Consider the following 143,935-nt stretch of genomic DNA (forward strand, 5'->3'; position numbering starts at 1 on the left):
GACCATTTCACCGGTCGCCTTGGGGGCCCTCTCAAAAAACTACACCAGGTAACAAACCAGACGCAATTTACCAGCACTGAGCAGGAGGCAGGTTTTTGCCTTCATTATAAAATCTATTTGTACTAAATCCACAACAACGTTTATAATTATTCAAAACCTAGTAAGTGATGAATCAATATGTGCCGACTGATTATTGTAATTTTAGATTCTGACTGTGAAGAAAAACAGAAAAATTCTAAGTATCTTGCCCAAACTGAATTAGCCCCGACTACACCCGATTGTCATTCAGCTCAGCCGCCATGTCTCTGATGATTATAGACATGAAGCATCACAACACGTTTCGTAATCTGTGAGTCATTATCAGCCAAGTACAAAAACGCCTACCACATATTTCTTCTGAGTGAATGTTTCTGAAGAAGACAAAGTGGCAAGTTTATGATGAACCGACTTCAGCCTGCAGTTTCTCAAACCTGCTCCAGCCCGGACACATGGACATTAGGAAGTGGAAACTACATTTTCTCTGCTGGCTCTAAAACAGCAGGAGAGCATTAAAAAGGAGTCCAGAACACGACTACAGCTTGAAGTTAAAGACAACGATGCCTGGAAGGAAGCATTTCTACTGAAGGGGACTGCTGCTTTTAAACACTCTTCCAAGAGTGTAGCTACACAACATGAATAAACAGTAATAGTGACTTTAGTTCACTGGTCACATCATTCTCTTTAAACTGTAGCTAGCTGTTTTTTGCAGGAATTATTAACAATATTAGAAAACAAACTCTATTAGCTTGAAATTAGCTTTAAAAAAAAAAAAACCTTCATCCTACTCTTCGTACAAGGCCTCACAGTTGTTGGGTTCGCACATAAAGAACCAGCAAAATGTTCACTGAATCAGCAGGAGTACAGTGCATCTTCAGTATAACATACAGCTGCAGTATAGTATGTATCTATGCATGTAGAAAAGTTCATGACAAACAGCGAGTGTGCTACGGCACCTAACCCTCCCTTTGTTTATATGCAGTCTTGACTGTTTTTTGGTGGGGGGGAAATGTGACAGAACACAGCATCTAAAAATTTGCGTTCATTTTCAAGGAGCACCAGATCAGCGGGGAAGTATTCAAGAAAACACATCGTAAAAAACTTGACTGATGAGATGGAGCTGAACTGGGAGACGTAGAAGGAATGGAAACAGCAGCCTTGGCCGAGAGAGGGGAATGGGTCTGCAGGCCGTGTTTATGTGCATCTCTGTGTCACATTACCTTGAGAGGGATGAATTATAACAGAGCCTAATCTTGAATGTCATCTTCTGTATAAATGACTGTTCATTGCTACAAGGTAGTGTGAAACTACAGATGTCTGCTGATAAAGACGCCTGCTTCAGGGCGAAAGTGGGTGTATAATAACCAGACCTGAACTGTAATTAATTCTCTATGGTTTCATTCAGCCTGCTGAGGCGGCCTTTGGATAGTTGAAAGTGAAGTTAATTTGCAGTGGCTGATCTCAATGTCCTAATGTGAAAAAATACAGAGCTACACTAGAACCTGTTGTTGACAACCAACAGAATGCTGCTATTGTTAAACATCGTGATGAAATTAACTACGACCTGATGCCAAATCTTAGGAGTATGTTTGTAGAAAAACTGTTCCCTCTCAGTGCTGCCCAGAACATAATAACACAGGTCTGATAATTACTCTTGCATGCGTGCGTGTATGTATGTGTATGTGTGTGTGTGTGTGTGTGTGTGTGTGTGTGCATTATCAGCAGCGGTTACTCACTAGTGTACTGAGTGAATTTTCATGAAAGTGTTTCCTGCCTTCAAAGTACTTCTGTTATCTTTCTGTCATCTGCTCAATAGTCCACTTTCACAGAGCACACATACACACCCACTAAAATGCAAACACTCAAATAATAGCATATCTTCAGACACACATTAAGAGCTCGAAGAGCTCTATTAATGGGAGCTATAAATCTAAGCAAAGGCGCTTTTCCTGCCGATCTGTAACACTCCTTTCTGTGCGTGTCGTGCCGAGTAGCGTTTTCCTTTATCGTCTGTAAATAAAGCACTCGCACTACGAGGAGCAGTCAAGAGCCTTCTGCCCGATGCATTAACTAGGAAATCAAACATTAATCGATTCGATAGAAGAACACGATGAGCACTCGTCCACTCAGCAGCAGGACGTTTACTGAAAACAGCAGCCGTCATGTGTTTGCTGGAGGAAAGCGATGACGATGAGGAAGCTGACGTGCAACACCGCTAATTGCCTAAAAATCAGCTCATGTTCATTTTGTACCAAAGAACAACCATTAGTTTGTGAAGTGAGTTAGTTAAATGGAAAAAAAAGGATGTGGAAAAGTCTACTCTTCTAAAAGCACTATGGTAAAATGAAAAAATATGGTAAAACATGGGTATAATTTTTATGTTTGGTCAAGACTTTATACCCATTTAGTTTAAACAAGATGTATTGTTGTCTTTTCTGGTTTCTGCAAAACCTTTCCTGCTCGTCAGATTGACATCTTGACCCCTAAAGTTGACGGTCAACAAGTCAGATCTGGTCTACTTTAAAACAAAACCAAAGTAATATATATATATGTCTAGTGTCTATGACCTGCGTGTTGGAATCAACCGGGAGTGCAGCTTCTATCTCTCGTCGACAGTGCTTCAAAAATCATCACATCTTTCTCTAAAATAAACCAGAAAACACATCATCATAATAATTATAATAAAACAATCACAAAATAGAGATAGCAAAACATCAAACTGATATATCTCTCTATGTTCATTGTACTTACACAGGAAAATAAGGAGGAAATGAGAGAAAATTCATTTGTTAAAAAGACCACAACTCCAGTGTTTACCTTTTGACTTAGTGTATGTTTGCTTGTTTACAACAGGAAGCTAGTATTTATATGGCTACAAAATAAAGTCCGTCCGACTCTTTTCTGAGTCAAAAAGAGTTCCTCCCTCAGTAGTAAGTTCTGGCTGTGATGAGGATAGCGTCCGAGTCTTGGATCCGTCTGCGCGACAAGTCTTTGTAGTGAGAAAATTCGGCTTCCAAACCGTCTAAGAGTGGGATTAAAATGTCGCTCCGCCACTCTCAGCCAATGGGCTCACGGCTCCTTCAAAAAGCATCCATTCGGTGTGCAAAACCCCACCTTCACACTTAAAATCCAGTCGAGGTCCAAATGGAAATATAAAAACAGCAACAATCTTTCCAGGTATTCAGTTAAAACAAAATGTTCATATGAAATTGGCTAAAATCACTTGACAGGGCAAGTTGTGTTCTCTGCTCTCACACATGCCATGAAACACTGTCAAGAACAGTGTTGCCAACATATGTTCTCTCACACACACAGACCCACACACACACACACACACACACACACACACACACACACACACACACACACACACACACACACACACACACACACAGCCTTATTGCCTCTTATTAAGGGAGAACACTCCCCAGAGTTCAGTGATTCACATAAGAAAAAAAGAATACTCCTGCACACCCGGTTTGCACTTTGCAGCTCACGGCTCTTTCTGAGAGTTTCGCCCGAAGCACACACACCTCTCATCTATGACCTCTGACCTCTTTGGGCCGCCTCTCTGTGTGCAGGAGTATTCTATTCCATCTGAACCTGCACACGCTGCCCTCCACAGTCTGGAGATCTTATCGTTACGCGTCTCATCTCATCCTGTTCTGCCTCATCAGTGGGACGATGCAGGACGGCGGACCCGCCTTCGTCAGGAAGGGGTGTTTAAGAAGCTCGCTGGCCGAGGCCCTCTGAGCCGGGTCCCGCACCAACATCCTGTCCAGGAAGCCCTTGAGCAGAGGGGAGACCTGGGAGAGGGCGAGAAGTGAGAGAGAGAGAAAGCATCCAGTCAGTCAGGCGTTAACGATACCACCATGTAGGATTGTAAAAGGAGTAATCAGTCACTTTTTATTGCTCTTTGGCACCAAATGGGGAAATGACAACGTTGTGAATCAATCAAACGACATGTACACAATCAACCAGATGGTTGGGTTTCACCAACCGGGTGAATGTGGACAACAGTTTCACACGAGCTCCACATGAGCGAGATTGCTGTAAATCCTGAGTTTCCGGAAATTGATTTAATCAGTGATCAGATTTCTTGACTACAGTGAAATATGCAGACTATAAATAACTTTCTTTTCTAGTCAGAGAATTTGGACTAAAGTAGAAAAGGAACACAGACTTTGTATGCATGTGTTATATAATATAAATGTTAGCATCAGTTCTAGTCTGGCTTTAGACTGAATCATTTTGAGTAATGATGTCTGTGTACATGACATAAACCACATTTCTCCACCAGATTTCTTGCTGTGTTGACCATTTTCTTCTTAATCTGTGTCACACTAAGAAATTGAATCGGACATTTTGTTTAAATTTAAGAAATAAGGCTATTGTTGAAAGCTATAAATAAATGCAAGTCTAAACCTAACACTACTGATAATCATTTTGGTTGGAGAGCAAACACCAGTGACTGGTGTTATTCCTATCGGGAGCTGTGGAGTCACCTGGCTGTCACTTGGCTGGATCGTGGAGTGCTGGTGCCATTCAACCGGGTGACTCTTTTTCTGTGTGCCCGATCTGGTGGCCATATTCTGCTTTATGATGAATCATGCACCAGCTGAAGGAGCTGATGGTATTAGATTTCACTGGAATTGTATCTCACAATTTCATGTGACAAATAAAAGTGACTGATTGGTCTCAATGGTCTCACACATTTCCCCTTGACCGCTGCTTTATTTAGCTATCTTAGTGCCTTTGTGAATTAAATGTTATCAGTAGTCAATATGGTGGCAGTAGTGCTGGGATGTGTGCCAGGGTGGAGATAACCTCCGTTATTGTTGCTCAAAGAAACCTATAAAGGCAACGGTGTTTTAACCATCCCTCGCTGTAACTCGAAAGCAGGGGAGGCAGCTTTTTGTGTCTATGCTCCAATGATCTGGAACACCCTGCCAGTGGAACTGAGAGAGGCCTCCACACTGAACATTTAAAAAAAAAAAAAAAAGGCTAAAAACCTTGCTTTTTACAAAAGTCTATGAATAACTGAGTTTGTCGCTGTTCAATGTTGATCTTTGGTTTGTGTGTGTGTGTGTGTGTGTGTGTGTGCGCGTGCATGCCTGTGTGACACATATTTTGTATATATTTTATTTTGTATAACTGAACAAAGTATTATTTTATGTCACTTTTGTACAAAGCACATTGTGTTACATTAACTTGTATGAAATGTGCTATAGAAATAAAGTCTGATTGACTGATTGATTGATAAAGAAGAAGTTAATAAAAAGGTCATAGATTACTCAACACTCCTTTAATGTAGTGTGTCACTTCTCAACACCAGGCACCTAAAGTGCAAGTTGTCTTTTCTCAAGCAAGGGATTCATGTTATAATAGACAACAATTGTGATTTTTATATGAATTTGATATTGTTTTTTTAGGGAAGATTAGATTAATCAATTAGTTGTCAACTATAAAAATGTATATACAACTATTTTCATAATCAATGTCAAAATCCTCTGATTCCAGCTTCTTAAATGTGAATAATTTCTAGTTTCTTCTCTCCTCTGTGACAGTACACTTTATATCTTTTAGACATTTGAGGGTGTCATCTTGGGCTTTGGAGACCCTTAAACATCTACTTTTTTCCTTCCTTTCCTCCATTGCAGCTCTATTCCCTTTCAGCCACCTGTGTATTTATCCTCGATGAATCCTTCCTGATTACCATTCTTTAACATATTCAAATATCAAGAAATTAAATGTTTATTTACAAATACATTCCAAAATTGCACTGTTACTTACTTCTGTGTGGCCACAAGTCGTATATAACTCTGGGCATATCATTATTCCTTTTACATTAAACATTTACATTTCTTTACCTACTTTCTGATAACACCTTCATCCTGCATTACACATTCCTATTGTCATGTACTTATATACATTTATGTACTTATTATAATATCTGTCCACTATTCATATACATTTTACTAATACTTCTTGATTCATACAGTGCATCCTATAACATCCATTTCTTTTAGAAACTTTGCATGTGCATGTGTCTTTATGTGCCTCGGTCATTGCTATGTCTCAATGGTACTAAAACAAAAAAAAAAAAAAAAAAAAAAAAAAATTTTACTGTCACACAGATATCCATGCTATAATCCATATTTAATCCTCTATCACTCCTATCCTTTTACTGTGTACCACCTACAGTGTGGTATCATTAAACTAATGTTTGTCTGTCAGTAGGTGTGGAAAGGTGCTGTGTCTGATCTGTGGTACTGTCATTGGTCTGTGGTCTGTCTGTCATGATGTCATTTTTACTCACTGTCTGCATATAATATAAAAAAAAAAAAAAATATATATATATATATATATATATATATATATATACATATATATATATATATACATACATACATACTATATATATATATATATATATATATATATATATATATATATATATATATATATATTAAACAAACCCTCCCATATCATCCAGAGTGATAAAGATCATTATATCTACAAAAATAGTCAGATTTAATCATTTCTGTCCGTGCAGCTTCACTGATATCACTTTAATCGTAGAGCAGAATGACACAGAGTGTCGTCTGTGAAACTCATTAGCAGAAGTAGGAGCGATATGAATCAGACCATGCGGGTGCTTTTTTTCTGTCTAACAGAGCAGACCATGCAGAAGAAGCACTTAAGTGACAACGGCTGGCCATGCATTCCGCTTCAGACCACAAACAATCGTCAGCTGTCATCAAAGACGCTGTGGCTGATAGTTTAGCTCATCTTAAAATCATCATGTGTGACTTTGCACATACAGGATATGTTGCAAGGTTTTTTCCTGGGTTGTTAGAGCGCTTAGGTGCAAATGACTTCATTTTGCCTTTTTGGGGTGGGGGGGAGAATGCTTATAATGGCTGTGTGTTTGTGCAAGAGACAAAGAGAAAAAAAAATGCATCAAGCTGCAGGATTATTTAGCTAATATTAAAATAAGGAAATTAAACAAGGGATGTGGTATGTAGGCAGAAAATGACTCAGTTTGATCCTCTGAACACACACACACACACACACACACACACACACACACACACACACACACACACACACACACACACACACACACACACACACACACACACACACACACACACACACACACACACACACACACACACACACACACACACACACACACACACACACACACACACACACACACACACACACACACACACAGGTTAGACTTCTGCTCATGTTGAATATGTGCCAGAGCTTAGATGGGAACTTATTAGGTCACACATTCTTTCTGCCAATAGGAATGATAAAGCTGTCATTTGTCCTGCCCTATCAGGTGCAACAACACTAACAGGAGGCTCAAGAAGATGTCACCCAATCAGTCTATACACACCCACACAGTCCTGGTAAGAGGTTTAATCAGCCACATTGACTGAAAACACCTGTGTGGGTGTTCAGGGCCTTTAAATCCACCAAATCGTTTACAAAATATGTGATCTTTATAATATGATCAACGTGGACTAAGTCACCAAAGCATTCACAACATTTAGCAGAAGGCTTGCCTCAACTTATCAGCCACTTATGTGGGTGTTGACTATGATTCAAGCCAAGTTCCCGTTTTCCCTGGTCTTGCTGTGCAACCATGTTGGTTTCATTTACTGTAGAAAGGAGAAACGTGTTTATCAACACAGGTAGGAAGGGATTTAGCATGGGTCTCAGTTCCACAGTAGTGGTTGATAGAGAGGCATTAAGTTGACCATAATTGTACTTGTATTCTTTTGACACTGGGTGAAGTTCTGCAGTGCTGTGCTGAGTTTGTGCATCCGGTGAAACAAATGCATACCATAAGCCGTTCTCACAACAGACATGTCATGAAAGGAAATAGCTGGTGTGGCTAATAACATTAATGAGCACTGCATAATAATGATGGCCTACTGGGTCATTGAAATGGGACAGAGCCACAACTAATGTTATTAGTGACACCTGTGCTTGTCCTGCTATGACTCAAGATGTCTGCCATGAAAACATGCTTTTATGCTGGTAAAGTGCTGCCTCAGCCACAGGGCTGTGGTTTGACATTTAAAAGAAGTGTGCTGCTACTGATTTGAAAAGTGAACTACATTATTCACTTTATTTCTGTGAAACCACATACTGAACATCTGTCTCTTGTGACTGGTCAGCTCAAGAGCAAATTGTCTGCACTCTTCTGACATTTTAAAATGTAATGCTTTTTGACAGCTTTAATGTTTAGTTTTTTTTTAATTGCCCTTCCTGCCTAAAATGCACTAAGATGTTATTTTTTTCTGGTGTTGTGTTGAAAGAAATGTGTGGTTGGTGGTACATACGCGGCCATCGTGAGTGAGGAGGATGGAGTCACTCTTGATGTCTCTGTGGATCACACCCTGTGTGTGGAGGACAGACAACGCCTTCAGGACAGACAGACACACCGTGGCGATCTGCTCCTCGTTCATCCTGCAGAGGGAAGAAGACACCAGAGAGATTTAGACTTTTCACCACCTCTGTTTTTGCGGTTGTATTAGTACTGCTTTTTTCTGTTTAAAGCTTTGTGTCTATGTTTCATACAAAATGTTGCAAGAATCTGAAAAACTGTCATATAAATTAATAAAAAAAGAGAAGTGAAATGACACCGGCCATGGTGGTGCACATTAGGTAACACTGCCCCCTTGTGGGGAAGAAATGAGTTTTGGTGGGTGAGGGTTTAATAAATGGAAATTTAAGTCAGAACTCTAGACATTACAACACTTAAAATCACATGGAAATATATTGATTTCATGGAATATAAGGTTATATACTAGAGCCGCAACTAACGATTATTTTTCATTGTCAATTAATCTAGTCGTTTTTGTTCTTAATTAATCGATTAGTTTGTTTGGTCTAAAAATGTCAGAACATGGTGAAACATGTGGATCAGTGTTTCCCAAAGCCCAAGAGGACATCATCAAATGTCTTTTTTCCACCACTCAAAGATGTTCATTTTATTGTCACAGAAGTAAAGAAACTAGAAGATATTCACATTTAAGAAGCTGGAATCAGAGGATGTTTTTCGACACAGAAAGTTGATCAGGAATTAATAAAGAATCAGGTAAATAAGCAGAATCGATAATGGCATTGGTATCTATACAATCTTATAAATTCCCATCCCTATTGATAGACATAAAAACGTTTCTCACACCTGGTGTGTGTCACGATGTCAGTGAGAGCTCCTCCCTCCAGGAACTCCATGACGACCCAGAGCTCGTCTCCCACCAAGTAGCTGTTGTACATCTCCACCACGTTCTCATGGTGATAGTCCCGCATGATCACAACCTGCAGTTATCACGGAAACAGAAGGACACAGACGGTATAAATACTTGACTCAAAAGAACTGCAGGTAAAGAGACGTTCACGTGAGTGTAAAGTCAATGCTGCAATCCATCAACAACCGTTAACGCAGTCGGACACACGGTCCTGCCTCATTACTCATAAGCGGATTCTAGTGTGTCTGAAATGTAAAGAGACAATTAGCAACTATGTGTCTGAAATGTAAAGGGACAATTGGCAACTATGTGTCTGAAATGTAAAGGGACAATTGGCAACTATGTGTCTGAAATGTAAAGAGACAATTAGCAACTAATGTGAGCGTGAAATGAAGTTGTGTACTTTACCACCTACATAAAAGTCGAAACTTTCATTTATACTGAAAGCAGTTTGGACTCGTTCTATGAGAGGTGTTTAATACGATGAGTGTGATACCTTGTTTTGCTGCTCTGCTGTCTTTATATGTGAAATTTGCTAAATTTGCCAGTGTCAGAAAAGTGTGAAATGTACTTTTTAGACTTTTGAATGTTACAATTTAATATGTATACACATGAGAAAGACAGCAATTGTTCTCTTCTGCTTTAAAAAGGCACTAAGTCAGATAAAATAGGTCATCTGGTTAGACAATTTCTCACAGTATGCACTCAGTTTCCACTTTATTAGGTTCACCTCAACATTATAATGCAATCCAATGCAACAGCTCTGCCATTAAGCCTAATTTTATGATACCTATAATGTGCAGTTTGTTTTACATGTTTAAGCATGTTTGGTGTTGTACTGGAGTGCATTATATTAAGGGGTTTCTAATATTCCAGTTCAACACCAACTTCAAATATGACCTAAATAATGATTTACACAGACGTTCAATAAACTCCTTAAAAGGTCAAATTTATGGCATAGCTGTTTGATTTGATTGCATTATGGTACCTGCCCACCATAAAGCATAATTTCTCCACTTCCCATTCATTGTCTATGTGAGCAACTATGCAATGCATTCTGGTAGCATCGCAGGAGCTTTGGAGAAGTGGGGCGTTGAGTCGCCTGCTCCTTATTTACATAAAGTTGAATCCAGGCTACTTTATGCAAATCAGGAGTAGGTAGCTCGACTCGCAGCCTCTCAAAAACAGGTACAGGTGTACCTAATAAACTGAGTGTCAAAATATCATATATTTAAAGGTCCAATATGTAATATATTTACTGTAATAAATCCAAAAATGACCCCAATGCGTCATCAGATATTAAGGAAACATGCTAAGTTGAAACACTATCTTTTCTGACAACAATGCTAATGCCAGTATTTCCTCCTTCCGTTTGTGTTTTGGCCTGTGTGTTGTTATCAACTGCCCAGTCTGACAGCCAGGCCGGTGTGCCAGTTTAGCTGGTGATCCTGTTAACTGGTGATATTTGCATGAAATCAGTGAATATTCAACAAGGCCCTGCCTACTTTTTAAGAGCTTTCTGCTCTGCCTCCGCCCCTCGAGTGCCAGAGGTTCACAGAGTGTTTGCAAGTGAGACAAAATAAAGGATATCGCTGAAAACATCACCAGTTTATGTGTAGCCTAATACATGTCCGTTTAAGCATTATCCACACAAATACGACACATACTGTATGAACGGAAAAAAAATAAAACAAAAAACGCTGGGATTCGAACCTTGGATGTCATGGACAAAAAAGTTGACTGACTAATTTCCACATCATCTATACCACTGCACTACACACTGCTGAAATTGTTTTGTGATTTCTATCCATATATTGGACTTCTAGTCTAAATTAACACAGGTTAACTACAAGTCAACTAATTATAGTTGTGTTTAATTTCATTAGACCCATATTAGGGTATGTCTGTGTAGATCCAGAATCGCGATTTTTGTCTTACGGTAGCCTATGCACTATTGTTATGACCATATGTCCATTGAATGTTTTGGAGCAAAGTGCTGATCCTCGTTTTCTCTCGGGCAACTTAGTGTTATCTTAGTCTCGGTTAAGTTATGAAGTGAGTTGCAGCAAAAGTGTATTGATTTGAAGACATATGAAGCTTATTTTCTCAGAGTTTGACTTTTTTTATCCCACACATAATTTGTTGGCCTACTTTGACGACACAAAATGGTCATGATGGTATATGATTACAAAACTTTGATGAGAGAGTTTGATAACATTCAGATGTTGCTGTTTCAGATTCCTAATATGGGTCTAATGAAATTAATCACAACTATAATCAGTTGACTTGTGGCGCAGGTTGAAAGAGACTGTTTGTGCTGAGATAGGCCTACACATTAATAACAATGATAAATGATAACGTTTGCGCATGACTGACGTGTTTTCATTTTTACCCCCAAAACGGAATAAAGTGTTGAGTGGGGTCATGCCAGTTTGTTGTACATCAGTTAGTTTTCGGTATGTGAGGCAAAGATGATCCTACTTTACGGTTTCGAGGCTTGCATTTGCCCATGTTAAATTGTGATATCACCAGTTAACATGGGCGTATATTTCTCTCATATGTTAACCTGTGTTAATTTAGACTAAAAGTCCAATATATAGATAGAAATCACAAATCCTTTTCAGTGGTGTGTAGTGCAGTGGTATAGACGATGTGGTGGTTAATCAGTCAACTTCTTTTGTCCATGACAGCCAAGGTTCGAATCCCAGCTAGATCCCAGCATTTTTTCGTTTTATTTTTTTCCCGTTCATACAGTATGTGTCGTATTTGTGTGGATAATGCTTAAACGGACATGCATTACACATAAACTGGTGATGTTTTCAGCGATATCCTTTATTTTGTCTCACTTGCAAACACTCTGTGAAAATGTGAACCTCTGGCACTCGAGGGGCGGAGGCAGAGCAGAAAGCTCTTAAAAAGTAGGCAGGGCCTTGTTGAATATTCACTGATTTCATGCAAATATCACCAGTTAACAGGATCACCAGCTAAACTGGCACACCGGGTTGCCAGATATAACGTAAACCCAGCGTGCTACAGCTGTAACGGTAGTACAACCATGAAAGCAGAAAACAAACGAACAGGATCAACAGAGATAGATTCTATCCGACCTAAAAAAAAAACCCGTCTCTGTTTCGTAAGAACCCCGGGGAAATATTGGAGATGTATTTGAAAGATGGAGACAGCTTAGAGCCCAAAAGGACACAGAGTTGGCTAATTTCCTCCTGAACAGGTAAGCATTAGCTTCAGGCTAATTTATCACAGCTACAAGGGACGGGCATTTCATGTAATTTTAACATTTGTGTACTCAGATTGAATTATATAGCTAGAGTACCTGAGTTGGTTAGTCGGAAAAACAATTGAGACACAACCAGTGAAGTGATCTCGACTGGTCCTGGCTAACGGCGCCATGCTAACCCTGCTAACTGCTAACGTTACCACATACGTTACCAGAGGACCAGGCAAGCGGGCCACGGTTGTTTACAACGTGTGACCCGGTGAGTTATTTGAAGCCAAGAGAGGGGGGCTGTAAATTGGGAAGAGAGGACCGTGAGTTTGCAGTGAGTTTAGCTATTGTTGCCGTAATTCTAAGCCAATAAAGTGTGTTCAATCGGTTGGAAAAGGACGGCAAGTAGTGTTATTTTTAACGTTTTCTACCGTAATTCTGAGCCTAGGAAGTGTGTCTGTCCGTCGGGTGTGGAGAGGACCAGCAAGGTTGTTATTTTAAACGGTTCATACTGTAATTCTAAGCCGAAAAAGTGTGTCTGTCAGTTGGGTACAGAGCTCCGCGTGAGCATGGGCTTTTCTGTCAATATAGCCAGCATCTAACGTTAGCTACTCCGCTGTGCTGTGGAGTAATCTCTGGCTCGTCTGGCTATGTGAGACTAGCGCCCAGCAACATTGTTGTGGATGCTGCGTTCTCAGCCTGGCAACCTCCGTGAACTTCGAGTCTGGGGAGGAGGGAGCAGGTGAGACTACTCTCTCCAGTATTTTGAATTTGTACTGCAGTAACTATTTTAAACACTAGCGGTCAGTATTGGGTTAAAACAAAATCTCTTTTACAGATGTTCTAGCAGACAGAAAACAGAACTTTAAGACTTCTGATTACATAAAAACATATACATTTTAATAATGAATTACACTTTTGAGATGTATATATATATACATTCAGGGTGTATTATTATTATTAGTAATTTATCACAAGGCATACATGAAGGAAAATAGGCCAAGGAATAGAAAAATCATGACCTATCACTGTGGTAAAATGCAGTAAAGTAAAGCTGGTGATGCATTTTATTATCACATTCAGTGTGTTTGGACATTGAGTTGCTTTGAATCACAGCCTGTACTAGATCATGAGCTCTTACCTCGTTGAAGAGGAGTTCTCTGCGCTGTTGTTTCCTCAGGTCCATCTTCTTCACAGCGACCAGTTTCCCGGTGGTCTTCACTGTGGCGATACACACGATCCCCGTGGACCCCTCCCCTATCTTAATGTAGTGGTCCAGGTATGTCCGTGGATCCCCAGGATCCACCACCATCTGTAGTGCCGCTCTGAACTGCTCATGGGAAACCCTCTGGGGCTCCCTCTGCGGTGAGCGGCCCTGGGTCGGCGCACCTGGCGCTGGGGGCCCAGAGGGCACAGGGGGTCGCGGGGCTGGAACGCTGGGGTGAGGGGTGTGTGGGTGCTGTGTGGCCTCAGGGGTCAGGCTGGGGTGGGAAGTGTGATGAGGGTGTGGGTGGCTTACAGGGGGCTTGGAGCTGGAGGAACCTCGGGTGGAGCCACTAGAGGGCCCGTTTTGAGGGGAGGATTCATGGTGTCGAACCGGCTGGAAGAAAGAGCGTCATCACAAACAGAACATATAATAAATCTAGAGCAAACTATCTCTTCAGGGTTGGAGCTGCAACAAGTTATGTATTAATAATTAACACCATCAAGAATATTATTTCCACATTTATATAGTAGGAGGGAGCAATATGGAATAAATCCTCTATCACAGAATATGTCATTTTATTTCACTCAGCAAAATCCTTTGGGAAAGTGTTTATGGATCAAATTACCAGATAGAAAAGTATGTTTCTGCCTAATCTTGCAAATAAAAAAGTATTTCATCACATTAATGCAAAAATGATCAAAATCCAATAATACCATAAAGCAGTCCCTCTCGCTGATTTGCAAAATTGCCTGCAACGGCCTAATATACAGAGATATTTAAAGGGGTAGGTTATTGCACTATACATGGTGTGGGAAAATCTTTGATTTACTGTACATCAATAATACAAACAAAACAGAAATCCAAGCCTGGACCTTTTCATTACATGATTCTGTAAAGCACTTTGGCACAAAGTTGATCTATTTTTTAATAACTGCTCGACATTATGGTTACAGCTTTCAGAGGACAGAATCTGCTATATCTGACCTGGAGAACAAGAAGCAAGGTAATAACAGCTATCATCCATCAGCCAGTGATTCAATTTGCACCGGTCTGCCTTTTTCTCTCAGTCAATAGTTTCCCTTAGGGCAAGACAGCATCTCTCCTTCTGCCTGTCCTAGCAACAGCCTGCCTGTCTCTCTGTTCATGCTGTTGTACCTACCTGTCCTGTGGGACTGCGTCCTCCCTCGCTGTCCGTCCTTGGGTAGGTGTTAAACGGCCGCGTGGTCTGTTGGGCAGTCTTCATCACCCCCTCGGTTACTGGCAGGTTTGGGGTGCGGATGTTGGGCCCAGAGAGAGGCCTCTTGTCCCTGGGAGACTGAGGGCTGCCATCCCGCACAATGTAGCTGGACTTTGGCCTGTGGTCACTGGGTTGATCCACCTGAAGACAGGCAGGGTTTGGGTGAGATTATTGGGAAGTATAAAAGGAAAAATGGATAGAAGAAGGTAACAAGCAGACAACAGGCACAGGGTGGATCTCTTGCTGCAGTGTCAAATTAAAGCCAATCAATGATACTCAAACTTTTGTACAATGAAGTAAAATGACTTCAAAACTTTGCTGCCATTTTGTTTACTGTAAGGATATATCAGTGTGGTAAATACAAACAAGGCTACAGCTTAATCGATTGGTCCATGAGATAATGACTGCAGGAATGAGACTCCTGTGAACAGCAATGTCCAAATAATAGATCTCATCATTAATAAATATGAAACTGAGAGACTGGGTTCAGGCTACATCTTCAGTCCATACCTGGCCCCGGTCACGAGGTTCTCGGTCTCTGTGAGGGGGAGGGGGAGGGCCGGAGCCTGGTCTGTCCTTGTGGGCCCTGCTGGGCTCTTGGCCCCGGGGCTGCTGCTGGGGCCGACCCTGGACTCCCTCGTCCCACTGAGGAGGACGGTGCTCATGCTGACTCTGGCGGGGGTCCCCTCCACTCTGGTGGAGGTCTGGTCTGGGTCGGTCTCTGGGAAGCAGAGCGATGCAAAGATCAGTAAAGAGAACAGCTCATTGGCTTGTATTGACACAACCTCAGCTGTTTTTTCCTGTGTCCATCATAAAATAATGATGCTACAACATCTGTGTAACATGCTGCTGCTGAAGAAACAAGCAGAGAGTAAATGCATAACTATCAACCACTTTAAATCTTTTTTTTTTTTTTTTTAAATCTGTGCTATTACGCCACCTGCAGCTGACGTTTAACTACTTACCTGTCTGAGAGTGAGTAGTGTCTGTGGTGAGGATCTCCGTTCTCCTGCCCTCCTCCTCCTGAAGAGCTAGAGTCCTTGCGAGGCTGGGTGGGAGGGCTGCCTCGTCGCAGGGAGTTGGAGCGAGTCACAGACATTGTGTCAAACTCATCCAACAGCCAGGTCAGAGAGCCATCCACTCCAAGCTTGCTGCCTCGCACAATTGTCTGGAGATAAACAGGAAAAAGGTGGACTATAGTAGATACTGAACAAGATAAGAGGCCCACACATACAAAGCTTGTCATACCAATCAGCCGCTTTGGTAACAAAACCATTTATTCATTTAAAAGTGCTTGTAAGTGTGAATGTGCTTATAAATTGTTGGGTACTTGAAATATTTAGTTTTTGTCTTTAGTCAATTATCAGTAGTTAAATTATCATTCAATTTCAACTTAGTTACAGAATCACCTCGTCCAGCTAATCCAGATAGGACTTTCAATCAGTGCCACCAAGTTTATTAGTGACAAAGAAAAAAAGAAATGTGGCTTGTGAAGATGAAGTCACCGCTGTGAGCGGGGCAAAGTGCGAGCAAGGGAAGGAAGATTTTGATGGACCGCAGAACAGATTTTTAAAATGTTGGAGCGTTGCTTTCTCTCCCGCTCCATTTCCATAACATGAGTTCGAAGCACGCCCGAACCCGCCTCTGTGTTACTGCGGCAAAGTACGTGCAGATGAACGGCGCCCGCTCTCCCTCCAGTGCCAGTCATCCAGCAGACTTTCTGCTGGCGGAGCTCCGGGCATGAAGGAAGCGTGAGCGCCATTCATCTAATAAATAAACAGCTTTTTTTTCTTGTTTTTGAGCGAATGGTGAGCGAGTTGAGTGGAGCGAGGTAACATCGGAGTTGTGCGTGGTGCGATATTGAGCGGGGGAGCAGAAATTCTCTCCACGCCTCTCACATGCTCTATTGAGTCTTGGATAGCAACACACATCAGTATATTAAAGTGCTCATCTTATGCTCATTTTCAGGTTCATAATTGTATTTTGAGGTTGTACCAGAATAGGTTATGTGGTTTAATTTTCAGAAAACACCATATATTTGTTGTACTGCACATTGCTGCAGCTCCTCTTTTCACCCTGTGTGTTGAGCTCTCTGTTTTAGCTACAGAGTGAGGCATCACACTTCTGCACCATCTTTGTTGGAAGTCGCACATGTGCAGTAAGTACTGCTAGCTTGTCAGTTGCAGAGTATAAGGGAGTGCCATGCTAGCAGCTAGGCGAGCATTATAACGTGTGTTACAAAGTGTGACGTTTGTCTCTGAAGTAAAGGCTGGACTACAGTAGAGCTGTTTGGAGCAGTTTGTGAACAGTGTTTTCTGTTGGAGATGGTAAGTCCCTTTGGGGGGGACTTTGGGCTTTTTCACTTTGTAAACCTATAACGTGCACAAAAAGATATATAACACAATAAAGGGGAAAAGCCAAAAAGCACAATAAGCGCAGCTTGTTTTAAATTCACAAACTAATACACTGATTTTCATTATTTTCCTTAGCTAACAACTTGATTGTTGTTTAGATTTTCGCTTATCCCACCTTGCGTGGCTCTACAGTAGTGATGACGGTCACATCGATGAAGGGTTTGGGCCTTTTGGCTGTGTCTTCGATGAGCGACTGCCATTGCCGTGGCAACCCAACAAACTTCTGCTCATGCTCGTCAAAGTCTGTATGTACACGATGCTCAAAGTTGGATGGAGCGGAGATCTGGATACGAGACTTCTTCTTTTTGGTGAACATGATGGCGGCTGTGGCAGCTGCAGCCTAGCATCAGACCTGCAGGGAGGAAGGAGGAAAGAGAGGAGGGTTAGCAGGAAAGACTGAGGATAAAATGCAAATGTAAAACTTCAAAGTGGCATATGTCAAACATACCACACATGCATGTTGACCTGCATAGAAAGCAGCTTCTGAAAACACTCAATAACTGTCTTTACTTTTTTTAAATCCATTCGAGGGAACATTGAAATACACCTTGTCCAAATGGTATATAAAATATATTGATCAACGTTTAAAATAAGCTTGGAAAGGCTGGTGTGTGTTTCCATATCAAATGCAACTAATGTTTGACACAGAATAAAACTATTTAAACCACATATTGCAAAATTCTCAGTAACTGACTGACCGCTTATGAAGCGGCAACCAAACCGGGGTAGATTAAAGAAATAAAAAAAGTCCTAATTCGCAAAACTCTGTTGTATTGAATATGTTGTTCTATTTGTATTGTTGTTGTCACTCGGGTCATGGATCCTGCAAGATTTTTTAGTTTGATTTTCAATTTTAACATCAAAGTTTCCAGTATTGCATTCTCAAATGCAGTTTTTCCCACTGCATGAGTAGAAAGAGAAGCACTAAGTGCATCATCACAGACGTCCCATCGTAAAAACATTAACATCTATTGTGGTTGGCTGCAATAAAAACTTGTAGGAGTAGTTGTGGAATATTTCTAAATTTACCAACTATCCTGCGAAGTACTGCTCACCATGTTTGGCTTTGGTCTGAACAGTCGCTCTCTCTCTCTCAACCTTGCTGCTTTGTCAGCAGGTATCAAAAGAGACACTCCCAGTAGTCAAACAGAGGCTCGTTGATCAGTGTGTTATAAGCGGGACAGGCCCTGCTGGGCAGCTGACCAGAAGGGCTACAGGAATGCTGGGGGCCTGTTAAATTCTGCCAGATTCTTCTCTTCTTGTTTTTCTACAAAATACTGTACCAAAGAACAAACAACAGGGGAAGTCAAAAACAAGGCAATGAAAAAGATGCAAGGCTATGAGGACCAGAGGGTGGGTGGGTGCAAGGGCAATTTGGGCTGGTCATGGGTTAGAGGGCATGAGTCATGCTGCCGAGCTTACAGTCTGCAGCGTTAATAAAGCCTTTCCCAGCGGGAGCGTTTGAAGCTTGAAGTCTAGCAGGACCCGCCCAGGAACACACTGAAAAAAGTGAGGTTCACAGCACCAACACAGAGCTTCAACACAACACTAAAATCAAAAGGACTCAGGATACATTTAGGGCTGGGTTTCGCCAACGATTTCCCAGAAATTGATTCAATTCCGATTTACAAGGTCCCAAATCGATTTACATTTCAAATTCAATATCAATTAGGTTAGGGAAATTTCAGTTATAACACCAATTTTGCTTGGATTTTCTCAGAGAACTTAGGCTGTAAACTATAAAAGCAAGAAGAAACCCTCAAATATACACCCAAAGTTAAAGTATTTATTTTACATAACAGTGATTGAAAAGGCATATATGAAAAGATATATATCAGATCACCCAGAGATTTCATTATTTTAACCCAGCCCTAGATACATTGCTAAAATGGATAGACTGAATACTTGTAATTAAATTGTGCAAAGATAGCAGGACAGTATTCTACACACCAATCCACTTGTTATGCACAAGAGCCTTTTTTCCCCCACTTTGTTTTTACACAAATCAAACTGGTTAGGATGGAAGAACACAACTCACATCCTCAGACATGATGTGCCTATCGTGCAGCTTAATTATTAGCTTTCCTTATAATTTACTATCTAATGTCATAGCTTTTTAATGACAACACAGAATGAGAACATGAATCCCAATCTAATTTTTAAAAGTGACAGAGCATCCCCATACATTTACCGTTTACGTTACCAGATCGTGCAGTCACATTTATTCTCGAAAGTTTAGTGAATAAAGCTACTTTTAAGCATGTTTTATCACATTAATTAGACCTTTTTCAAATACATCAAATCAGATTGTTTACTTTTGATGTAGTGGCAGTATCCTTAAAGTGGAAAAGTGACTTCATATCATGCTGTCATCCACACTACGGTACCACATTACGATACATGTTCAATTACTCCACCCAACAACCAACTCTGGATTTTATAACCATTAGCAAAAGTATCTCATAACAGCGTGGTTACAACACTGGTGATAAATTCCTCATTCCAGTCATGATGAGTCTGGTGACAACAGAGGGGAGGCGTGTAATTCACTGCAGAGGCCTATCATCAGTGTACAACTGAGACAGCAACACACAGTCAATCATTGCATCTGAACTCACAACTACTGCCTTAAGGATAAAATTAATGAAGACTGGAGAAATCATATTACCTATAGAGTACAGTAATAAACCGATAAGCATGCCCCCAATGATTTGATCTACTATCGGCAAGACGGGAACAGCTAGGGCTGTCAGTTAATGGCTTAAGTCGTAATATCTTATTGAAAGCAAAAGGAGCTTCAACAAACTGTAAATCAGTTTGAAAAACGGTCATGTGGGGATTGAGAATGACAATGAGGGTCTCATAGTCACAGCCAGTGGTCTGGCTGTGAATCATGGAGGCTTGTGGCTTTCAAATCCTGAGCTTTTTTGCTCCATCTTGAGATATGTTGGTGAAAAACAAGATTTTTACTGCTGCTGTCAGGAGCCAAGACACGATGAAGTTGAAATGTAACCAATGCCGTGTGGCAAAGAGCAAACAGATTACAGAGCTCGGCCCGCAAAAAGAGTTTGACTTGAGAGAGAACTTTATTCACTAGGTGGCACGTAGTTGTTTGTACTAGAATAAACATAACTGTGTGGGAGGACTTTACACGGCAATGTGAGGGATGTAATTCTGTGGTTGATAAAATGCATGCAGTGTCAGGATATCATAAGAACGGAGATGTGATGTAAATAACTGTTATATAATCTCCTTCGCACACTATTAAAATGAGAATGTGAATAAAGAAGAAAGATTACTAAAGTAATGTTTATTATATATATATATATATATATATATTTTCCCATACTTACAAGCCTTGCACCGGCAGACAGAGAGTCGGACAGGTGTTAGGGGAACAGGTGAACTCCAGGCATACAACCAAGGAGAGTGATTTATAGCTGCAACAGTTGTCTGCTCTCCCTTAACCCCTAGATGATTTATTTCATGTCAGACACCAAAACACACAAACTATGTACTCCTCAATCCCTTTTTCTGGAGCTGACTGAACTACCCCATTTCTCTCAGCATTAATTACAGTTCTCTGCATGTTCGGTTTATGACTTTTAATACCCGTTAAGATCTTCAACTACAATTTCACAGAAATATCACCCAAACATAAAATAGTGAGGTGTGACGATGCAAACAGATTTTTCATATCAAAAAAAGATTGTACTGAGGAAAATCTAAATTTGTAAGAATAAAAAAAATGTAGTCATATTTGCACCCTTTTTACAGGATGAATTGAAATGTATCCAATACTTTTGAGACCTATCAAGACATGCAGCCACCCTGTTCCCTACCACTATGAAGTAGAACAAGGACTTAAAAACAAAGCATAAATGCTACAAAAATACGTTGTTCCTTTAAGTCAGGAGTGTTTGTCCAAATGTGTGATTCTTGGGTATTACTGCAACATCTGTGCCAACAAAGGTCCACACAGAAAGCTCAAATGTAAATGTGTGGCCACTGATCTCAATATAAATCATGTTCTGCAAATGGGACATGGCTTTAGACAGACAAATCTTAACTTGAGGATAAAAACAGTAGGAGAGCCACCCTGCTGCACCCTGCCACCTACTCAAACAGTGTCCATGCTCATGCTCGACACGCATGCACGCACAAAGCTGCTCTCCTCTGGCCTGATTCAAGTATTGTGCATGGGTGGTCGACACTCGGAAAAAGACACGGTCAGTCACAACAACAGCATTCTGTAGCTGCAATTATACAGTTAGGGATGAAACAGTTCTAAAGTGAAACCAGATCTAAATTCATAAGGGTGTTTTTAAATATTCAACATAATTTGGGTTCTTTTCTTGCTCAAATATGCGCAGAATTGTTTCGATAAGAACAAAAAATGTTGCACAAAAAAGATAAATGTCATCTAAAAACAAATACAAAAGCTGTTTTAACACCTCAAACAAGAGATGGGTGATATGGCAAAATCATAAGCACAATAGAAATTTTTTTCCAATACTGATATTCACAAAAAAAAAAAATGTAACTACTACGAATAAAGCAAAAATAATATCACCTTCCACAACCCTTTTACACTGGAGGAGGTTTTCAGTACATAGCCGACTTTAGATGAGCAAAATCTTAGTTCTCTCCAATGTAATGTTTTAGCAGTAAAGCTGTCGACAAATGTAATTGGAGCTTTTCAGTGCACGGCAGATGAATTTCATCTTTAAATGTACATTTATTGCTCAAATCAGGACACAAAACTGAACATTACAAAATGTATTATCGACCCCTCGGATCAATAAGTGAAACACCATTACTTTGCAAACACCTCATCAGCATCAACCACGACCGAGAGAGCATGCATCACACATTTTCTCCCTCCGCTCTAATGATTTTCTGTCTGTTGATACATTGAGACATACCTTGCATAACCATCTTCCTAAGAACACAATGACAAAACTCAGCCAATGTAAACACACTTCAAAGAGTCATTTCAGAGATGGTGTAGAAGATTGTACCTTAATACCAACTTGTAACACGGCAAATAAACCCATTTAATTACTTGTTAGCAGGATTTGATTAATGACAAAATATAAGTAAGCAAAAACCAAATCTGTGAAGACGACCATCCAATCCTGCTCTTGTTAAGCAAAACATGTACTCTGTATAAAAACAAATATTTACAAAATACCTACAAGTTCTGAATTATAATAATACTGAATAATGACGCTTAATTTTTAAGTTTTCCGAACACTTTTATTCAGTCACAAGTTGGTCGCCACAATAAATGTTGCTGACCAGGTCCACTGTCTAATGGGTCACAATCAGTGATAAATCCCCAAATGTTTACAGCGGACCACGTTTCCAGAATTGAGGCCATAAATAGCCTCTATATCACTTTAGTTCATGGATCACACACAGCCCAATTTGATCTCAAGTGGTCCGGACCACTAAAACCATTGCACAATAACCGATTAATAACAACTCCAAATGTGTCCCTTTTATTTACTGTAAAGGGGTACAAGTACATAATGAACAATCATTTACAGAACAGATGATGAACAGCCTGAGAAATCTAAAGGAACATAAGTGCAATTTCAACAAAATGCTTCCGTTTTCAACTGTATTCTGGTCAGGATGGAAAAGGAAATGAGTCCGATATATTCCTTGAGCACTGAAAGGTGCTGTGAACACACCAAGCACACTGGCTTCCCATTTAGTCTACCTCTGTGAAGAAATAGGAACTGCTCAATTGTGTTTTTCTCCTTTTTCACAAAGACATTTTCCACCAGCGGCACTTGCATGCAGCAGGATGCGAACCCCAGTAGACCAATAGGAATATTGATAATTTGGACTTAATGACCTCTCTGCAAATTTCACACTTTGCAAAGTCATCCAGTGGGCCAGATTGGACCCTTTGGTGGGCCGGTTCTGACCCAAGGGCCGTATGTTTTGACACCCCTGCTCTGAATGATGGCTGCTTACCTGCCAGAACAACTAATATAGTATACTAAGTTATCAGCAAAGGCAAAAAAACATAACCAGGCAGTCATTTCTCACGTTAGATTTTTATTTAAGAGTATTTTTAAAGCTAAGAAATGAATACACTGGTACTAGCTCTTCACAGAGACAAAGACACCGATTCAAAAAGTAGGATGCCAAAAAGCAGACAGCCGTTGTTGTTGTGGTGTTCTTACATTAGCTTGCTGGTGCTGAATCAGGGGTGATAATTAATAGCCTGTTCTCTCACTACTGTAAACACACCCACACTAAGGATAGCACCTCTCTCTCCCAGCGTTTCCCAGATTTATAAAGTGCTGTGCAAACACACTGTACACTGTGTGACCTTGGAGCTACTGACTGCTCCCAACAGTGGTGTAAAGTACACAAGTACTGTACTTAAGTACAATTTTAAAAAGGTACTTACACTTTACTTGAGTATTTCTTTTCATACATTTGTACTCCACTGGACTAGACACTGGCTGTACATAAATAAAACTAGCTCCACCTCGAACCACAACAACAATAACATACTTCTTACATAATTGCGCATCAGTATTGATCTAATGATATAAATATATAAAATCAGTCACAAGGGACATTTTACTGCATTAATGAGTACTTCTAATAATTTAAGCATGTATATTTTTCCTGATAATACTTGTGTTTTTTGTGGGCTGTGATGGAGTATTTTTATATTGTTGTATCGTTACTTGAGTAAAAGATCTAAATACTTCTTCCACCGCAGGTTCACAACACTGTGTAAGTGGGGCAGTCTCAGCTTCAATACAAGACTGAGTGGGCCTGCTAACATCTGTTAACTATTACAGTAAATGAGGTAGTTAAGATACAGAACTGGGGGGTTACGCTTACACAAGTTCCCATGACATGGAACTGCAAAGAGCAGCTGACGTAAACATGATAAGATCTCAAATGCAACAACAGGTAACAGGTTAGCCTGGTTGACACCAGGCGCTTCTCAGTTGTAACTGAGAGTGAGTCTGGGAAAAGTTCATTGACAGTTCATTTGCAAAGGGGCATCACCAACGGACGCCGCTCAAATGCCTCTGGGCGCAATTGGATAGTCCTTCAACCAATCAGACCAACGATCCGGGTGACGCTGCGCTTCGGTAGCAGTCATGTTGAATTGCTGCGTTCATAGACATCGGAAAAACATTTTTCCGAGTGAAAACGCCACCATTCACGTCACTTCCTGTGGGAATCAGAGGTGGGAAACTCGGGCTGGATTTTGCTAACTGAGTTTCCCAGTTGGTGACGCGTTGTTGACTACGGACGTTTGATGGAGGCGACTTTGGTTCACTGAACATATTTCAATGATAATAAACTGTTTATTGTGGACAAACGCCTCTGCCAAGAAACATACACAGACATAATATGTTTCAAATTATTCATGAATTGGCCTATGTATAAAAAAACAAACACATTATCCGTGTCTTTTCCCGTTGGTTGTCCTGCAGATAACACAAACAAACACCTGGCGATGTGTTGTTTGGATGCTCGCATAACAAAACAGCAGAGAATCTTCTGTTATTGTGGCCTCCATGTTTTAACCCACCTGATGCTCTAGGCTACGGCCAACCGTTGGTGGCAGTCATGCAACGAGTTGTTATGCCAAACGCCAATATAACAGAAGAAGAAGAACACGTATGCCGACCATGTGAACACGTATGCCGACCATGTGAACACGTATGCCGACCATGTGAACGCTACCAGTCGGAAAAACAACGTAACCACAGGGGCGGTCCCTGTTATTCCGAGGTGGCATGAACGCAGCAAATGTAAACAGAAAGCTGCTTGCTGTCGCTGCGCTATCGTCGTCGCGTAAAGCCCGCCTCAGTGGTTGTGATTGGTGTAGAGCCCGCCTCAGCGGTTGTGATTGGTGTAGAGCCCGCCTCAGCGGTTGTGATTGGTGTAGAGCCCGCCTCAGCGGTTGTGATTGGTGTAGAGCCCGCCTCAGCGGTTGTGATTGGTGTAAAGCCCGCCTCAGCGGTTGCGAGTGGTGCCTCGATTTTGGGGACATTGGAAATGGGTTTGAATGGGCTCTTCGCCAGACTGACTTGCAGAGCAAATCTCATTTGCCAGAAGTTCATCAGGGTTTACCCAGGCTAGTAACAGGTAGCAGATTTCAGTCATTTCATTAGAGCACATTAGGAAAAAGGAATTGTGAGACTTTACAGAATCTGTGAATTTTATCAACATGGTATTGGATCCATAACAAATATGTCTAGAAATCCCTAAACTAGAGATTTCTATCCTTTCAACACTCATAACTAGAGCTGCAAATATTCATTGATTAGTTGTCAACTATTAAATTATTCACTAATCATTTTGATAATCGGTTTGAGTGAAAAATCCTCTGATTCCAGCTTCTTAAATGTGAATATTTTCTAGGGTCTTCAGTCCTCTGTGACAGTAAACTGAATATCTTTGAGTTGTGGACAAATCAAGACATCTGAGGACGTCATCTTGGGCTTTGGGAAACACTGATCAACATGTTTCACCATTTATAGACCAAACAACTATTAATCGAGAAAGTAATAGACAGATTAATCGACTATGAAAATAATTGTTAGTTGCAGCCCTACTAAAAAAAATTTAATTAAATTTAAAAATGCATAAAATGTATCAAGCAGTGGCAAAACCACCCTCTGTGTGCATATTTCAGACTAGGAACTCCAAACTACTCTCTTTTGATAAATAACATAGAATGTATTAAACAAACTTTCTGCACAAAAAGAGCATAGATAGATAGATAGATAGATAGATAGATAGAGAGATAGATAGACTTTATTAATCCCAAATTAGGAAATTACTCTGTTACAAGCAGCAAGTACCAAGTTACCAAGGACATATACACATACACTCACTCACACACAAACAACAAATATACAAATATACTAGATATAATAAATAAGATAACATAAAATAAGATAGCAAAGCTAAAAAAAAAAATGCCAGGACTACTGAAAAATATACTTACAACTTCCTACCAAGATTTAACCTTAACACAAAGACAAACAACAAATCTCTACCAAAATCTGTCCTCCCCTCATCTTCATGTGTCAGCAACACTTGTGCAAAGAAAGACAGATGACCAGGAGTCCAACAGCTGCCTTGACAGTCACAGATATGAGCAGTCGGTATGTAGTAACAGGTTTGAATGGTTATAGTCAGTGGAGAGTTAAAAGAGACAGTCAGTTCCCAGCAGTCCAACAGGGCTGTCTACACAGATCATCCACTCCCTCCCTTGACACAAGGCAAACAATAAAGTTATTATGCCGTTTCCCTGACTCACAGTTGATCCATGCTGTGAGAATGTTGTTGTGTTGTGTGGCCCATATTAACTTTTGCTCACTCATAGCAGCCTACCAGAAGTTTTAACTTGCTTTACTCAGGGCAACACTAGGGAGTTACAATATAATACAGCGACACAGACAGTGTATAAAGCTCTCTGTTTATAGTCGGGAATACTCACTTTTAGTCACAGGTACGGTAACACACTATCCACCTGATCTCATGTGGGAAACGCAGCGGAGGACGAAGGGGGAAAAAATAGACTCCCTGCAGCAACAAAGTTGTTTCCGTGAAAGAAATTAAACCGTCGTTACGTCGTCATTAAAAATAAAAAAAAAGAAAGAAGCGGACCCGGTGACAGATAACGACTGTTGGCGTTTCAAATATATGGAAATGTATTTATACATAAAAGTGCTGTATCTTTGGTCTGTAAATACAAAGTGTGTCGCATTCCTATGGTTTCAGCAAAACGCGGCCCAGTATCATGACGTCACCGCACGGAGGGAGGGGGAGAGAGAGAGAGAGAGAGAGAGAGAGAGAGAGAGAGAGAGAGAGAGAGAGAGGGAGGGAGAGAGATAGAGAGAGAGAGAGAGAGGAGGGAGAGAGAGAGAGAGAGAGAGAGAGAGAGAGAGAGAGAGAGAGAGAGAGAGAGAGAGGGAGAGAGGAGAGAGAGAGAGAGAGAGAGAGAGAGGAGAGCGAGAGAGAGGAGAGAGAAGAGAGAGAGAGAGAGAGAGAGAGAGAGAGGAGGAGGAGAGAGAGAGAGGAGGAGAGAGAGAGAGAGAGAGAGAGAGAGAGAGAGAGAGAGAGAGAGAGAGAGAGGGAGAGAGATAGAGAGAGATAGAGAGAGAGAGAGAGAGAGAGAGAGAGAGAGAGGGAGAGAGAGAGAGAGAGAGGAGAGAGAGGGAGGGAGAGAGGGAGGGAGAGAGAGAGATAGAGAGAGAAGGGGAGACCGATAGTAACGTGTTTATTAGCAACCTTGTGTCCTGTCAAATAGAAGCTAAAACCTTTTTATTCGCTCTTCCTTCCTTCCGGTTACACATACTAAATCTGCCTGTCACAGGTGTAGACGTTCAGACAGTTACCTGTATGTACGTATTCGTTGTTTAGTTTATTAGTTTATAATGTCGTGGACAGTCCCCTTTAATTAACTGTAGGCTACAGTAAAAAGGAGCAGCTTTAGCCTCTAAAAGGCTAATTTCCAGCTGTAGTCGCCGGTCGGTTGTCAATAGGCATCATTCAGATGCTTTAGTAAAGTAAAAGTAGCAAATACCACACTTATAAATACGCCACTACAAGTAAAAGTCCTGAATTCAAAACCTTAGGCTACTCAAGACAAAGTATGTATCAGTAACATTGACTAAAAGTAAAAATACCCATTCTGCAGTAAAATGGTCAATGACAGTAGTTATAAGAAACCATGGTGACATGTAACTAGCTGCAACTAACGAATATTTTCATTGTCCGATTATTTTCTCGATTAATCGATTAGTTGTTGGAATCACAGCATTTTTATTTTATTTTCATAAAGAATTACTCAAACCGATTAATCGATTTTTTTTTAAATAGTTGCTGATTAATCAAATATTAAGTGAATATTTGCATTAGTGATTATTTACTCTATGAAACTGGGAAAAATTAAGAGGGTGGATGGTGAAACATTCCTATTTGTTGCATCGCTAATCAATAATTTAGCTTCATGAGGATCTATATTATTTTTAACAGATTAGCTTTTACATGACATCAGATGACAATATGATTCACTTTGTGGCACAACAGACTGACAGTATGGCTTAAAATATTGCCAGTTATAGCAGTCTGATCAAGGCAGGCTACTGTGAAATGCCATGTCTGTGTGCTAATATAAACAGATCCATCACCAAAGACATTGAAAAGGACACACAGATAGTAAGTCAAGGCTAAATGCCAAAACACAACTAAACTTTAGGCAACACTGGCCAAGGAATGGTGTCAGCATTGCTGTTTTAATCACATACTTACAGTACATGCTGCTCAAAAACAAAAAAATATATATTTAAGGTGTAACAATAGGTTGCCAATCTAAACAGCTCAAATAGCTGCATAGTTTACCACATATCAAAACAGGTGATTAAACACCTTTAGAAGATTAGACAGACCTATTCTCCTAAAATGTAGTATACTAGTTGTAATGTCCTGTTGCCATAATGTCTAAAACAAAACTCACAGAAGTTATTTCAGCCTAATATACGGGAATTAGCAACTCAACGAATAAACTTGCTGCTTTAAAATCTTAATGATAACCCTATAAATTATTTTTACTTTCATCAGAAAACTTATCAAAACATACATAAAAACACAGTTTATAATTTGTGTCCCTTATCAAAGCCAGGCTAGGAGTACTTGTTTCATTATCTATCATCTGACAGACAGAAAGGTGTCAGTCTCAATAAGGTTAAAGGCCTGCTGGCATTCCTTTGAGAGTAAAAATACAGCAGGAACTGGTCCGCTCAACGTATCGGAGCAAGACAACACACAAACCTGCCAATCCCGAGGCTGAGTTCAAACAAAGCCGTGCTGCAGCCAATGAGGGCTGACTTCCAGAAGCAGGTTGTGGAATGTGGAAAGGTCAATGATAACGAGAGCGCTACATAGATCACACAAGCTAGCGTACACATATTTCGGCACACATACACAGACAGACCTTTGTTTGCCTGCCACTTACACACACACACACACACACACACACACACACACACACACGCACACACACTTAGAAATATCAAATCAAAAGGAGTTTATGAGCTACCTACTACAAGTTCAAGTATGAATCTCACCACACGGGTGCAGGCTGAAAAAAAAAAAGAACCAACAAGACGGATTTTGAGTCTACAGCGCCAAGACAAAGCATCCAAAATACAGACAGCAGTTGACAGTCTTTAGACATTTTACAATACCAATTTAGCTTGGATACAAAAAAAGATTCTCAGAGAACTTATGGTGTAAATTGTACAAGCAAGAAGCACTATTTTTTTTTATAGTGAAACAGGTTGATGTTTACATTAAGAATTAAGAATCGACCCCCCAAAAAAAAAGTTTATTTAAAGTGGCTATATGTAACTTTCAGTTTGTGTTGATTTCAGCGGCCACACTTGCTGTCGTAAAGGTCTAGGAGTTAGCGTTACGGGGAGGTCATATAGTTGCGATGAATGTTTTGCTCGGACACATAATTATTAATTTACAATAAGAGAATACGTTACAGATGCATCGTTGCATTTCAAGTGTTTTATACGGTAACTTATTCTACTTTGGATGTATGCGAGCTAACCCGGGTATCACTGTCGCTTAGGGCTGGGCAATATATCAATATTATATCGATATCGTGATATGAGACTGGATATCATCTTAGATTTTGGATATCGTAATATCGTGATATGACATAAGTGGTGTCTCTTCCTGGTTTTAAAGGCTGCATTACAGTAAAGTGATGTACTTTTCTGAACCTACCAGACTGTACTAGCTGTTCTATTATTTGCCTTTTCCCCACTTAGTCATTATATCCACATTACTGATGATTATTTATCTTAAATCTAAGTGTGAAGGTATTTTGTTAAAGCACCAATTGTCAACCCTAGAATATCGCCGCAATATCGATATCGAGGTATTTGGTCAAGAATATCGTGATATCTGATTTTCTCCATATCGCCCAGCCCTACTGTCACTGTGTCACGAGCCAAAGCTTTAAGAGTTTGCTGTAGCAAACAACGTAATAATAACGCAGATTGATATAGCGCATTTCATAAAACCCAAGGACCCTTTACACAGGTACAGGGGGACAAGAGAAAAGAAAATAGTAAGCCAACACAAACACGGACTAAAAGGAATAAAACATACCTGAGGGGTGTGTGACTCGGATTTTGTCGGTTATCTTTCACTTTCTCTTTTAGCTTTTAGTTGTCCTTTGTTTAATTTCCTTCTTTCCTGTGATGGCCCTGCCCCAGTATCAGCCATAACAACAACATATAACTTCTAAAATAAAATGTAAATACAATTAGGCCTATATAAAGAAATCTCCTGCTACCTTTTACCTGGCTGGATACGATAACACAACAAGAACGTGTGCTCTGTAGCGCCGTCTACCGGCCGTAAATCATTCTGTGACTTTGCGGGGGAAAAAAAAAAAATCGGACCCGGGCAGAGGCTTTAATAAAAACTATATAAAACTAGCATTCTTTTCACTGTTAGTCTCGTTTGCTGTTACAGGTCATTTATGATCATCAGATGAAAAATTACTCCGTTTCAGAAACATTTAAAAGTTACATATACTGTAGTCACGTTAACTTAACCGGACTAACATTATATTAACAGATTTAACATATTAAAACATCGATTTTGGGGTTTTATTAATCAATCAGATCACTCGAACAAAGATCGATTTTAGAATTGATTATTTTAGCGTTTTTTTGTGATTGTTGCGGGCAAAAATCCTTGATTATGCGGCACATTTTCTTAAAAAATGAGATGGAATATGCTATATGATATTTATGCAATTTTATGCACTGAAATTGCGGGAGCTGCGGGAAAATTCCCCCAACACCCTGCTCTTCGATGATGTTCACATTGCGTAATTACGTCACTTCATAACGTTCCCATGGCAACAGGGGAAAATGGCTGCTCTTGTGTGAAGTAAACGCAAAATTTTTCAACTTTCTGCTAAGATATATGTGACTTTTTTGCAACAAAAATGCAGGGATTATGAAATCATGCAAGCACCGCATATTTTGCACAGAAATCGGCAATTTATGCGGCGAAAGTGCGCCGTATTTGAAAAAATGTGGCCCCCGCATAAATATGCGGACTTTGGCTGATTATGCATTGAATTATGCGATCGCATAATTGCATTTTTCTGGAGGGACTGCTTATTCTGACTGCATTACTTTCATTCTTCCCTTCTGTGACATTTCAAATCGACAGTAACAAAAATGTCATATATTCACAAATATTTTATAAATTGGCTTGGTCACTAACCAACTAGTCTTGCATTGTCAGACCTCTCACCACAGCGCTGTGTCAGCCCTGGAGTATGGTCCGGCTACACCGCTTATCTGTTCTGGGATAGGGGGAAATAAAACGATCTGGCTGGTTTGTAATTCTTTAAACTAATCACAACCGTCCTGGGTGATGCTAAGCCCCAGATGCAGCGACGGCGCCGTTGCAAAATACATAGCGGAGACAGCGGGATGGGAGGGACATGTCAGGCTTTATCCCAGCAGTGTACATCTGGAGTGCCAAACTACTAACCAACTGACTAAGGCTGCCTTTGATCCAAAGCAGTGAGCTTAACAGCCACACAGTTCAATGTAGCTAATTTTAAAGCGCCCATATTATGCTCATTTTCAGGTTCATAACTGTATTTTAAGGTTTTACCAGAATAGGTTTACATGGTTTAATTTTCAAAAAACAACATATTGTTGTTGTACTGCACAGCTCTCTCTCACTGCTGCAGATCCTCTTTTCACCTGGTTTCTGTTTTAGCTACAGAGTGAGACCTCTTTTCATCTTCTTCTTCTGTACTATCTTTGATTGCACTCGCACATGCTCAGTAGCTCAGATGTAGAGCATGTCAGCTAGCTAACTCTAGAGACAGTAAAAGAAAGCCTGTTTCTCCAACTTTGGTCAGTTACAAGGCAGGATTAGCTGGGAGACTTCTTCTAAATGAGGGCGCACATGTAAGTAGTTCTTTTGTAGATTATGGTGAACTTGTGTGTGTTGTAGCAGTGCTTTGCTATTGAGAACGACGTAGCATGCTAGCGTTAGCGTTAGCCGGCCAGCGCTAGCATTAGCCGGCTAACGCTACGAGCTAACGGTTGTGGTTAGCCAGCTCATTTCGGACTGTGACGTCACAAGCCGGGCCGATTTGACCAGCTCACCAGGAGACTGAAGGCAGGACACATTCAGAAACTGTATCTCACTCAGAACAGCATGGATGGATTTTTTTCAAAGTTTGTATGTGTGTGGAAGCACCAGAGACACAAAAGAACACCCCAAATCCCAGAAAAAGTGTTTTTTTCATAATATGGGCACTTTAATGGTAGGGGCCACTGTGGTGTTAAAAAGGTAGAGGTGAGACAAGAAGCTGCAGGCATTTATTGGAGTTTAGGCAAAGCTCCAACTTCCAAAAGAAATAGTCAACATAAGCAAGACGGTTTCTAGTTGTTGCCGCCCACTCACCACATTACGTATTGCCTGGGCATCATGTTGAGACAAGTGAAATCATGAATGTTTCATCTGAATGTACCCGTGATCTTTTCAGCCAATACATCCGGAAAAATTTGAATCAAGAGCAGCAGACAAGCTGATCTGTAAAATTTGACACTAAAAATCTGATTCCAGCTGAAAAGAAAATCACATGATGATGTACTCAACTACTCTCATCATAACTTGTTGGTGCTATCGCACAATGTTAGTGTTATGTTTAACATCAAACATACTGTGAAACACATGACTCAGTGTAGTACCATCATTACATGGTGATGGCATGTTGTCAACAACAGACACAATGAGGTGATGTCATTGTGAAGAGGTCAAACATTGCATCAATCTCCCCTGTCAATATTCGTCATTTGCTCTCTGCAAGGAAGAAGCGACATACAGCAGAAGAGTAAAGGTTATTCAGACTACAGACACGGGTAGGAGATATTGTTATCAAATCAATCAGATGCTGGTTAATAACCATAGCTGTGAAAATATATGTGATCGTAAATAGGGATGGGCATGATTACTCGACGATCGATAATTCATTATTAAGAATTTCGTCGATCACGTTAATTTGTTATCGATGAAACTATTGCTGGTTGCGTTGCGTAGTGTGAGTCTTGAAGCAATTAAATTAATTTCTCAGTGTGGCAACAATTAAACATTTGACCACCCGGGGGCAACATTTGACTCCATACTCAGTTAGCTGGCTGCGAGTTTCCATTTTGATTTCAAAAGTAATCCTGAAGAGGACACGGCGAAGTGTGGCGTGGGACCATTTAGATTTTTAAAAATAAAAGACTTAGTTCACTGCAAACACTGAGATGCCGTGTATAATAATAATAGTAATAATAATAATAATAATAATAATAATAATAATAAGTACAACACGGCCACGACTCAAATAATGGTGCATTCTTTTTGTCCACCGAAGTCGTTTTACGAGTTGTTTTCCGGAGTTACGACCCGGAAGTTGCAAAAAGAACGCCCCCGAGGTCGTATTTACGACTCGTCAAGTCATCTGAACTCAGAGGAACCCGAGCTCACTTTCAAAGATGGCTACGTCGTGCATCACACGTAGTAAACATCGTGGTTATCTACAATTTTAAGCACTTTTGTCTTTGTTGTAACCAAATGAAGAAGTCGCACATAGCTGTATACTGCTACCTATAGGCATGTCTCTACAGTCTTATTAGGAGTTAAACATAGCTGTGTATACGCTACCTATAGGCATGTCTCTACAGTCTGATTAGGAGTTAAACATAGCGCTGTATACTGCTACCTATAGGCATGTCTCTACAGTCTTATTAGGAGTTAAACATAGCGCTGTATACTGCTACCTATAGGCATGTCTCTACAGTCTTATTAGGAGTTAAACATAGCGCTGTGTACTGCTACCTATAGGCATGTCTCTACAGTCTTATTAGGAGTTAAACATAGCGCTGTGTACTGCTACCTATAGGCATGTCTCTACAGTCTTATTAGGAGTTAAACATAGCGCTGTATACTGCTACCTATAGGCATGTCTCTACAGTCTTATTAGGAGTTAAACATAGCGCTGTATACTGCTACCTATAGGCATGTCTCTACAGTCTTATTAGGAGTTAAACATAGCGCTGTATACTGCTACCTATAGGCATGTCGCTACAGTCTTATTAGGAGTTAAACATAGCGCTGTATACTGCTACCTATAGGCATGTCTCTACAGTCTTATTAGGAGTTAAACATAGCACTGTATACTGCTACCTATAGGCATGTCTCTACAGTCTTATTAGGAGTTAAACATAGCGCTGTATTCTGCTACCTATAGGCATGTCTCTACAGTCTTATTAGGAGTTAAACATAGCGCTGTATACTGCTACCTATAGGCATGTCTCTACAGTCTTATTAGGAGTTAAACATAGCGCTGTATACTGCTACCTATAGGCATGTCTCTACAGTCTTATTAGGAGTTAAACATAGCACTGTATACTGCTACCTATAGGCATGTCTCTACAGTCTTATTTGGAGTTAAACATAGCGCTGTATACTGCTACCTATAGGCATGTCTCTACAGTCTTATTAGGAGTTAAACATAGCGCTGTATACTGCTACCTATAGGCATGTCTCTACAGTCTTATTAGGAGTTAAACATAGCGCTGTATACTGCTACCTATAGGCATGTCTCTACAGTCTTATTAGGAGTTAAACATAGCGCTGTATACTGCTACCTATAGGCATGTCTCTACAGTCTAATTAGGAGTTAAACATAGTGCTGTATACTGCTACCTATAGGCATGTCTCTACAGTCTTATTAGGAGTTAAACATAGCGCTGTATACTGCTACCTATAGGCATGTCTCTACAGTCTTATTAGGAGTTAAATACCGCCTGATTAGTTATGTTGTAGCTTGTGCAGCTGAAATTGGCTAGAGATGCTCGGTTGCTATATGACAACAATGGCTTTAAGCCGAGTCTTGAGCAGAAAGCAGAGCAGTAGCCTAACGTTAACGTTAATCAAAACGTAATTTTCATGTATCAAACTGTGAAATATATGTGTTTAATATGTCAATAACTGGGTGAATAGAATCCTAAATGTTACTAAAAATGTGACAAAAATCCATCTTTTCTCCGACTCGTAGTATCGTGTGACAAAAAGAACGCAACAACCCCGCGGTTATTCGTTTTTCGACACGGATGTGACGTCACGCTCGAGCTACTAGTCGCGATTACAAGACAAAAAGAACGCACCATAAGGTTCCCCGGGCTGGCCAAGTTAGCGCGGAGGTACCTGTGCATCCCAGCAACGCAGGTGTTTTGGGCGGCTGGACTGACGGTCAGCAGGTAGCGGTCGCGTCTGACCCCACATCATGTCAACATGCTCGGCTTGCAGCTGCAGGTTCTGCTGCTTCAGAGCACCGCAGCGCATATACCGTATTTTCCGGACTATAAGTCGCACTTTTTTTCCTACTTTGGCTGGTCCTGCGACTTATAGTCAGGTGCGACTTATATATCAAAATATATATAATTTAACATGTTTTTAAATGTTAATTCATACTGAAAACATTACCGTCTACAGCCGCGAGAGGGCGCTCTAGGCTTGTGACAACTAGAACGCTGCTGCTAAAAAACGACAAGCAAGAGTTAACAAACTGCAAGGTAGTAAAATATGCAGCCCGAAAACGTATCGAAGCAGCAGAAAGAAAGTTTGAAATGAGGGAGAAACTTGTGAGGGGACGCGGCAAGTTTACTCTTACTGCAATGAAGAAATCAAAGAAAGCTAATCGGCATTGTCGGGCTGAAAGCAAAGATGGGCAAGAGCTGGAGGAAGTAGTCGAAAGGGGGCTTGTCAACGGTGCAGCTACGTCTCCACGCCTTTTAATACATCCATGCTCCACGCCCTGGTAGCTGGTTGTTCTGTGTGCTATTGTATAGTTCAATAACTGTTAATGTGTTACGTTAACAAACCGGACACCTACCATATTCAGCCTGTTGTTCTGTGTGCTATTGTGTAGTTGACAGATGAAAAAAAGAAAAAAATTCTAAATAAATGCGACTTATAGTCCGGTGCGACTTATATATGTTTTTTTCCTCTTCATGACGCATTTTTTGACTGATGCGACTTATAGTCCGGAGCGACTTATAGTCCAGAAAATACGGTATCTATAATCTATATACATAACCTCCAGTTTAACTGCCACAAGTTGTTCTTCTAATTAAGATCTCATCGAGGAAAAACACGCTGTATTTTTGTATTTTCATTGCATTTTTAAATTTATAAAAAGTTAAATAAATAATTTTAATATAAAAATATGAATGATTAGTCGATAGTCGATCGTTAATTCTCCCGATGATCGACTAAGAAAATGTGATCAAATGCCCATCCCTAATCGTAAACACTCCTCTTTTCATAAGTGCTGTCCCAACCCGTTTGGTCGCTTGGTCAGTGGCTGTCAGCATCAGATACGACGCAATAAGCGCCACTCTGCGTGTGTATGGAACGCACCGGGCAGCGAAATTACGAATCCCACTATGGCCACGCCAAGACCTGCCCTACGAAGCAGCTCGATTGGTTGGGGTTAGGCATTTCACCTCGAGTGGTTAAGGTTAGGATAGCCGATTGGTCAGTGGATAGGACCTGAACAAATGGGGTTACGTTACCTTGCGTTCTCATGGATGCCTGGCCAATAAATGCTATTGAAGGGCGGGTCTTGGCGTGGCCATAGTGGGATTCGTAATATCGCCACCGGGCAGAGCAGCAGAGCAGCAGCTCCGCGGCGCGTGAAGATGACGTAGTATTAAGAGCGACAACAGTAGCGGGTAGCATGTTAGCCCAAAATTCCGCGTAGGGGAGGTTGGATGGGGTGATGGCTTTTTCTAAACACAACCGTCCCGTTCTTGTCCCACGTCTCGTAAACGTACCTTTTATAAGCCCACCCACGATCTTTTCCTGAACCTAACTGCATCAAAAGTGACGACAATAGTCCTGACCCAGCGCGTTTAGATAAAGAGCGTTTAGATCTGACGCTAAAAAAAAAGGCTTTTAGCGTCAATAACAACGCCAAAGGCACATGAGCAAGTGTCCGTACTTTATGCGATCGGAGTGAGAATGTGTTGGCTGTCCATGAGCAAGTGAAGGCTAGTTACAACAAGTATTCAAAGTTTGGACATTTTCATGCCAAAAAAACATTCCAGTGGAATTTGTTCTTGGAACGAATCTACAGTAGTCTATAAAACGTTACTTAAGAGAAACATTTCTGAATGTAGTTTTATTAATCTTAAACATTGCACAGTAATTCCTGATTTAACAGCAGGATCCTGAGAAAGAACGTACTTATTTACAGAGAGATCACTGCAACAAAAGTGCTGCCTGTGTCATCCAGACTATTCCACAGGTATGAGAGTGCAAAAAACAACATTAACAAAAAAGCAGCTTCCATCCCCCCCCTCCCACTATAACATACTGCCATTCACTGGCATTGCAACAGCAGTACAACTAAGATGAAAAGGGTAAAATGCGGCCAACATCCAGAACTCTCTTTGTATTGTGTGCGTGCTTGTGAAACCTCCATATCAATTGGGAACATGCAGGCCCAAGCTTGATTTTTCAGGCGAGATTAAAACTAAACATGCAAACACAAGAACAAAACTCCTCACTCTGTTGCTGTGGAGGGGGGGGGGGGCAGACACCACAAGAGCAAACGGAGCAGTATCGTACAAATAAAACAATTATTAGCAGTGGAAGCAACTTCCCTTATAGATGAACCTGACGATTACTTTATGATTCATCAAATAATCTATCAAATGTCATAAAATAGTGCCAGATGTCATCACAACTTCGCAAAGTGACGTTTTAAAGATTGTTTTGTCCGACCATCAGTCCAAAACAGAAAGATATTCAGTTTACTGTAATATAAACAAGAGAAAAGAAGCAAATCATCACATTTGAGAAGCTGGAAGCAGAGAATTTGTCATTTTTGCTTGACAAATTAAACGATTAATCCATTATCAAAATAGTTACCGGTTTATCGACTCATCGTTGATCTCCGTCAGAACAGAAGATGAATAATAATATCTCCATTGAATATTAAATGATTTAAAACATTTTTAGGTATAAGGGAAAGTCTTTACAGCATCACTGTCAGTAGAGTCTCTATTTTACAAACACACTATAGCTTGATTAACCAGGAAAGTATTTACCAAAAAAAAAGGAAGGAAGAGATAGACTTATATTTGTATTATATATAGGCCTATTTTATGAAATTATTTTAAGGCAACGGATGAATTTAACTATAAACAGCTAAATCTAAACATAACTGGAGATTTTGGTGTGAATCAAAGTATGATGACACAGAAACAAAAGAAATGTTTGAAATTCTTCCTCAGTTTTCTTTTCACAATATTTTGTAACTCTCTACACAATGCTGGCCTAAACCCGGACCTGGTGGTTGAAACTAAGTTAAGTCTCAGAAATAGGTTATTGTTGTGATAGTGAATCTTTCTTTTACTCGTACAGTGTTCTTGCCTCTGTTCTTGAGCACCTAGAGGGCTGTGTTGATGTTGGCTGCAGCAGTCATTCCTGAGAGGATTTTCTTTCCTCTAAGGCAGTAAGCCTGGCTCTTTCTCCCCGTTACAGAGAAGAATCATAATGTAGGGTCAGACAGGACCCACCCTGGGCTTATTTAATCCGTTACCAGTCAGCTTAGCTTGATCCTCTGTTTCCAGACACTTTGAAACGTTTTTCTTTTTGAGGGTCAAAAGTCAACAAGCAATTGTAGCCATTTTCCATTGATGTCTCTTGTGGACAAAATATATCTTAATGTATATGGTCCTGTCAAAAAAAAAAAAAATAGAAATTGAGGAAAACAAATCAAGAAACTAACCACACAATAATCACAAACAAAGCACAGAAAAACTAAGAATGAAAGGTCCTCCACATAAAAACCTTTTTCTCCCCTGATATAAGGTGGAGTCAGGGTTGTTGTGTATCTCTGCAGATCTGGTTGTTTGGCTGTTAGCCTTTAGCTGAATCTGGCCCAGTGCTGGCTCTGCACCTCGCCTCCCCCCTTCATGCCCTCTCCTTCTCTGGACTCTTCACAAACACCCAGAACCTGCACATAGATCAAAAGTATGCACTGCTCTCCCTCTTTCTCTTCACTTTATCCCATATCACTCCATTTGTCTCACCCTTCAAGCCATCTTTTTCGATGAAACCTGATACCAGGAGAAAGACGAGACTTTTAATGTTCCCATGCTTGCTCATCCACTACAGCATAAACTCAAACAGCAAGGAGGACAAAACAATAACACAGAAAATGAGACTAACTATTTCATAATAAAATGTCACACAGTGCCTTAAATGAGCAGGGTGATGTCCCTAGCTTTCCATGCTTATTGATCGTTCACAGCTTTCGCCTCTTGCTTCCACCTAGGCTCGTATGGCGATGTGAAAGTTGTTTGGAGTTCATGGAAGACGCCTAAACAGCAGCTGTGTTTGTCTGTCTCTCTCTGAGGGACCTTCAGGTCACCTAACAACAACATCTGTCCTGCCGTCAGCTCTGCCCCCTGCTGGACACGTCTGTCAACAGTCATCAACACTTCCTGATTGTCTCGGCCTTCATGACTCAACTTCCCTACTGTGATCCACCATAAACACCCCTCATCCAAATCTGGGCTTAGTTACTATCAAGAACAAAACCCCGAAACCTCCTTCGATGGGTATCTTTAACCTGAGTGGATTCCAGGTTTTGCTGTTGTTCACTTCAATGTGCTTGAATCCTGAATCTAAACACATTAAATGTAAAACAAATCAAATAGGACAGCAGGTAGCAACTGATCAACGCAAGACCTAATCTTTCCTTTTATATATCTATGTGAGTCAACAAATTTGATACAAGTGACTTTAGCCAATCATATATGTAACACAGACCTGTTTGAACTTTGAATCAAAAATTGAAAAGACATTTCGTGGTATTTATTGTCAATTCTGTTATTTGCAGAAGCTACATGTGTTAAGAGCCGCCAGCAAAAGGTGTCATTTCAGAAAGTGAAATTAGTCACTGTCTAAAATTAGCAGGGCTGTCTAACTTGTATTACTCTATTTGTTTTTGCCATGTGTATGTCATGTGTACATAGTGCCAGCAGAGAGATAACAGTAAAAAAGGGAGACAGAGATGAAGCAGAGATGAAGCCTCAAGTGTACCACAGATCCCTGCACTGTTACTACTGGTACTAGACAGCAGGGAGGGGTGCAGATCGCTAATTAAAGCCTCCTGTCAAGAGGAGAGAAAGGAGAATATTGCTATTAAAGCCCTAGTTAATGCAAAACACCACACAGTGCCCTGAGCAATATGTAGTAAAACAAAAAACAGCAGCATGCAGCCTAATTAACCAATGTATTTAGAAGGTAGAGCCAGCAACCCACCAGACTCTATTTGCAAATTCTCATAAATACAAATATATAGTTATGTATGTATATACGAGGAGTGTTTAACCTGCCAGCCTTTCTTTTCTGTTTGATTGTGCAGGTTTTTATAATGTCTTTCTACACTATGATGAAATATGAGATAAATATCGGCAGTACAAATAATATTACCTTACAAATACATACTGTAACTTTTTAAATCTGTAATCTGCTGATGCAGATAGTATGCTGATCTACCAGTGCAACTTTTGTGATCTGACCTGTAGCTAGCGTCGGTGATTTTGCAACCTGACACCCAGTTACTTCCTGACACAGTTATCCTTGCTGATGCTGAATAACTTGCAGAGCATGATGGAGAGAAGGGGGTTCATTATGATAAGAGTACTCAGTACTCACTGCTGGGGTATGGTCTGTATATAAGAGAGAGAAGAGTGACCCCTCCATACAGCTCTGGCATCCCAGGAATGTGTGGTGTGCCCAGCACTAATCGCACAACCTTGCTGACTAACTGCATGCAAAATCTCTTCTTCACTCACTCATGCACAGTCACACTGCACACATACGAACAACACACATACACATCTGCCACCTGAGAGAGAAAGGAATGGGAGGGAACAAAATGAAAGACCAAAGGATAGGAGAAATGACTTAAGCAATAAAAAGTGGGGTTATGGAGGGGAGACAGCAACGAATCTCAGACAGACTATATCCTCTTTCCTCCTTCCGCCTGGCCAGACAGCATGGCTGGCGCACACACACAGACACACACACACACAGACACACACACACACACACACACACAGACACACACACACACAGACACACACACACACACACACACACACACACAGACACACACACGTATATGTTGCATTTTACGTTTTACGGCTGTAGATGTACGTTGTGCTCATTTTAACTCCTTTACTGTTGGGTAGTTTAGCAAAGGCATCATATTCTATAAGATCATCATATGTTTGTAGCATCACTGTCCTGTGAGAACCACGTATCTCTAAAAAGTTTTAAAATTTGTCACAGTGTCAGAAAAACAGCCCTGTTTTCAGCTTTGTGACGATGCATTTTCCAGCTGATCCAAGAGACTTTTGAAAGACTTTATTTAGATTAAGAAGTAGGAGAACTTTTTCAACACATTAAGGAACACTTCATCCTTTAGTTTATCACAAACATTCAACATCAACACATCTGGAGATACATGGTTTTCACTGGACAGGGAGGGGATAAAAAGCAGTCATCTAAAAGGTAACTAAAGCTGTCAGGAAAATGTAGTGGAGTAGAAAGTTTATTATTTACCTCTGAGTGAGATGTAGTGGAGTAGAAGTATAAAGTTGCATAAAATGGAAAATACTTTAATAATAAGTTGTTACACTGCACCACGGTTATGAAGACAAGTTGGCTGCGGTGTTTCATAATAGCTGGCAGACATAAGAATAGTCAATGTTAACAGAACCAGCTTTTCTCCTGGATTTACCATTAAGCCGTCCAGCGAGCTTAGAGGGTCTTAGCAAAGAAACACAGCCCTGACGTAAAATTAGCTTGGTTTGTGCCCAGAACTCCGGCTTTTAATTGTTTAACAACTTTCACAAGTGACTCTCCACCTTGTACCATGGCCATACCGTGGAAACGTCAAGCTTTACACCTCACGTTAAGGTACTATTCAAACAACACACACGCACAGAGACCACACCAAAGGAGCTTTCTCTGGTCACCTCGAACCCAGACTTGAAAGCAGCTAACATTAGCCGCTGTTAGCAACTCAGAGACGCACCACAAGCTAACGCACAGGCACAACAAACTACGGTTATTCAACACAAATGTTCTTACTCACCCCGAAACTCACAGGAAAACTTTTTTCTGCTGCCACCGCGGTATGGAAACAAACTTTCCTCTGTTTAAAAGAGCAGACGCGCGCTAACTTTGGGCAAACTGAATAACATTAGCCGAAGTCTCACTTCCACGACGCCATATTGAACGAGAAAAAAAAAAAACTAATAATACCACATCCGGGAAACTGCAGCAAAGCACCATGGCAACCGAGTCAGCGACGGGTCGCTAGGGAGACGAGTGCAATCCCACTTAGCATTGAAGCCTACCATTCTCAAAAAACAAGACAAACATGGTTCAATAGGCTATTTTGTGTCACCATTAGGCGCTAACAGTCATTACACAGGTTAATAAGGAGGGTAATGGGGATTAGAGGTCAGTATACGCCTGGGGAGCTTTTCCATCTTATCAATTTGTTATTTGGTCCCATGATAGTAAGTTGCCCTGCTCCTCTCACACTTTTTAGGCTACACTCATGGTGCTATTCTGCAGCACAGGGCTGCTTTTTACTAGGCTGCTTTTTATTTTCTCGTACTATGTTTACTGTAATGCACCAAAACATCAAGGTGAAAACCTACTTGGCAATTAACCTGTTCATGATTTTATCCCAGTGTAGGCTAGGCTACTTAAATCATCAGTGTTGAAGCTCTGTTAAACCGTCCAGTAGGGCTGTGTATTGGCAAGAATTTTGCTGATACGATTCGTATCACGATACATGGGTCACGATTCAATATATTGCAATATATTGCGATACTGTGTGTAAGGCGATATATTCGATTTTTTTAAAGTATAATTTTAGAAAAACTTACATTTAAAAAAAAGACATGATGTTCATAAAAGTCAAAGAAGTTTACTTTAGGTAAACAATTCAGTATACAGAAAATCAAACTGCCAGTTTGGGATTGGATTGTGGTTCACAGGTTCTTAGTAAGCTAATATTTACATGCTAAAGTAGGCCAAAGTTCAGCTATAGCTACACATTGTTAGCTTCTAGCAAAAAGTCAGGCACTGCTAGGCACTGTTAGGCACTGCTAGGCACTGCTAGGGGAGGACACTAGTGGTGCGTCTCAGCATAGCCATCTAGCGGTAGGGGTTTAAACACAACATAAACGTGAACCACTGTCTTATATGAATATTTCTGAATTTCTGAACGTTTACAACCCCTAAAATTTGACAATTTGACAAAAATTGACAGCGGCAGATAGGGAGAGTGGCAAAGAGAGTGAGGAGACCTGGAGGAATCATACCACCTCTCCTCCAGTTGCTTCCTGTCTCTTTATCCATTCTCTTGACAAAACAAGTCATGCCAAACGCTCTGCTCCTCTGCCAGGATGACGAAGAGGAGGAGGGCTGCAACAGCATGCTTTTCATCCTGCAGGAGGAAACCCTTTCTACAGAAAGCGATGACACCAAGCCGCACCCTGACTCTCCACTCAACTCACTGCCGAGTCAGAACAGTCTGGAGAAGAAGGATAAAGAGGAAATACATCTCTACAGCTATTATAAACTCCAAAGAATCATCCAAGAAACCTCTCAGTGGTTTCTGGAGATAGTTGACTCTCAGACATCTGCAGCTCCAGGGTGGATCAGGATCCAGTTTCCTGGATGATGGAGAATTTATGTCGCCACATAAAGGCAGAGAAGTTGGGAGACCTTTATTGGAGTCCAGTCTAAGCCCTGCTCTCTGATACAAGCCAGTAAATCAGAGGAGGTGAGAATAACAGAGATGAAGATAGGGGACACCAGACTCCTGGAACATATGCAGGGCTCTGGAGGAACTGCTGGTTGAGGATGAAGGTGATGGCAAGGGGTGCTGACACCGACTGAGAGAAAAAAGGAGATTTAAGTGATTGTTTCAGAGCAGTTGTATTTGGTAAAAAGTCTGCAGACTGCACAAATTAAACAGTTTTAAAGGGAAATATAATCTAATAATCTTAGGTGAGTATAGTTATTGCTAATGCCTCATGCAGCACCATCTACCAGCCAAATGCCAGTAAAATATGTAAGTGACTGGTAGATTTGCTTCACTCACAAGCCAAAAAACAATGGTGATCTATTGAGTGGCTCGTAAAATTTGAACATTCACTAGCCATTTGGCTGGTGGACAAAAAAGTTAATTTTGGACCCTGGCCACATTTTTTGTGGTGGTTGACTGGATCAATACAGTGATGGGCAGTTGGGGCTTTTTTTTTTTTTTTAAAAAGTTTTACTTTTTTTTGGTGGGGGGGGGAGGGGCTTTTCTGTCTTTATTTGACAGGACAGTTAGAAAGGGGAGAAAGAGGGAGAAGACATGCAGGAAATTCAAACCCTGGACCTCTGCTTCTAGGCATAAACCTCTAAGTACATGTGCGCCTGCTCTACCCACTGAGCAAACCTGGCCACATAACCTGTATAAACTTGAGGTACTTGACTTGTCTTCCATTTCATGCCACTTTATACTTCTACTCCACTACATTTCAGAGGGAAATATGTTACTTCTTACTGCACTACAATCATAATACAGCTTTAGTTATTTTTGTAGTGGAGTAAAACGTACATTTCCCTCAGAGATGTAGTGGAGAAGAGATAAAAGTGGCATTAAATAGAAATACTCAAGTAAAGTGCAAGTACCCAAAATACAAATACAAGTACAAGTACTTGAGCAAATGTACTTGGTTGTTTTCCGCCACTGTCAATATAAACAGCTTTAGTCTTACTGCAGAGTTTAATCTGTGCAACACTGACCTCTAGTGATCAAATACATGTACTCACTGTTTAATTTAATTTCTTTATTTACAAATATAAAAAAAAAAAATCAAAAGATACATTAAATAATTTGCAAGGGAATGTGAAGGAGAATTGCCTAAAACTCCTCCAGGGGCTTGAGAAGTGGCATTCTGCAGGCAGCATTATACAGAAAATAATCACGCCGATGCAATATACACAATTTATCTATCGATAATTTCACACACACATCAAGAACACTGATTCATGATACATGCACGTATACACCAACACCATGTGACATGGCTTAGAGCACGTGTCAAACTCAAGGCCCGCGGGCCAAATCCGGCCCCTTGCAGATTTAGATCTGGCCCATATATCAATTTGGGTTCACAAAAATTTTGGCCCGCCTAGTTGCGCGCCAAACCAAAAACAAAGGAAAGTGTTTTTGAAACTGCAATTACCTGACATTCAAAGCCGAATTTGGCAGATTTGCCAACTCTGAGACTCAGAAATTCCCCCAGAAGAAGCAGCGAGTTTTCATATTCAGGCTGTGAAATAGGTTGTTAAAACAATTTATCATTGTTTTGCTTGATTTGCTAAATTCTACGATGGCTAAGGAACACTTTCGTGGGGCTTCATGTCAACAAAAATACGACAAAAAGCGTACAAAAATGTCGGAAAAAACAACAAATTTACAAAAAGATGAGAAATTTCTGAGAAAGCCACAAAAAAGTCGGAACAAAACAAACAAAAATGAGGAAAAAAGCTACCAAAATGTAAAAAAAACAATGACATGCAGTACCAAAAGCACGTCAATAAACTCTCCATGTCTGGCCCTTGGTGTGATTCTCTTAAATGTGGCCCTTAGTGAAAATGAGTTTGACACCCCTGGCTTAGAGTCTTCGCCAGACAAAAAGACGAAGGAGAAAATAAACAACAAACAAGCAACAATCTTAATAGGCCTTCAAACTTGTATGACAAAGTAAAAAAGGGGTTGGTGTACCTGCTCTGTAATGCCAGAAGGACCTCGTAGAGCTACAGACACATCCAGGGCTCAGTGTTTCACACTAATGTTCTCTATTGGCCCAGGGGAGGGAATGTGTATAAATGAATGAATCGTTTTAATTTCAAAATGAAACTCTTGTCATTAGATTTGTTTTCATGTTAATACATATTCCAATCCATCTATGTTTAAATTTTATGTTTTAGGTTTTGTATCAGTGAGTAGGGAATATATCAGAATGCAAAAATGATCTCCAGAAAACAAATGTGGAAATGTAGTTTGACTACCATAGGAAAATGCATACTTTTTAAGGACTTCATTCAAGACATCATTTGTCTCAAAGTAAGAAAGATGCCATTACAAGTGAATTATTCAGACAGCACAATATGCTGATCTCATACAAATATGATTAGCACATATAATGTCTCAGGAGATATCCAAATGAAATAAATACACAGCCTTAAATTAATATAACAATAATATACAAATATAAACAAATGATCTCAAAATGTATGCACCAGTTTATATCACACGTACTGTATATTTGTGTCTGATTATAAATGAATAGTCTGTAAAACTATTTAAAGTAAAATGACAAGGAGTTTATATATCATAACCTATTTTTATCCTCTGTTTTCTATAAAAAAAATTGTACAGTTGTGGCCGGGTTAGCTCAGTTGGTAAAGCGGGCGCACATATATGGAGGTGTATACCTTGATGCAGAAGGTCCAGGGTTTGAGTCCGACCTGGACGATTTTCCTGCATGTCTTCCCCCTCTCTCTCCCCTTTCATATCTAGCTGTTCTTTCCATTAAGGGCTGAAATGCACCAAAAAATCTTTAAAGAAATTGTACAGTTGGTCAGTCTTCATAATGCCGATATTACACCTAAATGACTTTTTAAGTGATCCCACTGTCTTGGTCATATTTCCAATATCAGAATGAAATCATGAGAGTCTTGCTAGAGTTGGGAGCGCGCTCCCATCATCTCAATCGTTTGGTTTAAGGTGGTGATAAAAGTCATACCGAGCTGTCTTAAGTTAGTCTTTATTGCCGTCTTGATGTTCCGGCAAAATCAAACATGTTTGATATTATTATTTTAAAGGTCCCAGGGCATGAACATTTCACTTTATGAGGTTTTTTAACATTAATATGTGTTCCCCCAGCCTGTCTATGGTCCCCCAGTGGCTAGAAATGGTGATAGGTGTAAACCGAGCCCTGGGTATCCTGCTCTGCCTTTGAGAAAATGAAAGCTCAGATGGACCAATCAGGAATCTTCTCCTTATGAGGTCATGAGGAGCAAGGTTACCTCCCCTTTCTCTGCTTTGCCCACCCAGAGAATTTGGCCCACCCATGAGAGAAAGAGAGACATCATGGCTTTCAGACGAGCACAGTGGCAGTTGGTTAAGGCCACCTTCCCCCTCCTCCTCAATAGCTACAGACACAGAAATGGCACATCCTAAGGAAAGCTCATTGTAGGACTGGCTCTAGTGGCTGTAATTCTGCACCAAGGCTGAATTTCGGGAAAGAGACTTCAGATACAGTATTAGGGGACCACTAAGGTCTATATAAAAGAGACTTCAGATACAGTATTAGGGGACCACTAAGGTCTATATAAAAGAGACTTCAGATACAGTATTAGGGGACCACTAAGGTCTATATAAAAGAGACTTCAGATACAGTATTAGGGGACCACTAAGGTCTATATAAAAGAGACTTCAGATACAGTATTAGGGGACCACTGAGGTCTATATAAAAGAGACTTTAGATACAGTATTAGGGGACCACTAAGGTCTATATAAAAGAGACTTCAGATACAGTATTAGGGGACCACTAAGGTCTATATAAAAGAGACTTTAGATACAGTATTAGGGGACCACTAAGGTCTATATAAAAGAGACTTCAGATACAGTATTAGGGGACCACTAAGGTCTATATAAAAGAGACTTCAGATACAGTATTAGAGGACCACAAAGGTCTATATAAAAGAGACTTTAGATACAGTATTAGGAGACCACTAAGGTCTATATAAAAGAGACTTCAGATACAGTATTAGAGGACCACAAAGGTCTATATAAAAGAGACTTCAGATACAGTATTAGGAGACCACTAAGGTCTATATAAAAGAGACTTCAGATACAGTATTAGGGGACCACTAAGGTCTATATAAAAGAGACTTCAGATACAGTATTAGGGGACCACTAAGGTCTATATAAAAGAGACTTCAGATACAGTATTAGGGGACCACTAAGGTCTATATAAAAGAGACTTCAGATACAGTATTAGGGGACCACTAAGGTCTATATAAAAGAGAATTCAGATACAGTATTAGGGGACCACTAAGGTCTATATGAAAGAGAATTCAGATACAGTATTAGAGGACCATTAAGGCCTATATAAAAGCATCCAAAGAGCACCATGTCATGGGACCTTTAAGTCTTTGTAGTGAAGTAGTCTTGGAAATTGTGACCCTGCAAGATCCCAAGTCTTTGCAAAATCGCATAGTCTGTGACTAAAAACTCAGTGACATTATGACAGATTGTCTTTAGATGTGAGGTGAAGTCAGACTTTAGTCTTTTCAGAGTCAGTTGTCCTTACTTTGAATATATAAGTTTAATACAACACAAAAGTGGCTAGAGAAGATGGTACGGCATGCACAGATACAGTCATACCAAGTACAGAACAATCATTTCAGCCTTATAGTGTGTGTTTGTGTGTGTGTGTGTGTGTGTGTGTGTGTGTGTGTGTGTGTGTGTGTGTTTGTGTGCGTGTGCGTGTGTGTACCACGTCTTACCAAATCCCGTGTAATCACGCCACCTTGGAGGAAACACAACAATGCTGTTTGTAATCCTTGGCTCACGCTGCTGGAGTCAGGAAAATCTAAGTCCACGTCTTATCTTAACCTCGAGACACCCACAGCCTCCTCACACGCATGCTTTGCAGGCAGTGAAGGCCTCTGAACATCAACCAAAGTCTTGATGACATTCACATAACTTCATAATTAATCTTTCTACAACACTCAGTTCTTATGCTTTAAAAAAACAAAACAAATCAAACACATTACTTACTTTCATTTTGTACATTTCTAACAGTCTTATTTATAAATAATAAATCCTCAATATGTCCATTTTTTGACATGATATTCAAACTCCACTTCCACGTTTGATTTTGTGGAGATGTTGAGTAACTTAAAACTATTCTGATCAAACGTTTCTTTCCTCACTGATACTGAACCACATTTTAGATCAGGTCCTTTAACGGTATGAGTATTGTAGTCTTAAGTGTATTCATTAACATGAAAAAGTTCAGAAAATAGTACCCAAAAAACATCTGGAGACAAAAACCTGATACTAACTGTAAAATGCACTCTTACAACCTTAGAAGAGTTTTATTTTGAAATTGCACATGTACATTTTCTTATATAGAGGATGTTTACGGAGTATATTTGGGTATAAACAATTTGAGAATGAGCCCTTAAATTGTCTGGCTTCATTTCAGTTGATCCCGCAGTGGAAGCAAATTCTCCGATTCTCAAGTATCAGCGACTTTCTTCTTCTCACCACCTTGGGAATGAAGATCGATATTCTCTGAATGTGCTGAAGCGGCTAATTCCTCGCGTACATTCTCCAAGTTTATTGGTCCGTGGAGATGTTTTTGCTGAGCACGCTTGCTCTTTTCCAGCTTTATGTCCCTGTCGTGTTTACTTTGCTGTTTTTTCCACTGTGGGTCGTGTTTGTCCTTTAACGTTGCGTGCATCTTTCTGCCTGTTCAGGTTTGATTTCTTGGGAGTTTTTTTTTCTCTTCACTGCAGAAAATTGTTTTGTGTGGTTGAACATAGTTAATCTTTCCCCAAAAGCTATTATTGTAAATATGAATTTGTTTGGATGTGAACTGAATTTAGGTCACGTTAAAGGTCAAAGATGAAGCGTTACAGTGTGTAGTTGGAGGCTGTAAGTTTTATAAAACAGCTGGCTAAAACATCTGTGCCCTTTAAAGACTTTTTAAAAAATATTTTGGGGCATTTCAGCCTTTAATGGAAAGAACAGATAGATGTGAAAGGGGAGAGAGAGAGGGGGGAAGACATACAGGAAATCATCACAGGTCAGACTCGAACCCTGGACCTTCTGCGTGGAAGTATACACCTCTATATATGTGCGCCTGCTCTACCAACTGAGCTAACCCGGCCACGACTCTTGTTTTTTTTTTGTTTTTTTTTAAGTATTTCCATTTTATGCAGCTTTATACTTTCGCTCCACTACATCTCAGAGGTAAATATTGTATTTTTTTTACTCCACTACATTTGTCTGACAGCTTTAGTCTTCCTGAATGAACTTACACTCTCAGGTCATCCTGCAGTCATTTCTTTCTACCACCAGAGAACATGGAACCTTCTCTCTCTCTTTCTCTTTTCGTTAAAAAAGAAAATCACACATTTATGATAATTAGTAACATTACAGCAGCAGTGGATTGAGTGCAAGAGCACCAGATGTCATCAAGCTGATCTCCTGCGCTGCAGATGCATGGACTCATCTGAGGCAGTATAGCGGTTATAAAGTGGCTGAATCAACACAGAGCTGATTTCCATTTTCAGGGCAGGGCCTCCGAACTGCAACTTGACAGGAATGGGTTTCAGGTGCAGAGCAGGTTTCTGTCGGAAAGGAGAGCTGCAGCTCAGTGCTGGTAGAAGCATTCAGATCATTTACTTCAATAAGAGTACCGATACCACACTGAAAACACCCCATTACAAGCAAAAGTCCTGCATTCAAAACCTTACTTACGTAAAAGTATGTAAGTATTTTCAGCAAAATGTACTCAAAGTGCTTCAAGAAAGAGTACTCCTTGTGCAGTAAAATGTTCCCTGTTATATCTGATGTTTCTGGATTAATATTCCTGCTGCATTAATGTCTATGTTGCATTTTACTGCTGTAGATGTTTAGGTTTGTGCTCATTTTAACTCCTTTATATACTGTTGGGTAGTTTAATCTACAGCAATGCATCATATTCTATAAGATCATCATATGTTTGTCCCGTGAGAACCACGTATCTCTAAAAAGTTTTTAAACTTTTCATGGTGTCAGAAAAACTGTTTTCAGCTTCGTGACTGATCCGAGAGGCTTTTTGAAAGACTTTATTTAGTTTAAGAAGTAGGAGAACTTTCTTCTCTTTCTCAACACATAAATAAACACTTCATCCTTCAGTTTATCACAGACATTCAACATCAACACATCTGGAGATACATGGTTTTCACTGGACAGGGAGGGGAATGAAAATCTATCATTTGAAAAGTATGTAAACCTAACATCAGCGTGGCCTTTCCGGTGAAATGCCTGTCTGGTATGTTGGCACAGAATGACATCACACGGCCTGCACGGCCTCATCTGCTGACAGCAGTCAGAATGACGACACCCACACATGGGAATAAATGCATAGTTTATCATATCATAACAATAAATTCTCAAGGCTACATCGTAAATAAAACAGTCTAGTAGATTGAGGGAGTGTAGCCTACATTATGAAACAGGAAGTGAGGTGGACAAACCGTGTCATCAAGAAGAGGTACAAACGTGACGTTGCATTGAATATTTATATACTCATTCTGTGAGGAGCTGCAAGACAAAAGTTGCTCTAAAAAGGTTAAATTGCTGCAACTACTGAGAGTATACTGAGTGATCGCCTTGCATTTCATACAGCTACGAGCTACCAGAGATCACAATTTTAGGCTACTTCTGCTACAGTACAGTATCGCTTTAAGTTCCTCTAGATACCTGAATAAAAACAGCATCCTGCTGTGGAAACAAAAGAAAAGTCAACCATTCATCTATAGGCATATTTAAAAATAGGGGAGGGGGGCATCCTCCAGGGGTCTCAGTGGTGCAGGAGGATCTTTGGGGTCATAAGAGATTCTTCAGGGGTTACATGATTTATTTGGGGGGTTTAAGAGTTACTGAGGGCTTGCAATGGCTATAGACCTCCATAAGGGTGCTCTTAAAGGTCCCATGGCATGAAAATTTCACTTTATGAGGTTTTTTAACATTAATATGTGTTCCCCCAGCCTGCCTATGGTCCCCTAGTGGCTAGAAATGGTGATAGGTGTAAACCGAGCCCTGGGTATCCTGCTCTGCCTTTGAGAAAATGAAAGCTCAGATGGGCCGATCTGGAATCTTCTCCTTATGAGGTCATAAGGAGCAAGGTTACCTCCCCTTTCTCTGCTTTGCCCGCCCAGAGAATTTGGCCCACCCATGAGAGAGAGACATCATGGCTTTCAAACGAGCAAAGTGGCAGTTGGTCAAGACCACACCCCACCCTCCACCTTGCTTTTTCTTCCCCCCCCCCCCTTCTCCACAAAAACACCAACACACAAAAAAAAAAAAAAAAAAAAAACACCCCCCCAAAAAAACACCCCCCAAAACCCCCAGGTTAAAAGTATCAAAAAGCAGCATGCCATGGGACCTTTAAGGTTCTATAAAGTACTTGAAAGGGTTCAACAGTTCTTGAGAGAGTTCTGGGGGATATTCCTCAAGGTTTAAAGGGGGGAATCAGGGGTTCTTAAGGGGTGGGGGTTTAAGTGTATTAAGTTGTTCTTGGAGGCAGATATGATAGCCTAGGCTTCTTTAAAATCATTGGAAAAGTGCAATTATAGACTTTCAGAAGAACCACCATTTTACCCCTCACACACATATATTCAAACATTAAGTCAAGACCAAAAAAAAAACCATTCCTTTAAGGAGGTCTCTTATTGGATAGGGAAGCAAACATGTTCACATGTTCACACTAAAAACATATAAACCCCCTCAGGACGTTTGGGTAAAGCTGGCAACATAAATAACAGTCTTCCCCCCCCCACCTGCATCCTGCAGAACACCGATGCACATCCCGGCAGCACCTGCGCCCCCACCCCCTCTGTCCTCAGTCAGCAGCCCAAACTCTGGATGCAGTCATGTCTCTGTCAGCTCCGATCCGTCCCCGCTGCACCCGCATGCCAGCTGTGTGTGTATGTGTGTGTGTGTGCAGTCACCTACATAACGTGTGCAGATGCGTGTAGTTAGTGTCCTAACGTCGTCAACAAGCAGTCGGTGCGGTTCGGCGCCTCGGTGCTGGTGATGTTGGACACCGGGTTCGGTGTCCAGAAGAACACGTAGTAAATCACCAGGATGAACGCAGCCACTGACACGCAGAGGAAATAGGCGATTGCCATCGCCACTTTCACCCAAATTTTAGTTGACATGTTGACGTGTTTGGCCCGCAGCTCCCCGGGATAGCTTGGCCTCCGCTTCATATCCCCGTTCAGCTTCTCCGCGGTTACGGTCGCCTTCCTGCCGGCCGCTTTCATCTTGGTATTGCCGCTATAACCTTATCCAACGATTTTCCTTTTGCGGAGTGTTGTGTGTTCATTTGAGTCCGGACAGCAGAGCCGGATGCCCCTCTCTCTCCCTTCCACGGCTCTCCTCTGCTCCGGTCCGGGAATGGGATACGGTCTAAACCGCAGGGCAGCCTGCTCGGGTCCCGCAGCCTCCTCCGGTGCCGTGTCCGCAGGACGGTTAGATCTCTGAGCCCTCTGAGTCCTCCGTGCGCACCGGACAAGCTGAACTCAGGGAGGCTGTCTCCGGCATCAGCTGAATGGGACCGCTGTCAAGCTAGCCACGGTTAGAGAGGCTGTTTCCGGTGGGAGTTTTCAAAATAAAACGAACTGTAACTACAAGAACACAAATAATCAGAATCAGAACTCAGAATCAGAAAAGGATTTAATTATTGCCAAGTAAGTATAACACTTACAAAACTGCCTTGGTTGTTGGTGCATACATACACATGAAATATTAGTATGAAATAAACTAAACAATACAGAAACAGACATACATATAACTATTTTAAATTCAGAAAAAAAGAGAAAAAAAATACTGAATATATTAGTGCATGATTAACTAAAAGTATTATTATTTATGTAAATAAGAAATAAAGGTAAGATATGCGTATAAAGCTCAAATAAGAGTAGAAAAACATAAATAGAAAATTATGGGGTGTAACGATACACTCAACTCATGATTGAATGATATTTTCACATTTTAACAGAATGAGCTGCAAATGACTGAAAAATATAAATTATATAAATTGTACAAAACAAAACAGATGTGTCCTCTTATCAAAAGTGCAACTGAAATGGTTTTTAATCTCAAATACCAAAAATGTAAAAAAAAACAAATCCCACATCGAAATGACTAAATAATAAAAAAATTAATTTCTTCAAATAAATAAACTAAAAACATGTAGCCAAGTCTGAAGCCAAACAAGCGAAATCAAAAGTAGATTACGCCCTAGGCCATTTAAACATTGAATCGCTATTCCATTTTTTATCTCAACCGGTTGTAATCTTTACACATTTACATCGATTATGGAAACACACTCTTATTCTGATGGAAAACTCGCCATGTTTCCGGCGCCGCTCCTCGTGTCTCCATCTCACTTGACGCAGCTCCGGACGAGGAGGGGCTGAAAGTGCGCAACACCTAACGATTGGGTCATAGTTTGAGAGAAACGTCCCGCAGCAGAAGATTGGAGAGATGCAGTCTTCATCCACAAATTATCACTGCCTCTGATTTCTTCTCCAGCCTGCTAAATCTGCACAGCAGCGGGCCGCGAGAGCCCATTTAAACGAGACATCAACCCCCCCCCCCAAAAAAGCTTTCCCTTCACAGATGAGTCACCGGCTGCAGCCATACAATGTAGGCTAGGGTGTGTGCATTGAGCGCTGTTCACAGGATTGAAAGAAGAGCTACGAGGCCATTCTTCTTCTTGTCCTGCAGCAGCCTGCAAGGTCAAACATATTCAATATGTGCATGAGGCAGAATGGTTTTATACTGACACACTGCCTGGTGAGCAGGACATAAATTCATGTATCTCTATGAAATGGAGGAAAAGAGAAGCAGCAAGGTTATCAGCAAACATAGTGAATGTAATCATTTGTAATCCAACATATATGCATGCTATAGCTTTTAAAAACCTCCCACCTGACACTGATTGGCTCACACACTGGAACCCACCATGTTCGAAAAATAATGCAGCAAAAGTGCCCTCTTGGATGCCCTTCCAGTGGAGAAAATATGATGATGCACCCTCTACAAGTCAATTCAATTACATTTTATTTTGTGTCAAATCATAACCGACATTATCTCAGGACATTTTACAGATCCAGTATGTCTAGACCACACTATTATTTACAAAGACCCAACAATCCCCCCAAGGGCAAGCAGTGGCGAGGAAAAACCTCCTTTTCAGGCAGACCCTGTTACTTGGTGGGTGGCCATTTGCCACAACCAGTGGGGGAAAGAGGTGCCCTTAGTGGAGAAAATGTGATGATGTGCCATATGGAGCACTTTGAGTGAAGAAAACTTGTGTCCTCTAGGATGCCCTTAGTGGAAAAAACAATGTGCCCTCTGAACAGTCTTTACAGTGGAAAAATGTCATGCAGTACCTGGTCTAGAGTGCCCTTCTAGTGGAGAAAACGTGATGATGTGCCCTATACGGCACCCTTCTAGTGGAGAAAACGTGATGATGTGCCCTATACGGCACCCTTCTAGTGGAGAAAACGTGATGATGTGCCCTATACGGCACCCTTCTAGTGGAGAAAACGTGATGTGCCCTATACAGTGCCCTTCTAGTGGAGAAAACGTGATGATGTGCCCTATATGGCGCCCTTCTAGTGGAGAAAACGTGATGTGCCCTATACAGTGCCCTTCTAGTGGAGAAAACATGATGTACCCTATACAGTGCCCTTCTAGTGGAGAAAACATGATGACGTGCCCTATACGGCGCCCTTCTAGTGGAAAAAAACATGATCTGCCCTTTACGGTGCCCTTCTAGTGGAGAAAACATGATGATGTGCCACATACAGTGCCCTTCTAGTGGAGAAAACATGATGATCTGCCCTATACGGCGCCCTTCTAGTGGAGAAAACATGATGATGTGCCATATACAGTGCCCTTCTAGTGGAGAAAACATGACGTGCCCTATACGGCACCCTTCTAGTGGAGAAAACATGACGTGCCATATACAGTGCCCTTCTAGTGGAGAAAACATGACGTGCCCTATACGGTGCCCTTCTAGTGGAGAAAACATGATGATGTGCCATATACACTTGCCCTTCTAGTGGAGAAAACATGATGTACCCTATACAGTGCCCTTCTAGTGGATATAACATGATGACGTGCCCTATACGGCGCCCTTCTAGTGGAGAAAACATGATGATCTGCCCTTTACGGTGCCCTTCTAGTGGAGAAAACATGATGATGTGCCATATACAGTGCCCTTCTAGTGGAGAAAACATGATGATCTGCCCTATACGGCGCCCTTCTAGTGGAGAAAACATGATGATGTGCTACATAGGCTGTTACCTTGCATGGCAGCTGGATTCTCATGATATCACACGAAGATCCATCTTGTCAGGCTTCAGGTAATGCGCTTGTGTCCAAATCAACTGTGGCTCGGATCAGTCAGCGTCCTGTGAGGACCTACTGGCATCTACTGCGGGGTTTCGGTGTGTGTGACGACATAGAGAGGCGACTGTTTCGTTCACAACAACAGCTATATAGCTCCTATAGAGGTTAGCGTAGATGCTACAATAGCATCAGTTATATTAGAAGTGGAGAGCATTTCTTCATTGAAATATAAGCAAAGAACAGGACTAAAGGCTTCTCTCGATGGAAAAAATGTTTTTGCTCTTCTCCCGACTGGCTTCGGCTAGAGTCAAGTGTTTTTTATTTTTTGTTATTTTTCTCGCCCCTCAGACAGCCTGAGTCCGCCACTGGTCTCACAGCTAGAGAAGAAATCAGACCAGACTTCAGACATCAGAGAAATACATTTATTGGCTAAATAAGAGAAACAAAAACTGCTAAAAGCAACTGCGTGCTTTACATTTCCTGTGGGTACAAACATTACAGCTCTCTCTGATGTGATGTTGGGGACATTTATTTAATTGATGGCTTTGATAACATTAAAAAGCTAAAATTTTGGATTCATGCTAGTCCTGATAATCTTTCTGAAAACCGCAACCTTGTTAGTTCTTAAAACAATTTCATGTATCAAACAGGAAGACGTTGTAGAAATAGATTAACACGTTGAAATTTCTCCTGCCTAAGTTACAATCAGTCATCGAAGCTCAGAAAAACAAATATCCATATGCAAAACGGTTTTATAGCTCACAGGCTACATTTTGCCCCAAAGGTGGAATGTTCATTTCCATTTACAAACTGTACATATTGCCGTTCCTTTCGATCCAAATGCATAATTTCTATTCCTCTGATACAGAACACAAAAACATTAAAGCAACCCATTTATCCCAGCGTCCACAGGCATGATTCAAAGACTTTGCGGAAACCAAGCACACACTCAAAAACAAACCAAACCAAAAGCCCTTGATCTGCTGAGGTATGAGTGAAGGCTTTCATACCAAAATAAAACGGCTCTTTCTTTCTAAATAAGAGACAGTTATGTCCTCAAAACATGGCTGTTAAACAAAAATATATATATTTAACGTAAAGCCAATAACACTCATAACGTAAAGCGAGATCCTTGATTTTAAAAACAATTAAAAAGGCAGTGTGTCCCCTATAGAGAGGGGAACTCTTCCCAGACGGATATGAAAAGATTTCTCTCTAGAAGTATGGATTCACAAAATGACAGCGCAGTCTGCGTCAGAGAAAATCAAAGTCACATCTTTTTAGTAATCATGATTGTGAATTAAATAATTTAAAAACAGCAAATGGACCGCCGCCTCTAAGTACATAATAGGTATTTTGATGGATTTGAGACGAGGGGGATGTTGTAGCGAAGTGCCCTCAAGCAACACATCTTAATCAGTTAATCTGGGTGAGAACATCTCAGATGAATGGCTGCTCATTGAAGTCGGTTATTCAACAACAGCAGGCCTGCACAGCTGGCTCTGATGCAAAACATAAAAAATAAATTACACTTAAAACATCACGATATACCTGCTGCGAAGCTCATGTAAACGGTAGGGCTGAAGATTCTTATTTTTGAAAGATCTTTAGTGTGTCCAGATGTCTTTAGAAGTAAAAATATAAGAGTGTCAGTGGGTCGGATATAAAAACTATTTCCATGTCCCAATAAGTAAAATCCACAAAATAAAACCAAAGAGCAATGCAGGCTGTAGGCTGGAGTCCCATCTCTGCATCATGAACACTGTTTCCTAGGTGCTACAGTGGAATTTAGTTATGCTGCTAGTATGCTGGTTCCTACGAGTGATTGTCTGTCCGCATCGACAAATTAAGAAAACATCTACTTTCGATAGCTAGCCAGGATGTGAGGTCTTTCATTATGTTAGGTTTAAACTGGTGCATTAGGCCAAATTGAGTGACTACACATAATAACGTAACACTCCATTGGGTTTTTATTTGATCGCGGGTTACGTGATTGGCCACTGCAGCGAGACGTCGGGCTGCGTTTCTCCATAAAATTCATTCCGTTTCAACTTTTGCCCCTGCACGTATTTTAAAAACAAAATCCCTTGCACTACCCACATTCAAATGAATGAGAGGACTGGCGTTTTCGCAGCAATGCCTGATTTGGTGTGAATGCAACCTAATGGTGATCACTGAGATTTGAAACAGTCACAAGATGGAAATCACTCACAGCCGAAGCTTTGAAGTTGCAACAAAAAGATCAGCGCAACTGCAACGAGAGGCGATTGTTTTGTGGTCTTGTTTTAGTCTCTAATCCAACACTGGGACTTGTAACCAACAGACAAAAACTGGCAACGCAATCAATATAAAAAAAGGTATTCCTCCGATATTACACATCAAAAGTCTGTTTACAGATGTTGGGGATGTGGAAAAAAAAAAGCTTTATAAAGCCTTTTCTTTGCTCCGGGGGGAGCTGCACAAAATCTGATAATCTGGGATACCTCTTGTCGGTGGTCAAATTGCATTGTGGGTAACGTTATTGGCGTTCAGCGCTAAATCGGTGGAGTACTCTTTAAAAATATACCTACAGTAGTAGCAGCTATTAACACAGGCTTCTATTAAATACGTTATCCGTGTTTACAACAAGACAGAAGGTCGCCACATGCTATGGTTAACTCGTTAAGCTGGCACTAGTTAAGAGGCTGAATTAATCCAATCAATCGTTAATGAAGGGATTATTTTCAAGACAAAACACAGAAATGAGCCACATCTGTTCTGTTCCTGAGACAGCTGAGCGGTATGTTTAAAAGAAAAACATGTGGACCTCCAAACTGGTCCTCTGAAAGCTTCTATATAATGATCTCAGGTCAGGTAGGGCTTGGTGTTGTGAGTTTTCTACATACAGTACAAAACCTGCCCGCATATCCTGCTTCATTCAGCGTGGACCGGCCCGGCTCAGCAAGCATCTGCCTGGTTTAGGGGTGTTATCAATGGGCAAAAGACTGTGCATGAAAATGGATCAGCCTACAACATGTCAGTGCTGCAAACCACAATTGTTATCATCACCTAAAACAAAGAAAAAAAAAAGAAAAAGGGGGGAGATTTGGCTTGTCGCCGACTTCTGTGAAGTTTTCGAGGGTGTCATTTTTCTTAAACGATCGGTGAAAACATATCTACACGTGTGGTCTTTTGGACAAAATCAAATGACGCTCCGTTCATTTTACCAGCCCAGAAAACCTTGAGACTCCACGGTGAGAACAAAACATTTTGAAAACCAGCGACTGACGCCGATTTCACTCTTCGTATCTTAATACTTAACAGAGAGAGACAAAGCATGGCGGCGGCCCAGAGGTGATCAGACCCACTGATCCAAAAGAAACAGCTGAGAGAGAGTGAGAGAGAGAGAGGTCCGTCCACGGCGGCGGCACAGTCCGTCTCATGTTTCCATCCGCCTCAGAAGTGAGTCCGTTTGTTCCCAGCAGCTTCAGCCTGTTGACACAAACACAGGCAGTAAGTGGTGTGTGTGTGTGTGTGTGTGTGTGTGTGTGTGTGTGTGTGTGTGTGTGTGTGCTTAATACTTTGATCTAAAGCACATCACAGTAACATGATAATATAATAGGCTTTATTATTCTGAAATGGGAATCTGAATGCAGGACGTTTTACTGTGGTACTTCTTCCACCACTGGTTGGTATATTTAAAAAAGGTTATCTTTCTCACACACAATTTTCAGACACAGCCCGTGCAGCGTAGTGCATGCACTGTTCGCCCTTCCATCATCTGTTTCTGTCTGCCTCTCTCTCCACTGTGACTTCAAGAAATTGTGTTTAATAAAATGAACCGTTGTTTACCATTTCAGTTCCTTTTAGAGCCACGCCTTTACGTTATGCAACGTGAGGTTTGTAAAATAAAATGAAACCTACAATCATCATGAAGAGAAATGCACTTCATATTATAGATCAACAGGCAATTTCTAACTTCTTACCCTTCATTCTCTTTTAGAGAAATGAAAAAAAAAAAAAAAAAAGATGGTTGATGTTTTTGTCCACCTGGACCTGTACGCGCTGTCATTTCTCCTCTACTCCTCCAGCTGAGGCTTGTGTCACTCAGCGCTGAATCGGAACACTGACTGCGACGTCACTGGAACTAGGGCTGCACAATTAACCAAATTTTAATCACGATCACGATTTGGGCTTCCCACGATCAAATTTGCGTGATTGAGCGATATTTAAAATGCGTCATTCCGTTCATAGAACGCTCCTTATCAAAGTTTTTGCAAAGCCAATCTAGCGCTCCATAAACCACTGTCTGATCACATGCCTCCGTGAGCCAATCAGAGCTGTTCACTGCACCGCGCAGCTTAGTTTCTAGATGTAGACAGTCACAGAGGACAGAGTAACGTGAGGAAAATTCCACAACAGGCAGCGGTCGGTCATCATAAGTCGGTCACGATGTTTACGCAACATTTCGTCCCGTCTGTGTTGTTTTTCAGACAACAGCAGGAACTAGCGTTAGTGTCTTTTAGCTCATAGCTTTAGCAGCAGACTGTTGGACGTCCCGCTGTTTGAATCCTACAGTGAAATACAGACACACTACACTGTTTAGCAGTCAGCATTTTAGCCGTGTTTAATCCAGTTACTACTGTGGCTAACGGTAGGCTAACGTTTCCTGCTGTGTAACGTGTTATTAGTGTTTACTAGCGTGACATTCAGCGATGTTTATGTTGCATCTAACGTGGGTTTCGGAGCATCAGAGCACAACGCAGACATGTAAGTAGCAGTGTAATGAGCCACCGAAATCCGCATTGATTTTTCGTCAGGTAGATGCCTTACGGCAAACTTGCATGTATGGAAAGCGGTCGCACAACAGCTGAAATGGCTCCTTCACAGTATCCTTCAATAAAGGAGGAATGTAGCACAATATGGATGTATTAGCAGGAATGTAACAATATGGATGTAAAAGCAATTATAATTAGCCTATGTGACAATAAAATTTGTTTTGGTTAAAATCAACAAATAATCGTGATAATTAATCGTGATCTCAATATTGATCAAAATAATCGTGATTATCATTTTGGCCATAATCGTGCAGCCCTAACTGGAACCGGTGTTTTTTTTTTAAATCAGGGTGTCTGCCAGTACTTGAGGGTCAGATACTCCACTGTGGAGCCTCACAATCATCACAAGATTTAATTCAATCAGACTTCAAACGGTCTCCGTTCTGTCTGCGCGATCATCTGTCCGGCAGGCTGCAGCTCATTTCCTCTGAAAAGCCTTTTAAAAACTTAATTGTGCCTCTAATTTCCCCTGGTTTGCTGATCTCCACCCTGACACACACACACACAATAACACACTTGCACAATTACATCAGATCAGATATGTGTGTGTGTGTGTGTGTGTGTGTGTGTGTGTGTGTGTGTGTGTGTGTGTGTGTGAGAAACACACACCATGCACTCATGAGCTCATCTGTCTTCTGCTGTTTATCACGAGTCATCAGAAGAAGTGTGGATGCAATCAGTGGCATTTACACCAAAGAACACAAGAAGACAACAGAAATCTGTCCTTACAATGTTTCATCTTACATTTTCTTTTACTGAACATCAGAAATTGAGAATCAAATAAGAATATCAACATGTTTCAGCCACACGTACAGTGTGTGTGTGTGTGTAACAAAGATGAGACAAACTGGACAGTCTGTGGGGGTAAAAGGGCACTGAGAGTTAACTAGGTCTGGACCTAACAAGAATTGTCAAATAACCAAATAAATATATTTATTGGTTGGTCGATAATAGAGCTGCAAATTCCTCTATGTGTATGGCAACTTCAGGCTGAACTTAAACGTTGCTTTCCTAACTTTGTAAAGCAAAATGTAACAAAAAAATACATAGATATACATTTACTGAAATGTTACTATTAAAAGTAGGTATTACAATTCGAGTGTAAACCTTTTAAAAGCAGAAACACAAAACTGAAACAGGAATTAAAAACACAGGATCTGTGCATCCCTATAAATTATTCACCCTTTGCAAACACGTGACCACGACCACGTGATGACGCCATGATGGACGGCAGAATCACCGGAAGCACAAACTAAATGGTAGTAGGCGAGCGGAAAGTATATATAACGGAAAGTGTAAATAACACAAAACTTCATGTCTTCTTCTGTTTAACAAGTTGTCGTGCCGTTATCAGTCGAGGTAGGGCATCTGGTAGGTGCTCATAAAGAGCGGTATTTGGAGAAGTTGGAGATCACCGGATTTGATGCCGACCCTTACATTCTTCCTCCCTCCGTTTTCACGGACCTCATTAAATCGCAGAGTCTGCCCCGACTTCAGTCCACACGACCTGTACCACTATGTGGTAAACGGGGTATCCTCACACACTGGTGCTGATCTCAAAGCTTTTAAAAGTCTGGATGCTTACCAGTTCGCTGCCTTCTCTCCCCATCAAACGGTATCCGATAAAAAGATAGATTGGCTTTACCCTGTCCATTGGCACAGCCCACCGCACAACAAGAAATAACCATTTTATTATATGAACCAACACGTACGCGTTTGGCTTCCGCCGTCCGTTATGGCGTTCATAATTCGCGTGAGTAGAACATGACGTCACGTGCAAAGGGTCAATACTGTACTATACAGATCACCCCCTCACAAATCAGGTTCAAATTAACTTAAAGGAACACGCCGACTTATTGGGAATTTAGCTTATTCAGTGTAACCCCCAGAGTAAGACAAGTCCATACATACCCTTCTCATCTCCGTGCGTGCTGTAACGCTGTCTGACGGCTCCAGCATTAGCTTAGCCCAGCACAGATCCTGCAGGTAACTGGTTCCAACTAGCCTACTGCTCCGAATTGTGACAAAAGTGACAAAATAACGCCAACATGTTCCTATTTACATGTTGTGATTTGTGGAGTCACAGCGTGTACAGAAAAACAAAGTAACACGAGACACAGCCGTCTTCTAACCGTAAACAAACCGGGAACTATATTCTCAGACAGGCTTGCTGCGAGCATATCACTCCGCCCAAGTACTATATTCTTCCGCCTGAGTTACAGCACGCACGGAGATGAGAAGGGTATGTATGGACTTGTCTAACTCTGGGGGTTACGGTGAATAAGCTAAATTCCCAATAAGTCGGCGTGTTCCTTTAACCCTTGTGTGGTCCTTCGGGTCACTGGGACCCGAAGGACAACACAAGGGTTAACTTAATGAAGACGTGGCTATAACCTCATTTAAATTCTCAATTCTAGATTGACAGTGGGCATTATTAAAGAGCAAGGAAATAATCAATCAGTCCTCTTGTGGTTCTCGGATGTTTTTACTACTACTTCCAGTTGGAACAAGTTGACCCAAAATCATTTGTTTTCCAAAAACTTAGCCATTAGCCAAAGTGATAACGGCACAGCCACAAGCTGAGTGGTTGGAAGGAGAGCGTCTAACGACTGGACTTCCTCATCTTGTTTGTGGATTATTCACTTAGCTCACTTTTAAACCGCTGTGTGCAGAAAACAGAAGATTGGGAAGATAGATCATATGAACGCGAGTGGTTTCTATTCCCATTGGTGGCTGAAAATGTACACACTAATGAATCATGGTACAATCATGAGATGCTTTGGCTCCAAGTGGCTGAATCTACTGCATCAACCTCAACAACAATAAAGGCTTTTTAGGGGGGGTTGCATTAAATAAAGAGCACCTTCCCAAAAAACAACCCAAAACCACGCACCGTCCCGTCCCAGTCACAACAAAGTGCGACATTGTGAGGCCATGGGTTTCTGCGGGGACAGCATATGATCTCCTCTGCAGCTGTACAAGGCCTCAGTCTCAAAAACTATTCCTTTTTTGTCAAAATTATCTTTTACTACGCTCATCGTCCTCAAGCATTTCCTAAACAGCTCTCCTCTCACAAGATAGCTCTGCATGAAAGCCATTTCCTAACAGGTTAGGACACCCCTGGAGTCCTAAATATTTCTAGGGTTCCCACACATTTTCAATAACATTTCAAAACTTTTCCATAATAAAATGTCCATGACCATTCACAATGTATTACCGGTACACAAACATAACTGTATACTAGTATACTTAAATCCAAATGTTACTTGTTGTATGAAAACCTTTTTCAATCTCTAAATGTTTATATTTACTTCAAACTACTTAATGCATTTAATTATAAAATCATTTCTGGATGAAAAACCTATGTAATACTTAATATTTCATGGCTCTCTAATGACAGATACAAGTTGCATTGGTCATTGGAGAGCCATGAACTTTGAATGTACACTTGCTCGGCATGAATATAATATATCAGATTCAAACATATCAGCTAGCTGGAGGGAGAGATGGAACGCGGGGAGGAAAATAAAGAAATGTACATGATAGAAAAACAAAATGTTATGCATATTAGAGCTACGTTACGTCAACAGCTACAGAAAATAATACATGGAAGATTATCCACGGAATGAAAAATTAACTTCTTAAGCAACAAAATTCTAGTACTTTTCCAAAACTTTTTTTTAGATTTGACTAATTCAATGACTTTTCTAGGCCTGGAAAATTAGATTTTGAAATGAAGTTAAGAAAGTTGACAAATTGCTTTTACTTCTAGACCTAAAAGACAGACAAAAAAACTGCATCCCTCTTTGAACGGACGTCCTACTGTGAGGCAGGCTTGATAAATACAGGCCGGGCCCCGATTTGTGAACAGATCCTCAATTTGGCTCTGCTCAGATACAAGTTGTCAGCCATGTTGGCTGAGGCTTAAATCCAGATTTGTTTGGGACACTCATAGGTAACTCTTGCCAGCTAACACATGAGGAGCTAACTCTTTGAGTCCTAAACATTAACAGGTTTATCCCCTGGGATTGTTGCTCAAGACCTAGATACAGTCGTATACATTTCATATGAGAGTAAAACATTTAAAGATACGCAGCAAAGTAGCTTTGATTGATGATTTTAAAATTTGGGTTGTTTGGTCGGACAATTTAGCTGGAGACATCTGGTTCCCAAGATGCCATGAATGTACAGAGAACAGAAAAAAGGCTCACATTTCACTCTGATACCTCTTTTCTTGCTCTTCAGTAGCAACAAATATGTAATTTGATTCCCAAACTCTCATTAACAACCAGGAAAACTGAGGGAGCGGGAATGAGAGGAGGTAAGGGTTGGTCATGCAGGCAGCACGCCATGCGGCGTTAAGCACAGTCATCACAGCCACAAAAGGATGAAAAACAAAACAGGTTTTACATGCTGAGGAAGAAGAGAACAGGAGGAGGAAGGACAGGGGCAGTATACACCACACAGGGAGTAAATACAAACAAAGACCACCAGAGGAGGTGGAGTTAGTACTTTCAGTGCATCACAGGAGGAGCAGGAAGACAGCCAGGTCCAAACTACTTTTTGTGGAAGTGTCTAGATATATCTTTGGATGTGTCATGCCACCAAACAGCTCCCACCATAATTTATTTAGACGTGAAAAAAAGCAATGCTGAGCGAGCAGGAGAACCACAACAAGAAAAAAAAAAAAAAAGGAGGACACATTCACAAAATTAAGAAGACAGAGTGAGGAGTGAGAGGATGTGAGAAGTACACAGGGGGTTTCTAACAGTAAGCCACAGTCTCAAAGTCACTAATAGTACCTGAGGACGTCTGCTCCGACGACTCCACTGGCTCTGCTGTCGGAGCAGCGTCGGTCGGAGCAGCGTCGGTCGGAGCAGCGTCGGTCGGAGCAGCGTCGGTCGGAGCAGCGTCGGTCGGAGCAGCGTCGGACGGAGCAGCGTCGGTCGGAGCAGCGTCGGTCGGAGCAGCGTCGGTCGGAGCAGCGGGCGCCGGGTGGTCATCTTTCCCTCCTGCTGGTTCAGAGGCGCTCTGGTCAGCCTCCAGGACGGCTGGAGACGGAGGAGGGGTGACCAGTTGGTCTTCTGTCAGAGAGAAAGTAGTGTCTACATTACAGTGTCTCATCTATTCGATTTATTTCTTACATGTTTTTTTTTTTTTTACCATCCAAGAACACTTGATCCACCACTCTGGTCCAGACCGAAATGTCTCAACACCTATTGGATGGATTGCCTTTTAGATTGCCTTGAAGTTTTGTTCAGGCATTCATGGTGCCCAGAGGATGTATCCCACTGACTCGGTTGATCCCCTTACTTTTTATTTTAGTGCCAACATGAAGTTCTGAGTGAAATATCTGGACAACTAAAGGATGGATTGTCTTAATATTTGGTACAAAGATTCATGCCCCCCAAGATAAACTGTAATAACTTAAGTGGTCCCTTACCTTTTTTTTTTTTTTCTTTTAAAAGATTATTTTTTGGGAATTTCCAGCCTTTATTTTTGACAGGACCGCTGAAGACATGAAAGGGGAGAGAGAGGGGGAGTGACATGCAGCAAAGGGCTGCAGGTCGGAGTCGAACCCAGGGCCCGCTGTGTCAAGGAGTAAACCTCTATATATGGGCGCCTGCTCTACCAACTGAGCTATCCGGGCGCCCTGTGGTCCCTTACCTTTTCCTCTAGTGCCATTATCTGGTCAATTTCTTTTAAATTTGTCCAATATTTTGGTTTAGGACCAAATAACTGCTAAATTAATGGCACTCCCATCAGCCTCAGGACAGAGCAGGTGTGGCTTTTTACAGCGTTTTCTCTGAAAACAATGCTGGACCGTTATGGACCGGACAGTACACAGAAACTCTAAAGCTCTGTGGCGCTGAGGGGAGCTGTGGTCCAGGTGATAATTCTCTGTAGGTTCATCACTACCAGAGACGCCTTTCACATTGACATATTATTATTTGATACATTGTCATTGTAAAAATGACACAGATGATACTTTAATGTTCAATGCATTTAGTTCAGAGCACCACTCTGCCAAAGTGCAGCCTCACAGAGCCGCTAGACTAGCTTTAGGGCTCATAGGGCCCTATTTTAACGATCTGAGCACACGGGGTAAAGCGCCTGGCGCAGGTGCGTTTTAGGGTGTGTCCAAATCCACTTTTGCTAGTTTGACGGCGGAAAAAAGGTTCCATGCGCATGGTTCAAAAGGGTTGTACTTAGTGTCTTCATTAATTCATAGGTGTGTTTTGGGCGTAACGTGCAATCACGAGTGTCATCTCCCATTCCCTTTAAAAGCCAGGTGCGTTTGGACATTGACGCATTGCTAAAATGATGGCGGATTTGCACCGTAATATTTTTATTTGTAATATTTTTATTTGTAATCTTTTTATTTGTAATGTTTTGCATGTTTGTGTGCTGCTGCGCTTCCCTGTGTGTGTGTGTAACAAGCATAGTGTGCGCGCTCTGTGCACGAGCCTGGGCGCATTTTACTAATGTGCTGTTAAAACAACAATGAAATGCTGCGTTATTGACTTTAGACCAGGTTTTTGTTGGTTAATGGCGCGATCACTTCCCGCTGCCTCAACATAGCAATACGCCAAGAATGCACCTGAACACACCTCCCTGTAAGACCAGCACGCGCATGGGCGCACAGATAGGCGCAGGTGCATTTGCTATTTAAACGATGCGGGCGCTGGACGGGAAATTGACAACTGCATCGGTCTTAAACTAGCAAAGACACTTGTGTCGGGCTTTGTGCTGCGCCGGGTGCAAGATAGGACCCTTAGTCGGGTTTAGTTTTATTTATTTTTTTTAGGTCTGCATTACCTTGTGATGGGGCAGCAGGTGCATCCTGGTCATTCGACACAGCAACCTCACAGGGGGCGGGGTCAGAAACCTCACAGGGGGCGGGGTCAGAAGCCTCACAGGGGCGAGGTCAGAAACCTCACAGGGGGCGGGGTCAGAAGCCTCACAGGGGGCGGGGTCAGAAACCTCACAGGGGGCGGGGTCAGAAACCTCACAGGGGGCGGGGTCAGAAGCCTCACAGGGGGCGGGGTCAGAAACCTCACAGGGGGCGGGGTCAGAAACCTCACAGGGGGCGGGGTCAGATGGCGGTGCGGTGGGGGACTCTGTGGGGACGGACTCTGGTTCTGACACTATCACGGTCTGCTGGGCTTTAGTCTTTTCTGAAGGAGAGGAAATATCTATGGCTGAGCATGGGAAGACAGAGAGGGAGGGGTGAGGTGGAGATTGGGGGAGGAAAGGATAAATAAAGTAGAGGGGAGCAGGTGAGGAGGCAGGGATGGAGAGAGTAAGAGGAAAAGAGAAAGTACAGATGAGATTAAGGTGAAACAAAGAAAGTCGAGCACAGAACAAACAGAAAGAGACAACTGGGCCGCATCCTACCTGCTTCCTCCTCTTTCTGTGGCTCAGTGGGTTCACCGGAGCCGGCAGCTTGGCTCTCTGTCTCCTCCTCCAGCTCCTGCTCCTTCTTCTGGGGGGGGCTGGCCTCAACGCTGGGGGGTTTCAGTGGGCTCTCGCCTTCCATGCTGCTCCGGGGCGACAGCATCTCCATCTCCTCCCCCCAGTCTGACACAGGCTGGTGGCCGTCCAGCGGGTAGAAAGGGCTGAGGGGCTTGCCTCCCTCTGGTGACTCCTGAACTGCTGACGGTGGGGGGATGTGGATCTTGGGCCTGGGGGGCCGCTGCTCTTTGGGGCTTCCTGCCGACGTCCGTCGGGAACGAGGCGTGGGAGACGTACGGGAGTTGTCTTTGCTCTTGGTTGGTTTCTCTTTCCCGGTGTCTTTCTTCTCATCGCCCCTGGAGTCGTGCTCCGAGTCGCTCCCCTCGTCGTCGTCTCCGTCACTGGCGTCCTCCCATTCTTCGTCGTCATCTTCTCCGTCTCCGTTCTTGGACTCCACCTGTGCAAAAAAAAAAAAGAATCAAGGAGGGGGATTACTGGGAAAGTCATTTTAAAGAGTTAAATCGAAAACCTGCAACAACTGAGTTTTTGGGCACTTGGGGGAAACGAAACGAGCTGGTGATCAGCTGAACTTGAACCTGTTAGCAAACGGCTAGCTTTTTACACATTCAACATTCACTCTCCTCTGCTGAGCTTTTAGGTTTGGTCTCCACCAACTCCTCAGGAAAACATCTGGCTCTGCAGCTGCTAGATGCTCCAGTATGTTCACCTGCTAGTTGCTAACTTTGTCTGTCTGCCATTTGTTGCTAAACAGGTAGAGTACAGTGGGTTTTTAGAACGTTGTGCTCTTAAAGACTAACACTTCATTGAGTTGAGGGGAACTGCAGAGTCAGGTGACAACTCTGCAGGTTCATCACTACGAGCGACTTGTTTCACATAAAAATTGATTATAGTGGTTTTAAATGCGTCCATTATCTGCCCTAAAGAATTATTTAATGAAATGTTGGTTTCTTTGAGTAAGTGATGTGTGTACATGCAGTCTATGTGCCCTAGGTGATAGAAGTGCTTGCTGAGAGTTCCACTTTTTCAGGATCTCGCTTTCTTTTAAATAAAAAAATAAAAAAAACGTATATCAAACATGTCCAGTTTAGATGCCTGCCTGGGTTTGACTGGAGCTGCCACCACCTCCTGTAAGCTAACGGTGAGGTTGTTTGCATTTTTAATGAAGAAGCCCCTCTACCTTCTGTGCTGTGGGAGGTTTGGATTTTCCTTCCTTTTCCTCCTTTTTGGTCTTCTCCTCTCTCTTTGTATTGTCCTCCTCTTCCTTCTCTCCTTCCCAGCGGTTGTCGTGCATGCTGTCAAAGGCATCCAGGCATGTCAGAGGTTCAACGCACATCAATGTGAGAAGCAGCACACACAAATGCAAAAAAGCATACGAGTCTCCCCACATACACACAAATCAAAGCATTTTACAGAGTAAACTAATCAGGGACGAACATGTATGAAACACCCAGAAATGTCTCGAACACAGCCGAATGAAAGGAGAACATACAGGCAGACGGCAGGATCTCTGCAGATACACATTTACTTTTGATACTTAAGTACCAAAAGTAAAAGTACTCCCTTTGCAGAATGACCCATTTTAGAATAATGGATTATAATTATTGCTGCATGAATGTGTTCATCTATTTAATGCTCTTTACATTTAATAACTTTATATACACTGCTGTGTAGCTTCACCTAAAGTAACTAAAGCTTTCAAATAAATGTATAGGAGTAAAATGTACAATATTTGCCTCTGAGATGTAGTGGAGTACAATTATAAAGTAGCATTACACTGAAAAACTCAAGTAAAGACCCTCAATATTGTACTTAAGTACAGTACTTGAGTAATTATACTTAGTTACATTCCACTACCGCCAGATTCACAATAACAGGCCAACAAATTGAAACCTTCATCAATGAATCAATCTCGAAAATAATAATTAGTTGCATTATTAACGCCAGAAGTGTCTTCTATCGAGTTGGCTGTCCAAAGAAACACCGTCAACATCCTATCAGTTCTACAGTAGACTTGTTTCAGCATCATCTGACAATCTATGGATAATTTTTGCTAGAGGAGAGACTGTAATGTCTGTGTGGATTTACCTGTAGCTCGGTTTCTGTCCTCGGCCCCTACCTCTGCCCCGCTCGCCTCTTTGCCCTGGGGTCCTGCCCTGGGACAGGAAGTCGCCAATGGTCGGAGCTTTAGGAGGCCGCTTACTGTCGTCTGGGAGAAAAATTCGAAGGTGATTATAAATCAAGTCAGTTGTAATACTTGATCTACAACGGTAGGCTAAATCAGAGAGGAGAGGGAGTGGAAGGTGAGAAAAGAAATGGTGGACGTGTGGTCAAATACTCTACAGCAAGCAGTGTTTCCTTTAGGATATTTTTTAGCAGTGGGGGCAGGTCTGTACGAACAACTGGACGGGCCCAATAACCTCTGAATAGTTATACTTGTTGTTAAATTGCAATGTGAGCGGCAGCCAACGGGGGGCGTTATGTCGGCAGATATAATAAAATAAAATATTGAAATAAGATAATTTAAAAGGCAACCGCAACTACATTTTTTGTACAGCCCTACTTCTGATACCGTGGTGGGCCGCCACTACAACATCAACATAGAGGAAACACTGGCAAGTGATTCCCATTGGCCCTTTTTGAAGCACAGTGTGTCAGCAGAATTAACCTTATCTTTGGTAAACATACAGTGTCATGGCATCTACATAAAACCAAACCTCCTAACAGAATGGCTGAAATTCCATGCTTTTTGGTCGAAACGGCTTACCCAAATTAAAAGTGGTACATCTCCCACATACTTCGGAGAACAACACTGACACCATATTGAGCGTCACAAGTGTCGTCAGACGCAAGAGAAAGCCAGGAAGTGAAATATTGTTTGCCGTGCCATGGTTTTATTTCAGTTAGCCTAATAGCTGGTTTGATTTGCATTGAGAAATGATTTTATGGAAAGTACCCCATGCCAATCTCTAGGTATGGTGAAGGGCATGTGATGATATGGGGCTATTTTAATTCCAAAGGCCAAGGGAACTTTATCAGGATGCATAGTATCCTGGATCCATGAAATAACTAGCCTTTAAAAATAAAAATCTGCCTGCCTCTATGGGAATTTAACATAGGGGTGTACTGACTTATGCCCCAAGTATTTTAAGGAAGAACATTTATTTATTTACGATACATTATTCATTCACAAAGATGTTTATTCCTCTTTTTAGTCAACTTTAGCATGGGTTCATAAACTTATGAGCACCACTGTATTCCATACTAATCATGTTCTGTGTTAGGAGTGGCATTCTTTAATAATTCATTTATGACAAGATGGAAATTTATCCCGAGAGAAATTGTTGTGCAGCGGTTTCAGTACAAAGTAGGTAAGAGTGCAAATATATAAATAAAAACAAAATATAAACAATAAAGAGTATCAGTAAATAGTGCAAAAATCAAATGAACATGCCAGAAAAAACAGTCCATTTCTGCTGCTGCGGTCGGAGAGTCGATGTCTTATGTAACATCAGAGCAGCGGTCAACCTGCTGCAGAGTCCATCTGAACTCTGGGACGAGGTCAAACGTCTGTTTGTTTGTTAGCTAGTGGGTGATGGATGGCTCCGAGTGGGAGGGAAGGAGAGATCAAATGGATTTTAAAGGAGCGCTTTAGACTGGCTACCATGATAGTGATACTGCGTGTGACATAGAGAAAATACATCTTTTAAAACCGATAGTTCCAGCTCTGGATTAGGATTGGCTCAGCTGCGTTCGGAGCCGTTGGAAAATACTTTAGAAAACGAAGTGCATGACATCAATAACAGAACTTATGCATTTTTTGTTGCTGTGTGTTTATGTTATGAAACATTGCCAGGTAACCGTTTTAAAAATCACTAAGTCCCAAGGTTTACGGAGATTTTAGAACAGCTAAGGGGCGTTGTAAGAGACTTTAAACTACAGCCTTTGGGGGCTTTTTTTTTAACTTTATTCTAATGCCCTTTTAGGACAAACATTACGGCTACAAAAATACTGAAACAGAGCAAATGTGCTGCGTTCGAGTAAAGGGGTGAAGCATACTAGAGGTTGTAATATCAACATGAAGAGTCCGGTGTACAACATAATTAAGGTTCAAGTCAAAAAGTCGCTTTATTCGCTTTTCAGACGTGGTGAATAATTTTGTTTTATATAAATGTAATAAATCTGGGATGACAAAACAACAGACCTTTGTTGGCAAAAAAAATATTTTAAAAACATCGGGTATGTAGTGGTTAATTTCCCAGTTAAGTAGCTGCGAGTACCACATTAGTGGGTTGTATGTTGTTGGAACAAACCCTCTTAAAGTAATATTTTTTTATTTCAGTCGCAATCGTTGCTACAAAAAGGAAAGATCGATCCATCTCTGCCCTGATGGTGAAATGAGAAAGATGCTAGTCTGGGAGGGATGTGACGGAAAGAGGAAATGATTACGAGTGGAAGGTAAAGTAAATAAAAATGTGTCAAAAGTGAGAGAAATAGAACAGATGAGCAGCTGATGGAGGGAAAGAAAAGTACAGAAAGAGAGAGACGGAAAGAAAACCATAGGAGGTGTGAAGGGATTAAAATGGTCACAGTTAAGGAAAGATGTGAGAGGAGGAGGAGGGAGAAAGCAAAGAGAGGTCAGAGAGGAGATGCAGAGAGAGGGAGGGAGGAGGATAAGAGCTCAAAAGGGAGGAGAAAGGAGGGGAGGAAGTGATTAAAAAAAAAAAGGTCAGGAAGAGAAAGATACAAGTACAAAAGAAATGAAGGGCTCAGTGAGGAGAAAAGAAAAAAAACTGAGAGGATGAAGAGATTTACCGGAGCAGCTCGGGGCTGTGAAGAGGACACTCAAGTCATTCCAGAAATGGTGAATAAAAAAGGAAACACATGCACATCACACAGCCAAAGCGAAAGCAGGCTTTAATGTGGAGCAGGTTTAATGTTATAATCTCTTATATACACTCAGAAAAAAAGAACACAAAGAAATGAAAGTAACCAGGACTGAACAGCCGTTAGAAATATTTATCTTTTTACCTCATCACAGTACAGATCAGCCTGAAAGACCTGACTGGTGATTGCTTTTGACTGAGGATTCGACTTTCTGGCCACAGAAAAGGCAAACATCACTCATGCGGTACTCAGAGAAAGCGACAGTAGCACTAACGGTTCGTGTCCACAGGGGACGGGAGGGACTGCGCTGCTTGACGGGTGCGCCTGTATCCAGACACAGCAGTTGTTCCTTCTCTTTCATGTCTAATGATCAGCAAAGACAACATACATGCTACACCCTCCTACAACCGCAGAAAAAACACTTTGCTGCACCTCATTCGACGAACGCTTTCCACTCGCGGGCTGTCCGCTCATGGATTTCAAACCGGTCCAACGTGGCGGCTCGCTTGGAAACTTTCTTTTAGCGATACAAGAACAGTTCCCCAAAAATGGGTTTCTTAAAAACCCGTTTGAGGAAAGATCAACAGGTTTTTGGATCTGCGCAAACATCGCAACGCCAACCTTTTCAAGAAGGTGGTTGAAGGAATGAAAGAGGGAGGCTGGGCGCCCGGGCAGCTCACCTGGTAGAGCGGGCGCCCATATACAGAGGCTTAGTCCTCGGCGCAGCTGTCGCGGGTTCGACTCCGACCTGCGGCCCTTTGCTGCATGTCATTCCCCCCCCCCTCTCTCTCTCTCCCCCCTTTCATGTCTAAAGCTGTCCTAGCTAATAAAGGCCTAAAATGCCACTTAATAAAAAAAAAAAATAAGAAAGAAAGATGGAGGCTGTGTTCCAACGGTCGAACAAGTCCGCCAACGGTGGAAAAATTTGAAAAAAAATCCTATTTTGACAGCTGCATGTAAACAAGAATATTAGTGGAATATTAGTTTTCATTAGCCATGTAAACAGCTTAGTAGGAATATTGACTTTTGACAGGAAAATTTTGTTCATGTAAACGTAATCACACATCCTGAGGTTAGTGTGTGTGCAGTCAGAAGTTTTTTCAGGTGTTTAACAGCCTCAAGGAAAAATGAGCAAATCTTTACAGATGGTCGCCCAGTTCCTGAAGCAAAACCCTGAGAAGGACTGGACTGTGTTTGAGGTCAAACCTCCACTTTAAGATCTGTGCGGCTGGGTATTTGCAGGTTTCAGAGAGCTATATTTAAGACTTTGTACGAGCTTTAAAGATTAAAACAGCCCTATTAAAAATTAAAACATAAAAATGGGAATAATATTAAGCAAATGAAAGAAAAAAAAAAGGAATTACTGCACATTAAATTAAAACAATTTAAGTTTTAAGATTCAGATTCAGATTGTTACACAGTCACATATACACAAACTATTTATTTATTTAATAAGTTAATGAAAATTATAACTTTTTTTTTCCAGGAGGCCAGGTTAGGTTTGGGACTTTGGTTTTGGGTGCAGTTGTTGTGCTTCAGACAGACACACAAATGGAACAAAATAAAATAATAAAATAAAAACACACAGCAAAACAATCTCAGTCCCATGCTGTGGTCTAACCTGAGGCCCTGCCCCGAGGCTCTGTACGACAGTTACGCCCCCGGGCTGCAGAGAGGACACACACAAACACATTACAGTACGGCCAACACACCCACGAGAAATCAAAAGACATCATAACCATGTGAACATCATTAATCTTGCTACTGAGCCAAAGTGTATTATCACTAAAGACGTAAAACGCATGTGAGACACCGAGATGAGAGCTGTACCGTGGGGTAAAGGCTGCTAAAAATGTAAGTCTCATATAATACACGTTGATATCATAATTCATTTATATACTATAACTGTATTCCAGCGTTTGAAGATTTTTAATTGACATAAAATGGTCTTCACTTTCATGAAACTACAGTTTAAAGAACACTTGAAATGTACATCTTTAAATAAAAAAGGCACTCTAAAATAGGACTGGATAAAAAAAACAACTTGATCTTCATTTGAAAGATCATATATCAATTGATGAAATCCGGAGATCGACCCAAGAGACTGCTGGCAATCTCGGCACACATTGCCGTCTTTTATTGGCTTTAACGTTTTAAAGTGAAGATAGGTATTATTTGAAACAGTGTCCTAAGGCATCTATTGGTACCAACCGTGTCATGCTACTGTAGCTTGATGGGAAGGGGGCTAAATAACGCTCCAAAGATACGCTAAGTTTTGTTGAGCCATTTTCAAAAGTGTCCCTAGACCTCTGAAAGATATCTGAATGACGGATCAGAATGATGAAGAAGATGATGAAAATGTTTTCTCCTACAGTACAAATGTGTTAATTTTGCCCACTCTAAAACGGTGTATGTGAATATATTTCTACATACTGTGGTTCCTAAACAGTCTTGGAGTTGCATAGATTTGGTATGACTGGAAAGCTGGAACTCCTGTAGATTCAATGAGCCCATTTTTATTCATGTGTGATGATGTTAGTCCACAAAGTGGCCATTTCAATGTAGTGAATCTATTTTTTGAAACTTGACCTCACCTTATAAAATAAACCTGTTGTGACCTCAAGGATAATCACATCCTCATGAAACTTTGAGAATATCTTTCATATCCAAGCAAAAATTGGTTATGTAACTGAAATATGCCTCATCAAATCGATATTGAATCGAAAATCTAATCCGGAAATCAGTGGTGATGTCTAACCCTACTCTAAACCAGAAATGTTATTTCTGCACCTGATCAAGTGGAAGTCAAAACTATGACTGAATATTTTATGATTGTGTAGCCCTGGAAAGATGATTACTTGAATTAAGAAAAAAGTTTTTTTTTTTTTTTTTTTTTAGCATTTTATTCTGTCAACTTTGAGCGATTTTCTCGGGCCACTACAGCAAAACTTCCCCAAAGAAGCGCCTTAGTTTTTCATTTTTATTATCTTTTATATTTTAATAATTCCAGACTGACATATTGTTTCATTAAAATATCTAGTTGTACTTGTTTAAATTTACATTACAAGCACCACCAAGCAAACAGTAGAAGGGAAGAGCAGCATTAAAGATGCAAAGCCACTCAAAGGGACTTTGATTTGTGTCCTGGGATTACCACAGTCCCACAGTGAATTATTTTAGCATCCGGATGACTGACTGAAATTACCAACACGCATGAGCAGAACAAAGCCATAATAAAGCTGCTTACACTGTAAAGAGACTAAATGTGTTTAACTGGCCGTCAGGGTTAAATGTCAATTCACACAAAGACAGGGCTCTAAAATTAAACTTCTCAGTTTTAAAAACTTTTGTAATTGTCATTTACAAAGTAAAAACCCAGATTGTTTTCGCAAACTTCATGCGAATACTGCTTGTGTTTTACATCCATAAACTGCAGAGAAGTTTAAAACTGTTCAAGAGTTGGAGAGTAGTAGTTAACAGAGCAGTTTCAGAGTAAAATGAAAGCACTTTTAAGGTACCTCAACCAAAAAAATCTTCAGGCTCTCAAAAATATAAATGCAACTGCGAAAGATTAAATTTACAGAAATTCTTTGATAGCAATCAATCAATGCATATTGTCAGTTTGTTTATTTTACTAGCTGCTCATATGAACTTTCTGTTTTAATCATGATTATTTAATGCTGGGTTAGGGTTAGTCTCGTGTGAGAGGCCAGGAGATAACGAACAGATGACGACGGGATCTTTTCATTGTTTTAAATAGTAAAATATTTTTGGTTTACATGAGTGATTGTGTTGATGAAACACCTGATTTTTTTGTTTATACGTATATTCAAGCATATTCCTAACTGAGAAGGCTCTGATAGAGAGAGAGAGAGAGAGAGAGAGAGATAGATTTATTTGTGGCTGGTTTATAATGGTCGTGGCTGTTTATCCACTTGTTGTTTCAATGAAAGAGACTCAGTTGGCACCCATAAAGGCATGCTGGGGTCCTTCTGAAAGCTCCTCTCAGATCAGCATTACCGCGACTTAAAAAGGTTGATTTGGACTCCGGGGAAATACAGTGATCATTTACATAACGAGCTTAATCAACTCTCATTTACATCATCGGCCCTAATTAGCTGGGTGTTGTGTCCTGTGATGTGTGTTTACGATGTGCGTCTATGTGACGACGTGTTGAAGCGACATCGTGTCAGACAAGCAGAGACATGGGATGGAGGTCACCAGCTGTTGTGTAACCACAGCTACAGTGTTTGTGGGTAAAATGTGTGTGTGTGTGCGTGGACTTGCCTCTCCTGCTGCCTTGCTCGGGTGTGATGCCCTCTGAGGCCCCATATGGGTCCTCCTTGAACCTGTGAAATAAGCCGCAGGGTTAGAAAGACCAGACCAACACACACACACACACACACACACACACACCCTTCTCGTCATGCCTGTCAGTCTGAATAAAGAGGACGACAAACACTGTCTACCATGTGGAGGAAGTATTCAGGTCCTTTACTTAAGTAAAAGTACTAATAACACACAAATTATTATTTTCATTATGAATTAATCTGCTGATTGTTTTCCCCATTAATCAGTTGTTTGGGTTGTGAAAATTAGTGAGAAATGTTCATCACAATTACCCATAACCCAAAGCAACACATTTCACAATGTTATTTTGTCCAACCTCAACATTATAACTAATACATTAAAATTATTAACATTAATAAAAAGGAAAAGATGCAAATGTTCATGTTTGTAAAGCTGAAACCATGATATGATTTTACATAAAATCTATCAATCGTCTAGCTATAAAACTCACCCGAATCATCATCAGCACAAATGTGTGATGGGCCCCTCCGATCGTCAGAACACTAATCATGATAATCGATGAATCGTTTTACAGAGACAAGGCAGAAATATTTCAAATGTGATGATTCCCTGCTTTTCTTTGTCATCTGATTGTAAACTAGATATTTTGGGGTTTTGCACAATTGATCAAATAAAACAGCAATTTGAATAAATCATCTTGTGCTTTGGGAAATTATAGCAGACGCCTTTCCCTTTTTTTTTTTTATAGACAAAACGATTAATCAATTAATTGAGAAAATACCCGTCAGATTAATTGATAATAAAAACAATTGTTAGTTGCAGCTCTAGATAAAAAAAAAAATCTTAAAAACACATTAAAAAAATCATGAAACAGCAGTTGCTCGGCATGGCAATGAGTTTCAGGCTTCTGCTTGACGCTCCTCCTCAGGCAGAAATCTATCACAGAAATAAATTCAAATTGAAGATGAAATGTTTTCTTCCTCACATGTTCTCCGTCTTCTGTGCGTCCCACTCTCGTCTCCACTGGCCTGTGGCGTTACGATGGCGTGCTAGTCTCTCCTCGTCAATCTGCTCGCGCTCCTTCTTCCAGCGCAGGTACTCTGCTCTCTCCCGGCCGGTCATTGACATGGTCATGTCCATAGAGCCTTTCTGTCCGGGCCTTCGACTCTACGGACAGGTCACAAAGTTAGAAAAATTAACAACGCTAGAGGAGGAAGCATAAGAATGGTTTGGCTGTTAAAACGCTTTTCTGGCATAGGACCTTTTTTAAAGGAACGGCACTACTCACGGTCCACTCTTTTTCCAGTTCAGCTCCTGTCTTCACGTTATCAAAGTCCAGTCCTCCCCAGTTTCGTACATGTCTCCTGCTGCCCTCCTTGCGGTCTATGTCTGGCGCTGGGCCTGAACGTCTCGGGTCGTCCAGGAAGTTTCGGATCGGCTTGTCTCCATCCTGCTAAGGAGAGGAATTCTAAATGTGAAGCTCGGTCACGATTAAATAGCTTCCTCCATGTTCATTTTGGACACAGCTTGCTATGATCAAAATGTTGAAGTAAAGCCTACTTTGTTTCTCCCCAAAACACAATATCAACACTAAGAATTTGTACATTTATTATGAAAAAAACAGACCACAGAAGGTCAGTAGATATTAAATCTGGGACGACTTAATAAAAAAAAAAAAAGGGTTACAGTATATGACAATTTAAAGTTTATTTTTAAAGCTGATTAACAGGCCACCAAATGAGATTCTAAGGAGACAGATGCTAGGCAGGAATCTCAGGATGGTTTTGAAAGAAAGCCAAACCACCAAAAAATGTGCTAAAACACTAGAAAAATCATTTTTAAAAACAGGGACTCTCATACCCGCTGTCCTCTCTCATACTCTGCTATTTTCTCCATTTCTTCATTCATCTTCTCAATGTTCTGTCGTCTCTTCTCCTCCCATTCCTGTCCAAAAATAACATCAACAACAACACAAGTTTTCGCATCATTAATACACCCACTCCATATTTTTCCCCTCCTTCTCATTCCTTACATTTCATATGCATTATGCAGTTCTATTCAATAGGATTTCATTTCAATATCGTTCCATTATCGTTAATAATTAATCCTCAATTCACCTTGGATTTCCTGTCCATGCCACCTGGTGTCCCTCCTCCTTCTCCTCCTCCTCCTCCTCCTCCTCCACCTCCACCTCCTTCTCCTCCTCTTCCTTCGCCTCCTCCTCTTCCTTCGCCTCCTCCTCTTCCTCTTCCCTCGCCTCCTCCTCTTCCTCTCCTTCCTCCTCTACGTCCATGTGCTACTGACTCTCCAGGTTCTCCATCTCTGGGTGTCCTGGGTTCCCATTCTCTTCTTTCATGGCGGCCTCCTCCTCCTCCTCTCTGACTTCCCCGACTCATTCGTCCAGACCCCATCCTCCTTGGGGGGCTATGGCCGTCGCTGGGCCCTCGGTGACCGTCGTTTGACCCTCCTCGGTGGCCATCATTTGGCTCTCCTCGGTGGCCATCGTTTGGCTCTCTGGGGGGGAAAATGTTGGGGGCCCCCGCGGGGGGGGGGGGGGGGCGGCGGGGGGGGGGGGGGGGGGGGGGGGGGGGGGGGGGGGGGGTGGGGGTTCGTTTGGCCCTCCTCGGTGACCATCATTTGGCCCTCCTCGGTGGCCTTCGTTTGGCCCTCCTCTGTGACCATCGTTTGGCCCTCCTCGGTGGCCTTCGTTTGGCCCTCCTCGGTGGCCTTCGTTTGGCCCTCCTCGGTGGCTGTCGCTGGGCCCTCGGGGCCGTGATTTGGCCTTTCTCGGTGGCCGTCGTTTGGCCCTCCTCTGTGACCATCGTTTGGCTCTCCTCTGTGGCCTTCGTTTGGCCCTCCTCTGTGACCATCGTTTGGCTCTCCTCTGTGGCCTTCGTTTGGCCCTCCTCGGTAGCCGTCGCTCTCCTCTGACGTCTTCCGGCCACGAGGCGCTCCGGATTTCCAATCATTCACGACTCTCTTGTCCTGCAGGAAACACACACAGTCCTTACAGTGTGGACAGAAGGTTTATGTCGTAGTTACCGAGTACCATATTTTAATCATTTCAGTCAGCTTGTGGAGCAGGAGGTCTCAACATGACAGCCAGGATTTTAAGAGGTCATAGAAAAAAATCCTTGCATGGTCAGAAGATGATTAGGATACATAAAAAAAAAAAAGAAAATCCTACCAATGAAAAATAAATAAATTTATGTTTTCCTATTCACACTAATAATAAATCACTGTGCACATTTACATTGTAGGCTGTTATGTTTGGTGGGTTGGTTCCCCTATTCACTACTCTGCATTAAAGAATGTTTTGGGTCTCATAAACCAAACAGATTGTAAATCACTGCAAGTCATCTGTACACATGACTACTCTATCATATTCTAGTCTAGAAATTATTTTGGTTATTATTTGGCTGGTAATAAAGTGGTAAATGTCTCCAAAATGGAATTTAGCAGGTAAAACAAGTATTCCTGTGCTGAATTTACCCATGTACTTTTAATTTAAACAGAAAACAATATCCTCAATCTGAAGAATTGGTGCCACATAAAAAGTACAAAAGCATAATCAGGGCTATGGATTATGCAAAACTACAACATTATGAACTCAGAGAGCGAGACAGCGAGAGGCAGCGATTGCTCATCAGTTTTATGAGGAGCTCTTCAAGCTCGAGGATCAGGAGACCGTTGTTAAGCATTGGAAAAGGTTTAACAGAATAATGAACTGAGTTTGCCCTTTTGCGATATAAATATCCATTCAGACTGGTGCACATGTGCAGCAGGCCCGTCTTTGTCTTGTAACCTTTGCAGGTCGAGCACCGGGGGTCTGCAGTCATCAGCGGTCATTTTTGAGGCAATCTGGACCTCAGCAGGAGTCGACGGCACGGTTACGCCACCAACCCTCCTGGACTTAGCAACTGTCCTGCTGCAGGAGGCAAATTAGAAACCTGCAACGAGTTTCGATCGCTACGGTCATCATTCATCTTTATGCTCTAGTTATTTACAGCAGCCTTTTTTCATCATTATGTCAGCCCCTCCAGAAAAACGCGATCATGCCATCGCATAATTCAACGCATAATCAGCCAAAGTCCGCATATTTATGTGGGGGGCGCATTTTTTCAAATACGCCGCACTTTCGCCGCATAAAGTGCCGATTTCCGCGCAAAATATGCGCGGCTTGCATGATTTCATAATCCCCGCATTTTCGTTGCAAAAAAGTCCCGTAATATATCTTAGCAGAAAGTTGAAAAAATGTTGCGTTTACTTCACAGCCATTTTCCCCTGTTGCCATGGGAACGTTATGAAGTGACGTAATTACGCGACGTGAACATCATCCAAAAGCAGGTGTTGGAGGTTGAATTTGACATGGACTTTGAGTCTTACGTTGGTATCAGAAAGCTATCTTAATATCGGATATTATCTGTTTAAGTGCTCCTGCTGTCTATATTAACGATTTTTGAAAGTCTGTCTCTTTTGTATCTTTTATTTCCCTCTGTTTAGACTATTACTTTTATTTTTACTTTCATATTATATTTTTGTATCTTATTTGTTTACGTATTGTGATGACTGAATATCTGTAAACTATTTTTTGAAATACTTTTTTTTTTTTAAAGCAGGGTATTGGGGGAAAACACTTTTTTTTCTCTTTTCAAACCGCAAATTTTGCAAGTTCCCGCAATTTCATCGCATAAATATCCCGCATATTACATGGCATTTTTTAAGAAAACGTGCCGCATAATAGGGCTGGGCGATATGGCTGAAAACTGTATCACGATATAAGTGTTTCATATCGGTCGATATCGATAATTATTGATATTTTTTATGACCTATTTAAAATAAGGACCAGGAGAAAAATATATTAAATTTAAACATTTTTATTTTAAACTTAACCTTCCTTTGATTATATTCCCCTCAGTTATAAAAGCAGAAATGTCAACACAACCATGGAAATCAAAATTAAAATGTAAACATAAGTCTAAAATCACAGTGAAGAAAGAATAAGTAAGAACTGCTTAATAAGGTGTAATAAAATGGTGCAAAGTGTTAAATATAAACATAGAGAAACCTGAAACCTGAGAAGAACTATTTTCTGCAGCTTTAGTGCTAGGTTGGTAACCTGGCTTCTGGACAGTGCTCAGCACGTCTGCCTCCGTTATTTCTTTGTAGCGTTTAGTAAGGCGCTGATGCAGAGTACCTCTCCATGGCGGTCTGCTGCTTGTGCGGTGTAGCAGCTACAGATGTTGGACGTTGCTGGCGAATACGGCTTTGCTCCAAAGTGTGAGCGCGGCTAAGGTGGTAAAACAAGTTTGCAGTAGTGTTGGTGGGGACGACGGTCGGACTTATAAAATCCCCAAAACTGCCATACTGACTTTTCCTGTTTTATCAACAATTTCCTCGCTCGCTGCGGCACTCACTTTCCACTTATCGCTACACGCCGCCGGTTCTGTTATTGTAGAATCCAACACAAGACAGCGATGTGGCGCAACCAAACTTGATACTGTTACATGATTGGCTGTTAGAGTGTCACTCCCTACGTTGCTAGGTTACCAGAGAGTGAGTGCCTTTGTTCATGCAACCAAACTTGCTTTGCAACTTCTGGTTTCTTCCGAAGAAGAAAAACAAGTTATCGAACGTTTTATCGAACGCATTTTCTATTGATATTGATTACGTGTCTATCGCGATACATATCGTTATCGTTTTATCGCCCAGCCCTACCGCATAATCAAGGATTTTTGCCCGCAACAGTCACAAAAACTCTCCGAATTTTTCTGGAAGGACTGTAATGTATGAAATAACAATGTGAAAGGTGTCTCTCGTAGCGACAGTTTTAATTTTGCAGAATCTGCAGCCCCTCTCGGCTTTACGGAGCTTTAAAGGTTTTAGCTCATTATTTAAAACAACTGTTCTGGTTCCCTCTCACCGCTCTCATAGTATCATTATGCCACTGTACGCTACCTGCTAAAAATAAAATCTCTCTGATGATTTGATTTCAGTGGTTAGGCCCAAAGCTTATTATTCTATCATAATTATTTATCATACAATATTTCAATTTCATTAAATAATTTCTCAGAATGTGCATGTACGCTTTATGTGAGGTAGGACTGCACAATTATGTCCAAAATAATAATCATGATTTTGATCAATAATACTTATGGTGAAAAAATACTGATTTTAGGGACAAATATTTGTATTGAACACATTTAAATACACAAGCATAAAAGAGCACTGCTTTTACTTCCGTGTATGCTTCTTGCTTATGTTCAAATCTTTCCATCAAAATAAGTCGGGCTGGACACAAAATACAACCATTTGCATATTCGTTTGAAGGGTAGGTATTTGGTTTTCAATTTTGGGATTCAATACTGTAGAATAATACCTTTAATTAAACCGAAAGACACCTGTTGCAGTACAGTGTTGTCATGGGTTAGTTTAGGAAGCACTTTATTTGACATGCAGCGGGGTTTTCTATGAGGGAAGCTCGCATTTTAAATGTCAATAATGCAGGCGATCATGCTCATTTCACTGTGGGATGCCAAAATAGTGATCGTGATTAATATTCGATTAATTGTGCAGCCATAATGGGAAGCCAATGTCAATGCACTCCAGCCACTTTCCTTTTTTTCCGATTCAAAAACTGCCTAAAAATGTAACTCACAACATGATCTGTATGTGTTCTTATGGTGCTGCTGGTACAAAGCAATGCATTTACATACCATGTGGTACATGATAACAGATGTAAGCGGAACTTAATTGCATACTTATCAATCATAAAGAGTTGGATAAACAGATTACAGAGCTTGGTTTGTGTACTTTAATATGTTGAATCAGAATCTCTTTAACAGCATGTTGCCGCAGGTGAAATCATCTCAGCTCTATTTTAATACAGAAATGTTTGCCAAATCAAATCTTTGTACAGGAGAAGCAGAGCTCACCAACACTAAACAGAAAACTCTCATCTCATTAACTCATAAGCCTGTAATTCTGTGCCAAAAAACATAACCTCCTTGGCACAGGCTATTACTGACGCAGGGCATGATGGGTAGAGCAGCTGGCTGGTAAACAGATAAACAGAGTACTGAGAATCTATCAGCTGCGTCTTCTGTCTGCAGGATCATCACAAACCAGATAAAGAGGTTATCTTTTCTACAGCCAGCAAAACAACGCCCAATGATGGAAAGATGCATCACGGCACTCGTGGAACGGATATTCACTTAGGGCTGGGCCATATGGACCAAAAATCATATCTCTATTTTTAGGCTGAAGTAGGCCTGGGCGAAAAATCGATTAAATGAATGAATTCGAATTTTTTGTTGCGGCCGATTTAAAAAATAAGTAAATCGAGTTTTTGTGTAATGGTGCATTTTTGGCTCCCCAGAGCTTCCGTAGCGTTAGTTTCACCAAAGCCGGTCTGTGGAAAGCCGTTCCACTCCCTATCCAGCCCCATTGTACCGGATTTTGGTTGCAGTTCCACCAGAGTTCCACTGGGGGTGATCGCGGTCCAGTGCAAAATGAACGGGACTCTATGGAGCTAGACGGCTAAATGAATGGGACTCTATGGAGCTAGATGCTAAATGAATGGGACTCTATGGAGCTAGATGCTAAATGAATGGGACTCTATGGAGCTAGATGCTAAATGAATGGGACTCTATGGAGCTAGACGGCTAAATGAATGGGACTCTATGGAGCTAGATGCTAAAATGAATGGGACTCTATGGAGCTAGACGGCTAAATGAATGGGACTCTATGGAGCTAGACGGCTAAATGAACGGGACTCTATGGAGCTAGACGGCTAAATGAATGGGACTCTATGGAGCTAGATGCTAAATGAACGGGACTCTATGGAGCTAGACGGCTAAATGAATGGGACTCTATGGAGCTAGACGGCTAAATGAATGGGACTCTATGGAGCTAGACGGCTAAATGAATGGGACTCTATGGAGCTAGACGGCTAAATGAACGGGACTCTATGGAGCTAGACGGCTAAATGAATGGGACTCTATGGAGCTAGATGCTAAATGAATGGGACTCTATGGAGCTAGACGGCTAAATGAATGGGACTCTATGGAGCTAGACGGCTAAATGAATGGGACTCTATGGAGCTAGACGGCTAAATGTGTCTCTTTCGCCTGATTGTTGTTGAGAAACCTCAGATTTGATTGTAGTTTTTGCAAGTTCAACATGGGTTATAGGTCGAAAGTTGAATGAACGAGTACTTATGTCCTTTTGATTTCTTACAGGGTGACTCGTTGTAGCCCATAACACGCTAGCATTCTGCTAATGAATGCTGATTGGTCAGTGAAGGAGTGATTACGATCGCAGATCCAGCTTGACAGCATCCGAAGTGGAGCCTGAATATCAGAGTGAATATTTCGGTGTGGTCTTTAAAACATTAGCAAACCTCTTTCTAGCACATGTATTAACAGGGAGAGACTAACCTATCAGCTGTGTTGTATTAACAGAGACTAACCTATCAGCTGTGTTGTATTAACAGAGAGAGACTAACCTATCAGCTGTGTTGTATTAACAGAGAGAGACTAACCTATCAGCTGTGTTGTATTAACAGAGAGAGACTAACCTATCAGCTGTGTTGTATTAACAGAGACTAACCTATCAGCTGTGTTGTATTAACAGAGACTAACCTATCAGCTGTGTTGTATTAACAGAGAGAGACTAACCTATCAGCTGTGTTGTATTAACAGAGACTAACCTATCAGCTGTGTTGTATTAACAGAGACTAACCTATCAGCTGTGTTGTATTAACAGAGACTAACCTATCAGCTGTGTTGTATTAACAGAGAGAGTCTAACCTATCAGCTGTGTTGTATTAACAGAGAGAGTCTAACCTATCAGCTGTGTTGTATTAACAGAGAGAGTCTAACCTATCAGCTGTGTTGTATTAACAGAGAGAGACTAACCTATCAGCTGTGTTGTATTAACAGAGAGAGTCTAACCTATCAGCTGTGTTGTATTAACAGGGAGAGACTAACCTATCAGCTGTGTTGTATTAACAGAGAGAGTCTAACCTATCAGCTGTGTTGTATTAACAGAGAGAGTCTAACCTATCAGCTGTGTTGTATTAACAGAGAGAGTCTAACCTATCAGCTGTGTTGTATTAACAGGAGAGTCTAACCTATCAGCTGTGTTGTATTAACAGGGAGAGACTAACCTATCAGCTGTGTTGTATTAACAGGGAGAGTCTAACCTATCAGCTGTGTTGTATTAACAGAGACTAACCTATCAGCTGTGTTGTATTAACAGAGAGAGACTAACCTATCAGCTGTGTTGTATTAACAGAGAGAGTCTAACCTATCAGCTGTGTTGTATTAACAGGGAGAGACTAACCTATCAGCTGTGTTGTATTAACAGGGAGAGACTAACCTATCAGCTGTGTTGTATTAACAGAGAGAGACTAACCTATCAGCTGTGTTGTATTAACAGAGAGAGTCTAACCTATCAGCTGTGTTGTATTAACAGAGTCTAACCTATCAGCTGTGTTGTATTAACAGAGACTAACCTATCAGCTGTGTTGTATTAACAGAGAGAGACTAACCTATCAGCGTGTGTTAGGTTATATTACAAGAGAGACTAACCTATCAGCTGTGTTGTATTAACAGAGAGAGTCTAACCTATCAGCTGTGTTGTATTAACAGAGAGAGACTAACCTATCAGCTGTGTTGTATTAACAGAGAGAGACTAACCTATCAGCTGTGTTGTATTAACAGAGAGAGACTAACCTATCAGCTGTGTTGTCGATGCCTCGAGAGAACAAAGGAAGGGACTCTTGCCGTAAAGCAGTATCTCCGGCCGTATATGTGTATGACGTCATTGACATTTTAAAAGGCTTTTTAGAACAAAAAAGTGACTTTAATAAAATCTAACACACAGCAGTGTGTATTTTTTTAGCCTCCCCTTTCGAATGCAACATTCAAATTACTAGACAAAAAATGATATCCTGAGAAAAGTGGGTTTTGAGGGGTATAGCTCCATAGAGTCCCATTCATTCTGCACTGGCCTGTGAGCGCCCCCTATATGCAACTCTGGTGGAACTGCAACCAGTTCAGAAGCCGGAAGTAACGAGGGAGTGGCACTTCTTGATACATTAGAAGTTCTTTGGTTTCACATAGCAGTATGGCAAGCGACAACAACAACATCATAGCACACACGAAACAGCAACAGCAAGTGACAACGTGGCTACCGGTGAGAGAGGGAAGTATGCGCAATAAAGTTAAAATGATTTGAACTTTTAGCGAGGAACGAGAAGTGAATTACCTGTAGGCCTTTGTGTGAAAACAGCTTTATCTCACGCATCCGTTTTGTTGTTGTTGAATAAATACGCCTAAAAAAAAAAAAACGGTAGGGAAAACACTCAAACCAATTTATATTTCCACAAAATTGGCATGAATAAACATAATGGTATACATGCCCCGTGTGTGTGTATGAGTCAAAACAAAATAAAACTTGTCATCTGCAGATTGATTTTAAGTAGAGGGAGAAAAAAATCAATTTAAATCTTAAATCGGATTTTTTTTTTTTTTTTTATCTGGGATTTTTTTTTTTTGGCCATATCGCCCAGTCCTAGGCTGAAGGAAACATATATAAGGATATATATAATGGTATTTCCTAAGAAGTGAGCTAAATGTTCAGTTGTAAGTCAAAGCCACATGAGATGTCACAAGCACTGACTGCGATCAAATCAAATGCAAAGACAGGCGTTTCTTCCCTGTTTGAAAATATACAGCTGCAAAACATATACATAACTAAATTAATATAAATACCCTACAATAAATATAAAAATAGGCCTATCTCTGAGAATGTTCCTTCAGTTGTTTTCTAGAATAATAACTGATTCAGTACAATTACAGGTTTTCCTCTCCTGCTTAACCGTGAAACCAACGCTGTAGGTGTACTTGACAACTTTACTGTTAATTCCTCCTTTGCTCTGACTCAAGCAACAGCTCTCTTCCTCTAAGCACATCCACTGTCTCTCACACCGTAGGCTACACACTGAGCTATTTCCCAAAAGGTTACTCTTAGAACTCAAGTCATCATTCTCGACCCAGTCGTATTTTACTCTGAGACGCAATGAACGTTATTTTGCGTTTCAACTCGCATGTTGTTTAAGGATTGAGCGCCATTTCATCTTTGAAGTAAACGAGTCCGTTGGCGTCTTTGTTCGCGCGACAGACAGAACAGAGGAAAGTTTAGAGAGTAGAGCCGACACACACCGCTCTCTCACTTTTTCAACCCACTGGCCCGGGCTGATTGTATTTACTGGTCCATGTAACTTTTTACTGGCTCCGGAGCATCAAGCAGCAGTTTGAAAATATATCGATATGATTTAAATAGCTGATATACCGCCCAGCCCTATATTCACTGTGTTGTTTCACAGTTTTAAGGAATGAATGTGTGCTCTGTTGGATTATGATTAATCATCGCTCTGAAAAAGTGGCATGACTCAATAAAGATCTACATCAGGTCTTACCCCCGACTGCTTCGAAAGGTCGACTGTGACAGTGAAGTTTTCCTTGTCCGACTTCCTCCTGTCCGTCTCTGGCTCGTGGGGGCGGGGTTTCCGAGGTGTTGTCACGGCGATGCCCTCCTGCTCTGCCTTCTTCTTGTCTTCCTCTATTTCCTGTTGAGGTTCGTGGGACAGAATGAGTGCGATGAGACTACAGCCGCGTCGCCAAATCTAAAAACTCCGGATTAATTCTGAACAGGTATTTCAAGCAGTGTGTTCAAACTAGGGTTGCAGAATTTCGGGAATATTCAAGGGGATGACTGGAATAAAATATAAATATAGGGGTTATCTGCTCAGGCTGTATTTAACACGCAGATAGAGAGATAGAAACAACCCTTCTACTATCATAAGCAGACATTAATTGTAAATCCTTCTACTAAAAACGAAAAACAACAATTAATACGAGTTGAACTTTAACTAAAACTCATAGAAAAAGGACACAAAAACCTTCCCTTTGACCCCCTTCCGGAAAAAAAGACAAAACAACATTAGGCCACGTTTTTCGAAATCCACGACTTGATTAGACTTTTGGTTTAAAAGGTCACAATTTGATTCAATTTTCGATTTAAAGGAGAGATATTATGCTTTTTTGTATTTTCTGTCATATCTACAATGATATGATGTCAGATTTTCAAATAATGAGGTAAACGTATTTTAGAGAAACCACAGTGAGCTAAACCGTTCAGATTTCCAACTGTCCTGAACGCTCCGGTTTCAACAGTTTTTTCTACTCTCGGCTAAGTGTTTTACGCAACTCTAAGCCGGCCTTCTATGATTGCTCATCTGCTCCAAGTAGGTAGGACTGGAGTGTTTTTTTACTACGCTACTGTGGTGGTGTTAACATTGTCGCATGTAGCTACATGCTAACGGTAGTAAAATATGTCATCTTGGCTGCCAGTGTTGTGAAATTCTCCCCAATTCCGAGTCACATTACTCCTTAACATTCCTGGCTATGTAGTATTTGGTTAAAAAGCCTTTATCTACGATTATTGACTGTAGAAAGTGTTGCCATCATCTATTAGTGCCCTCTGTTAACTGTAGTAGCTACATGCTAACGGCAGTAAACGTTGTCATCTTGGCTGCCAATTTGTTAAATTCTCCCCAATTTCGGGTTGCAATCCTGCTGAAACATGTCAGAATGGGTAGTGTTTGGTTCAGAAGCCTTTTACTGTGATTTCTGACAGTAGAAACTGTTGCTTCGTTCCATTACAATCTAACGTTAGCCTAGTTCTAAATATCAAGTAGCTGCATGCTAACGCGAGACAGCTGTAATCTTGGCGGCCAGTGCTGGTCACTTCTCCCTAATTTCGGGGTCAAATTACTGCTGGGACATGTCCGGTTGTGTAGTATTTGGGTAAGAAGCCTTTATTGGTGATTTTTCACGGTAGAAAGCACTGCTACGTAGCTATTCCGTTGCAGTAGCTCCAGTTTCATCTAGCTAGTGAAACAACAGCGGAGGCTGCAGCGGAGCTCAGATTCCAGGAAACACGCTGGCCAATCAGAGCAGACTGGGCTTTGTCGGGAGGGGGGCTTAAAGAGACAGGCGCTCATACAAAGCGTCTCATACAGAGGTGCAGATGCAGCAGCCATGAGCAGTTAGAGAAAAATAAAGTGTTTTTTGAACATTAAAGCATGTAAACATGTTCTAGCACAAGTATTATCCTGAAATTGCTATTTAATAGTTGCCCTTTAAACATGTTCTCCCAGCACTGACTGCCACGCCATTGTTAGACTATCAAGTATTAATTTGTAAAACTTGAGAGATTATTGGTTTTAGGCCCTATGCAATAGAGAATTGGGACACATTAAATGAGGTCAACACCATATTTTGTAAAATGGTGGACAGAAAAAGCTAGTCTTTTGCAGGTTGAAGAAAATAAGTAATTTTTTTTTAAGCTACCTGAATTGAATGTAATTTGATTTACAATTTAAAAGCAAATCTGGAGAGTCCACAAAGCATAAAAGTTTAAAGTGGTTAAAGAGATCTGCGAAGTGATTGACAATACAACTTTTTTGATCACAAAAACAAAGTAAGCAGGAAAAAACATTATTTTTGCATACGTTTTACTCTTATTTTGTCTTGTGTTCTAAATGAAAAAAAGTTCAGACAGGAAAAGTATGAAGGGACATTTTACAGTTCAAGGTGTTTTTACTGTTGATTTGTTTTACTCTTTTTTTTAAGTTCAATAAATGCAACACCTTTCCAAAAGTCAATGAGTAACCATGTTAAATAATCGTGATTATGATTTTTCCATAAACAGGCAGCCCTACACGATGATTGATACAAGTTACATTTTGCGTACATTAAAGGTACTCCGTACCTGATACCTCTTGACCAGAGCTTCATTTTTCTTTCTCAGAGCTTCAATTCGTTTGTCTAACTCTGCATCCTTCTCCTCCTTGGTCTTAAGATCCACCGCTGAAGACTGGCACAGAGAGGAGGAGAAGGAGAGTTAGGAGTGCAAAGAAATGATGAGGAGGCCGATCTGTCCTTAATGAAGTACTAGGAAAATATATATAATAATGTTGTGTTTACAGTTTTTAATTTCTCTCTCTCTCTTACTCACCATAGCTGCCTGTGACTTGTCTTCATACACAGGTGGCTGGCTGCTTGTTCCTCCTGTGGCGAGGAGGATGAAGAGGATGCTGCAGTGCAAACCAGTCAAGGATTAGTCCATTAGTTACACTTGCATTTTTTAAAGTCTACCCTCCACTATTGTCGCTTCACTTGGATGTTTGAGCTTTACTGTGCAGAGTTTGACACAAAAGTTGCTGAAAGGGGAAGGTTTATCTGAGCTCCCCTTATATTAGCGTTTAACTTGGTGACATTAAAACTACTCTGGAGGCCAATCATGCGTGTTGTGGAAACTTAAAGCCTACACAGAGAATTAACTATTCAGTGAAATAGGAAACATCTTGTCCAGTAGTTCAACTTTTGAAATAAACAATGTTTAAACATTTTTCTGGATTATTCGATATGAAAAAAAAAGTAAATTTAATGTTAACATAACCGCTGTCCCTTTATCAATTTATATACCATTACTTACTGCTTTACTACATTCTTGTTTACATTACAAATTATTCATTTTGTATTAATCTGCACCTACCCCAAATATATACAATTGTATACCTTTATAAGAATGCACTAATCCGATACAGACTCAAGTAGCTAGATCCGGTAGGCCTATTTCGGTGACAAATGGGGGCCGAGCTATCTAACTCAATTCTATGTTTATACTATATACATTATATACTTTCTGTTTTAATTCCTGTTTAGGTTTTGAACAATGTGTTGCTGCACGTAAAAGGTTCACACTTAAATTAAAACTCCTGTTTATTCAGAGGATATTTTACAAAGTTGCTGGTGCATGCTTTATTATTTTTATGATAAATGTTAATTGAGTATGTATTTATTTGTTAGGGCCTAAAAAAAGTCAGATCGGTGCATCCCAAGATTTAAATTCTGCGCTGTTTTGTGTCTTGAACACTGGAGGGTGTGGATGATTGGGCCCAATTTGGAAAATGTTGCCCCACCTGTATATTTACCTAATAGAAATACCAAATATGTGTTAGTCACAGCAAGAGAAATGTGACTTCCCTCTATTGCTAAACAACAATGAAGAGAGCAATGCACAGATTAACCAGAAATGTAATCATTAAAAAGTTGTAGTGGAATTGGCTCCCTTTTACCTTTGTGACCTGAGTAAGCAAGGTTACAGCTGATCACAGAGTTAGGTTTCAATCGTGTGTGTGTGTGTGTGTGTGTGTGTGTGTGTGTGTGTGTGTGTGTGTGTGTGTGTGTGTGTGTGTGTGTGTGTGTGTGTGTGTGTGTGTGTGTGTGTGTGTGTGTGTGTGTGTGTGTGTGTCACAAGAACCCAAATGAATAAATCCTTCTGTAAGCGTATTAGAGCCGCAGACAGAATATAAGTTACCTGAGTCACAGAACAAGCAGCCATGATACACAACAACACACAGACCTGCCCGGGACATTAAACCCTTACTGTACTTCCACGTTATATTTATTTTGGTTTTTCACTCTGCTGGGAAGTAATGTAAGCACACTGAGCCATGTCTGCTCCGATACAAAGCGCCGAACCGCCACGGTGAAAACACACCACCCCGCCGACACCACCGACACACACAAAAACAGAGAAATAAACATTTAGAGGCGTTTAAGCGACACTTTGTAAATATTACCTGTATCAAGGGGAGTTGTAACGACAGTAAAGAGCAACGTTTGGACTCGTTACTCTCTTCCAATTCCTGCGCCTGTCCTCATTATTGTATTCGGCTTCCTGTTAGCTGCTTCTTCGTCTTGTGGTGTTATGGTGGGTTGTTAAAACGGTGCATACCGCCACCTAGTGTACGGGAGGCGTCCATCGTTTTGGTTGTAAATGTCGGTACACGCATGGGTGCCATTGACATATATAAGATGGGTACACCATAGACAGTATATAAGAAGGGCTATACGCATTGACATATATATAAAAGCGAAGCTTACCCATAGCTTACCCCCTTGGGTACACAACATAAACTTCTTCTTCTTTATTTAATGGCGGGCTACAAACCAACTTTTATGGTATATGCCTCCCCCTACTGTATCGGAGTATGCAACAACATTAACCTGTTACGTTCACATTCTAATGGATAGAGAAAAAATAATTAAAAAGAAAAAACCTACTCATATTCTATTTTGTTTCATGTAATAAACATAAACTCATCATTACATCACCCTTGAAGAGGAAACACATGTTCCAAGAATTTAAATAAATACTTTTGTAGTTAAGATAAGAACTAGTTACCTCTCTTTTCCAGTTCCACCTAAGGCTAAAGAAGTGTTTGGGATGGTTTTCAATACTTGTTGACTAATATTGATCATAGTATACTGATTCTAATATATAAACATATACAATTTGGACTCCAACTGAAGGACAAGAAAACAGTATTTGGGAATAACAATTTAATTATCTTGGCAAACTATTTTACGTATCCTAAGTGTCGTCCTAATTCTCACAGACACCCAGAGACTCAGAGAGAAGCCCAATACTTTTCCAGGCTTTTATCCTATTACACAACATCATTACAGTTTCACAACAGTCACTCTTAGGTTATAGTTGATTATGTTTTGGCAGCTACAAGCACACAAGCACTTACCACAACAAGTCCCATAACATGACAACATGTTAAAATGAATGTTTGGGCGCTATAATTCAGTTTGCTGATATTCTCTGTTTTTTCCTCTACTGAAACTGCTGTCCTGCACTGGTCCTGAATATTAGGATTACATGTGTGCTGTAACTTTTTTGCAACCTTTATTTAGTGCAATTATAAAACTATATTTCTTAAAGGTCCCATGACATGGTGCTCTTTGAATGCTTTTATATAGACCGTAGTGGTCCCCTAATACTGTATCTGAAGTCTCTTTTATATAGGCCTTAGTGGTCCCCTAATACTGTATCTGAAGTCTCTTTTATATAGACCTTAGTGGTCCCCTAATACTGTATCTGAAGTCTCTTTTATATAGGCCTTAGTGGCCCCCTAATACTGTATCTGAAGTCTCTTTTATATAGACCTTAGTGGTCCCCTAATACTGTATCTGAAGTCTCTTTTATATAGACCTTAGTGGTCCCCTAATACTGTATCTGAAGTCTCTTTTATATAGACCTTAGTGGCCCCCTAATACTGTATCTGAAGTCTCTTTTATATAGACCTTAGTGGTCCCCTAATACTGTATCTGAAGTCTCTTTTATATAGACCTTAGTGGTCCCCTAATACTGTATCTGAAGTCTCTTTTATATAGACCTTAGTGGTCCCCTAATACTGTATCTGAAGTCTCTTTTATATAGGCCTTAGTGGTCCCCTAATACTGTATCTGAAGTCTCTTTTATATAGACCTTAGTGGTCCCCTAATACTGTATCTGAAGTCTCTTTTATATAGGCCTTAGTGGTCCCCTAATACTGTATCTGAAGTCTCTTTTATATAGACCTTAGTGGTCCCCTAATACTGTATCTGAAGTCTCTTTTATATAGGCCTTAGTGGTCCCCTAATACTGTATCTGAAGTCTCTTTTATATAGACCTTAGTGGTCCCCTAATACTGTATCTGAAGTCTCTTTTATATAGACCTTAGTGGTCCCCTAATACTGTATCTGAAGTCTCTTTCCCGAAATTCAGCCTTGGTGCAGAATTACAGCCACTAGAGCCAGTCCCCAAAATGAGCTTTCCTTAGGATGTGCCATTTCTGTGTCTGTAGCTATTGAGGAGGAGAGGGGGGGGGGGCAAGGTGGAGGGTGGGGGTGTGGCCTTGACCAACTGCTACTTTGCTCGTTTGAAAGCCATGATGTCTCTCTCTCACGGGTGGGCCAAATTCTCTGGGCGGGCAAAGCAAAGAAAGGGGAGGTAACTTTGCTCCTTATGACCTCATAAGGAGAAGATTCCTGATTGGTCCATCTGAGCTTTCATTTTCTCAAAGGCAGAGCAGGATACCCAGGGCTCGGTTTACACCTATCACCATTTCTAGCCACTGGGGGACCATAGGCAGACTGGGGGAACTCATATTAATGTTAAAAAAAACTCATAAAGTGAAATTTTCATGCCATTGGACCTTTAAAGCCTGCATGCGTGCCCTGTATACAAACAATATATATATAAAAAATTAGCACGGAGTAATAGTGAGTGCAGTAAAATGCAATCATACAGGCACCGATAAAAATTATATTTGTAGATGTTGGTAATCTGGTTTAAAATTCAATTTAAGAGACATTTTACATACCAAGATATGTTGCTTATAATAATTAAAATCAGAAATCAAACTCAAAACAGTACAAATTGGGTCTCAGGTTATATCGTTTATTATAACATTTATTACACAGACAATTGATTATAGACTAATAAACCATGCAAGGTATATTAACAAGTATATAACACTGACAACACTGCCGGTCTCCTCTCCATCCAAAAGTCCAAACTCCGCAGCTTTGGGGACAGAGCCTTCTCCAGAGCAGCTCCCAGGCTCTGGAACTCCCTCCCCCAAGAGATCCGCACCTCTGAGTCCCTCACCATCTTCCAGTCCCGCCTCAAGACCCATCTCTTCACCTCTGCCTATCCGTAGCCCCCCGCCCCCCTCCCTTTTCATCTGAATCTTATTTTGTTTTGCTTGTTTTGTTTTGTTTTGTTCGTTTTGTTTTGTTCTGTTTTTATAATCTACCCTGCCCTGTAAACCGACTTTGAGTCTATGAAAAGCGCTATATAAATTAAATTTATTATTATTATTATTAACACTGCAATATACAACAATTATAAATGCATCAAAGACTATTTAAATTTCTGCACATATGATAAAAAGAAAATCACAATCAGTACAGAAACAGAAAGATAAAATTGTAAAAGTAAAAAAGGTTTTGGCAAAAAACACCTTAGGTGACAGTAATGTTTAAAGGTTAATTACTACCATGTTAAACAATATTTAAAACAATATCACATAACACAGCAGCCCCCTCCTGTGGGTCAGGGTGCAGCCCAACAGTGATCCCTATAATCACACATATTCACAACAAAATTAAGAAAACAACCAACATATATATACAATATCATATAATAAATATATACAAAACAAACTACTACAGACAATAAGGGAACATCTGCACCCTGTCACGATCAAAGGTTGACTTCTAACCTGCAAACCTTATTTTAGTAAATATATCTCTATTCATTTTTTTCTCCATTCAAATGTTGTTTTTGTTGCATAAATGTCTAACATCCATTGTTTTAAAATCCAGTCTAGAAGACACTGTATTACAGACAATGATGAAATGAACATTTCTCAGCTGAAAATACCGCTCCTCTCCTGGTCCTCAGGTTCACAGCGACTACAGCAGCACAGAGCATCAGCAGCAGAACAGCGAGCACTGAGCATCTCACTTTGAAGAAGGTGGAGTAAATCCCAAAGGGCTCCATGTACACTAGAAGAGTTCTGCTTGTTGACACACACTGATCATCTTGGTCAATAACTACCCACCAGTACTCCCCTGCGTCTTCCAGTGAGACATTAGAGATAACCAGGCTCCCATTAGACCAACTCACTCTGCTCACGCTCAGATCAAACTGTATATGAAAGATTTTTCCTTCTGTTGGATTTGAGTTGATGAACCAAAGGCCCCACTTACCCTCTCCCCAATCTCTGCATCTGAGGGTGACTTCTTCTCCCTCTGAGAAGAGCTCTACAGCAGGTGGGCCAAATTTGGGGCACACCACCAGCCAATACGTTTGCTCTCTCATAGAGGCTTTACAGTAGTACCAATCTGAGTGATTTAATGTTATGAAAACACCAGGTATTAGTTTTGGTCCACTGAAGGCACAGTGTGGTTTTGTTGTCCTATAGATACGTCTCAGTGAGTGTTTTCGGATTAAACCTCTTCCAACGTAGGGGCTGGTCATCAGTGAAATCAGGGAGAGTGCACGGCAACATAGCTGTCTCTTCCACTGAGTGGTAGATTGTCTCTGACTGTAGGAACATCTGTACAGTGTGACTGCTAATACACTGCTGTTGGTTCATCACCAGACAGGTGTACCCTGTAAAGTCTATTGCTGTGACGTTAAAGGGGTGATAGAATGATTATATAGGGTATTTCACACTGTTCCTTATGGTCTCCTAATGGGGTATGTAACATTAGTTGGGCTGAAAATGGCCTGGTTGATATTTTATTGGCCCTTATGCATCCCTGTGTTTTGGCCCTATTTGTAACAAGAGCTTTTCTTCCAAATATGGTATGGTCATGAATATTTAGATGAGCTGCGCGCTGCTTGGTTGAGCCTTAGCCCCGTACACACACATAGAGACGCGTGCTGATTGGTTGAGCGACTCGCCATACACACGCATTAGAGGTCGTGTGCTGATTGGTTGAGCGAATCTCCAATACACATACATTAGAAACGCGATAGAATCTCATATTCCAGACACTGCAATGTTTCCTTACCAAATTCACTTCTGAGACTTTTTTATGCGAGAAATCAACTATATAAAGCTCAAATATGGGCCGTTTTACGAAAATGGATGGCTAATTGCAAATTTGGTAAAACTGTGTGTCGGAGTTCAGCTGCCTGTGTTGCTGGCTCGCCGCCCGGCCTGCCTTCCTCCACAGACCCCGGCCTGCTGTGAGCTCGATTGAGCTCCGGCACGACTGCTGCAGCCCACAGCACCTCATACCCTCGCAAAGTCACCGTTTGGGCTGGTGGACTACTGCCAAACGCCGCTGCCCTGACATAGCGCCAGGGCCTGCATCTCCTCTCTTCCTGCTAGCTAAATGGCCCGTGTGTGAGAGCGCGGTCAGCGAGCTTGTTACACCAGCAATCTCTTACCACATGTTACACACATGTCACGCCACTTAGCTATACAACATATAACTATATGTTTTATAAAGCTAACAACGGTGTCCGATTTCAAGTTAATGAATATTTGTGAGCTGTACGGGTTTCGTTAGCTGCGACTGTCCCTGCAATCCTATGTGTACAGATTGCGGCTAGTTAGCTTCACTTTTGGTCGTAATTCGAGTATATTTACAGTTTGAATTTCGTCACGCCACTTATACAACATCTAACTATATGTTTTATAAAGCTAACAACGGTGTCCGAGTTCAAGTTAATGAATATTTGTGAGCTGTACGGGTTTCGTTAGCTGCGACTGTCCCTGCAATCCTATGTGTACAGGTTGCGGCTAGTTAGCTTCATTTTTGGTCGTAATTTGAGTATATTTACAGTTTGAATTTCGTCACGCCACTTATACAACATCTAACTATATGTTTTATAAAGCTAACAACGGTGTCCGATTTCAAGTTAATTAATATTTGTGAATTCCAGAGGAATTCTAAGAGGAGGCTAGCTAGCTCTCATTGATAGAGCTCCATCCAGCCGCAGGCTCTATCAATGAGACTCATGGACAAGGCGTTTATTTTCCCAATCGTTTGTTTAAATAACTCAACACATTATAATTACACACATTATAAGATTAACTAGAATCTGTGGTAAGAGAATGCTGGCGTAACAAGCTCGCTGACCGCTTTCACTCACATACACCGGGCATTTAGCTAGCTAGCAGGAAGAGGGGAGTTGCAGGCCCTGGAGCTCTGTCAGGGCACGCCGCGTTTGGCAGTAGTCCACCAGCCCAAACGGGGACTTTCTTGCGCGGTATGAGGTGCTGTGGGCTGCAGCAGCCGTGCCGGAGCTCAATCGGGCTCACAGCAAGCCGGGGTCTGTGGAGGAAGGCAGGCCAGGCGGCGAGGCAGCAACACAGGCAGCACCAGCCTCTGAAGTCCGACACAGTCGGACAAAATTTGCAATTAGACATCAATTTTTGTAAAACGGCCCATATTTGACCTCTAAGTAGTTGATTTCTCGCATAAAAAATTCTCAGAAGTGAATTTAATGGTAAAATAGCATATGAACAATGTATACATTTTCTGAGATCTGCACGACCTAGATTCAGAAGACTAACTGATCTCAGGTCAGTTGTGTAGCCTATGTAAATGTTGGGGCGTGACCGTTCTCTTAATACACCCATGGGTTGACAAAGGTTCCGGTTTTTGGGAGGTTGACGTCAACTTCCAGCTTTGTTGGGATTCGCCCGTTTTCAGCGGCAGTTTCAAAATATGAAATTTTCATAGTAAAGGGGTGTCAATGGGATTTTGAGCTTATATGTATGTCCTATTTACCCACCGAACTGTCGTTATTCAACTATGACAGGGTAAAATCGGTTTTGCATTCTATCACCCCTTTAAATACACAAAGAGCTGATGTATTTGTCACCACTTGGTATCTTCCTTTAACATTGTCCATCACTGATGTCATATTGTCCCCAAAAACTCTGGTCCAGATTTCTTGCTTGTCACTAAGCTCGAGCCACTGGTTATCCAGGTTGTCAGCCGCTCTCCCTTCCACGGCAGGTCCAGTGTTTCTCCAAGGCTCGCTCGAATAGGTATCGTCTCATCCACTGAACAAATAGTAATACTAACGTTTTTTATTATACGTCACTTTGCTCTCAGTCCAACAGTCCTCTTGGTACAGGCCGGAGTCTGAATGGGTCAGGTTGAGGATCATGTAATAGGAAATATCTGCTCTGCTGAAAAGTCGTTGTTACAAGTCTTCAGGTACTGTTGAGGTCTTGGACCAGAGGTCAGAGGTGTTCCACAGGATGAGCTTCTCCTCACCAACAGATCTGGAGATTAGGCAGGAGTCTGTGTTCGTTGGGAGATTAGAGAAGTAAGAGTCCTATTCCTTTTTGATGATAAGTTCTTCTGCATGAATGTTGTTGATGAGCGCAAAACAGCAGGAAAGAGAGCTCTGCGACTGCAGCCATCCTGCTCTGAGGTCAACAAACACTGACACCACTCAACTCATAAACTCTACGTCAACCCTCATCAGCAGCTTCTAATTTGTGGTTTTAAGAAGCATAACTTCTTTATCTCATCATCATAGGACATTTTGAATCATTAGGCTCTCTATCAAGTAATCTATATCCTTTGGGGGTTTCTAAAAGCCTCGCAATATGTGCCTAATCTTTTGACCTGAACACTTTCAAAATCTTGAGTTTACTCAGAGAATTACTCAGATAACTACTGAGAATGTTTCCATTCTGGTTTGCTGCAGGTATGCATAGTTTACTTGCAACACATCTGTTAGTTTGCTGTGCTTAATGCACAATGCTTAAGTAATGCTTAAAGCATCGATAAAACAACAGCAACATGGAGCTTTAAGTTTGTGTCATGCACAGAGAGTCTGTGTTAAGCAATAGACAAGACTCCAGACATGCCAGAAGCTCTGTGAGGCTGTACTTTGGCCTGTGAGGCTGCTAACATGCTCACATTGACAATGTTAACCTGCTGATTTTTAGCAGGTATAATGTTTACCATGTTCACCATCTTGCACTAAACACAAAGAAACAGCTGAGGGTGATGGGAAAGTCATTAGTTTGGTAGGTGTTTAGTCATGAACCAAGGTACAAATTGACATTTTGAGCTGAAATGTCTGTGCATTTTATTCCCCTTTGCTTAAAACTTGAATTAAAGGAGCAAGCTGATAAATTTGGGTGAGAACCCCACAGATGATAATCACATTGAGACAATTCTTCTGAAATGTTATGTTTAGATATGGATTTGAGGCATTATCTAATGAATTTAGGAGAAATCTACAAGACACATATAGACAAAGGGTAATGTAAAATAAACACCCTAATGTGTATTTTGGTAGTTTTCTTTCCACTTGAAAGAAGACATGTTATGGAAGCAAAATAGGCCAAAATCTCAAAATTGACCAGTGCATGAAAAGGTAATATTCTAATGTCATCATCAAAAGCTACCCATAGTGTCTGTTAGCTTGTTCTTCTGCAGTTTGATCACAGGTGTGCAGTATAGAGTGGTGTACAATATACTCTGAACAGGGGCAGAGTGCGGGATGGCTTCTGGCTTCTAGGCTAACTTTACTGTCTTTCAGAGGCTGTAGTGTGTTCTGTTTTAAAGCTAGAGTTAAGCTACATATCAGTACCATATGAAACTAAATACTGTTTTAAAGTTAGTCTTATTTTTGAGGAGGAAAAATCTGGCATGGCAATTTTTCAAAGGGGTCCATTGACCTCTTACATCTGAATGGAAATGGGTTCTATGGGAACCCACAAATCTAAACTGACTTTACAGGCATGCTCACTTTATGACAACCACATGCGGTTTTTCCTTGGCAACTATCATGCTTTTCACAAATAGTTTACAGATTTTTAGGCATTCTATTTTTAAATCCCAGAGGCCCCCTAGGTTTGAGATGAGCCCCGAATGTTTACAACATCTGACTCCGCCCGTGGCTCTGAACAGAGACATCTTCACTCCCTATGTACACGCATTAAACTTGCGTAAAAGATTGTTTACTTGCGAATACATCATGCAGTATTGCCATAGATATCTTCCTCCTCTATCATTTGTTCTGTAACTGTTTGCCATTGCACTAGGCTACTATATGTGTGCCTTGTCTTGTATCTTGTTTCTTGTTTTGTACCAGTTTTTGTATCTGATGTTTGCACCTTATGTTCACTCGTGGATTCGTTTAATGACTGTTTTACATTTTGGGGAAGAACGATGAGCACATGTGATTCTTAAATCCTCCACCAGAGGGCACCAGTGGCCAGCAGATTAACTTGACACCCCGGCAGTTATCAGGCTAAATATCCTGCGTCCTGCAGTTTCACTTTTGAAAAATAAAATATAAATGTGCATATTCATAGATTAAAAACAGGCAATTGTGAAAGAAGTATAAAACTCTGTTACAAGTAAAGGTCCTGCATTTACAGCCTATCAAAAGTAAAAGGACTCATTATGCAGAGTGACACATTTCAAAATAATGTTTATATTATTGAAGTCTTATTATCAATGAGAGCAACTTTTACTTATACTTTTGCTTAGCCTACTACCTGTTTACGACATTCCTGTTTATTATTATAATTATTAATAAAAATCTGAATCTGCAAAGTAGTTATCAAAAGTCATCAAATAAATATAGTGGAGTAAAGTACAGTAAAGTACAAAATACAATATTTAGACTTAGTGGAATAGAAGTATAAAGTAGCAGAAAATGTAAATACTCAAGTTAAGAACAAGCTCCTACAATACTTGAGTGAATGTATTACTTATATTGCAACACTAATTGACCTTTTTGTGGATAAACCATAACAGACAAACATATTTGTATTTGTATATACAAATATGTGTGTCTGTTATGGTTTATCCACAAAATGGTAATTATGACCAACAGGATTGTTTCAGTCATTTTGACGCCGACTCCAGGCGCTTCGTTCTGCGGGCCAGCTCACTTTTTGTTGCGGTATCAAACAGCGTCAACACTTAATTGACAGTTAATTTGTAGCATTCAAGACGCGGACATACCATTGACACAACTTGGTGGGGAAACATCACAACGAATTAGAAATGCAATGCTCCTCCTGGGTAAAAGTCTTGTGTTTGTTTGTCCTTACGCAGATATTTGGCGCTCTCATACTTCGTCACCTTACTTTATGCTTTGTTCCCGTTATAATTACTACAGCCACTAGTGGGCGCTACCACTAGAAATGTAAATACAGGTCGTAACTGCTGCTTGAACAAATAACCTATGAGAGCGTTTTTCGGGGGAGGACAGTCTCATCATGGCTTACAGGCAACCGAACAGATGCCATTGTTAAAGTCACTACTAGAAATAAATAAAGCTTCATGAACAATTACTTTTATTTGTTAACCCAACTAGATGGCACTCTTGGTTTAAAGAAAAATGCTCAAGGACAATTCAGTGCTTTCAACCCTTTGTTGAACAGAGAATGCCATCTATTGGCCTCAGAAAATAAAGAAAATGCTTCACAGAGCTTGATTTGGACATCACTGGTCACTACTGACACCTGTGTTTTTCCTACTGGACAAGGCAAACTGCTATGAAAAAGGCCAATTAAAAAGGGATAAAGCAAAAACTAGTAAAATGTAGTCACTGGTTAGCTTTAAGCAAGCATTTTAGTTTGGTTTTAAAGTTGTGGCTTGTGACTGCCCAAATGCTGTGCAACTAAAGGGCACAGCACAATATGGAAGATACTCTTGAAGATATTGTTATTAATACCTATAATATCATTTTGAATTCAGGACTTGCACTTTACCCAAATACACTGTAACATCCTCCCAATAGACACAAACACAGATATCATAACTGGATTATAATACACAAGGTAATTGGATCAATCACCTTTATGACTAAGCATATTTCAATAACCTCTCTCGCCTTTCAGTAGGATGACGCACCTGTTTTGAACAGGTAAGTAGTAAGTCTCACTCACACACACACACACACACACACAGATGACAGACTATCCTGCGGCCTACTTTCAGTCAAAACAAACAGTTACAGTGTTGCGAGGCAGCTTACTATGTAATGACCACACAGGATTTGTTCATCGCTTGATAAGGTCGTGCAACCTGAGCTGGGTGACTGTGTCATATCACCTGCAGACATGCAGATGGGACCTGCTGCCAAGGTAAAGGTGGAGACAGGTGGACAACAACAGACGGCAGCAACGGTTACACTGATAAGACTGGTCTAATATCAAAGAGAGAATCAGAGTTCCCTCTAATCACAAAGTAATGAAATTCAACACAACTTCACATTACACAATGTGCATTAAAAGCAGGCTTGGTATTTCCAATATACACTTTTTATATTTTGTTTGAATTTTGTCCGACAGCAATATAATCAATAACTTATGGGCTCTGAATAAGGAGCAAAAAAGATCCGTCATCTGTAGCTGCTGTAATCCTGTAAAATGCCCACCAATCACTTCACGATCTGCTTGGAAAGAACCAATGAAATACCTTCTTGCCCCTGCCTTCAAAGAGATTGTACGGATTATTTTAAGTGGGGTTGTGAGAGGTACTTATCCATAGTCAGTGTATTACTAGTCTGGATCAACGGAAATACATTTCCAGTATAAAGCCTGACATCCGGTGCTTGGTTTATGCGCCAGATGTCAGGCTTTGCTCCTCACATTTCGCTCTCTGTGTGTTATTCTCGAAATCCCATTGCTACGGGAAAAAACAGCTTCGAGTTAGCGAGCTACACGCTGAAAAAGGCAAGTTTTGAAGAAAATTTGGATCGTGCAACAAGGCAGGCCTGCTTGGTTCTTTCTGGGAATGATTGTAAAGATTTACAAAGAATATGTTCATGGCATTAACTCTCTCACAGAGACGTTTTGGGACCAATTGGCAGGAATTGCCGTGGACGAAATACACACAGCGATACACTGGTAAGGTCAAATTAAGTTAAGTTGAGCTGATCTGATGCTTCACTCATCTCATTCAAAGCCACCAGACTTACACATCACATCATGTGTTGTCATGTCATGTTATCTTGTCATTACACATCACATCATGTTATGCTACGTGACCTCACATGACATTGCATCGCATGACCTTAGATGCAATTGCATAATGTACTGTAGAATATAGACTAATGTAATGTCTAATCTCCCCATGTTACATTGCATTACGATGTTATTGTACATATTATGTATTTTATATTTATATTGACATAGTATGATTCACAAAGTACATATGGAGAATAGAACAGCACAGAAAATATTATGTAATGACCTCATCCCTGTAACATATTGTTTTTCATTTCTTTCACACATACTATACTATACTACACTATAAATTATGTAAACACGCTCACACATTGTTGAGAAGGCACATTTCACAGCAGTGTCTCAGTTAACAAATAATCTGATCAGCTTGTTAAAAAAAACACTTACTAAAACATTCATGTTGCTGATTTATTAATTGTGATTCATTGATACGGGTCAGCAGCAATCCACGTACGCTGGATTAATCTTAGTTTAATTATCTGGGAGCTCCACACACTGGTTTGAAATGGCAGCTTGGTGCAGAGTTGTGGATCCCCTTTCAGGTGGCGAATGGATGCAGAAGGGGACTCAGCGATGAGCTCATTGTTGTGAAAGCCAAACAGCAGCCTCCCCGGGGATAACATGAATACCCTTGAGGCTCCGATCACGAAGAGAAGAAAGTGATGATAGTTTCTCTTGTTGACATAAATAAACAGTTCTCGGGGGTTAACAGCAATGACAATGACTGCATGGAGCTCTTACAGCTGAAATATCAATTTATTTGGGGGGTCACTAACTTTCCTCTAAGAAATGTGGATAATACCTGAAGTCTGCCTCTGCCCTACTTTACTCAATCACTTGTGTCTTTTTATTTTTGCCTTTGTAACTTTATAAAGCACTTCTATAATATAATTCCACACAGGAAAGTGATTACTGAGATCCTTGCACATTTATCTACCAAAATCCCCAACAGAGGATCCAAAGATGATATACGAATTCTTTAAAATCTCAAGCAGCACCAACATTGGTTCACCAGATTGGTTTGTGATTTGTTGGATCCTCTTAATGAAAGTGATCTTAAGAAAACATATTAACAGTATATCATGTATGTATTTCACATGGACTGTAAAAATAATAAAAATAAAATAATAGCTGTGAAATTGTGTTTTTGTCTTAAACTTTGACCCACTATGTTTTCCCTTCATCAAAGTTATTTATAACGCTTGTGAATGGTGCCAGTAGCCAGGGGGCCACGTTCGCTCGCCAGTAAATCTCCACTGGATGACTCGACTTAGCGTAGCGACAGGGGCGGAACCAGACGTTTGTAACATTCAGGGCTCAGCCTAAACCTATGGGGGTCCGGGGGCACGCTCCATTTACAGCCGCTATATGAACTATTTTTCAACCAATTGGATAATAGAATATAAAAAAATGGTAAATCATCAAATCATTTGGGAAAAAACATGATAGTTGCCAAGGAAAAGAATCATCCTGTTGTCAGGTTTACATGGACTTTCAAGGTTTTCATGGACTTTCAGTTTGTGTTCCCCAGCACTCACTCCTCTCAGCCTTTCATTACTGATTACACGCACCTGCACTGCATTACGCCAGATCATCAGTTCACCACCTGCAGCTCATCAGTGACCACCTACATAAGCAGCACAGACACACTCACACTTCGTCTAGTCTCGCTAGTACACGACGCTCTGACTTGCTCTTGTATTTCTAGTGTATTCCAAGTACTTGCTTACCTGTTGTTAGCATCCTGTTGTCTGCTGCTGCTCTGAGCATTACCTCGTCTCCTGCCGGTATCCTGCCTGTTCACACTACTCTCTGTTGGATCTTTGAGAATAAAGCTACTTCACTTACTCCAGTCTGACTCCTGCTCCTTCCGTGCGTGACACCTGTAGAGCCGACATCCTATTATTTCAGTCTTTTCTTCAGTCTTCAGCCCATTGGAAAAGTACAACTAGAAGACTAGAGCTGATAACTTCTAGATCAGTGTTTTTCCTAGCTTTGTTGAAGGTGCGCATGACATAGATGGCGGGGGGGGTTTAGGCGTCATTCAAATGCAATTTCCCCATGCATTTTGTGTCTCTTTGTGGGTTTTTGTCTTTGTAGTAGTGTTGTGTAACATTTTGGTTATTTTTGTTGTCTTTGGAGTTGTTTTGAGACTCTGTGAACATTGTGTCCCTTCGTGGTAGTTTTTTTTACACATTATTTTGGACTGTTGTCACCATAACACACTTTTCACTCTGTTTCAGCTCTGTTTTTGCTCCTCAACTTCTCACGGAAAAAGTAACAACTGTGTTTACCAGCGAGTAGCTAACTCTGTCTGCCGTTTGCTACTGGGTATTTAGAAGAGGCGTATACCTCTTTGAAGGTTTACATTATTGAAATTATATATGAGGTACTGGAGATACAGGAAATACAAAAAACACCGCTTGAGTCGAGGTGCCTGGGTTAGCTCACCTGGTTTAGCGTGCGCCCCATGTACAGAGGCTCAGGTTCAACGCTGACCCACTGCCCTTTGCTGCATGTCATTACCACTTTCCTGTCTTAAGCTGTCCTATCAAGGCCCCAAAAACAATCTTTAAAAAAAGAACACAACTTGAGCTGAAGTTGTTAATTTAGTTTGAACTATATTTTATTCTAATTATCAAAATTACTGTCACAATTGATTGGGCGTGCGGGAGGAAATCGAAGCACTCAGAGTAACCCAAGCGGACACAACGCTTCCCAAGCCACTAACATGCTGCACCACAGTGAGCTAAGACATGGTGCTGATTTTTCTGAGGAGGAGGTGTCAGGGGTCAAGGGGGATTGGAGGTGGTGCACAATTCAGGGGAAGTTTTAGATGTCAACTGTTGGGAGATCGCTATCCACAAACGGCTTCTCATGAAGGATACCGTTCTCCAAATAAGGATGTGGCTGCGAGGATGATGATATTGTGTCATCTGCACAGGGATGCACAGATGTGACACGGTATTGTCATCTGGGAGGCCTGGTGGCTGCCAGTCACCTGGGAGAAGGGATGGTGGCTCCTCTGCATTCTTTGAGACAACCTTGGGTTTTTTGCAGGACTTTCTTTATTTATCCACGATTTTACCTCAGCTGCAAGGAGCGGCAAATCTGTCGGCGTCGCGTTTTGAGCGACCAGAGCGTCAATCAGAAAGTTGAAAGTATGTCAACTTTATGGTAATGAGCTATGACGCGGTTCAGCAGCAAGCAGCGGCAAACGCCAGCAACCAATCGGAATATAGACGTCCTTCGCGCTGGCTGATTCCAGAGAAACATACGATGTAAACTTTCGTTCCTACCAAAACATTAGTTCTGAGAAAATGGAGGAAAAGCTCATAATCGCCGTTGCTGGGTTCCCTATCATTTATGATATGACGTTGTTTGCATATAGGGACCAGTTAACGTTACCTGCCGGTCACATGGTCTCTAAACAGTCCGCTCACGGTGAAGTCCTGCACGGGTCAACAGCTGGCGGCTGCTCGCTCTGCCCTGCATTCTGCTGCGGTTCAGCGGCTAACAAGCGAGCTAACTGCTAACAGACACTGCTGAGACCAACAAACAATACAAATTCTGTCATTATATATGTAATTCATAAAAGGTTTCTGGTGTCAGTGTGTTGGCCGTGCAGTGGCTGCTTGTGCTTTTCAATCGTGTGTTGAACATGATCGAAGAATGCTGCCACGTCAGAGCGGCCAAAGCGTCAAAAAGCTTCCCTGTACTTTTTGACAAGTGTCCTTGACAGGGCGGCCAGAGCTTCTTTGCAGCTCAAGTCGGCGGCGGTGTGTACGTACAGTAACCCTAAAGCTGCACATAGAGCCGACGGCCGACCGTTGACAGAAAAGCCAGTCGAAATGATCAGTCTCCCCGTGTTGGTCCCAAAAGTGCCACAGAACAGACCAACGAGACGAGACGTAATACATCTCTATAACAGCAGGCGGCGCTACTCTGTATTGTTGCCCAGGAAATGAAAACCGGCAGCTGATTGGACGAATGCGTCACATGGGTTTGTTTTCTCCGGAAATTCAAAGCCAGACTGTCATGGCGGCCGTTCAGAATACGATCTCATATCGTACTAAAATAGTTCACCTGAAACATGTTTCTGAAAACATTTTAAGAGAGAAATAGGCCGTGCAGTTGCTGAATCTGTCTTCATTTCAGCTCAACAAAGGTCAGTTTAAAAGATTTTCATCAGATTTTGAGAGACTCTAGTCACCTCATCCCGCTCGTCATTTCCGGGTGAGTCCCGACCGCCCTGCCGCCGACCGAACATGTCAGGTCGGCCAAAATGAACGCCGACAGCCCCCCAGACTGACGACGGCACGGGACACACCGAACAGATTCGCGTCACTGACCTCGCCAGACTGTCTAACGGCCGATAATCGTCTAAGTGTGTCCCGGCTATAACCCTCTGTGACTGAGGATCTGAAGAGGATTGGATTAAGCAAGACTGGAAACCATTTTCTGGATCACTGGACTCTGTCAAGTTCCCCTCATCTGTCCCTCTACCTGACCCAGCTCTCCCTTGGACACACCTTGGACTTGTCCCTCTGAAAATTTGCACAATTTTAAATTTTTTTATTATTCACACTCCTGGCTCTGTGTTCTGTGTCTGCACCTGGGTTCTAAATTACACCTTAACTTTGTGTTGTTCCTGTGTGGTATACACAGCTGTTGTGTTCGCTGTTGCTGGTCGACATGGAGACCGACATGAAGAAGGAGGAGTTCAGTGACCATTCAGGGTGTTTTGACTGGAGAGAGGAAGGAGCGACCTGGTTCTACTGCTAAAGTGAGACACAAGGCGACAGATCTCATTTACATGCTTATCACAGCTGTCAGAGAGAGGAGAGCATGTACACCTTATCTGGTGCTGTCATGTCTCTCTAGTTGCATGGCTGCACTCAAGTTACACACACGCACATGCACACGCACGCACACATTGCAGGGCAGAAAACAATGTTGATGCAGATTGGAACTGAAAACCTGGCAGATGACATCACCTCAGATGGCATCAGTCATTGGCATCAGCAGGTTTTTCGGGTGCTGACCCTTTAGCCTGCATTTGTTCCACGGATACAAATAAATAAAGATCCAAAACATCTTAAGAATGAAAAGAAATCTGATTAAGATACAGTAATTAATACAATTTGATCTCAATATGAACATCTTAATGGTGGGAAGAGAAGGTGTCAGTATAAAAAATAAACAATGACATGAATGACAGATTTTACTTGAAGGTGCTGTAGGTAGGACTGCGAAGATCCAGGACTTAGCCAAAGAATTTGAACATCAATAACTTCTCAGTCCCTACCCCCTTTACGCTAAAGCCCAAAATCGTCTCCTAAGCCCCTCCCCCCACAAGGGAGAATGAAGGTGTGTATGAGCACCCCCCCCCCCGGCCCTGATTGGTGCATCTGAACAGGGAGCGGTGGACTTTGTCAATTCACACTACAGGCTGTAGGTGGTGCCAGGGGAGCCGGATTTTTTTATTTTTTATTACCTGCTTCATGTAGTTCTACTGGAACATAGTGTCAGTTTCAGCAAATATGACAGAAAGTTAGTTTCATTAGGCTTACCTACTGCACCTTTAACACGTTCGCCTTCAAAATACTTTTGAGGGATAATAAAAGTGTCACAATAAATATACGTCCAAACTACAGGCTGATTATAATGGGACAGCTGGTTAAACTTTGTTTTTTTATAAAGAGGTGTAGGCCTAATTTCCCAGAAATTATGGAGATGGTGCTTTGCAACTCCCAGCTCCCAAAACGATATAATGTGACAAAAAGATGACAGAAAGATGATGAGCGATCAGTTTACAGATGAGATGTTGCTTCCTGCTTTGGCATTTAGCCTGTTACACCTCCATCGGTGTCAAGATTATATCATGGAAGAAAATGCTCCTCCAACATTTAAGTTTATTTATTTAAAGGTATAATATGTAATATTTCCACATTAAAAGGACTAAAAACGACTAGACCTATGGTATATAGTTTGTTAAGTTGTGTACTTACATTATCCAAAATGTTTCCAACAGTGTTTAAACCCAGAAAAATCTGTCATTATGTTCAGGGACATGGTCCGTGTCATTTGGTCGCCTGTCGATGGCGTCTTATCCCCTTTGTGCATGCGTCAGCATTGTAGTTGTTTGCCAGAAGCTGTCATGAATTGACTTGTTATCCAGTTTTAGGCCACATTTATACACTTTTAAGACCTTGGTCTATTTTAAGCAGATAAAGGATTTTAGTCATCGGACATCTGGATCTTATCTTAAGTTATCAGAGAAACAAGCTTGTGCAAACGTTAGCAACAGCTCGCAGCCCCTTTGCTGACGACAAAACTGCTTTATTTAATGTCGTTACCTGTTTTAATAACCGGGTCCGTTTGTTTTGGAGCGCAGGAGACCTCTGCGGAGAATTCGGCTCCCAGTAGAACCGCGAACGATGAACACTGACAACACATTCTCACTCCATCGCGTAAAATATGGACCCTTGGACATGTGCCTTTGCCGATGTTATTGACGCTAAAAGTCTCCTTTACCTTCATATCTAAACGCGCTTGGCGTCACCTTTTGGCGCTCTGGGTCGGGAGGTACGTTTAACTGACATGTGGCACAGTAACGGGACAGTTGGGTTTAGGAAAAGAAGAACAGGACAGTTGGCGTCAGGAAAAGATCGTGGGTGGGGTTATAAAATGACACGCAGGACAAAAGCAGGACACAAATCCTGGTCTTCTGGGTGAAAGTCCTGTGTTGTTTGACCCCTCCACCACCCCAACCACCCTCCCTACACGGCATTACAGGCTGTCATACTACTTGCTACCTTATGTCACTCTTAATAATACGACTTCTTAAAGCGCCCACGGAGCTGCTGCTCTGCCCGGTGCGTTCCATACACAAGCTGAAGGGTGCTTTTTGCGTCGTATCAGACGCTGAGAGGCACTGCGCACAAGCGTCCGTAATTTAAAAGTTGGGAGTGAGAACGGGTTGACACTGAAGGAATCCTAACCAGGTGAAGCTCACTGCTATCACAGCAGTGGTAGTGAAGACAACAACTTCAATGATCCCACGCTACTTCACGACGTCACCAAACTGCATCTTTTGTTATTGTTTTGATAGAGAGAGCCCTACTGGCAGAAAATGGCATGTACATTTAAGTATATTTATTCTAAAATTTTGATTTGTGTGTCATTGCTGCCATCAATTCAGATTTTCTGTGTGTCTGACACGTGAAGGATGTGGTGTGACCCACTGACAATACTGATTTTAAAGAATGACATTACAAAATGCAACAGAAGAAACTATTAATGAGACAGACGATACATTTGTAAGCACCAGTGACTTTTTTTTTAATGAAATTTCTGGACCTGAGAATCTTTTGACAGCTTATTATTATATAAGTATTCCATGGTATTCATGATAAAAGAAAATCTGCAACAATATAACAAAAGCACCCTAACAGGATCTTTGATGGCGACAGTGTTGACTTCCATTAGCATTCATTAGCTTGTCTCTACAAGCTTACTGTTCACCACGTCATGCAAAGTGTGTGTCTGTCTCTAAACTGGCAGAGGATGTTCGCCTGGGCATGTACCTAAGCGGGGACTCCCATGTACACTCCCCCACCTTCTCCCCATACAGGGACGTATGCACCAATCTGCTGCTGGAGGAAGTGTATATGTGGTGAGGGGGGGGGGGTCTTGAGACAAGCTGCCATCTCCAGCCGATTAAACAGCCTCCGACCCCGCCACTGGGCTGGGCCGCCCCTGTCTCATGCCCTGCAGCTGAGGGGTGTGACCAGAAGACAATGATCTGATGGTCGGGGGTCAAAGCAGTGGGGGTGTCTGAAGTCATTTGGGATGCTAATGTTATGCAGAGTTTTCAGACAAAAGGGTGTTAAAGCTTCAACAATTAGGCTGCTGTTATTATTGCAACTTTAACGTTGTCTAATATAATTGTTGCAGCCGACAGCCTGAACATCTGTAAGTATCTGTATCTGTTACGCGTCAAAGTGAGATTAAAACATAAGCAAAAGAAATGCAAGGGCATGTGTATTATAAAATGTGCCTGTAAAGTATTCATTAACTGTGCCTCGTGTCGGTGGCTGACTACATATTTGGATTAAGCGATTTGACATAAGTGGGTTCCAGTGTTAACAAAACATTCACTAATCACGGATTATAATTTCTAATGTTTGGGTTTAGGAAATCTATACCCCATGCCATCGAATGGATTTCAACGGAAGCTTCAAGAGTAAAGACTCAGTTTGCTTTTCAGAGAAACTCTGGTTGTGTATAGCCATTTCAGTTACCTCCGAAGTAGTCTACATCCTCGAAGTTAAAGGGTAAATCCAGACAGCTAGCTAGGCTATCTGTCCAATCTGAGTTTTCTCTCGCACAACTAAAATAACTTTTGAACGTACACGTTCCCACAAAACAAGTTCCTTCCCGAGGCTATTTTGCAGCGGCTCCTTGCAGAGTTTATGGTGCGTTCTTTTTGTCTTGTAATCGCGACTAGTAGCTCGAGCGTGACGTCACATCCGTGTCGAAAAACGAATAACATAATAAGACTGTAGAGACATGTCTATAGGTAGCAGTATACAGCGCTATGTTTAACTCCTAATCAGACTGTAGAGACATGCCTATAGGTAGCAGTATACAGCGCTATGTTTAACTCCTAATAAGACTGTAGAGACATGCCTATAGGTAGCAGTATACAGCGCTATGTTTAACTCCTAATAAGACTGTAGAGACATGTCTATAGGTAGCAGTATACAGCGCTATGTTTAACTCCTAATAAGACTGTAGAGACATGCCTATAGGTAGCAGTATACAGTGCTATGTTTAACTCCTAATAAGACTGTAGAGACATGTCTATAGGTAGCAGTATACAGCGTATGTTTAACTCCTAATCAGACTGTAGAGACATGTCTATAGGTAGCAGTATACAGCGCTATGTTTAACTCCTAATCAGACTGTAGAGACATGTCTATAGGTAGCAGTAAAGCGCTATGTTTAACTCCTAATAAGACTGTAGAGACATGTCTATAGGTAGCAGTATACGCGCTATGTTTAACTCCTAATAAGACTGTAGAGACATGCCTATAGGTAGCAGTATACGAAGCGCTGTTTAACTCCTAATAAGACTGTAGAGACATGTCTATAGGTAGCAGTATACAGCCTATGTTTAACTCCTAATCAGACTGTAGAGACATGCCGATAGGTAGCAGTATACAGCGCTATGTTTAACTCCTAATAAGACTGTAGAGACATGTCTATAGGTAGCAGTATACAGCGCTATGTTTAACTCCTAATCAGACTGTAGAGACATGCCTATAGGTAGCAGTATACAGCGCTATGTTTAACTCCTAATCAGACTGTAGAGACATGCCTATAGGTAGCAGTATACAGCGCTATGTTTAACTCCTAATAAGACTGTAGAGACATGCCTATAGGTAGCAGTATACAGCGCTATGTTTAACTCCTAATAAGACTGTAGAGACATGCCTATAGGTAGCAGTATACAGCGCTATGTTTAACTCCTAATAAGACTGTAGAGACATGTCTATAGGTAGCAGTATACAGCGCTATGTTTAACTCCTAATAAGACTGTAGAGACATGCCTATAGGTAGCAGTATACAGCGCTATGTTTAACTCCTAATCAGACTGTAGAGACATGCCTATAGGTAGCAGTATACACGCTATGTTTAACTCCTAATACGACTGTAGAGACATGCCTATAGGTAGCAGTATACAGCGCTATGTTTAACTCCTAATCGACTGTAGAGACATGCCTATAGGTAGCAGTATACAGTGCTATGTTTAACTCCTAATAAGACTGTAGAGACATGTCTATAGGTAGCAGTATACAGCTATGTTTAACTCCTAATAAGACTGTAGAGACATGCCTATAGGTAGCAGTTGGGCCCGCTATGTTTAACTCCTAATACGACTGTAGAGACATGCCTATAGGTAGCAGTATACAGCCTATGTTTAACTCCTAATAAGACTGTAGAGACATGTCTATAGGTAGCAGTATACAGCGCTATGTTTAACTCCTAATAAGACTGTAGAGACATGCCTATAGGTAGCAGTATACAGCGCTATGTTTAACTCCTAATAAGACTGTAGAGACATGCCTATAGGTAGCAGTATACAGCGCTATGTTTAACTCCTAATAAGACTGTAGAGACATGTCTATAGGTAGCAGTATACAGCGCTATGTTTAACTCCTAATAAGACTGTAGAGACATGCCTATAGGTAGCAGTATACAAGCGCTATGTTTAACTCCTAATTAGACTGTAGAGACATGCCTATAGGTAGCAGTATACAGCGCTATGTTTAACTCCTAATAAGACTGTAGAGACATGCCTATAGGTAGCAGTATACGAGCTATGTTTAACTCCTAATAAGACTGTAGAGACATGCCTATAGGTAGCAGTATACAGGCCCTATGTTTAACTCCTAATAAGACTGTAGAGACATGTCTATAGGTAGCAGTATACAGCGCTATGTTTAACTCCTAATCAGACTGTAGAGACATGCCTATAGGTAGCAGTATACGCGCTATGTTTAACTCCTAATAAGACTGTAGAGACATGTCTATAGGTAGCAGTATACGGGCTATGTTTAACTCCTAATCAGACTGTAGAGACATGCCTATAGGTAGCAGTATACGCGCTATGTTTAACTCCTAATAAGACTGTAGAGACATGCCTATAGGTAGCAGTATACAGCGCTATGTTTAACTCCTAATAAGACTGTAGAGACATGTCTATAGGTGCAGCAGTATACCATGTTTAACTCCTAATAAGACTGTAGAGACATGCCTATAGGTAGCAGTATACAGCGCTATGTTTAACTCCTAATAAGACTGTAGAGACATGTCTATAGGTAGCAGTATACAGCGCCTATGTTTAACTCCTAATAAGACTGTAGAGACATGCCTATAGGTAGCAGTATACAGCGCTGTTTAACTCCTAATTAGACTGTAGAGACATGCCTATAGGTAGCAGCAGTATACAGCTATGTTTAACTCCTAATAAGACTGTAGAGACATGCCTATAGGTAGCAGTATACAGCGCTATGTTTAACTCCTAATAAGACTGTAGAGACATGCCTATAGGTAGCAGTATCGCTATGTTTAACTCCTAATAAGACTGTAGAGACATGCCTATAGGTAGCAGTATACAGCGCTATATTTAACTCCTAATAAGACTGTACAGACATGCCTATAGGTAGCAGTATACAGCCTATGTTTAACTCCTAATAAGACTGTAGAGACATGCCTATAGATAGCAGTATCGGCGCTATGTTTAACTCCTAATAAGACTGTAGCGACATGCCTATAGGTAGCAGTATACAGCGCTATGTTTAACTCCTAATAAGACTGTAGAGACATGCCTATAGGTAGCAGTATACAGCGCTATGTTTAACTCCTAATAAGACTGTAGAGACATGCCTATAGGTAGCAGTATACGCGCTATGTTTAACTCCTAATAAGACTGTAGAGACATGCCTATAGGTAGCAGTATACAGCTATGTTTAACTCCTAATAAGACTGTAGCGACATGCCTATAGGTAGCAGTATACGCCTATGTTTAGCTCCTAATAAGACTGTAGCGACATGCCTATAGGTAGCAGTATACGCGCTATGTTTAACTCCTAATAAGACTGTAGAGACATGCCTATAGGTAGCAGTATACAGTGCTATGTTTAACTCCTAATAAGACTGTAGAGACATGCCTATAGGTAGCAGTATACACGCTATGTTTAACTCCTAATAAGACTGTAGAGACATGCCTATAGGTAGCAGTATGCGCCAGCTATGTTTAACTCCTAATAAGACTGTAGAGACATGCCTATAGGTAGCAGTATACCGCTATGTTTAACTCCTAATAAGACTGTAGAGACATGCCTATAGGTAGCAGTATACAGCGCTATGTTTAACTCCTAATAAGACTGTATGACATGCCTATAGGTAGCAGTATACAGCGCTATGTTTAACTCCTAATAAGACTGTAGAGACATGCCTATAGGTAGCAGTATACAGCGCTATGTGTACCACTTCATTTGGTTACAACAAAGACAAAAGTGCTTAAAATTGTAGATAACCACGATGTTTACTACGTGTGATGCACGACGTAGCCATCTTTGAAAGTGAGCTCGGGTTCCTCTGAGTTCAGACGACTTGACGAGTCATAAATACGACCTCGGGGGCGTTCTTTTTGCAACTTCCGGTTCGTAACTCCGGAAAACGACTCGTAGATCGACTTCGGTGGACAAAAAGAACGCACCATTAGTGCCGCCCATGACAATTGTGATTGGTTTAAAGAAATGCCAATAAACCAGATCACATTTTTTCTCCCATCCCGGAATGCTGTGTGGACTAGCGAGACCCTGTTTGGTCTTTGTCTGAAGGTGGAAACGGATCTATATTTGGAACCAATCCACTGTTGGACATGCTGACATTCAGGGAAAACAAACAAACTAAAACACAAGATTTACAAAGAAACTAAATCAAACATATTAGCAATGAAATACAACATCTGCAAAGAAAAAACATGTTTTAATATTGAGCATGTGGACTCTAATTACAGTTAGTCAAGAGTAAATACTGAATCACTGTTTGCACAAGAACGCAATTCACAGTTGTAATTACACGTCACTGCTTGCATTTTTTTTTTAAGCGATTCCACTTTTACAGACAAATTTCCAAAATCTGAATAAATTCATGAGAGTCTTGCTAGAGTTGCGGTGCGCTCCAGTCGTCTCAATCGTTTGGTGTAATGTGGTCATAAAACTCAGTCCGAGTCATTCTTTTCCCTGTCTTGACACTCCAACAAAATCAAACATGTTTGATATTATCGTAAGTCTTTGCAAAATCTTATAGTCTGTGACTAAAAAGTCAGTGACATTATGACATATTGTCTTTAGAAAGATCTATTCAAAGTCTTTTCAGAGTATGGGTGGTGATGGCGATGTGGAATCCTGGGTATTTTAAACCTACAAAGGCTTGTTTACACCATGATGAGAGTCTAGCGAACCATCAGAAGTTTATCTTTCTTGGCATGAACCACATGCAAAACTAAATCACAACTGTCAGAAGTAATTATATGTACTAATGGTTTTCACACTTGCAACAAATTCGTTATAATAAACAGATCTACTTAACACTAAAGGCTGACTGAGAAGGAAATTAGGGGAGAGGCAACTGGTAGTTGATTCCAGTCGTATGATGTGGAAATGAGTTGCGTCCTGACAGATACAAAGTTAAAGAAGGAGGAGGGGAGGGAAAATACAGGATGTGAGGAACATTACCTGACAAATGGTCTCTTGACAATAACGTTTTGCTGGATTGAGTTGACAGCCAGAGACAGACATGGACACATGGAGACATACAACTAGAAGAGAGTTAATATAAGCAATACAACTTTGTTTTATTTGTGATGCTGCAAGGAAGTCGCAGATTGTTGCAAATAAAAACAACAGAGGAAAGAAAGAGAGGTGGAGAAAGTGAGATAGCAGCATCCTGTCGGGGAGCATGTCAGCACTTGTCGAGGAGGAGCAGGAGGAAGTCATCTCAACTGCCCATCAAAATAAAAGCAAGTTAACTGGACTTGAAAAGACAATTCAGGTGCATTATTGGGGAGTACAGAAAGAAGCTCAAATGAAGAATTAAACTGATACTGAAAAACATTGCAGTGTTGCAAATTAATACATGCACATATAGCAAGACAACATGTTTAGTTTATGAATGTCATATTTGGCTTTGGACATTTTATGAGTTTATATTATTTTTTTCTACAATCCAAATATTCACTATAAAACAAACAAGTGCATATGGTCTGGGCATTTTTTAATCTTTGGTATAAATGATACACAGTTAACATACATTTTATTCCTTTAAGTTTCCCATATTTCACAGTGATTTACACACAATATTATTACTGTTTGACTGTCTTAATAAATATATTTTTCATTCAACCATGTGCTGAAGCATTCATATAATTCTTCATGCATGTTTAGGCATATAATATCCTACATTTGAACTACTTTAGTTACTTTTCCACCGCTGAACACAACTGCGCAGCTAACTTTTCAACTGTTTTAACATACTACAGCACTTTAACATGCTGTACATCAACTGTTTTAACTGTTTTTAATTGTTGTTTTGTATCTGGTTTTATTCTATGTATTCTTACGCATGTCTGTATAACTGTTGTCTTTTCTTGTTGCGCTGCAAGTGGCTGGTGCAGAACAGTTTTTTTTTTCATTTTTCTTACACAAGGAACTATGACAATTAAAATGAATCTGAATACAATCTGAAGAAACTTTTTTTTTTTTTCTCCCACTGGGTTCAGTAAAGGTTGACGTGCGCTTTATTATGAAAATCCCTACCGGAAGTCGGTTGTTGCATTGACAGTCAGCAGAAGAAAACCGCTCAGACTGACTTCAGCCCGGACAGAGAAGAGCACCGACGAGAAGCTGCTCCGTACGTGATTCGGTACATCTCGCCCGTATTTTAGTTTTGATGGGTTAATCTAGCAGAAAAGCAAACTGAATATTAACTGAAACAATCCAAACCTGGAAACTGGAAATGGAATGACACATTTTCACCGGAGTGGACTTTTACATCTTGTAGATCCTTCGCCGGTTGTTTAGGCACATTTTATCCCCTCTGATGTCCACCTGCTACGGCCGGTTTCTGACCTGCAGACAGCCTCACCACGGAGCGTCAGATAGACCAAGTAAGTGCTTTATCTGTAGATTAAATTAATCTATTTTATTGCTGCTGAAGTTTAGTTCAGAATCTGACAGCTCAAACTTGCATCATCTGTCCAGCTGTGAGGGGAAAAAAAGCTTGGCTGAATGAATGTCACGCGGTACATTTCTAGTCTAAAATGATTTGCTAGTGTGTCTTTTTTTTTTAATAACAGATCTACAATATTGACCATAGCTTGGACCGGACCACTTTTGTTTTTATTGTCAGTGATCTTTCTTCGACTCTTTCGTGTTGTTTATTTAAATCTTTGCGACAAGTCCGGACTTGATCAGAACAGATCATCGGCTGAAAAAAATAAAATAAAATAAAAAATGGATAGGCCTATAAATATAGCCTAATGGTTATTAGATATTGCTTTTAGCGATTCAACTTCGGTTATTTTATCTCTTAACCCATTTTAAAAATTTTATTCGGATGTTATTTTTTAAATTCTGACCCGAAATAAACCGTTTTTTTCGTGGCAAAAAAACCATTATTTTTTTTAAATAACATTGGGCTACTTAGCCTACAAAACGTTACGTGGAGGATTTATTCACGCTGTTTTGTGCTTTGAACGATATTTATCTTTATAGCATTATATAATTAGTTGCTGTTAAAACGCAGAGAGAGACGCGTGGCTCGCCTTTCTGTGTGTGTGTGTGTGTGTGTGTGTGTGTGTGTTTGTGTGCGCGCGCGCGTGTGTGCGCGCTTCCTCGTGCTCGGGCGGCACGGATCTGTTTACAAACAAGTCTCGTGATCTCATGAATGGGACCCGCCGCCGCCCCCTGGCGTCCGCCAGAAGAATATAGGTCGGTGGGTCAAACTTGTGTGGAAAGGAAAACAATGGTGCTCAAATTAAACTGAGCTCATGTATTTTATGCCGAAAAATACTTTTTTCTACTGTGGCCAATTTGTTGTCGAGTAAACTTTTAATATATTTAATTGTTGATTTTTTTGAGTTACTTTTTTTGGATTAGTTCTTTGGCACTTGTGTTTTTAGTCCTGTGGCGAGCTGCATGGAAAGATTCACTCAGGAGGCAGAGTTACCGATTTTTCAAGCTATTTAATTGACATTGAACACCCACTCACTGCCCAGAGGGCATCAATCCCCACCCCGGGTCTCAGTCATGGTAACACCAACAAATGTAGATAAACATGAACACTAAATCAAACCACACAACACTAAAACCCAGATAACATAAATGCACACCCAGAACATGAACAGAAAATCCTTAAAACACACTTCAACTAGGACAGGAACAGCTCAGAACACAGTCCTGTGAGCCTTTGCACTCCGTCAGCGCAGAACAGTCAATATAGGGCGTTACAGTACTTACCAAACATTGGCCAATTTGTTGTCGAGTAAACATAAAATTTACTTTCTAGTGTTTTTAAATGTTTATTAGCAATGTTATTGTTACTGGATTTTATTGTAGCATATCGCTGTGTCGGTGTGTATTTACATAGGTGCGTGTCTGTGTGTGATTTAGACTACTACTGAGATGGCCCGTGCCGAGACCATCGAGAATGTCGGGGAAACTGGAGGAAGCGGAGGAAACGGCCCTCTTCCTAGCCACAGCACCTGCCGCATGGAGCTGCCTCGCCCGTTCTACAACTGGCCCGGCCTGCTCACCGCTACCAGCACCTCCACCGGCTCTGGGACTGGCACCGGTTCCAGACACCTCTACCATAACCACCACCATTTGCACCCTCTGCAGGCTCTCTACCTGTCTTACCCACTGGCTTATCGCCGCCCAGAGGGCCGTGGCGAGCCCCAGACTCACCAGCAGTTACCTGCGTTATCGCCATCACCAGAGCCTCCGCGCTCGCCACTCTGCAATCGGAGGGAAGGGAGGAGCGGAGGCGCAGTTGCACCCAGTGCCTTCTCAGGAGAGCAGTCGGGTAAGATAATGGTATTTGCCTATAATTAAAGGAAACGCAACATGAGTTTATACAAGTGGGATGATAAAAACAAAGCTTAGAGCAGGATAAAGGATCTTACATTAATAGTAAAAAGTAGGGCCTGGGTATCACCGATGATTTCTCGATTCCAATTCAAAGGTCCTGATTTGATTACATTTCCGATTCGATTAAATATTAATTAGGAATTTTCAGTTACAATACCAATTTAGCTTGGATATAAAAGAGATTCTCAGAGAACTTATGCTGTAAATTGTACTAAGCAAGAAGCAACCCTCAAATATTTCTTATAATGCACCGCCAGGTTAATGTTTACATTAAGAATTGACCCCCAAAAAGGAGGTTAGTCCACCACATCCATGGCGAAAAGGCATATATTAAAAGATCGATTTTGTGATTTTATTGATCCATATCAGATCACTAGTCCTACTAAGAAGACGTGAGTTGTAGCATGGCGTCATTAAAACCACGCGGGTTAGTTCTCCTTTTGTTTTGACAAACGGGGAAAGGGGGCAAATGTAACACCAAGCACGTCAGTAAAGATTTAGCCTGGCAGAACGAGCAACAACAGAGCCAGCATTGATTTATCAGCAGGCTGTCTGCTGTACGAATACGCTGCAGATGATAAGCAGTGGTTCTGGCGAAACCGTGGAAAAGATGTGACTCACATTTTTGCCTTTCAGACCTTCACCCTTAAATAAACATCCAAGTTATCAGTTAGCAGGGGAGTATCGGTTTATGTGCGTGCGGCGCCTGGGGCTGTGTTTCCATGACAGGAGACTGTTTGGCCAGTGTTGATGGGGGCAGGTGGAGGGATGTGTTACAACTCTTAACAGAGATGAACTTTTGGCCTTGTACCAGCAGACCACTGTGCTGCTGTATCATGAAGCTATTCAGACTATAAAAACTGCTCAAACCGGTTTTGTGCACTAGACAACGTACAATGTCTGTATATCTGTCTGTCTTGAGTTCATGAAGCGTGATGAGGGGGAGCTTACAAAAATAATAAAACACAACATACATACATAAGATAATTAAGTTCATAAGCAGACCCAAACAGAATCTGAAGATTATTATTACTATTTTTATTTATTTTTTAAATTTTCAGCGTTGATCCAGAATTAAAAAGGGCAGAATTTAGCGGATTGTTTTGTGCTTGAAGTGGAGATATGTTAACATTCAGAGTTTTTCTTGTTGTTTTTGTTTTGTCATCTGTCATCTGCAGATTCTGTGTGGCCCTGTTCATAAGAAAAGTAGTACAAATGGGAGTAGAAAAAGCTAAAAATGAACTACATTAATGAAAATGCCAACCCGAATAAGAATAAGTTGATTTGTCAACAGAGCTTGCCAGGGTGTTCTGTGAAAGCAGTTTCTCTGCTTGCTTTTTCGGCTTCTTTAGGAACAGTTAAAATACCAGTATCGGAGGACCTGAGGGCTCTTATTGGTTGATAAGGAGATACAAGTCTGAAGTGTAAGAAGGCTATATCAATAAGTCATTTATTCATGATTAGATCACAAGTACTTTGGGAACAAAATCTGTCACTCTGGATAGTAACAAAAATGTCTATGAGTTGTGAACTAATGTCTTCAGTTGTTTGTTTCTTTCCATTACAGTGATTTTGCCACAATCTCTGACAGTGAGTGATTTTCTTTTGGCTGCAGGAAGAAATCATATCCCAGTTTTTCATGTTCCGTCGAATCAGGAGCGCTTTGAGTTTAGTGAAGAGCGAGACACCTTTTATCATCATGGCCTGTGTCATGTAGAGTCGATTTAAACTTCAGTATCCTGGAGGGAAATCTGGAGGCTGCAAAAAGGGAAATTCAGGTGGCAGCAGCAGGTTTACATTTGGCACTGAGCCACCGTGTTGTGACAGATTTGTAACAATGAAAAAAGACAAGTTACTCCACCTCTTCTCCTCCTCCTCCTCCTCCTCCTCCTCCTCCTCTCAGCTGCAGGTCAGCTGTGCATCTCGGGCATGTTCAGACTTGTCCTCTGCAGTCTGACTGCAGCAGAGAAACAATCTGCTGCATTTCCTCCTGCTCTGAGCCCTCAGCGAAACAGCACAAAGTCAAGTCAGTCAGTCAGTCATACTTAGTTAATCCACAAGAGGTATAATTGGCCATTCAGTCAGGCTACAGATTTCTCAGCTCACTTGTGAGCCATTTATTTAGTCAGGTATTTAAGCTCTCTGGTTTAGTTTGTCAGACTTATCAGTCAGTCTTATTTATTGTATTTGACTCTATTGTGAAGCACTTTGTGATTTGTGTCTGTGAAAAGTGCTTTATAATTAAACTTACATACTTACTAACTTACTTACTAGTTAATCAGTTAGTCAGATACTTGGGATAATCCACGAGTCTCCTAATTAATCAGTTAGATACTGTAATTAGCCAGTTAGTTAATTTATTTGTCATTTACTAATCAGGCACTGAATAATTTAATGTTGGTAATCAACGTTACTTTCTTCAAGATAATCTGGTGCCAGTTCACCTCTTTGGCGCTGCCGAGGTGCACTTAAGCAAGGCCTCCAACCCCCAACAGTTTGGGGGGGGCTGTCTATGGGCAGCCCCCTCGCTCTGACGTCTCTCCATTCAACAATAATAATATTAAACTTTATTAATGTAGACCTTTTCAAAACAAAGTTACAGCATGCATAACAACACAAAATAAAATGGCGGACAAGCAATGATACATTTAATGCATGTGTATAGTTCCTGCTTGCATGTGTGTTTGCTTGTCGATTAGTCAGTTAGTTGGTTGTATAGGTCTGCAACTAACGATTATTTTCATTGTTGATTAATCTGTCGATTATTTTCTGGATTAATCGATGAGTTCAGAATAAATGGTGAAGAATGTAGATCAGTGTTCCCCAAAGCCCAAGACGACGTCCTCAAATGTCTCGTTTTGTCCACAACTCCAAGATATTCAGTGTACTAGAGGAGAGAAGAAACTACAACATATTCACATTTAACAAGCTGACATCAGAATTTTTTTTTACTTTTTTCATAAAAAAATGACTCCGATTATTAAAAATAGTTGGCGATTAATTTAATAGTTGACAACTAATCGATTAATCTTTACCAGCTCGACACTGGTATTGTTGGTCTTTAGGTTATTTGTTGAGTCAATCAGTCAGTTAATTAGTCAGTTTGTTGGTAAAGTAACAACATTAAGTAAAGTTCCAGCTCACCATTAAGCTTTTATCAGGATTAGTCTGTTTTGATTTTTAATGCCGCCCCTCCACCCGGCAACCAAGTCACCCTCCGGTCTCTCCTGCCTCCCATTTCTAACTGGTCACAGGATCTCTCTCTGGTCACCTTGTCAGTCTGTCAGCCTATCAAACAGACAGGTTTACCCCCAGCCTCGCCCCCTTTCTCCCTCCACCCTATCACAGCTCAGCCCCCTACTCTGTCAGCCAATCGCATAGAGACGTCTCCAAGAGTGCTGCCTTAGAGTTACCTTGGCAACAAGCCAGGGTTTTCCCGTTTGTTGTTTCTTTCTACCGCTCTCTCTTTTTTCTCTCCGTCTCTGTCTAGTCACCTGCATCTTTAAAGGATCAGTTGTAATCCTCCTAGCAAGGCAGATGCTGTGGTTGCCAGGGGTGCCCGTTTCTGTGGCAACTATATAGTTGTGGTTGCCACAGGCGCTCCGCTCCGTGATGGAGACGGATCATTTCACAGGAAAGCTGTGGACAAAGTCAGAAACAAGTGACATAGAAAGGTTAGAACATGTTATCTAATCATCTTAAAGAGAAGTCGTAGTCAAAAGTACACAATGCCAAAGACATTGAAATTGAATTCAATATAATTAAACACTTTTAAATGTTGGATGGATAATCCAACAAGAGAAATAACAAGAGAAAATTATTTTTTTTAAATAAAATTCTGTGCCATTAAATAACATTTGGGAAGTACTTTTAAATGTGTGTTGTTGTTTCTTGTAAAAACAATAAAATAAATAAGAAATGAAAAAATGCAGAAAGACGAAATAGAAGAAGTTTGCTGTGGTTTAGTTGAATATTTTAGTGGTTTAGTGGTGCTGATGCTTACACTACTTCTACATTATAAAATAGGGTGTAACTGATTTAAAGAAGCTGATTTTCTTAAGCAAGAAAAATATCAAAATAAGAAAGTGAGTACACATAAATAAATAAGAAACAAATGAATACTTTTTAGAAAAAGTTTTAAAACACACCAGCTCTCATGAAAATCACAATATCTCTGATTGCTTTAGGCCTGTTTGTCACACTAAAGTGACCAGACAGAAGGTACAGGTATCTGTTTAGGAAAAAAAAAAAGTCTGTACACAACACACACACACACACACACACACACACACACACACACACACACACACACACACACACACACAGTTCCTCTCAATACCAGACTTATTAAGCAGATTAAGAGATTACTCTCCAAAGTTCCATGAAGAGGATGAAGTCACCCCATCAGGCTCCTTAAGAAATATTGTGTGGCCAGAGAGAACTAAACAACCCCAGTCACTATTTTTGGTATATTTTTAATATCTATGTCTAAAGGTCAATGTTTTTTTGCAGATCAAGAAGATTCACTTACTGTTCTTTCTGCATCAAATATGTTAAACTTTAAAGTTACTCTCCACTTTATGCAAGTAAAAACATGCATGTGCACACATACACACAACACACAAACCACACACACACACAAACCACACACACACACACACACACACATATTTAACCTTTACGGTTATCTATCTCTGTATATTAAGGTTCTTTATTGGTCATTGTTGGTTATAAACAGTGACGGCCTGAAAGCAGGGTTTCCGCGGGGTCTAAAAAAGGCTAAAATTAATTCTCTGAAGTATTGTGTTCTAGGTCTTAAATAATTTTAAACAGGTCTTAATTTTCCTACGCTAATGTAACGCTACCTTTAATGCTCATTGAAATGTCCCTGCAGCACGTTAGAATGTTTTTTTATTAATTCTGTGGTGTTGTAGTTCTTTCTGTCGCTAGTCCAAATATAATTTGCTGAATTATGACTACAAATGAGACCAACATGCAACTTATATTGCGGCCAATCTAGACACCAGTCCTTTAATGCCAATGAGGTAATCAGGGAAATGTTTCAGACAACATTTCCAGGAATCTGACATCTGACTTTTTTTTTTTATGTTGTGATATAGGTCTTAAATTTCATTCATAATGGTCTTAAAATGTCTTAAAAAGTCCTAAATTTGACTTGGTGAAACCTGTAGAAACCCTGGAAAGTGACTGAGGATTTTTGGGAAGTCTGTGTATGATGTTGTGTGTGTTTTTGATTTGTGTAAGGTATCTGTTGCTTGGCAGCCTGGTCTGTACAGCCTGCCTATGTGTTACTATATGCGCACAGATCCCTCCACCTTCAACTGTCTACATTAATTCAATTCAATTTTATTTATAGTATCATATCATAACAAGTGTTATCTCAGGACACTTTACAGATGGAGTAGGTCTAGACCACACTCTATAATTTACAAAGACCCAACAATTCCAGTGATTCCCCCAAGAGCAAGCATTTAGTGAAACAGTGGACAATGGAACTATGACTAGAAATAGTAGTTCATGGCGTAGCAGGGCACTGCAGGATGTTACAGGGTGTAGCAGGGCATAACAGGACATAGCAGGGCACTGCAGGGCATAACAGGACATAGCAGGGCACTGCAGGGCATAGTAGGATGTAGCAGGGCACTGCAGGGCATAGTAGGACATAGCAGGGCATAGTAGGATGTAGCAGGGCACTGCAGGGCATAGTAGGACATAGCAGGGCATAGTAGGGCGTAGCAGGGCATAGTAGGACGTAGCAGGGCACAGCAGGGCATAGTAGGACGTAGCAGGGCATAGTAGGACGTAGCAGGGCATTGCAGGGCATAGTAGGACATAGCAGGGCATAACAGGACGTAGCAGGGCACTGCAGGGCATAGTAGGACATAGCAGGGCACTGCAGGGCATAACAGGATGTAGCAGGGCACTGCAGGGCATAGTAGGACATAGCAGGGCACTGCAGGGCATAACAGGATGTAGCAGGGCACTGCAGGGCATAACAGGATGTAGCAGGGCACTGCAGGGCATAGCAGGACATAGCAGGGCACTGCAGGGCATAACAGGATGTAGCAGGGCACTGCAGGGCATAACAGGATGTAGCAGGGCACTGCAGGGCATAGTAGAACGTAGCAGGGCACATTAGTGTGTAAGGAGGCTATTAATGCTTGTTGAGATTAAGCATCACCAGAGGCTCTGTCTCTGGCTCTTCTGCATGCTTTGTATAACCAGTATATTCCTCACTACATGAAGTATAAATGCGTCTCACTCAGAGCATGAAATGTGGAAAAAGCATACACTGCTGAGCCCAAGAGTCTACTGCTCTCTGGGAACCCCCCCCTCCCCCTCTCCCTCTGACTCGTAGCAGATAGCAAAGAACCATGCTCTTCATACCATACTAGGGGCAGAAGATAGCAGAGAGAGTGATGAGTATGATTTATGCCAAACAAAAGTTGGATCAGGAAGAAATAGTCACACTACAGAAGATCAGGTGCAGCCTGAGGAGGGAGACACAAAGGGTATGAAAACGTGCCACAGAAGCTGTTTTTTAGTTCTGTGTGATGTGAACTTGTTTGCTTCATAAACTGAATAAAACAACTCTTAGCAGCACCGATCTCTGCTTAACTTTGGTGAATGTTTGGGACTCCTTGCTGTCTACCTTTTTGCTGAAAAGTGTGGAGGAGAGGGTTTCAGACTTTTCCACCCAGCTCAGGTTTTATCTTTTATTTGACAATGTCTTCTCAAGAGAGAACCAGAGAGCCAGAGCACAAGGGAAAACAATAGTAAAATAAAATGGGGAGAAATGCGGGTTTCTTTTTTCTTTGTTAGTATCTTATTTTCTGAATTAATTTCGCCATTTTATGCTGCAGAATCGTACAGAGAGGAACGCCAGGAGGCCTCCAGCCGGCAGGGACCTCTGCCAGACCTGCTGCCCCAGAATGAGCACCCATCCTGGGCTTCCCCACATCACAGAGCCCCCAGAGGAGAGGCAGTGCAGGACCTGGAGGTCAGGAGAGTGGCCAACCAGCTGAGGGCCATTGGAGATGAATTTAACGCCACAGTCCTCCTCAGAGCGGTAAGACGAGAGACAGGGCTTTTTTTTAATTTATTTTTATTTTTTAAATTTTATTTTTTAAATTTTATTTTAACTTTTTAAAACTTTTACAAAAAATAGAAAAAAACCTACATACAAGATGGGTATACAGCTTCTGACATTGTTACATGAAGTAATTGAAGTAATAAAAAAAGACAGAGGCTATATGAGAATGCATACAATAACCAAAGTAGTCCAGTGCTTCCTGTCTCAGGATACCGTCAGGAGTATAAATAGAAAACATAACAAAAAGAACAAACACACACACTCGCACAAAAAAAAAAAAGCCCAGAGAAGAAAATCAAACCCTCAGTCAGTGCCGAAAAAAATACGAAAAAAAATAAAACCATACAAATACATAAAAGGCAAGGCCAGGCAAGGCAGCTTTATTTGTATAGCACATTTCAGCAACAGGGCAATTCAAAGTGCTTTACATAAAACATTAAAGAGCAGTTAGAAAACAATTTTAAACAATTTTAAAACATTAATAAACAAATTAAAACAAGAATAAAATTGATAGTGCAGTATAAGAATAAAAGTTACAGTGCAGTATAAGAAATTAAAGTTAATAAAATAGATTATTTAAGGAAAAGTAACATCAAAAAGATAGGTCTTTAGCTTAGATTTAAAAGAACTGAGAGTTGCAGCGGACCTGCAGGTTTCTGGGAGTTTGTTCCAGATATGTGGAGCATAAAAACTGAACGCTGCTTCCCCCTGTTTAGTTCTGACTCTGGGGACAACAAGTAGACCTGTCCCAGACGACCTGAGAGGTCTGGGTGGGTCATAGTGTAACAGATCAGAAATGTATTTTGGCCCTAAACCGTTTAGTGATTTATAAACCAGTAAAAGTATTTTGAAATCAATTCTTTGAGGCACTGGAAGCCAGTGTAAAGACTTCAGTACTGGAGTGATGTGATCCACTTTCCTGGTTTTAGTGAGGACTCGAGCAGCAGCGTTCTGAATCAGCTGCAGCTGTCTGATTGATTTTTAGGGAGACCTGTAAAGACACCGTTACAGTAGTCAAGTCTACTGAAGATAAAAGCATGGACAAGTTTTTCCAGATCTTGCTGAGACATAAGTCCTTTAACCCTTGATATATTTTTAAGGTGATAATATGCTGATTTTTTAATTATGTTAATGTGGGCGTGTAAAAATTTAGGTCTGAGTCCATGACTACACCAAGATTTCTGGCTTTGTCTGTTGTTTTTAACATTTTCGTTTGAAGCTGAGCTGACTTTCAATCGTTCCTCTTTTGCTCAAAAACAACCACCTCCATTTTTTCTTCATTTAATTTAAGAAAGTTCTGGCACATCCAATCATTAATTTGTTCAATGCACATATTTAATTGTTGTATTGGGCTATAGTTCCCTGGCGATAAGGTTATGTAAATTTGTGTGTCATCTGCATAACTATGGTAACTTATTTTGTTGTTTTCCATAATCTGAGCCAGTGGAAGCATGTAGATGTTGAACAGAAGAGGCCCCAGAACTGAGCCTTGGGGGAACTCCGCGACGTCATGTTTGTATGCTCAGATGTATAATTACCTACAGACACAAAGTAGTCCCTATTCTTTAAATAGGACTCAAACCACTTTAGTACTGAGCCAGAAAGACCAACCCAGTTTTCCAATCGGTCAAGCAATATGTCATGGTCTACTGTATCAAATGCAGCACTAAGATCAAGTAATACTAAGACTGAAATTTTGCCACTATCTGTGTTTAAGTGGATGTCATTAAAGACTTTAACAAGAGCCGTCTCAGTGCTGTGGTGTGGTCGAAAACCTGGCTGGAAGGCATCAAAACTGTTGTTTAGCAATAAGAAAAGGTTGAGTTGTTGAAAACCACTTTTTCTATGATTTTACTTAAAAAGGGAAGGTTTGATATTGGCCTATAGTTGCTCATTAGTGTCGTGTCTAGATTGTTCTTTTTAGGAGTGGCTTGATGACTGCAGTTTTCAGGGCCTGTGGAAAGATACCTGAGAGCAGAGATGTGTTTACAATCTGTAGAAGATCAGAAGCTAAACACTTGGAAACATTTTTGAAAACACCCGTTGGTAGAATATCAAGGCAACAGGAGGAGGTTTTCAGATGTTGTATAATGTCCTCCAGGTTTTAAGGTTGATCGTATGAAATTGTGTCATGTTGGAATTTGTTTTTGCGTGCATACTGTGACAACACATATCCTGTACTTGATATGGAGGCACTGACTGTTTGTCTAATTTTCTGAATTTTGTCTGTGAAGAAGGAGGCAAAGTCGTTGCAAGCCTTGGTAGACAACAGTTCAGATGCTACCGGTACTGGAGGGTTTGTTAATCTATCAACAGTAGCAAACAAAGCCCGTGAATTATTATTGTTTCTGGCGATAATGTCAGAGAAAAAGGACCGTCTTGCATTTCTTAGTTCCAGATTATATAAAAGCCTGTTTCATACGTTGCTCATTTAGGTCTCATCAAGTAAAAAGTAAAGTGGCTTCCACGCTTTCTCATAATAGTTTGGTGCATCCCCTCTACTAAGGCGAATCTGTTCCATCCTAGAAACCCAAACCATTTCGTTGAGCCACCTCTTAAAGCAAGGAGATGATGGAGACTTCCAGTTGAGTAAAATCATTTTCTTGGCCACTACCATGCCTGTTTTGAGAGCCTGCTTACATTGGGAAGGGAGGGTCGATGTCCTTTCAGAGGAGCCAAAGATTGCCAGGTTACAGTCTGGTTGAATTTTCATTTTATACTGCTTAGAGAACCAATTAAATATGTCACTCCAAAAGTTGTCCAGTACTGGGCAGTACCAGAATAAATGTGAAAGTGAGCCTTTGGCTACGCCACATCTATCACACATGGGAGACACTGAATCAAATATTCTATTAAGTTTAGTTTTGGAATAATGCAGTCTATGTATGACTTTAAATTGAATTAACCGATATCTAGAGTTCATAGAGCACTTCTGTATACCGGACGGGCCCTCCTTCCATAATTCCTCTGACAGTGGGACTCCCAGTTCTTTTGCCCATGCCTCCCTGAGATGACTGGTACCTGCTGGTGTCTCAAAGGGTAAATAAAGTGATAAAGGGGGAAATCAAGTGTTTAGAGTTTGGTTGTAAGAGAAGTGTATCATAAAAATTATAATTGTGTGCTCTATTTGGGAAATTAAGGGACAGGGCTTTGATGTGTTTAGTTACAAAGCGGTTTTGCCGCCTATCATGAGTAGGCGGCTTAAACATTTCCTTAGTCAGGGACCGTCCTAGTGGACTGTTACATATATCGTCAATAAACTGAATTTTTTTTATTATCCAATTGTAAACAACATCAGTCTCATTGCAGTGAACCTACAGTTTGTTTGAATGTATGTCTGATCTATTGTGTACAGTGTTTTCTGTGTCTGTAAATGCAGCACAGTCACATTGATTTTTCTTTTTTTTTTTTTTTTTTTTTTTTTTTTCTCTCTCTCTCTCTCTCACACACACTGTTGTGTGTTCTTGCATGGATGAGCATGTCATTGTGTGTGTGTGTGAGGCATTAGTGAAGACAGATCAATACTTGCGTTTGTGAGTTAATCAATGTCATCTATGAGCCTGTTTTTCTCTCATTTCTCAAATTACAGTCGCACTAAAGAGTCTTTCTGCCTCCCCCCTCTCCTTTCCCTCTTTGCCTCTCTTTCCTTCTTCTTTTCTCCACCAAAAATGACAGAAATTAGAATACTTTTTTTGGAAACGTTATTACATAAACTATCCTCTATATTCCTTTCTTCCTATTGTCCTCCCTCATCCAATTTCACTCTCATTTCTCTCTCTCTTTTTCATTTTACACTGTTTCCTTCCTCGCCACTTTTGCTCCACTCTTTATCATTCTCAATATGGATTTTATAACTTTATTAGTATAATAGTTTGTCAGAAACAGCAGTGTGAAAAGAAAACCGTGTCCATAAAGAACTAAAAACAACAAATGACTTCTACATTCAAACAATACGGACAGAATAAATGAGTTTTTGTCTTCACTGCTGTCTGTTTCCTTTTATTGTTATGTCTTTATCTCACCCCTTCCTCTCTCCCTCCCTCCCTCTGTACTCTAGATCGCGTGAGGAGTTGGCAGCAGCTCTTCACCTCCCCCACCACACACACACACACACACACACACCTCCCCACTGCTCTCTCTCTCTCCCTCGCCATCCCGCCTTATGCACATAAACAAAGCTGACGTCACCTAGTCTTGACTCACCCTTAGACACGTCTGTGTGTGTGTGTGTGTGTGTGTGTGTGTGTGTGTGTGTGTGTGTGTGTGTGTGTGTGTGTGTGTGTGTGTGTGTGTGTGTGTGTGTGTGACAAAGACAGATATTTTTTTCTCGAGGGGAAATTGGGGAAATCGTGTGTGCTGTTTACAACCCAGCTGGGCCAAAAAAGCCCAGTCAGACACTTTTTCTTAAGCAGTTTGAAACAAAAGGAATGAGGGAATGAGGGATGGAGGGAGGGATGGATAACCACATGCACAAGGTTCAGGCAGATTAGAGTAGCATCTTTAACACAGATACACACTTGTTTATCATCTTGTTCAAGCTTGTTTCTCTCTTTCTCTACCACTACATCCTTCTCCTTTTCACCCCTCACCCCAAAAATGACATAATCTTTCTTCCATCTTTGCGAGAAAGCGAAAAATCAGCTTCAAGGATTTTTTTTCTGTCCAGCCAGGTAGTCATGATCTTGTTTTCAAATTATCCTTTTTTTTTTAAACATTTGGCACGTGTGTTCAGAAATGCTGCAGCGGCTCAGACAGCTGTAAATTATCATCTGATGCACTTTGAGAATAATAACAGTCAAACTTATTTAAACACTAAAAGGATCCAACATCTTGGTAGATATCCAAGTTCACTTTTGAAAAACGGATTTTGAACTGTTTCTCCTAGCTGCTGCTTCACATGCCAACAGGGACAAAAGGGAACAACATTGACTTGCATGAAGTTGCAATTATGTGATTAAGTCCATCATGTTTTATGAGCTGTTTGTAGGCCGTGCTAATAAATGCACATTTTTTTTAACATCTTGGCTCGCCTAAAAAGGTCAGCTATTGAATAATCCAACATGTTTTGTTCGGACTAGTCTGACTCATCAGATGTAAACTGTATAAAACGATCGTCTTGGGCGGTGCTAAGCCCTGGATGCAGCGACGGTGCCCCTGCAAACTAGCGTCGGGAGGGAACTTGTTTTGGCAGACTATTTGCACGTGGGGAGGCGAGCCCTGGCATTAAAATGGCTAAATCCCCACAAAAGATATATTATACATTCTTTGTTTATCTTTACAACCATTCACCGAGCGAACCAAGCAGGCCTGCCTTTTTGCATGGACCAAATCTTCGCCAAACGTGCAGCGCGTAAGCTGCTAGCCTGGAGGGTGTTAATGTTGTTTCCCGTAGCGAAGGGGAGTTTGAAAACGGTAACACTCAGATAGCTGAAGGGGAGGACAATGCAACACAAAATACGCAGCCAATGGCACTGATTGGTTTAAAGAACTAGAAACAAGCCAGAGCATCCCCCCCCCACCCCCATATAGTAGAATGATAACGGGACATGAAATGGACTAACGTCTCTTTCTGTCTTTCTCTCTCACAGCACGCCGCCCCCCACTGGCAGGACTGGAGAGACGCTTGCCGAGGACTCCTCAACTTCATCGCCCAGACTCTCAGCACTCTCTACAGGCTCACTTAGAGAGACGGAGAGCCGCCTCACCTGCGCGTAACCGGATACCTTGGCGACTTTATACATTCAGGACTTGGCCACGGACCATCGGACTGTGGCTAGTGAACGGAAAACAACCCCGCCTGGTTGCTGCACTGAACCCGGAGGATTCAAAAGAAAAAAATCTGGAACAAAGAATTAAGTGAGGACTAGATCAGCAGCTGGAGGTGTCGGCGCCGCCTGTGGGCTGGATCGGGGAGCTACCTGTGGAAACTGGACCCTGCCTGTCTGTCTGCCTGTCTGTCTGCCTGAAAGTCCCGTCCGTCCTTCAGTCGGTCTGCTGGTACAGACTGCAGCTGACGGACCGACGGTCGCTTTCCTACCTGTATATTTTGTAAAAACCACTTGCTTTCGCTGTCTTTGTCTCGGGGCTTGTCTCTCAGTCAGTGTGTGTGTATGTGTGTGTGTGTGTGTGTGTGTGTGCACATGGCAGACGTGGGTCAGATGAACATGTCGTATATCGTTAGATATCAGTGCAAAAAAAGCTTTCATCCATTTTGGAAAATCGCCTACAGATATTTCAGAATTGGGCTTTCAAAACCACAGATGAGTCTGATTGTAAGTGACCTGTTTTTGGAAGTGAAGGTCTTCATTATCTTGTGGAGCTTTTTCATTTAGCTTTAACATCAGCCACCATTTTTCTGGAGGCAATTTTTGAAATAGATGATATCTCTTTAATTCTTCCCTTTGATGATGCAAAAAACAAAAAACAAAAAAAAAACTTGATTTTGATTTGACCCCCATCTGACGTGTGTGTATTACTGTTGTGTCTTTATTTTGCCCCTTAATTCTTATAAACTGTGAAACTGGAGTCTGTGCGTTTTGCATCGCAGGGGACAAAAAAAGTCGGGTGTTATTCCACAGAGGGAACCTCTCTCCCAATCTGAGACTCCTTCACTTCATCATACAACGTGCCTTTCTGCTCAGTGCTCCGTTGAGTCCTAATCTCCAAAAACTAGGACAATCACCCACACACACACACACACACACACTTCAAGTGCTTTGTTTGCAAGTGGTATTTGCATTAGCAAATGCTCCAGCGTCAGCACGGTTTAAGGTCCTTTAAGGACAGAAATTGAAAAAAGGAAATTATTATAAATTATAAAAATGAGAAATGAGTGAGAACGGAGAAATGAGAGTGAAATTGGATGAAGGAGGACTGATAATAATTCTAAATTACATAGCTTAATCTCCGCCACACATTTTGCCATTGTACATTCCCCCCGTTCGTACTGCCAGTGTTGGGAGCTGGCAGCGTCTCACCCGCCCGCCTGTGTCGACAGTGTTTAGAGTTACTTGACTGCTTGTAAATATTCTTTTGGAAGATGAATCTGATCTAATTCAAATTGTTTTTGATGGACTTTAAAAGTACTTATGAAAGCGAGAGAGTTCACTGTGTTTGGGAGATCTTTTTTTGTTTTTCTGAGCAGCCATTGGCGACAGTAGAGCGGGTTTGAATTTAAATCCAGTGGATTTGAGATGGTATTCAATGAGTTAAAGAAAAATATATAATTCGGATTTTTCTGATTGTTGAAAAGTATTTCATGATGTTTTGTAAAAAGAAATTACCCTTTCGATTATTTTCACTGTAGTAGGAGAATATGTTCAATTGCTCATATTAAGAGCAATATTTATCTTTGGAATGTAGCCTGAATCTGTAGCTTTTTTTTTACGTTAATGTATTATTTATTTTTGTCTTACATTCCTGATCAAAACTATGAATTAAGCTGTACTTGATTTGCAACTGTTAAAACAGAGATTTGATTTAAACAAAATGGGAGCTAAAGCTGTTAAAATACACATTGGAAGTGGATACATCAGTTTGAAAAGCAGAACAAACAAAGCAAAATTAAAATGTCAGCCTAGAAATTGGTACCTTTTTTTTCCCATGTGCTTGAGATAAAAAAAAAAATCTATCATTTAAAACGGTACTATGTTTTAAAGCAATGCTCATAATATTATTTACAACGTTTCTGGCCTCACTCACATCTTGTTTTTGGGGAAACAAGATGTGAGTGTATAACAGGAAGCCACAAACCTCTCCAGACACCAAAAGTGAAGTATTGGCTTTCCATGTGTATATCAGATGCAAAAGTACCCAAATTCCCCTATTATTATACTCTTTAAAGCACAAAGAAGAAAAAAATCTGACAGTTAGCAATACTCTAAACTAAACTGTAAGTCCCGGTCATTGAAAATCAACAGGGTATTTCGGATGCAAATTGAATTCCAAACTGTTTGCTACTGGTGCTAAACACGCTTAAAGTCATGTACTGTAACGTACTTTTGATTAAAGTGACCACTTGGTGGAGCATTAAAATTTTATTTCAGGAAATATTTGACTGAAACATGGACACTTGCTGATCTATTCCACTTAAAATGCCTCAAACATTCAACAGGGATTGGCTGTTTTATGTTCCCACTCTCACTTGGCCTTAGCCACACTGTTTTATGTGTTTGTAGCAGGGCTTTTTTCTTTTTGCATTTCTGAAAGCCTTGATGTATAAAGTCCTAATAATACCTGCAGACGTTCAGCTAACATGACGCTTACAGAGTACAAACTACGCTAGCAGCAGTAGACACTTGTTAACTGCTTGCATATTCATATTTTAAGATCAGTTTGCTAGCAGTGCTTTTAGCCATGCTTGCTGTCATCGCATAGTAATGTTATGTGGCCCTGGTTCAGGGCTCGCCTCCCTCCCACCAACGATGCTCAGTGTCAGTCACATGCAGTTGCTGTTTGTCAACTTTTTTCTATTGTCAACTTTCTACATGAATTTTGTACTTTTTTTTCTTCTATTTTATACAATAAAGATAAGGAGAACTACATTCACTTGTTTGGTGTTTAATGTCTAACATTAGATGCAGTAGATGTAGTGTGTGTTGTATGAATGTAAGACTAAATAAATTACATGATATATTTGTGTACCTATGTTATTAGAACTAGTATTTAACTTTTGTTTGATCAAATATAAAACCATTAACAATTAAAGCTAGTTATTGTGCATAAACCTAACCAAACTGAGACTGTTTCTCAACGTTAACGTTTTCTGGTTAGATATGAGGTCGTATTTCCTGCCACCACTAGGGGCGTTAATTTATGAAACGCTCCCGTGGGTGGGTCGCATTAGAGCACGGGTCAAACTCAAGGCCCGAGGGCCAAATACGGCCCCTCGCAGATTTTGATCCGGCCCACTTAGGTTCACGATAAATTTTGGCCCATCTAGTTTTTGTTGCCTTTAATGAACTTTTTGTCATTTTTCCTACGTTATTGGTGCTTTTTCCGAACTTTTTGTCGCTTTTTTCTATGATGGCTAAGGAACTTTTATGCCGGCTTTTTTGGGGCTTTATGAGGCCCAGACTGTAAGTGAGAAGGCTATATGAGACGTGCAAAAATCGGTCAAAATATTTGAGTTTTTCACTTAAATAAAAGCATGTCAATAAACTATACATGTCTGATTCTTATTTTCCAGTCTGGCCCTTTGTGAAGTTGAGTTAGACACCCCTGCATTAGAGGGTAGGAATAAATAACCTATATGGTGGTATGGTTTGGAGGACTACCTCGAGTAGATGATGACTTTATTTTGCTTGGAGATGAACTTTACACTGTGGAAATGTAATTTTGAGATGCCGCGGCCCGCAGCTCTCAAAAGATGTTTACAGATGTTAGTGGCTCTCTGGGGGTGGAGAAGCCGCCCTCTGGCCATGCATGACACCGCTGTGGCCTCCATCACATCTGGAGAGCAGCACGGATTAACAGACATGAGGTCAAGTCCTCGCTGCTCACACACACACACACACACACACACACACACACACACACACACACACACACACACACACACACACACACACACACACACACACACACACACCACAAGTGTTTACAATGATGTTCAACATGACAATCGCCAAGATGTGCATCAAAATACTCCAGAATGTGTTTTGATGCTTATTAGGAGGCCTTGAATAACCCATTGTTTTGCACTGTGGATACAGCGACGTTACATCGTTTATTCATTTTTCTGATACACGTCATCTCATAAATACAGCAGGAATGTATAGAATTATAGTTTTTTTAAACACTATTGATTGATTTTGTCTGATTTGTTTTTGTAAAAATAAACAGCAGAAGAAACACAACAAACGCAAAACTGGCAATTTGAAAAAAAATTGTGTTTGGACACATGAAATGTTCTCTGATGATCCTTATCTGTTACTTCTTAGTAATAATTTGTTATTTTCCTTTAAATAAATGTATGTTTCGCTGCCATTATTACACAGATATGTCTAGTCTAGTCTTTACAGAGAACACATTGTACAATTTTCTGACACTTTATAGATAAAACCATTATTCAATGAATTGAGAAAATAATTGGAAGGTTAATCAATATTGAAAACAACAGTTAGTTGCAGCCCTACTAATCTTTACATAATAAGCAAAGGCAAGAATTAATCAGTTTTAAGAAATAGGAAGGACCTCCTGGCGAGACACACACACACACACACACACACACTTGTCTGTAACTGAGTCAACAGGCAGCATTGGGACTAGATATCCTCATTTAAACTCCTCTGCAGAATGAGCCAATCATGTAGCTCTCAGAGCAAAATCAGGGATCTGATTGGTTGCAACAACAGGCACTGTCTTGGTCTTTGCTGCTAAGTGGAGAGAGTGACCACACAGCAGGAGCACTGGTCTGGGATTTAACTTTGTGTGTGTGTGTGTGTGTGTGTGTGTGTGTGTGTGTGTGTGTGTGTGTGTGTGTGTGTGTGTGTGTGTGTGTGTGTGTGTGTGTGTGTGTGTGTGTGTGTGTGTGTGTGTGTGTAAGAGAGAGATCGATAGAGAGAGAGCGAATGTAAGAGGACAGAGAAGACATGAAAGAAAGAGAGGAAAACGAGAGAAATAAAGTATAGCAGAGTCAGCATGTAGAGTGCATTAAGAGTACATTGAATGTGTGTGTTGGCAGATAAGAGTTTAGGTTTAATTAATGGGGCAGAATGAGCTTAAAGGGACGTTCCATAATTAATCTTCTTTCCTAATCCCAGGAAAAGAGCAGTGGCACCCTGTGCTGCCTAACAGCTCCTCTCAGGACGTAAACACCACTCAAAAGTATACTTGTGTTACTTCAAATTGTACTATCTGTGTTGAACTTACAATCCAGTGTATGAATGGACACACTCTTATCTTAATTCGAATAAATTGTCACACATTACTGCAGCAGCTGAAAGCATCAGAAGTACAAGTCAGGGAATTGAAATAGATCAATTAAGTTACAGCAAGGAATGTACAAAGGGACAGGGAGTCACTTCATCAACTTAACATTTCATCAATTTAACATTTATCGTCTGATTGTTCTTTTATACCATTACAGGAACATTAAATATAAGAGAAACATATCTGACCATTTAAAACATTCTCACCACTTACTATGTAATTTGACTGACTTCTAAGTAATAATGTGAGTTATTACTGGCTAGTCCACACAGCTTCCCAGGATGGGAGACAAACGTGCTCTGGTTTACTGGCATTTCTTTTTTTAAACCAATCACAATAGTCATGGCCGGCGCTAAGCTCCGCATGGAGCCGCTGCAAAATAGCCTCGGGAAGGATTGGTGGAACATGTGTACGTTCAAAGATTGTTTTAGTCACGCAACGGAAAACTCAGATTGGACAGATAGTCTGGCTAGCTGTCTGGATTTACCCTGCAGAGATCTGAGGAGCAGGTAACCATATAGTGCGCTCCATTTGCCTCAGAACTTGGACGCCGAACCTGGGAATGACGTCACACTCGAGTTGACTGCGTTCCATTTACAAGTCAGATTTTCATTGTTTTCATTAGCAATGAAACAGCACCAGAGCCTTTGAAGGGCTCATAAATCCCCATAAATCCACCGGAGTTTAAAATTACAACACAAAAAAGCGGAAGGAAATGGATATCGGCGAAAAGACATGCATTCGGCTGAATTTCCTGCAACACCGGAACAATCCCGGAAGTGGAACGTCGTGGATATAGACTATCTATTATATTATTGGATTATTAATTATGTATTAATGTCTAATTCTAACTTTTATATACTGTTGGGTAGTTTAATCTGTTACAATATGACATATTTTATAAGATGACCACACGTTTTCTATGTTAAATCTTAATCTGTGAAGTATCAAGTAACTAAATCGAATGTCAAATAGGGATATCGACTTTGTATATTTATTATTTGGTCGACTGATTTATGCAATCTAAACCCAAACTGACTGAATGCTAAGTGCATTTTTGGGTGTCATGTGGAGCAACGTGTGTGTTTCTGGTTTCCTTTTATTACTATAGCCTCAGTGTTGGCCTCCTATTGAAATGGTTCTATACGGTGAAAATGTAATGTGAGTCAAATGTGTCCAGAGGCGGGGTGGCCTCTAGCTCACCCAGTAAGAGCGTGCGCCCCATGTAGGCTGAGGCCTTCGTAGCGGCCCGGGTTCTAATCTGACCTGCGGCCCTTTGCAGCATATCATCCCCTCTCTTTCTCTCCCCCTTTCCTGTCTATCCACTGTCAATATCTAATAAAGGGAAAAGCCCCCAAAAAAGAATCTTTCATAAAAAAAAAAGTGTCCAGAGGCAGCAAGTCCTTCTTTGTCTTCTGTTTGAAATCTCCCTGTAGAGGACTTGTCTCTCTTTATATACATATTTATTCTATACTTAACACAACAAACTGTATGGAACATGATAACCCTACAAAAGATTTGTAGTGTATTACTGATTAAAATTCTGATGAGATAACCACACTTTTAAATTATAGCAATAATGGAAGAAGTTTTCTGATCTTTTACTTCAGTAAAAGTAGTAGTACTACAGTGAAAAAATACTCTGTTACAGGTAAAAGTCCTGCATTTAAAATCATTCTCAAATAAAGTACAAAATAATTAGAATTAGAAGTACCAAAAGTAAAAGTACTCATAACGCAGAATGGACCATTTTAAAATAATAATATATTGTTGGATTATAATTATTGATGCATTAATGTGTTCTTCACTTTAATACTGCAGCTAGTAAAGGTGGAGCTCATTCATTTAATTACTTTATATACTGCTAAACATCTTAACCTATAATATTATATCATAATATATTCATTTATTCCTATTTTGTATTAATAACCCAAATCTACCTCAAAATTGTACTTTAAGCCAGGGTTGGTAATGATAAAAAGCTAGCAAGATTTGAAAGTAGCATCTCCTCAGGGACCCGTCTAACCCCTCCTCCTGTCTTCGGGACCCGTCTAACCCCTCCTCCTGTCCTCGGGACCCATCTAACCCCTCCTCCTGTCCTCGGGACCCATCTAACCCCTCTGTCACTGCCCGATGTGAGTCGAGTGCCGATGTGAGTCGCGCATGCTCAGATTTAAACGGTTTACGGCATAACGTGTCTTACTGAAATTTGTGAAATCTGTAAAATAATAAACTTTTCTCTTTACATACAATAACAGAAGATGGAAATCATTTCAAAAACGTTTTAGCTATCTATGATTGTTTGATTGCTAACGTTAGCTCAAAACGCCATTCAAGTGACAGCCTTTGTTGTGTTTGATTGGCTACTTGTCGCAAAGTGACGCATGCGCGACTCACATCGGCATTCGACTCACATTGGGTAGTGACACCCTCCCCCTGTCCTCTGGGCTCGTCTAACCCCTCCCCCTGTCCTCTGGGCTCGTCTAACCCCTCCCCGGTCCTCTGGGCTCGTCTAACCCCTCCCCCTGTCCTCTGGGCTCGTCCTAACCCTTCCCCCTGTCCTCGGGGCTCCGTCCTAACCCCTCCCCGGTCTTCTGGGCTCATCTAACCCCTCCCCTGTCCTCAGGGCTCGTCCTAACCCTCCCCTGTCCTCGGGGCTCCGTCTAACCCCTCCCCTGTCCTCTGGGCTCCGTCTACAACCTCCCCCCTGTCTCCTGGGCTCGTCTAACCCCTCCCCCTGTCCTCTGGGCTCCGTCCAAACCCTCCCCCCTGTCCTCTGGGCTCGTCTAACCCCCCCCCTGTCCTCTGGGCTCCGTCTAACCCCTCCCCCTGTCCTCTGGGCTGCGTCTAACCCTCCCCTGTCCTCTGGGCTCTGTCTAACCCCTCCCCCTGTCCTCTGGGCTCGTCTAACCCCTCCCCCTGTCCTCTGGGCTCCGTCCTAATCCCTCCCCCTGTCCTCTGGGCTCGTCTAACCCCTCCCCCTGTCCTCGGGGCTCCGTCTAACCCCTCCCCCTGTCCTCTGGGCTCGTCTAACCCCTCCCCCGGTCCTCTGGGCTCGTCTAACCCCTCCCCCTGTCCTCGGGGCTCCTCTAACCCCTCCCCTGTCCTCGGGGCTCCTCTAACCCCTCCCCTGTCTCCGGGGCTCCTCTAACCCCTCCCCTGTCCTCGGGGCTCCGTCTAACCCCTCCCCTGTCCTCGGGGCTCGTCCTACCCCTCCCCTGTCCTCGGGGCTCCCCTGGCCCCTCCCCCTGTCCTCGGGGCTCGTCTAACCCCTCCCCCTGTCCTCGGGGCTCCTCTAACCCCTCCCCTGTCCTCGGGGCTCCTCTAACCCCTCCCCTGTCCTCGGGGCTCATCTAACCCCTCCCCTGTCCTCGGGGCTCGTCTAACCCCTCCCCTGTCCT

At 41.1% G+C, this 143,935-nt stretch overlaps 3 protein-coding genes across 3 annotated transcripts; 1 reads left to right on the top strand and 2 right to left on the bottom strand.

The window, feature by feature from the left end:
* Positions 1-2,698: 2,698 nt before the first annotated feature.
* On the bottom strand, positions 2,699-42,842 carry pak4 (p21 protein (Cdc42/Rac)-activated kinase 4). Its single transcript, XM_039788578.1, has 10 exons — positions 42,690-42,842; positions 17,511-17,747; positions 15,947-16,149; positions 15,492-15,702; positions 14,904-15,122; positions 13,679-14,137; positions 9,251-9,384; positions 8,344-8,529; positions 4,310-4,379; positions 2,699-3,842 (listed from the first exon to the last, which is right to left on the bottom strand). Exons 2-10 carry the CDS (start codon positions 17,709-17,711, stop codon positions 3,687-3,689), a joined length of 1,839 nt encoding a protein of 612 aa, XP_039644512.1. The 5' UTR covers positions 17,712-17,747; positions 42,690-42,842; the 3' UTR covers positions 2,699-3,686.
* Positions 42,843-57,229: 14,387 nt separating this feature from the next.
* ccdc9 (coiled-coil domain containing 9) lies at positions 57,230-94,165 on the bottom strand. The gene is given in 19 exon segments (XM_039823268.1): positions 57,230-60,293; positions 66,442-66,723; positions 68,459-68,504; positions 68,576-68,841; positions 69,038-69,551; positions 70,293-70,407; positions 71,201-71,321; positions 75,621-75,665; positions 78,287-78,348; positions 79,296-79,477; positions 79,599-79,763; positions 80,171-80,254; positions 80,428-80,706; positions 80,709-80,822; positions 80,930-81,295; positions 89,796-89,945; positions 92,153-92,257; positions 92,399-92,477; positions 94,029-94,165. Coding segments are annotated over 18 exon segments (2,904 nt in total). The 5' UTR covers positions 92,402-92,477; positions 94,029-94,165; the 3' UTR covers positions 57,230-60,288.
* A 26,029-nt stretch (positions 94,166-120,194) lies between these two features.
* On the top strand, positions 120,195-138,145 carry bbc3 (BCL2 binding component 3). The gene is made up of 4 exons (XM_039785781.1): positions 120,195-120,507; positions 122,012-122,423; positions 129,373-129,578; positions 135,191-138,145. Exons 2-4 carry the CDS (start codon positions 122,024-122,026, stop codon positions 135,284-135,286), a joined length of 702 nt encoding a protein of 233 aa, XP_039641715.1. The 5' UTR covers positions 120,195-120,507; positions 122,012-122,023; the 3' UTR covers positions 135,287-138,145.
* Positions 138,146-143,935: the final 5,790 nt, after the last annotated feature.

Source organism: Perca fluviatilis, chromosome 2 (genome assembly GCF_010015445.1).
Source record: "Perca fluviatilis chromosome 2, GENO_Pfluv_1.0, whole genome shotgun sequence".
NCBI classification, from domain to species: domain Eukaryota; kingdom Metazoa; phylum Chordata; class Actinopteri; order Perciformes; family Percidae; genus Perca; species Perca fluviatilis.

Excerpts from the sequence above, each read along its gene's own strand:
- bbc3 (XM_039785781.1), top strand. The coding sequence starts at position 122,024 with ATGGCCCGTGCCGAGACCATCGAGAATGTCGGGGAAACTGGAGGAAGC. Across the intron at positions 122,424-129,372 it reads CTTCTCAGGAGAGCAGTCGG|AATCGTACAGAGAGGAACGC; the intron begins GTAAGATAATGG and ends TTTATGCTGCAG. Across the intron at positions 129,579-135,190 it reads CCACAGTCCTCCTCAGAGCG|CACGCCGCCCCCCACTGGCA; the intron begins GTAAGACGAGAG and ends TCTCTCTCACAG.
- pak4 (XM_039788578.1), bottom strand. The coding sequence starts at position 17,711 with ATGTTCACCAAAAAGAAGAAGTCTCGTATCCAGATCTCCGCTCCATCC. Across the intron at positions 14,138-14,903 it reads GACGCAGTCCCACAGGACAG|CCGGTTCGACACCATGAATC; the intron begins GTAGGTACAACA and ends TCTTTCTTCCAG. Across the intron at positions 9,385-13,678 it reads GAGAACTCCTCTTCAACGAG|GTTGTGATCATGCGGGACTA; the intron begins GTAAGAGCTCAT and ends TGATAACTGCAG.